The sequence below is a fragment of the Myripristis murdjan genome, chromosome 1 (genome assembly GCF_902150065.1).
Source record: "Myripristis murdjan chromosome 1, fMyrMur1.1, whole genome shotgun sequence".
Classification (NCBI taxonomy): Eukaryota; Metazoa; Chordata; class Actinopteri; order Holocentriformes; family Holocentridae; genus Myripristis; species Myripristis murdjan.
The window spans coordinates 13,469,094-13,602,793 of NC_043980.1; the positions used below are offsets into that span (position 1 = coordinate 13,469,094).

The 133,700-nt window shown below is 41.5% G+C and overlaps 2 protein-coding genes across 2 annotated transcripts; one reads left to right on the plus strand and one right to left on the minus strand.

Moving 5' to 3' along the window:
- The first annotated feature begins 878 nt into the window (after nt 1–878).
- On the plus strand, nt 879–47,923 carry ube2o (ubiquitin-conjugating enzyme E2O). The gene is made up of 23 exons (XM_030080464.1): nt 879–1,420; nt 21,917–21,976; nt 23,222–23,332; nt 23,787–23,884; nt 24,143–24,206; nt 27,381–27,524; nt 29,105–29,214; nt 30,150–30,300; nt 30,735–30,834; nt 31,913–32,075; nt 32,859–33,014; nt 35,378–35,532; nt 36,126–36,238; nt 36,620–36,751; nt 38,366–38,455; nt 39,021–39,345; nt 39,817–40,184; nt 40,312–40,480; nt 41,267–41,403; nt 41,853–42,056; nt 43,112–43,169; nt 44,175–45,012; nt 45,401–47,923. Exons 1-23 carry the CDS (start codon nt 983–985, stop codon nt 45,432–45,434), a joined length of 4,218 nt encoding a protein of 1,405 aa, XP_029936324.1. The 5' UTR covers nt 879–982; the 3' UTR covers nt 45,435–47,923.
- Nucleotides 47,924–49,725: 1,802 nt separating this feature from the next.
- Nucleotides 49,726–99,204, minus strand: LOC115379969 (sphingosine kinase 1). The gene is made up of 5 exons (XM_030081004.1): nt 98,620–99,204; nt 80,295–80,444; nt 61,478–61,572; nt 60,694–60,809; nt 49,726–55,604 (listed from the first exon to the last, which is right to left on the minus strand). Exons 1-5 carry the CDS (start codon nt 99,047–99,049, stop codon nt 54,704–54,706), a joined length of 1,692 nt encoding a protein of 563 aa, XP_029936864.1. The 5' UTR covers nt 99,050–99,204; the 3' UTR covers nt 49,726–54,703.
- Nucleotides 99,205–133,700: the final 34,496 nt, after the last annotated feature.

Below are 133,700 nucleotides of genomic sequence, written 5' to 3' on the forward strand. Positions count from 1 at the left end.
GTATGTGGGTTAAATGTAGGCTAATTTGTATCTAGAATAGGGCATGATGCTATTTTGATATTCGTCCCATATGAAATCCATCCTTGGAAACCTTTTCAAGTTGATATCTTAAAGCTAGACATTAAACAAAGTAGAGATCCCAAACTTATGCGTATTTATGCAAGCGCAGATTAGACCAGCACTAAATATTTGATTCAGGCTGGGATGTACTTAATTAGGCCCAATGAGGGTAAGTTAATTAGAAGGCCTATTGTCAAGTTTCCGTTGCATGGCTGTCTCATATTGTGTTCTGCTGCTGTCTGACTCTCACCCAGCAGTTTTACTCTGAGCGCAAGGTTCTCATTTATTTTGCCGCAAAACTCAGAATAAAACGTCATTTAAATGCTGCTCCTAACGCCTTGAAGTCTCTTTCAGGTGACTATGTTTTTTTATGTGTCTGGTGTTTTATTTTATAAATGAAATGACAGAGATCTGCGCCGCAGGGCAGAATTCAGAGAGAGTTAGTGCCTCAAAGGTTACGGTGTGCTGAAATTAAAAACGCAGTGCAATGAATGAATGAATGAATGAATGAATGAATGAATGAATGAATGGGGAAGTAAAACAAACAACCCACGTTACAGTTTCCATGCTACCACCCTAAACGTCAGCCACATTTATCACAGCCATCCTCGTTAATGACGTGCGCTGGCATCGTACAGCATCTCTCCCTCTCTCTGTGTGTGTGGGTGTGCGTGCGTGTGTTTGTCTGTGTGTGAGTGTGAGTGTGTGCATGTGTGTGTGAGGGAGAGAAAGAGAGAGAGGCACATACACACGCAGTTACTGCCGTCCAGCGGTGAGACGGGGAACTGCGTAGCGCACTGCGCAAGTGACGTAGCCCTTCGTAGCGACGTAAACACGTGCACTTTCCTGCTTCCAGGTTTCTGTTTTTTCATTCCCCACGGTCCTCCTCGAGCTCCTGCATCAGTCCCTGACAACAGCAACGATGGCGGAGCCCGTAGCATCGGATGCGGCGGCAGCAGACGCGGTAGCGGCATCATCCCCGACCCCGGCCCTTTCTCCCGCAGCCAGCCCGGGCTCGGAGCCTCCCTCCATGGCGCTCTCTCCCACGGCGGACGGCTCCCAGCGGCTGCTCTTCTCCCACGACCTGGTCTCCGGGCGGTATCGCGGCTCTGTTCGGTTCGGCCTTGTGCGAATGATCCACGGCGAGGAGGATTTTAATTCAGACTCGGACCTCGACGATGGCGGAGGGAGAGGCGGCGGCGGCGGTGGAGGTGGAGGCGGCGGGGGAGGAGGTGGACGCGTCCCTTGTAGCTCGGATACCGAGAGCGCTGCGGACACCCGGAGTCGGCCGCTCGGCAGGGGATTTGTGCGCGTCCAGTGGTACCCTGAAGGAGGCAAGCAGGACATCAGAGAGACAAAGGTACCCTGTGCCAGCAAACGTGTGAACTGTTTACACTGAGGCTGTATGAAACCCATTTCCTTGTGTTGAGGGCTGCACTGTTTATATTCGTACGTCGTCAGGTATTTGGTATCCTTTGATGGGATTAGCCGACTTGCTAGCCGGTCAGGACTAAGGTTAACCAATTTATCCATCTGGCTAAATGGCTAGCTTGCTAACTGGCTAGCGTTCAAGCGTGTGTGCTAGCTAGCGGTTTAGCTTGTAGCTACATGTCACTCAGCTGGTGCGGACTAAGCGAAAATGGGGCTGTTTCACCTGGCTGCCTCCACAAGCCAGCCGCTTAACCTGAAATTTCCACCGCTGACGAGCCAGGTAGAAAGATTTATATCTAAAACTGTGTGCAAACTTGTGCTTTGTGATTTCAGAGCATCCTTGCACTCACTGTAGTTTGTCAGCTGGGTGTGACTTGGCCTGTGAGCCAGCATTATCTGACAGTTCAGACCACAGAATAAGAACTGTTTATTTTGACAGTGCAAAATAACACGCCCTGTTACCCTTTACAAATAATAAAAAGGTCTTATTAGATTCATTGTGATTTTTTTGAGGCAGTTCTTATAACCAGCAATGCCAGCCACTAAATGTTTTGGTGTCATCATGACAAGTTAAAATCAAGTTAAATTATTTGTTCTGTCTGTTTTGATTCCCTGTTGCTGTCCCTTTCCCTTGGTGTCCTCACATGATTAACACGTGCTAGACACCTCAGATATTATCAAGCTTGCTTATGAGGGGATTAAAAATCAAGGCTTGGTGAAGTAGGATGTCAAAATTTCCAGGCGGTTTCTTGTGAAAGGGCAACACTGTCACATCACACATACGCCACTTGGTTCAGTGAGGACACACAGTGCATTTCTGTCAGATCGCAGTGGTTGTCAGGTCAGAAAGTGGCTGTTTTGAGTCAGCACAGTGCGTCACACAGGTTCTGTTTTGGCCATACAATGACCATTCAACAAAAGACTAAGCCAAGCGTTTTTTATAAGCTCGATCAAAGCCAATCTAATGTCCATGCCTGCCAACATTAAGCTCAAAAACCGAGCTATTGAACTCCAGATTCTTTCTTTCTGCAGCCAAATTGTTAATGTAGTGGTGCTGCTGGTATAGAAATGTGAATCCTGCTGCCATGGAAAAGGAGTCCTCCAGGGCTTTGTGGAAAAAGGGTCACAGGGTTTCATGTAGGCCAGGTCTAGAACAAGCTCATTTTAGAGACAGAGGATCATGGGACTAGAAGAAGCTTATTTCAGGGCCCACTGCTGGCCTGCTTTGTCCTGTGGTCTAAATGAGTAAAGTTCTGGCCAGAGTGAGATTTAGGATCAGAACAAAGGTTGAATGATGTGTCTGTTCAACAACAGCACCGATGCTCACATACCAGAAAGCTCTGTTGTGCTGTGTCATTATTAGCATGCAGCATGTCCTCAAAGGATCTAGTGTGTGTATGTTTTGTATTATTTCTGTCATCCCATAGTATTCTTGCATATGTACGTTCTGGTGTGTGTGCGTGTGTCTTTGTGTTTGACATTCTCTGTGATTTTTGCTTTTCTTATCTCTGTGCACCACATGCTCTCTGCCTCCACTGGCACTTGCTTAGTTGCGTATATTGGGAAAGCATTGTCAAGATTGTGATCAATAATTCATGACGACTTCCTGCAGTATGCAAAACGGCATATCTTCAAGATGTCCAGGAGATTTCCACCCTTTTTTTCCATGGTCTTTACCTGAGTTAAAACATTTTTCTCTCTGGAGAGATCACTGGACAGAAAGCTATTACCTAGAATCTGTTGCGCTTCTCAGGGTTTCTCCTGGGCTTGAAAAACAACAGTAACAAAAACTAGCAGGGTGGATTTTCAAAGAGTCTGCAGCCATCCAGTGTTTTTCCTTTGCTGTTAAGACAGTAACTTTCATCTTGTGTACTCAGGGTGCACGATTAATACCGTTTGAACATCGACATCACAATCTGTGTATGTGCAGTAGTCACATTGCTGGATGCGTGATAACAAGTGAGGCAAATGACCTCAAACAGGTCATGCTACAACTTTTTGCTACTTGATACAATAAGAAAAGTCCACAAATTTCCCTGAACTATCTACAAGAAAAGCTCATGTCCCTGCTAGTCACCAATCACAGCCTGAAAGTGAGGGCTGCACATTTTTTTGATAAACTGATCAAGTGCACACCTTCACCAGGGCACACTGTAAACTGATCACTGCACATACAGAGTCTGTATGTTGGCTGCCTCTAAACATGCATGACAAGTGGCTGCTGTCACAGATCATGCCGCCTGGATGCTACAGGCAGGGGTTCAGTTACACAAGGCGGCTTTTCAGTGTGTGTATTCCCGTAATCACAAGCACCTTGTCCTGGCGCTGGCTAAAAGTTAAAGTTACTGTCAGGCGGCTGGTTCGTGTCCTGATGTTAGAAACACTTAACATACACAAATTGTGTGGTATTCAGATCTACCTGTATTTACATGTTGCTGGCATACAGATAAATCTGTTTGTTGCTTTAGTTTGAGAGTTTTACCATCGTCAGTCACACCAGGAGGCCTGTTTATCTTCTGCTGTGCAGATTAAGCATGCATTTGAACATCATTAGAAATATTAGATTACATGCAAATAACACAGCTGTGTTGTAAAGTTTATTAAGAAACATATGTTGATGTTCCCAAATACTTCTACACCTGTTCTGTCTCCACTTGGTCCGAGTCGGAGTTGCATACGTGAAACTGAAGCGGAGCAGGAGCTGATTTTTGGAGGGGTGGCAGAGGGCTGAACCAAACGTGGGAGAAGTAGAGGAGTGACTCTTCACTGGCGTCACGGTTTGACTTGATAAGATTCACCCGTCAACGATTCGATTGCATGATGCATCTTTGCATCTCTAAGTATTGCATCTTCGATTTTCTATATTACTGCACATGGCGATCAATATCATGCAGCCCTATTGTGTTCTGTCATTTCCCTCATATTTTCTTGTAAATGGAGGTGAAATGGGCAGAATTAATCTACATTACCCATTGCTATAAATTCCATAGCAGCCTGGACTGGGCACAGATTTTACTAGAAACAGTGAGAGGACAAATTATGAGAAAGAAACAAGCTCCGTGGAATTGTCAATTTGTCACTCAGTTTCCCAGCATGCCATGCACTGATCAGTGGACACCTCCTCAAACCGAGGGCTCTGCACATGTTTACAAGCCAAACGTCCAGCTCTTTCTCTCTGTTTTGGAAACAAATCTCCTCAGCAGTTTGTTGTGGTTCCTTTAAGCAGGGATGAATAGTGGACTTTGATAAAATGTGGTTGACAATCCTGTTATCAAATATGTTTTTGTGTTACAACATATTGGATAACATTTTTGCTGAAAGATGTTTTTTTGGTGTTGCATTCCTGTAAATTTACTCAGAGTCAGCTGGGCTGTTTTTCAGCACGTCCCTGAATCAAATTCATAGAGTTTGGAAACTGCCCCCTTTTTTTTTTTTTTTTTTTTTTTTTTTTACTATTGCAGCTCCAATAGTATGTTGAGGGTCTAAGTGCCTTGCTCAAGAGCAGTGACAATAAGATTTACAGTACGATTTTGAATCTTTAGGCTCCTGGCAAGTTTGCTTCAAATATGGCTATTTTTTTCTGCGATATTGATTACTAAGGATGATCTATACATCTTCATTACTGATGCGTCTCAGTTATTTCACATCAACACAAAAAACAGCATATTTACCTCCTTTCATCAATTTTAAACCAAAGGCGGCAGCATCAAAAGTGAGTTCTGCCTTTTCCAAAATAAAATATTTTGAAGTGTATCAAAATGTAAGACAAAGTAGAGCGAACAGTATACTAAATCAGAATGCAACCCCTGCGTACAGTATTGTTTCATAAGAATAAACAGGTTCCACTATTAATTATTAGTATTTTTGCGTACCACTCTTTACAGACCACATGATTTCTGTCAAGCTCTGTTTTTGCACACCACTTCTTGAAATTCAAAATGTGCCTACACATCTGCTTGTGGCATGGCAAATTGTTCTTTTCTGTTCTGCTATTGCACAGTTTCACAAACACTGATATGTATCCTTTACCAGTGGGTGAACATAAATGAATAAATCATAATGTAAAGTTAATATCACAAGAAAAAAGATTACCGAGCATCCGGCATCAATGCCGAATCATCCAAGAAAGTATTACGTTGTGTCAGTGCTATGTTTGTTGTTTTCTATCCCTACTTGGCAGTTGTTGAATGAAGAAAGAGTTTCTCATGTTCAACTTCCCTAATTTCACCTCTCATTTATTCCTCCCTCACATGCTCAGTTAATCCTTTGCGTTCACACAATCTAACCGCTCCCATCTGTTGTCACTTTTTAAGGGCAGCGTCACATCCTTATCAGTGAATATCAGGCTTGCTTGACTCGGGGATGCAAAATGGCACAAGGAAAAGAAACCTCTGCGGAGGATGTGCTTAAATTGAGGTAAAAACAGCCGCCGATCAGTGTTACGGCGTTATCAAATGGAGACAAGATTCTGGCTCGCTGCTTCTTTACAACACACCACTCTTTTTCCACCCCATGAAATCTTAATAACTATCTCCAAAGGGCGAGACGGGGGCTTAGATCTCCACCTCACCGTAGGTATCAGTGGGGACACCTCACTCGACTTGCACTGCGCTGCTTGCAGTCGCACTCGGTTTGGGAACGAATCAGTCAGGAACATGGTCGGCATATTTTATTGCCTTCAAAGAGGTAGCGTAGTTACGGGCGTGCACAAGCAAACAGAGCATACACACTTCTTTCTCTGAGCATAAAAGGTATTGATATACATGCTGTACCGGTGACTGATACTGCATGTTGTGACCAGCTATTACACCGCTTCCTGCTTCTGAATGTGTTTTATTAGCGAGATGATAGATACATAACCATATGAGGACAAGGACACTGCCTCTGCCTTTTCATTGATTTTAAACTCTTGATTGTGGAACAGGATGTATTTTTCCCTTACTGACCTCAAAACTACTTATGTCGTCACCACGCGGAAGATAATTGGAAGCCAAGGTGCCCTCTTTAGTCGTAACTGGAAGGCACGACACTGATGTTGATTCCACAGTGAACTCGATTTCTACCCTTTACTGCTTTCAAAAGAACCAAGATGTGAATTCAATAAGTTGTTAGGCATTTGGTTTGGCTTCCTTTCAGATAGTCAGACAGAGAAGGCATGTAAAAGAAAGTGCCTTTTCTTTTTCCTTTTCAGTGAAATTCAATTCCTTTTTTTTTTTTTTCAAAAGCACTACAAGTGCATATCTAATACCAGAACAATGAAGAAACTGTGTAGGCTAACAGAACACAGTTATCTAATGTTTTTGATGCAAAGCACGTTAGCAGCATGAGATGATTGGTTTGTGTATTTCTGCTATATGGTATAATATCATATGAAAGCATTAGTCCACTCTCTCACCATGTTGTCACAATAAAATTGATGTAGAGGTATTCAGAGATACCCTGAAATTTGATTTTGTCCATATTATCCGGCTCTTGTTCAAAAACATTTAATTGAATTTGAATCCTTTCAAATCCTTTATTCAGCCAAGGACAAGGAGCATTTCAAGCAGAAATAGAAACCCAACCCTAGATGTGCTGTAGTTAGTTTCAACTTAGCTTTAGTTTACACACATGTATTTGAATATCATGATATTTGAGGTATTTGGTCAAAGATAATGTGATATTTGGTTTGATTTATATTATATGACAATGTCATATAATAATGAAAATAGACCAAAAAAACTCTTCTGATATTCAAGGACCAGTATTGTGACTTTGATGGTTCGACCTACAGTACATCAGAGGCTGTCCAGGGGTCGCCACAGATCCCAGTCACCATTACTAAGCACGCACTGTCCTGTTGCTGCCGCACAACCTTGCAAACTCCATCCAAGGACATCACATAAGTGCTTTGCAGCAGGTAGCTTGCAGTGGAATACATCCAGGACATGGTGGTGCAGCGGCAATCTCAGGTGTCCCGGCCTTTTATAAATCATTCGGAAAGCCAAGCCACTGCCAGCGAGTTAAAAGACGATATCGATGCACTGCCGAAACCCCTGAAAGTGTTTGATGTTAACTCTTGAATTGAATGCCACGGCGGTGCAGCGATGGAGTCTCGTCTCCCGCGTTGTTCGTGCCTTAATTAAGGCTCTGCTCTTTGAGATGGAAGCTGTCAGGGCAGAGGGGTCGAGGTGAGCTGTAACGCCCAGATCATGAGCTCCTCCCCGGAGGCAGCAGATCTGTGACTGTGGGGGTTGAGGTGGAAGAAGAGGAGGCTGGTGTGGTTAATGATGACAGGGAGGGTGCAGCAAGGGCCAGGACTGACTGCTGCTGCTGACTGTACTGCAGAGAAATGGGGAGAGACACACAGGCACAGAGTGCAGAAAAAAATCAGTGAGGAAGAGGGGAAAAGAATGGCATACTGGGAGGGAAAGGTTTGTTGATGGTAATTGGCATGACGAATTCCTAATTTTTGGAAGATGTGGTCCTCAAAGGCATAAGGAGAAAGTAAAATTTGTAAAGGCTCAAGTGGAAAATGCTTAGTAATGAAACAGACAGTTAGATACCAGATGGCTGTTATGGTAATGCTTTTTGTCCTTGATAAATGATAAGGTCCCACCTTCTGCTCCCTTCAGGGGGTTTTAATTTTAATAAAATGCTCACGGGGCCTTTTTTATACACCACACTTAAGTTGCGTGCAGTCTCCTCCACCGTTTTGAGGATGAAATGCTACTACGGTTGACTGTACCGGGATGCTGTGCCCTGCTCTGAAGCCTTCAAGCTAGCAGCACTTTAGAACAGCCATGTGCCTGCGATTTTATGAATTCTGCTGCTATAATAGTGCTCGGGTTAGGATTTAATAAACACAGAGGGGCGCAGCCGTCTGTTCCACTTTGCTGCTTGTGAGTCTACAGCCCTCCTAACAAATCAGCAAGACCCCACCCATTACCAGCCTTTGAATATAGCTGATAATGAGAGGACATGTATTTTGTACATTTCTACAGGACTTGGGGATTAAGTCGGTTGCTTATGGATATTTTTGACTAAAGCCCAGGTCACTAAACACCTTTTCATGGTGTTTTCTTGACGTAGTAGAGGCACCACTAGCCTATTCAGTCCTTTAAATTTTAACATCAAGCAGAGCCAGTCGGGTAAGGGAGCTTTTCTGTGCAGCTCAGTGGAATGAAAAGACGGGCTTCATATATATCTGGAGCCAGCCAATCAACTGAAAAGGCATTAGACAGTTGGTTGAATCGGCTGTGGTAGGCTCCCTGACAGCTGTAGTAGTAGTGTTGTTTTATGCTTTGTTGTGTGACCCCACCCTCTCTCCCTCTGCCCTCTGTGTGGAAATGCATGATGTCATACATCAGCCCATCAATCACTTCGGCACTTTGTGTTATTTTCACCGGCTGGAAATCCTTTTGAGAGCCAAAATAATCATCATCTTTATTGCCACTGAAACAGGAGAAACAGTTGTTGTGGAGTATGCTCTGTTTGTACCACCGTCAAAAGAAAATCTGTGTATCTGTGTCACGCAGGCTGTGGGGGATCTGATCATATTTCACTGCAGACGCCGAAAATAATTTGATAGTACTCTGCAGTCTAAATGTCGCTGTATTTTCTTTGACCCCAGCCCCATCCCCATGGTTTTTGCCATTGCTGGTGATATATGGGTGACTGGAAGGGTCCATTTCAAACACAGGGGGTGGGTGCAGGGAGAAGGCTGCAGGTGCTGGCTGCTCTGATTGCAGGGTGACTCCCATCCATCAACCCGGCCCCTTCCCATCCTTCCTGCTATAGATCTCTGCCATCACCCCCGCTGGCCTCGTGAATAAGGAACGCCTCCCTCCCAAATCAGGCGATTGCAGAAATACCTGCCAAGTCACCCCGACACACACAGGCCTCCATCCATCCTCTGTTCATAATATCAGGGATTTATTGCATTCCTATGCAGGCAATGGCTCTGCAAAAGCATTTTCAAGAGGACACTGTCAGGGACCTGAAATGAGGTGATCTTAATTGTTAAAAATGCTTTTGAGAAACAAGGCCGAAATCAGCTTTTAATTACTGGCAGTATTGATCCGCCTACTGTTAAATAGCTGGGGGTGGGGCACCATGACTACAGTAGCAGAAGGGCCCCTCTTTGTTTAGGAGTGTCATTTCTATTGAGAGTTTATAACATGTGGTCTAAATGATTTTTTTTTTTTTAACATACTGAAGACACTGATGGGCACTGTGGCATCTTTTAATCCAAGTCACCACAGAGGTGTTCATCTTCAGCCTGCGGCATACCTCATCACAGCCACACACACATCCAGTCACTGTTTTCTTACTGTGATTAGATTAAAAATGAGCCAAGTGAATTAGTGTCTGGGTTGAGGTGGCCCTCAGCGGTGTGGTGTGGCGAACAGCAGCTCCCTACTGAGCCGACTAAAGCAATAACATTAGGTATCTGCATTTGTTTAGTCGGCAGGCACTAATTGACTCAGCACCAAAGCCACTTATTCAGTCTGCTTCAATCTGCACCCTTTTCTCATTCCAGTACTCACATTGATCATTTGTGTGTTTGTGTTAACCTTTTAGCTGTATTCCACGTTGCATGATAAGCCGTGGTAAAGCGGGAAGCGTTTCATTTAGCAGCTTTTCGCCAGTTACATTGTCGCTGTTGAAGCTGGTTAAGACAATGCTGACAGCTTACAACAGTCACTCTTATTCAGAAGGATTGTTTCAAACTGAACATTTTGGTTCAGATTTGTGGCATTAAAACGCGCTTCAAATGAGGGTGTAATGCTCAGTGTGTATCCTGCAGTCCTGTGTGCTGAGGGAGCCAACTGCAGGTGTACGAGGCAGGCAGGCAGACGACGGTGTAATCTGGGACAGGAGGCTGTTGCCAAGGCCCACCCAGCAGCGCTTTGGAGCACAGAGCCTCAGTTATGTTGTTGAGCAGGTGCCAGGCAGGCCCAGGAACACATAGCAAATACATGCACACACAGGATGCACGCCTCAACACACACACACTGCTACACACACACACACACACACACACACACAGGATATGGGATCCGCAAACAAACTGCAAGCCTCGCACAGAATATGTATGTGAAGGCATTTCCGTCAGACATTGAGGGAATTGTTCTCTGAAGGCAATAAAAAGCTGCTCCACTGCTGCATCGCGTTTGTGTTGCATCGCATCAGATGGAAGCATCAAGGTTCAGTTCTTGATCCTGCACATTCTTGCATTGAAATGAGTTATAATATTGATATCGATGTTGTATTTTTTTTGCGGTGACTCCTGAAGGATCCTGGAAGGAAAGGCAATCCACACGAGCTACAGTGTTCAATTCAGGCTTATACATTCTTTCGGTGTGGCTGCATTTAGGGTTGGGATTCAAAATAGGGCTGAATATATTGATATTATATCGATAGCAAAATATGAGCATCGATGTTGTCTGGGTTTTTGGATATTTTAATATTGTGATATTGCATAAGTGTTGTCTTTTCCTGGTTTTAAAGGCTGCATTACAGTAAAGGGATTCAATTTGACTGAGCTTACCTGATTAATAATTTAATTATTCGCCTTGATCTGCTTGGTCATCACATCCACTTTACCCACGCTTTTGTGTGTTTTAGTATCTTAAGAAAGCACCAGTAGTCATCCCTGCATTATCATCAAATATTGATATTGACGTATTTGATCAAAGACATTGTGGTATTTGATTTTCTCTGTATCCTTCAGCCCTAGTTTGAAAGGATTTGATCAGATCCCGTACCCAGCCAAGGACAAAGAACATTTCAAGCCAGATAACAGAACCCAGCCCTTTCTGTGTTGTAGTTTGTTTCAGCTTTTATTTATTTATTTTTTTGCATTTATTCATGTAATGAAAAAAGAACCAAAGCTGCGTTTCTGCATATAGGTAAATATGGTACTGTTTAATATGCATTGCATTTAGTGGAATTTGAGCATTATTCTGCTGCATTCTCTGTTATTGCACAGTCATATCCCCTAGGTCACACACACACACACACACAGATACACACACTCCCTTTCTTCAGTCAGCTCAGAGTGCATCCTAGTCATCAGACACAGAGACAGCGTGACAGAGGACGTCTGGGAAGGTGACGAGGCTGCACAGAAGGTGAGGGAAGAAGCACGATAAGGGAGAGGGTCGGGAAAAATACACATTTATCCCCCTTTTTTTCCCCCCATCGTGACCAGGCCCAGGGCTTTTAGAGTGAGACTAACTGGTCATCAGATTGTGAAATGTGCAAATGTGCAAGCTGTGAACCCATTTCTCCCTCTCTTGGCTCTCGTTGCCTCACTGTCGCACTTTTCCACGTCTGCCCCCCCGTGCACCTCCGCAATCTCTCATCCTTTCATAACCGCTTCCCCGCAAAGGCCATTTCTTCCCATCGTCACCAAAGAAGCAGAAGGCTGGCGTGGCATTTCATTGACCCCATTCACACTTGGTTTTAACATCCGTCTCGGGTGGACCGATCATAAGTGGATAGCGCAAAGGAGAGGTGTGAATGGGGCTCAAGGCGGTTGGACCACAAGCGCTTTTATTTGTGAATGGGTCAGAAACAGGGAATAGGACGGTGAAGAATATTGCAAAGGATATAGAGGTGAACACTTGACAGGACTCCAGACTAACAAACAAACTAACAGCAACTTGAAGGTGTCCACCTAAAAATAGTTGCCAACTTTGCTTTTTAACAGGATTCCTTTTACACTGATGGTAATCTGTTGCTTCAGCTGCAAACATGGAGAAAAGCCGCCTTCACTGGAACTCATAATTTTCGTCTTGTAAATTTCAGACCAGTGACAAAAAAAAATGCATTTGCAGTGTCAGCTCGGGAAAAATCGGTGCTCTTTTTCCTATGTTTTTTTTTTTTCTGGTTGAAGTGTAACTTTCTAATGTCAATGTTTTTAGGGAGGACTATTATATTGGGTTTTTAATCTGTTGTCTTCTCTATTGTTAAATTCCAATAATTCATCTCACCCGTTAATTGGCGTTTAATGGTAATGTTTTAATTTACAACAGTAATTACACAGTTTATGAATGACAATCATCAATGACGATGCGGAAAAATGACAACATTTCAGATTTGTTTTACGGTCCACTTTCACTTTGGGGCGGTTAAAAATAGTTTTTTGGGACGATTCCAAGACAAGGCTGAAAAAAGCTACTCTCACCTTGACTGGAGACTCAATTGAGATGCGTGATAATGCCGGGCTTGAACATAGATCTGTCTCGGCTGTCCACTTGTGACTAGATCACCCGAAGCGTGTGTGAGTTCCAAGCTGAAACAAGGCCATCGTTGCAGTCTTACCCACTAGGAGGCTGACGTTTTGTGTACTGTAAGTCTGATGTGTCTTGAACTGGGCATAACCATCATCCCCTTTCTTTTCCCAGTCTTCCATGCTCCTTTACTTTCCGTCATCCCTCATCTTTTTTACTCCCCCCTTCACTTTTTTCTCCCTCTCCCCTCCCTGCATCTCCCTGGTCCCCGTCCTCTTCCCCATCCCCCATCTTCTATTTTCTCCCAACCACCCAGTTACTCTCCCACCTGGCTTCCTCTGTTCCAGCCCTCCTACCTTGCCTCTCCCCCATCTCCTCCTCCTCCTCCTTTCAGCCTCCGTTACACCCCTTTCCTCCCCCTTTTCCTGTGTTCGCCTCCCTCCATCCCTTCCTCACTGTCCCAGCAGACCAGTGTTGAAGAATGTTGATGTAATATGGTGCTGATTGGATGGTTGTCCGGCTCCTGCCCTGCGATAATGGATCTCATCTGATCTGCCTTCTCTCTCTCTCCCTCTTGCTGCATCTCTACACACACACACACACACACACACACACACACACACACACACACGTGCACACTAAGACACAGGGGAATGGACAGACTCTGAAGTGACTTGCCTGCCTGCTGCAGCCTGCATACATCTCACCAACCCTCTTCCCTCCCTCCCTCGTTGCATCCTCCCTGTTCTCCTCCCTTTTTCCTCTGCAGTATTGACCGTGCCCAGAGACTGTCTGTTCTCTCTCCCTCTATGTGTGTGTGTGTGTGTCTCTCTCTCCCACTTCCTACCTCCCCCTCTTTCTGTCTTGCTATCTGCTGTGCTTGCTGTGTTCATGTCTATTTCTGGCTCTCGCTTTCACCATTCTCTCTCTCTCTCTCTCTATCCCTCTGTCTCTCTCTCTCTCTCTCTGCCACTTGTTGGCCTGGCTACTGTCTCTTCTGTGTCTAGTTCGCCATTCGTTTCTATTTTCTCTCCGTCACACCCTGTCTACCCCTCCCCTTCCCATTCACTACCTTCACCTTCCACTTCCCTGACTTTCCCACCTATTTCCTCATCTCCATCACTGACTCTCTGGAGTGGGCATCATCTTCCTCACTTCTTTTCTCTCTTGCTCTTTTCATCATTTTACATTTTCTGCCTCTTCCTGATTGCCCCCCCCCCCCTTTTCTTCCCATATCTCCCTCTCCTTGCTTGCCTGCTCTCCGCTCTATATCATGCAGCTCTGTTTCTCATGGCCATTCCTGTTTTCTCTTCCTCTCTGTGCATTTCTGTCCTCTTCTGTCACTTCGCCATCTCCCTTTTCTCTCTTTCCTCCATCCCTGACGCTGCACGGTGCTGTTAAGCAGTCTGCTCTATAATAGATACTATGCACTATGTGCCCAGCGTCATTCCCGTGGGTTCTCCATGGGTAAAAGGCCTTGTGCTGGCTCTCTTTTTTTAAATAGAGCTATGTGCCCTGCTTGTGTGTCCCAATCAATAGTCTTCAGTCAGGCACTACTGCCCTTCAGCTGCCAGGAGCCTGGCTCTTAGCTATTATGATGTAAGATTCATGATTCAGGAGCTTAATGTCATATCAACCAAAGTTGACAGGAATTACCTCATGTTTTTGTATAAGCTAGTGTATTGAGGAGCAACACAGAACAATGTAAGGCAGTGTTTCCTCTACATGTACTCTGGCATTACCTGCCATGCCCATACTAAAAAAAATTCAAAATCATTTTAGTTTTGACTGAAAGGATAATTTGATTTGTTGTGCATTGAGGATAGAACTCGTGTAATTCAGTGGCGCACCACAATCTGTAGGGTGGAGCTTTATAACCAAAATATTCATACAGTTGAGAGAGAAAATAGACACAGCCAATTCAATTGGGTGCTCCAGCATTTGACAGTATAAGAAGAAAAACATAATGTTTCCATAATCAAATATAGATTTTTTTTTTTTCCTCAAAAGAAATGTGCATTGTTTCCCAATTTTGCCGTGTCCCACACTGATTTGAACAGTCATGTATTTATTTGTTTTACATACTCCCCCATACCTCACCCATCACTTAAGACAGCGCCGTCATTTGCACTAAAGACGTCCAGACGTGCTAAAAGTAAACCCAATGAAATAAAGTGCTTATTATTTGTGGAGCTTGGACGCATTGAGTCGAACACTGATTTAGGATGGGTGCTGAGCAGAGAGCTAGAGCTGCCAACCCTAAACGCCTTACAGCCCTAAGCCTTCTTCCAGAGGGACAGAGAGAGAAATATGACCTGACTGACGGGGAGAAACAAAGACATACACTGTGCGGTTTTTGGGAGATGGCCCTGCTGGGTGACTGCCATAATGAGAACATACAACACCAAAATCATCACGCATGGTCCCTTGCAGATCTCGTCAACAACGCTAACATACAAAATGCTGAATGATATCAGCCACTCGCATTATCCAGAGTAAGAATACTGTTTCTTTATTTGTAAGATGCTATTTTTAACAGGTTTTAGATTAATAGATTTCCGAAATAAAATATCATCTCAATACAGCTGATGGCAGATTATTTTTGGGAACAATTCAAGAGAGCTTTGAGAGCTTTACGTGGCGCACAGTTGGAGAGCACAGAGGTGTGTGTGTGTGTGTGTGTGTGTGTGAGGAGAGAAATCTGTTCAGTGCACCTGTTAGTAGTGCAGCCACCTGTATATATGTGTCTAGCTGTGGTGTGAGTGGCTCGGATGGTTTGTTGGCGTTGAGGCCAAACTGAGGCGATGGGAGCCCTGGTCCAGGAACACGTCTGTCAGGATAAAGAAAATAAAGAACAGGCGTTGCCCTGGGCTGCAGTTCTCCTCTCTCGCTCTCGCTCTCTTTCTCTCGCACTCATTCACTCTCCGTCGCTCGCTCTCTTTCGCTCTCTCCTTCTCTCGTATATCACCTGGATAATGACTCGTGTTAATTAGGCCGGAAAGTCAAAGCAAATGCTGTCCTCCATCGATTCCTGTAATCAATCTGGCCTCCTCAGCCTTTTTTTTCCCTCGATGGAGAGGCAGCCAAGGTTGTCTTAGCACCAGCTGCCACACACACGCTCACACTCACACACTCACAGATGAACATGCGCATAGGTATGCCTCTGTTTCTCTTTTGTTGTCTGACTTTATGCCCACCACTACCTTATTCTCTCTCTCTCTCTCTCTCTCTCTCTCTCTCTCTCTTTCTCTCTCTCTCTCCGCCTTGGCTCCACCTCACAACATATGAGCCATAGCAACAGTCAGCTGCTTTGTTGTAAGCCAGCACTCTAGTTTTCTGATCTTTTGCAGTGTGTGTGTGTGTGTGTGTGTGTGCGCGCGTTTATGCATTCAGTCTGTGTGACTCAGTAGGTAGGGAGATGAAGCCAGGATGTGTGATTTTTTTTTTTTTTTTTTTTTTTTTGAAGACCTGTTTTAATGGGTGCTATATTGTGTGTGTGTGTGTTGTTTTAGAAGGATGTGAATGTGTTCCTGTCTGAGATGGAACAAGATTGTTTTTTTCAGGCTTGTATTAATGACTCCTACAGTTGATGTAGTTTAGTGTGAACATGAGATTGGCATGCAGAAATAAGATGTGTGTGTGTGTGTGAGAGAGAGAGAGTGAGCGAGTGACAAAGCAGAAAACATGCAGCAGCTCCCCTCCTCTCTAGGAAAGAGGCACCCGCCTCATTTGCAGGCTTGTTGTCATGCTGACTTACCCTCATTGTTATTTTGGCAGCTGCTTGACCTCCAAACAAATGCTGAAATAGCGTTTTGAGGTTCTGAGTGTCGCTGTCATAATGTGAAAACTGACATGCAGGCATGCTCACACGGACTCTACTGGGATATTAATTGTATGAAATTGTGCTACTTAAGACGAGATCCATTGTGACAAGAGGAGGGCTTTATCGAATGGGAGGTCACCACGTTGTGCAGTATTGTCCTGTAATGTGAGAAAAGTACCTTCAGTGTTTCCCCTACCATTGCCCCTGCCTCTGTGAAAGAAACAAAATATTTTATGTATGTTATTTATCTAATTTATGTGCACTTGTTTCATTTCAGCTCAGTGTTAGAGTCCCTACATCGTTTTGCTGTCATTTATGGTCACACTAGTTTCTCTCCTCTGCTCTGTGTGTTTTGCCGAGGGCGGGGCTCAGCCCCTCCACACGGAGCGGAGCAGAGGAGAGACAGGTGAAGTGAAGATAACGTCACTCAAGTTGAACAGAAGTAGTTGATTGATGTAACCCGTCTAAAAGCAAAGATCTGAAATTCAGGCCAAAATATCTGTGTTTAAAACCCACCTTGTAAAATCTGACCTCTTTAACTGTCTGTTTGTTCAGGTCCAAATATTCTATAATTAGCCTAATTAATTAGTTAAGTAATTGGGTTATCATACCCCTCCACCCAAAGCAGTCAACCAAGGGGAAACACTGCTTCATAACATTAACTGTTTGATAATAAAATACAAACAATGCAAAAAATGCAAACACAAATGTGCCTAGCCCTGCCTGTGCATATACATTTTAAGTATCCTAATTCATATGCATGTAAACTGCTGCACAAATGTGTTAGTCCTTGCGGCTAAATGTTCTCCAGAGAGATATGCATGTAGTTGTGTTGCTTGTTCAGACAGAGGATGACAGTAGTGTTGTTCCAGGGAAACACCTCCCCACAACAATAGCAATAAAGCCTCAAAAATGATGTATTGCTTGTCATTAATGTCACTTTTATCAGTATCTATTCCTGGAGAGAAAACACTCCTCCTGCAGGAATGTGTTGCTCTCTTGCAGAATTCAGCAACAGAGAATGATTGACATGATGTAGCTGCTAGTCGTCCAGCCGTTTTAATTCACAGTTTGTACTATTTTTTTTTTTTTTTTAAATTAACCCAGCAGGCCCTTTAAGAAGTACAGCAGCTTATTCGCACTGCCAGCTGGTCAATTCACAATAATGAACCAGCAAATCACATGCTTGTCATAGTTCATATTAAGAGCAAAGCTTCTGTTGTCGTATATTCTTGCTTAGGCGAGAGTTGTGACTTAAGGCGTTGAAATGCAGTATGTGCTCTGCCTTACAGTGAAGTAAAGTGGTATTGATTTAAGCAAGGAGATACTGAACCGGTGAAGAAAATTGGCCACTACAGTAGCGCACTGCAGCACGATCCACTGACGGAATATTTATGAAGCTGTGTGTGCACGTGCGGCCAAAAAATGTTATATACGTTTCCTTTGCACAAAGGGGTACGTATTAGGAGTGAGACTGTGTGTGTGTGTGTGTGCTTGTTTTTTTGGCCTATGAGTGTGTATCCCCTCCCACCCCCAGCTTTCCCAGCAGTGGAGACATGAGGATCAGACAGGCCGCTGTTTAAAAGATAACAAGGGAACATGGCGACCCATCGATCGAACCCCCTCCAGCCACCAACAGAATTCAGCGGAGTAGGGTTACAGCACCAGACAAAACAGGAGTACTGCCAGGACCTGTGTGTGTGTGTGTGTGTGTGTGTGTGTGTGTGTGTGTGTGTGTGTGTGAGTGTGTATGAGGCTGCTAGTGAGTGCATTTGGATGTCTTCACACAGACAAAAAGCGTCAACATATTACCAATTCACACTTTGAATAGGAGCCATTTTGCAGGTTCGGATTAAGCGCGAGTTAAGGATTTGGGATTTGATGGATACTGGGGTGAGAAAATGGGAAATGCATTTAATTTGATGGATTGTCATCATTAGCATAGCGTTTTCCAAAATTCACAAGGAGAAGTAACAGCACTGTGACACACTATATCTGTGGTGACAGCTGTACCAGCTAAAACTGAAAGCTCCTTCTTGCTCTGAGCTCTGTGAGTTGCTGACTGTTGGACTGCTTCATCACCCCGGCTGGTGAGGTTTTATCATCCCGCCATCCTGCAAGCTCTTCTTTAAGACTGCTTTATCTTCCTGGCTTCTCCAATTAGGTTAAATCTCATGGAAGGCCTTCCCTCCCAGTCATTACCTGACATGCAGCAAGCCTTCTCACATTTTCACCTCTCATTTCCTCACTCTCTTGCTCCTAATTACTTTTCTCCTCCTGCACTTCCATCTGTCTCTGCCCAAACTTAACGGCGGCGGACCCTGGCAGGCAGGTGGTTGCCACTTTGCTGTATATTCACTGCCAGTAGAGCAGCTTGTAATGTAGATAGCCAATACGCAATTTCAGAAATATACCATATTATTTATATTAGAGATGTTCCGTTCCAGTTTTTGGCCTCTGATCCTGATCCAAGTTATTAAATATTGTAGTATCTGCCAATACCAAGCACCGGTTTTACATTCATGTAATTGATTCAAGTGGTTATTTTTCAGCACTGTACAACTGAAAAGGAAAGCTTGAGGCATTGCAGTGCACGTTCAAACTCAGTAATGGCATGCTGCACATTTTTGAACTCCAAATGGCTGTTGTGAAAACTACTGTCAGCCACATCTTTCAAGGATTTCAGGATTTCACATATTTTGTTTTATATTAGAGGAGTGCCATCTGAGGCACTTTTTTTTTTCTGCCACAAAGTATGGCTGCTCATCCTGTGCAAAGACATTAATAATAATTGAAGTACCTGCCCTGAGTTTAGGAGTGCAAGGACAAAAGATGGCAGGCACGGTCGTTCTCTGTGGAGACTGGCTGCAGAGGTTTTCCAGCCAAATCAACATGGCAGTTGTTGTCAGCTCTGAGTCTGGATGAAAGGAGCAAGAAAACAGGCATCTCATAAGATGGGAGAGGAGGCAATATGAGCTTCTTGCTGGATATGGGGCAGGCAAGAGGAGGGAAGCTGGAAGCCAGGAGAAGACGGGCAGTGATTTGGGTCACCCCTGCCGGCCCATCAACTGGAGAGTGTCATGGTTAAGGGCCGAAACACTCGGCGAAGGTCGGGCACCACCAGACAACATCTGCTCCTGGCTGAAGGCTACAGTTACCTCATATGGCGACCAGAGAATGCACCCCGACCGCTGTGTTACTCAAGCAAATATAATCTGGAGATTTCTTTTGTTAACAGAAAGTGACATTAACCATGACACACCTTGGTGCAAGTGCAGCCCGTGAATTAATCAAACTGCCTACTACGTGGAGACAAAGATAACCTCATCTTCTGTCGGACCTCCACCCACCGGAGTTCGCTGATCATTAATCCCTGACATTTTTTTCTTATCTCTTTCATTTTTCTGTTATGCATATATTACATCATAACCTCATCAAATACTTTGTCGAAGAATATATTAGTTGTGAACTGTTGGGACGGATAGTTGAATGTAGCACAAGAAGATCGGATCAGGGATCGCATTTAATAGTCATCTTTAATGACTGCGATCTTCATACTATTGAGGACTACGTTGGCCTGTTAATCCCCTGGTGTGATGATCGCTCATGTTTATCTTGTCAATCAATTCTGTAGATAATGAAGGGGGAATAGCTGCAGAGACAGTGTGTGGAATGCAAAGCGATGGCCGCTCGTACTGAATAGTAAACGGCGATTGTTGGTACAACTGTTGGATGATGGTCAGTGCTGAATAGTGCAGAGGGTTTTATGAAATGTTGAAGTGGTTTTGCAGAGGAGAAACCCTGGAGCAGGGAGATGAAAACATGTCACTCAAGGCATACGGCTCATTTTGGCACCCATCCCGGTGTTTGAGGAGTAGTACTGTGGTGAAACATTTTCTCGTCGATCTCTTTGTTTTCATCTTCTCTAAGATGTAGAGTAATGTGAGCACCTTCCTGATAGATGTCCAACATCTTGCCTCTCGCCTTTGGAGACAGTACAGATGAGGATAAGCAGAAGTTCCTTGATTGGTGGGATAATTGGTTATCTTGGGTGCTACTGACTCAAGATTATGCTTGTCTAGCACAGTTCCTGAGATCTTATGAGGCTTCCATATGGCATAGTCAAAGTTTAATTATTAGCCTTGGGATTACAAATCAGGAGGGTACCAATTCATTAACTAGTTAGTTAATTTTGACTCGAGAAATGTTGATCCGCCTGGTATGGCACATTAGAATTTCGCCCAGAGGAATAAGGTTTCCCACTCCACTCCTGGGAACACGGCTTTGACTTATTACAGCCCAGTGGCTCCCAGACTTTGCTCTCTCATTTATTATTGATGTAATACCCTGTGGGGCTGGAGTTCTCCAAATCATTACCAAGATACTAGTCAATGCAAGTTTTATGCTTCTTCATAGGGCTGGGCCACATGGACAAAATCAAATATCTCAATATCTGTAACAGAATACATCAATATCAATATTGTACACTGTTAGAGTGAACTATAGCTGCTATTATAAAATATAATAATTTACACACAAAACATTACTGATAACAATCATTAGTGATGTGGATGGCCAAGCAGGTGATAGAACAGTTCGGAAAATTGTGTCCCTTTATTATAATGTAGGCTCTAAAACTCACACACAATATTTAGCCTAACTTCATAATATCATACCAATATATTACCCAGCCCTATTTCTTCATCTCTCCTGTCTGTCCTGTGGTTGTACACCATGTTTTTTTCCCTAATACCATCTGTCTATCCATCCGTCGACTCGTCCAGAATGACCAGTTACCTTTATTTTTTATGTTTCTTCGCACCTTGGAGTAATTTTGAAGGTTTTGACAGTAACTTGACAGTGAATATGTGTTGACTCACCACCGTCAGTGCCGTGTTTTGCTGCCTGCCCTCGCAGTGAGGGATTGTCAGACTTGAGGCTCATGCAGACTCAGCTCATTGAAATGTGTGCCTGTGTGTAGAGGGCAAATTGTCTTAATATCTTGTCCATTTGATCTGCTATCGATGACCATTATGGCTCCGCTGACTGTGCACATCTCGGTCTTTATAGTTGTGACAGAAGACAGTACAAGGACATCGCAGATTGTATTAGTGGTGTTGGCAAGGTCGGTGTGCCGATGTAATATGCGCCCTGCCTTCTTGGATAGTTAACTCATAAGTTCTTGTCCAACGGTCATGATCATAATGTCAAGTTTTTTTTCTGTTTCTCTCTGCAGTAAACATTAATAATCATAATAATCAAGTGTTGTGTGATCAAACAAAACCATTGACAAGATAGATTCTATAGGTCTTAAATTTCTTAAAATGAGGTCAGATGTACGTCAGACGCCATTTTCTGAACTTGTTTTTTCTTTCCTCTGCAGCTGAAACTTGAAGATCGATCTATTGTCATTAGAGACATCGTGCGACGGATGAATTCCAATGTAAGTGGAGTCCTCAGTCTCTTTCTTTTTTGTCTGTGCCACTCTTTTTTTTTTTTTTTTTGTCCCTGTCTCATTTTATCCAGCTCATTCTCACTTTTTTTCCCTTTCTTGGTTGTTTTTCCCCTCTCTTTCTCAGTCATGTCACTGTTCATCACTCTTTTCCATTTGCTGCACCAGACATGACTGGAATATCATTACAGGTTGACACTTACAAAGGCGTTAAATGAGACTCGGTGTGCTTGAAGCTTTGATTTGCGGTACAAAAAGTCCCGAATGCAATCTGAATATAAATGTCACAATAGAGATTAGATTTTTTTTTTTTTTTTGGGTGGAAATACACAACTTGTATAGTCCAGCTCACATACCAGGATACCAGTTAAGACTTTAACCAAAGTTAAAGTCTTAAGAAACAAAACTTAAATAGAGTTTCCATTGATAAACAAAGAAAATGTGATTTTGTCTAGTACCTGACCAATATGGGATTTTTGAGACTGATACAGATGTTGCTTTTTTGAACAAATAACTATTAAAGAATAATAATAATTATAATAATAATTAATTAGAATAATAGAATAATAATTATTAAAGAATATTCAATATTCAACGTTATTATACATTGTCAATCAATTCTAGAAATGAATACGTAGAAAATAAAGAATAAATGAATAGCTAAATAAATATCATTACTGTTCAATATCAGTCAATGGCCATTTAAATAAAGAATACATTTTAAAAAATGGACTCACTTGAATCCACAAGAGTCTCAGCTTTCCAGTCAAAGCCAGTATGTGCAACTCAAAGACTGTTTAGGCCCCAGTATGCACAAATACACCGTTTTAGAAGAGGTGAAAATAAGTAACACATTGCACTGCATGCAAAAACCTGCATGTTTTTTGCCCCAAACAGCATGGGATTAGCATAAAGCGGGCATGTCTGCGTAGAGGAGACCTGTGGGTGCCAAGAGAACCCATTTTTCTTGTCTGGTCCCAGTGGATTTCTACGGTTGTCTAGTTCCAGATGATACCAGTGTCTTCACTCTAGCTTAAAAATTAAGCCCACTACAAATGTTTTTATGTTTGCGCACATTGGTCAACATGTGCTGATACTGATGTATCTGTGATAGGCCAGTATATCAGATGGACACGAGTTCTGTCACAATAGCATGAACTGTAAATATTGGTTTTGCTGTGCTGCCACTGATGATGATATGATGAGGCTTATATTGCTGTTGTTGTTGTGTTCCAGGACAACCAGTGTGGTATTGTGACCAACATTGATATAGAGTGTGCAGTGAAACTAGTGGGGACAAACTGTGTGCTATACCCAGTGAACAGCAAAGACCTGCAGCACATCTGGGTAAGAGAGAATTTAACATTATATTTTACAACCTCTAATCTACAGAAGTGCCAGCATTCCTCCATACCGCCATGCCGGTTAGCATAACATAGTGTTTCCTACCTCCTCTCTTAAAGAATGAATAACTTAATTAATTTTATTCAATGTGGACCATTTGCCAGGTGCTGTTTTTTTTTTTTTTTTTTTTTAAACCAAATATGTTCTTTAGAAGCATGAGTGCTATAGTTTTAGCATGGTATTCTGCAGTGAGAACCTGTTTTTGTGTCAAAATGCTTCTGTAAAGGCTCATTTATTCATTTATATTCTCCCTTTACATACAAAAATAAAAACATTGTATGATTTCTTTGCCTTAAGATCATCTACTGTGTAGTGATGATAGTAGTCTATTTAAATGGTAATACTGGGAGTTGTGGTTGTGCTGAAGCTCATCCTGCTGTCATGATGTGTTCCTCAGTCTTTCATGTATGGCGACTACATCGCCTATGACTTCTGGCTGGGGAAAGTGTATGACCTGACAAATCACATCATCCTCAAGCTCTCCAACGGAGCCAGGTAATGTGTGTGTGCATGTGTGTGTATGCGCGTGTGTTGCGTCTGAGTGTGTGCCAGCATGTCAAATATGCAAAAATGCCTGTGTGCCTCAGCCAGTGTTGTGTTTGTGTGTGTGTGTGTGTTGTGTCTGTCCATGTGTGCTTATATTAATGTATGTATGATGTGGGGGGCGTGGAAGGCTTTTGGAGCTCACACACATCCGTCAGTGGCAGAGCCAGTAAATGTCAACCAGTCTTCCCTTTCATCGTCCCCCTCCAGGTGCTCCATGAGTGTGGAGGACGGTGCCAAGCTTTACGACGTCTGTCCACATGTCAGTGATTCGGTACGTAGCCACAACCTCTTATCTGTCACCTCAGGTACATTAGCTCTCGTGGCGCTCACTGACACTGCAGGCTAAACACTACAGCTGTTGTTCCGGGGTCAGTGCAATTTCCAAAAGGCCAATGCTGCAGCAGAAATTGAAATGGTGTTGAAATGAAATTGACCCTGATAAAGGGTTACTCGCACTGTAAATAGATTTTTGTGCTTCCAGTTGTGGTAGGGAAGGGCTGCATTTAGTTGTACAGTCGAGTGTGGACACCTGACCCCAAGCCTATCAGAGCCCAACTGGTTGTGCCGGATTCGAACAGAAAATTAGAAATTATGTTGGGGTTTGGGTTGGATATATGGTAAATATAACCTAGTGATGGAGGACAAACAAAATCTCCAGCTCAGGTCAGGTTTGGACGCAAAAAAAAAAAAAAAGAATGCCTGTTGCGTTCCAAACCCGACCCATCTCGGGTCGGGTTTGGACAAAAATATGCGGCCTGATCCACGCTCTGTTGTGCAGACTGAGTGTAATGTAAATTTGGCTACTTCTAAATGGCTTTGATGTTTGTAATAGATTATTGCATTTTAATATTATGGTTCTCAAACTCTGTCATTTTATCTATTGTGTCGTTTTCTGCTATTCAGTCGTGGAAAATGAGCTGCAGTGTAATCACATGGGGAAAGCTCACCTGTCAAATTATGTCCACTAAAAGTGCGTCTTTGGTGTCTGACAGACTCAGATTGTTATTATACAGGTCTGACAACATTATGGAAAGGATACTTACAGAGAGAAACATTTTTCTTTACACTATACTCCCGGTCTCTGATGTAAGAGCGTCCATACTACTAGCGATTGTTTTTGCTCTTGTCCCGCCATGCTTTCATGTTTGCTGATGCCAGGGCAACACAATAACTCTAACTGATGAGATTGCCTCCACTCTGTCGGCAGCAGGTCTCTCTACTCTTGGAACAGCATTTTTCTTTAGGAAAAAGTGCTTTGCTTTTGATTTCTTCTCCTCTTTGGCTGGCAGTTGTAACAGACAGCCACAACTTCAGCTTGTTCCTATCCAACAAAGCTAGTCTAGGAAAGCTATGCGAAGTGTGGAATGTCATTTTGTTGCCGCAATTCTGAATCGCATGAACACAAACCATTTTTTTTTTTTTTTAATCTTTTGGATAACACTAAGCTACACTTTCTGTACTGCAAAACAACAAACTCTTCCTGACACTCCTCTCAAACTTGTTTCCACTGCTGTCTTCCTTCAACAACTCACCTCACACACGATTTCAGAGCAGGTCTTCTCCTTGAACTAGACGTCTGTTAAGATGGTAAACACACGTGTCTCTGCAGGGATCCTCTCCATAATGCTGTCAAACACTTATAATAACAATCTAAACCTGTCAGTGGCCATGTACTTTTAGTGGACGTAATTTGATAGGGGCAAATGTCCTGTTTGATTATATTGCCGACTGTTTTGGGGCTGCTGGCTGAAGCGTTCTCTCTCAATACTGGCCCGTTTCCAAATATGTTGTTCCTATCAGTCATTTTTACCCCAAAAGATGGAAAAATAGAGCCCAGGTTGAAAAATACCAGAATCATCCCTTAAAAGTATTCATTCCTTTACTCAAAATATTCAAAATTTTGTGTTTGTTATTGCATTTAGGCTGTAGTTTCACACTTTGGTTATTGGAATGGCTCTGTTTGTACCTTTCTCCCTACATGGTCTTGTACTAGGATATTGGGGTGGATGGTGTAGTTTGCCTCCAAATGCTGGAGCCCTTGTGCAGAGTACAAGTTAGAAACTGGACAAAAAATAGTGCACCCTGCGTACTCTGCAATTCATGTATTGAAAGTTTAAAAAAAGGAACTGATCCTGAAGAATGGTTACTAGTTACTTTCAGAGTGTTGAATTATTGATGCGTTAATGTGTCAGAAGTGTTTCAGTAATGTAGGTGGTCCAGGTGGCACTAGGCCTGACCACTCCATATGCTGCTGGGTAGTTCAAAGTCAAAAAAGGAAAGGAAAAATGGAGACTTGGGACTCATGTTGTTTATATAAGTATTTGTTTTATTTATTTATTTATTTGCACAATAAAAGCAAAACATCAGAACAAAAATGAAATAGCAATAGACTGTGCAGGTGAGATACAGAAAACTCCTAGGGGCTTATAGGAGAATCCCACCTCAAAATTTGATTACCAAAAAAAATGTTGTCAAAAAATGTTAACAAACCAACAAAAAAGAGCAAATATACATCAGATCCATGCAAATATACATTAAATCAGTGCTAATATACATTAGATCAATGCAGTAAATGTTTGTAAAAGTGTGTAAAAAGAGTGTATGGAACTCTGTGAGTATGTGTGTGAGTGTACATGTTTATGCATGAGTGTGAATACGAGTGTGTGGAAGCAAAATATGAAACAAAAACACCTAACCCCCAACTACCAAAACACTAAGTTAATGTTTGGTTCATCAGACATGTCCTTAATTTGACATTTATAGTTTCTTAGAGAGGTAGATTGGAGTGCAACTTGGATGTGACTGTTCCACAGCTGTGCTCCTTTATATCTAATAGAGAACTGACATAATCCAGTGCAGAATATTGGACGATGTAAACATTTAGCACGTCTTGTATTATAATTATGTACATTTGTATTCAACTGAAAAAATTTGTTAGCTTTTTGGTTGGTCCTCAAGGCATTACACGGTACAATGACAATATTTCATTCAGAGCAGAAACAAGTAGTAGCTTAAATATTGTTGTAAACTCTGACAGTGCATCATAATTTACAAGCTTATCATATGTTAACAAAGTAGTAAATGCAACTGACAGATAAAGGTAGTGCAGTAAGAAATGCAGTATTTCCCTCTGAAATGTTAATTTTTCATCTCTGGTGCTCTTTCCTCTTGATCACACAGATCATGTATTTATGAAAATGTGCACAGATTATGTTCTAGTGCACAGGAACAGTCCAGTTAAGGCAGTTCAAAATGGAAAGTCAGTCTTCTGCGTTGTAATTCACATAGGCACCGTTCTATCATGAACATGCTGAATATTTTGTATTAATGTGGTGGTTCTCACAGATGAATGAGTGAATCATCCACTCGTAGGCTCTCATGTCTTTGAAGCTTCATCTGCTTGATTGTGCAAAATGTTTTTTCACTGTTTTGTTTTCGTTTTCAGGGTCTGTTCTTCGACGAGGCGTACGGTTTCTACCCCGGCCAGGTCCTGATTGGTCCAGCCAAAGTCTTCTCTAATGTCCAGTGGCTGTCAGGGGTCAAACCTGTCCTCAGCAAAAAGTGCAAGTTCAGAGTGGTGGTCGAAGAGGTAAGATGACCGTCTTTTCTTTTTTCACTCATCGTCACAGCTCCCACCTGCAGTCATTTTAGATTCAAAGAGCCATTTTCATCCCCTCCAGTTAACAGTTTGTTAAATTCATTTGAGGACTTGGAATAGTTTGTGAGAAGGCAACACATTTTAGGATGTCAAGTCGTTGCATGGTTTTATAATCACTTCCAGTGCATATGAAGTAGAAGATTTATGATAATGGTGACTGGCAATTGAATTTTGTGCAGTTGTTATTGCACCATAGCACCTGGCTTTGCATTTTGGGTAGTTTATCCGTTTCTAGGTGGGACAAAGCAATACTTGTTTTGCTGAAGTAGTAGAATAGTTATCACCATTATGAAGGGATGATGTTGGCATCACTTGACTCATGGTGACTCATGAATTTGCATTGGTTAAATCTTTTCAGCAGGTCTCGAAATAAAAATACATAAAGGCTGAGTCATTACATTGTTTTTTGGTGTCCTTTATGCTTCCATCTGTTGCACACACAAACAGTGGCATGGCCTGTGGTCTCTTTCTGTTTTGTGTTCGCCATCAGACATCGACTCCTATCTGGAGCCGAATCGCCTCTGGCTTGTGTCCTAACTAGACAGCTGTGTAGTCCATAAATCACTCTTGTTAGTGCGCAGTCATCTTGAACCCTTTTTTTGTCAGATAAATGGCAATCACTGATACATGTCAAATGTTTATTAGCGATTTATTCAGATTGATTTTTGATGCATAAAATTTGGTTATGATTGATTCAAGTATGTGGCTTATTACAAAAAATCTTGTTTTCCAAAGATTTCACACTGCAAATTTGAAAATATCATTAAAATGACACTGCAGATTCTAGAGAGCTGATTTTTTTTCAGCACATCCTCTCTCTCTCTGTGTGTGTGTGTGTGTGTGTATGTGTGTGTGTGTGTGTGTGTGGTGTAAGAAAACTTTACTGCAACCTTTTTTTCAGAAGTCTGTCACTCTAACTTTTGAAACTATGCCAAATCAATTAACATCTAAATCTCCAAAACTTGGCAGTTGGCGAAGTCAAACCTGCCAACAACGTGGTAATGTATGTATGTGGCATGTTTTCAGATTCTTCTAAGTAGGGCTTGGCGATGTGGACAAAATCAAAAATCCTGATATTTGTGACTGGATACCTCTATTGGCATTGTGAGGTTGCTTTCACAAAATGTTTACACAAGAGATTTCTGATAAACAATCTTAAGTGAATATGATGACCAAACAGGTAGAGGCTAAGAAATTCAGAAAATTGCATTCCTTAACTGTTATGAAGCCTTTAAAACCAGACGTGAGCATGAACACACAGGCTGTGTCACAATATGACGACGTCTAAAATCCCAGACGTAATATAGTCTCATGTCACAGTATCGATATAGTATCAATATATTGCCCATTGTCCATATATTCCCCTACTTCTAAAGGTCATAGGAAGTCTAAGACTGCCTATTGTGCTTGGACTCCATGAATTGCCTCTTGCAGCTATAATTAACTGTTACAGTTTCTTATCTTTTAATTGAATTTAAATGGCCTGCCTGCTGTTATGCTTCTTTCCTCAGGTCAAGGTGGTGGAGCTGAAGGTGACATGGATCACTAAAAGCTATTCCCCCAAGGGCTCTGACAGCGTCTACCCCCCTCCCTCCACCATCACACAGGAAAACCTCTGCAGGTCGGTCCGTCTGTCCGTCCATATGCACTTATACGTCCTCTTAGGTTTTATGTTGCTGTTCTGTTTGTCCCACACGATGAAATCTCAGATGCTTTGTTTGTTTTCTGAACTGAAGTGCCGTGCTACGTTACTCACTTGTTGGTACGTGTGTCACGCGATACTGCTGATCAGATTTTGACGAAGCTCGGCGGAATGATGCATCTCGCCATTGCTCTCTGGCACATTGACAATTATATTGATTGACCCCAGAGGTGCGCTGTAATTACAGGTCAAAAGAAGGTGATGCCTTTGTTATTATCGGCCCACAGGAGGACTGCACTATTTGTGGCGAGTGACATGTTTGGTGTTTCAATTATGCAGTTTTCTCAAATCTGAATTACTGAATTATGGTAATTATTGGATAAATAAAATGCATTAAAAGATTTTGGTATGTCTGATCTTGGGTGCTAAGTGACAATTGATGTGATGATTTTACACTGAATATCACAGAGATCACTTGTTAATCCAACAGTGCTTGATGTCTTTTTCCTTGGATTTTCTGTTGATTAAAGTTTCTGGAGGTGTCGCTCTTTTGCTGCTCATATTAACCACCAAATTCTCATCTTGTTTATACCAAACAAAATACTGCCGTGGCTGTTAGACATGTAAAATACACTACTTTGTGTGTGTCAGCTGATTTAACTGAAGAAACAGTCACCAGTGTTTAGAGTATCAGATTAGAGCCCTTCTGAACCATTGTGCTTCATTGATCAGCAGTAGAGAGCAGCAAAACAGACATTTATTTTCATGTAAATTTCAGTTTTCTTACTTTAATCAGAATAAGCGCTACCATTACTTTCAAGCATTCACTTGTAGGAGTCAGTGTGTAAAGTACAAGGTAATCTGTGCTGCTGGCCACAGAGTAATGCTGCTGTGGATCTTCTGGTTGGGTTTAGGGTAAGGCGTCTGGGCTTCTACGACCACACCCAGAGGCAGCTGGGAGAACGAGCTCTTTATGTCTTCCCTGCAAAGGGCGATGCCACGCGCATCACCTGTGAAGGACCCGAGGGTGCCCCTGTCCTGCCTGAAGATCCCGTGGCCAGGAAGGTGTGTATTCATTTTTCATAGTTGTCTTTCTGCATGGAAGTGTATGGACTGTGTGTGCGTGACTGTGCAGCTGTGTATGAGAAACTGCTATTTTCTCTTTGTGTTAACTGTTATAGATCATGGTTTATGTTGTTTCTGATCAGCTCGCACCATCATCGGTTTTACACAGAAAAGAAATTAAATGATTTCAGTGCCAAGAATTACCCACCCATGGTTGTTGGTTACCTCTTGGTGCTACACAGAGTGCCGTGCCTGTTAAACATTTTTGGCTGTCAGTTTTGATCATCACCAAACAGTGTGTGTGTGTGTGTGTGTGTGTGTGTGTGTGTGTGTGTGTGTGTGTGTGTGTGTGTGTGTGTGTGTGTGTGTGTGTGTGTGTGTGTGTGTGTGTGTGTGTGTGTGTGTGTGTGTGTGTGTGTGTGTCTCCCCTGCAGTTGAAAAGAATGTTCAAGAAGGATTCAGGGAAGAAGACTGAGAACGCTGAAACGCAAGGTGCCAGCCAACACTCTGCAGAGAAAACACAGAATCCAGAGGGTAGGTGCACACACACACACACACACACATACACACTCTGTCTCTGTCATGCTGTGCTTGTCCCTCTTATTTGCATATCCATATCATGAACTAAGCACAATTATGGTGTGTGAGAGTTTCATTCCTGTTTGAACGCAAAAATAGACACCATGCAAAAGAGAGGGGGCTCACCTTTCTTGAAATCTGTTTTAGCTAATTTGGTGTGTGTGTGTGTGTGTGTGTGTGTGTGTGTGTGTGTGTGTGTGTATGAAAGCTGCCACTGTGGTTACTGCACTTCAGGTCATTAGTCTTGGTCAAATTATCCTTAGTCAAAATAAAAAAATTCCTGAATCGGCAAGCAAAGTGGAGCTCTTTGAATAAGCTGAGAGACAAAACTGAGTGCAAGCACAGCTGAATATGGGTGTTAAACGAAAGTTAAATGTGAAACATTAAGCATAATATCAAAAACATGACAAAAGATCCCTTCCTCTCTCTCACATCTCTGACACACGCTCACACTCACTTTGTCAGTGTGCGCAGTTTTCGCTTTTATCTTCCCAAAAGAAGCAGATCTTGTTATATCTGTGCAAAGCAGAGTCGTGAAATGATTGATGAATGAAGTTTCTGTGTGATGCAGGAGATTGTCGGTGCTAAGTAAAGGTGTAAGGGACTAAACGGAAATTGCGCTGAAGTGCAGCAAACTTCAGCTTCTCCACATGAGAAATATTAGATTTCTCTGCATGTTTTTGTCGTATCGAAAATGACTTTGCATCGCTCCCAAGCCATAGCACTGTAAAAGCCCTAAACAGTAAGATTTTTTTTTTTTTTTACTGATTTTACTGATTCACTATTGAGAAAAACAAAAAACTATAATCAAAAGCCTCTTCTTCAGTCTGCTTGCCTCAAATATATGCTTTTATTTGATAACTGGATAAACATTAATGAGGCCTTTCCTTTTTTTTTTTAAGCTCACCGTCTGATTACGTATGCATCTGCTGCACACCATTTCAGTACACTGCTGTGAGAAAAGATTATCCATCCATGCTCTCTACCTTGCTGCGAAAAACTATTACGCCCCCCTTTGTTTCCGTCTGAGCAGGTGAACACAAGTCGGAGCAGACTGACTCCTCCCATCCCAACAACAACGGTCCTGTGGAGCACGTTCAACACCCCCACGACTCCCACCACCCCGCCGACGGCTGGGCCGAGCCCGGAGAGCAGGACGCCGACGACGAGGCAGCGGAGGACACAGACGACACCAGGTTTGTTGGCAGCAGCGTGGGTTTGCTGTTTTTGAGATGTTCTTAGGTTGGAAGGTATATCTGATGTATATCTAGTGTGAACCATCTGGCTTTGTTTTGAACATTTTTCAAGATTTTATGATATATCTATTTATTGAAATACCCATCAGTTTCTTTCTAATCAGTGCAGAGCTGTTAATGTGTTATTCAGGAAAGCATTGCTTACATCAGTATGAAGTCCAAATTATTATCTCACACTCATCAACACAGTTCAAGTTGCCAGTCTAAAAGAGATGTTATATGGATATATGTTCTATTTTTGTTTACTTCTGTATGTATTTTATGTCTGTTATAGTTTGTTTATCATTCTTTGTTATTTAGGATAATAGTTGTTTTCATTTCCTTTGATATATGTGTGACTGTATATGTTACATGTTTTTAATTTATTTTGTTTTTTATTAGGTTTTGCTTGTAAATCTTTTGATTGTATTGTATTTTTTATTTGACCCCAGGAAGAATAGTCACTACTGAGGCAGTGACTAATGGGGATCAACAATAAACAAACAATAAACAAACAAACAATGTTGCTGTTGCTATAAGCATCTCTATATATAATGAATTTGAATGATATATCACAAACCTATTCCAATGTTTGTTTTGATCATACTTTGTTAATTGTCATTTTGTTGACATGTGTACACAGAGCTAGCCTTGACACAAAATGGCACAAAAGTTTCTCTGATCGTGTATGTTTATGTGAGATGTTGTCTGTAAACGATTAACTGAGTGTAACTCTGGTCCTAGCTCCCTGACCTCGTCGGCCAGCTCCACGGCTTCCTCTCAGAGCGGCGGTCTGGGAACCAATCGCAAGAAGAGCATCCCGCTCTCCATCCGCAACCTGAAGAGGAAGCACAAGAAGAAGAGGACCAAGTTCTCCCGCGAGTTCAAGCCCGGTGACCGGTGTGTTGATACCGTCTTCACTTTGTCAGCGACTTTACAGACCACGCTGGGACTCTTATTGCCCAAAAGTGGTTTTGCAACGGAGCTCTGGAAGTGCAATGAGGATAAAAATACATATTTATCAAGGCCATGATTTCGTAATTCTGTGCATGCATGTGCCACTTTTTTGGCTTATTTGTCTGCATGCATCACAATTCCTTCCTTCATTTTAATTAAATTATAAGCACATTTTAATTTGTGCACACAAGGCAAGTGCAACATTTGGGAGAATCAGCCACCAGACAAGTACAGAATGTAAACGGTTTCCACTTTGTTTGCTTTGAAATTTTGGTGCCGTGGTGCTGTCATGGTCTCATAATCAGCTGGATGTCAGTTCAAGTACAGTTTTTAAGTGTTTTTTAAAGCACTGCCAAACATTGTCTTAATGAAGGAAAATGGCAAACTCCAATTAAACTTGCACTTTGCCAAATTGTCAAAGGGTTGATTGAGGTGAAGAGCATTTAGACTCCACTGCCAAAAACATAGAATAAGCACATAATTTGATGGTTGAGTCTATGTGGTTCTCATTGTTGGACCAAGTCACTTTTGTCATTTGAGTGTAAACACCCCAACTGGCCTTTGGTAGTTTTGCGTTGTGTTCCTTTAACCAGCTTCCTGTTATGAGTTTTTATTCATGTTTAAGTCAGAAAATGCTGAAAAATACCTCTATATTGATGCATGGCCTCTGCATATATAATTTATTTTCACTGCACTTGAAGGGCTCTGTACAGATTTGTGTTTGTAACAGAGAGCTTCACATAGATGGCAGGACTGTAGCAAATACTCATATGCACGCATGCAAGTGTATGATGTCATTGGCTGAATTTTAGCAACTTTTGAGCCAGTTGCTTCTCTTCCTTGGCAAATAGTTGGCATCACTTTGTCTCTCACTCTCTCTCTTCTTGTGAAAGGACTCATCATACAGTGTCAGTCTGTCTGGCAGCCATGCTGAAGCTCCGCAGCACCCACACAGAAAGCCTCTCAGCGCTGACTGCTATTAGTGTCATTTCTTCAACCCGAGACTGTTACACACTCATCCTCACAACATGCAAACACACACGGCAACATGTGTAGACCCGTGGTTCTTCTTGCGAATGCAGTTTCTTCGGTGCCATTTAGTTTCTGCCAAGATAAAAAAGTTTCTGATACAAACCCACAAAAAATCTCAAGTGTGCGCAGAGCTTGGAAGATATGCATCATGTAGAAGGTGCAGTGGTGATGGGGTCTCCCACCTCCTGTGATTAAAAGCTGACTCCTACAAGTGCAAAGTAAAGAAGAAGTGGAATGGGATTTAGCGAATGAGATGGCAAGAGAGCCTGCACCGAGGCAAGGCTGAGTGACAACAGGATGAATTAGGGACTGATGGGAAAGGGAATGAGAGGGAAGACGGATGGAGCGAATGAGGCCACCGCATGCCAAGAAGGGAAATGGGTGTAAAGGCTGAGTGAAGACAAATGGTCCTTTAGATAAGAGGACGTGACTGTGACACGAAGCAGAGACAAGAACCTCTGTGTGTGCGAGAGGGAACAATTAGAATCGCTTTATCTGTGGAGGGGTGTAAATTAGTCAGCTTTGTCCCCATCCATGGATGTGATACAACAGCCACTAAATCTTCATTAAAAAGGGAATTTACGACGAAGTAGCAAAGATGTCCAGCCTCAATTTTTCATTCATACATTTTTTTGATTCAGAGGCTACGAGTATGTAAACGCATGGGGAAACGTTACATAATGTGGTGCAGAGGTGCAGCCTTACATTGGCTTTGATCCTTTAAACTCTATCAACCTCTGTCATATTGTTCCTCAGCCACTTAATCAGAGCTGTAAGGTGAGATTTATACTGCTGAAGTAAACAAAAAAAGTCTGCTGTTTTGGTTGCACCTTGCTTTTTGGGCCACAGTTTGATTTGTATCACAGTTTGGATGAAAAACTGACTGTGCTTTCTTTTTTAAGTTGCTTATATACACACCAATAATTCAGTACAAACAGCTGAATGGGGCTTTTGCCAGTCTTCTGTAAAGGTTGAGCGGTGTAGCAAGAGAAAGCCTTTGTGTGCCGCTTGTGGAAAGGTCTGTTATTAGGCCTAACATTGTCATTCACAAGCCGTGTTTAAAGTTCACTGTGATTTTGCATTGTGCTAAAGAACAAGCAGCTTTAAATAAAAGAACTTTGGTGAGAGAGAAAAACAATATGGTTCACCGCACTTGTACGGTTTGGTGAACGGAGAACTGCAAGGTCTTTTGTTTTTACATTTCAGTACAAAATTGTAACACCTCGGATGACAGATGTTAAGAAGTGTGTGTGTGTGTGTGTGTGTTGCTGCAGGGTGGCAGTGGAGGTGGTGTCCACAAAGACTTCTGCTGATGTGATGTGGAAGGACGGACGGGTGGAGAAGGGCATCCGATCCAACGACCTCATCCCCATCCAGCACCTCGACGGCCACGAGTTTTGTCCCGGAGACTTTGTAGTTGACAAAAGACGTAAGGAGGCCAAATTTTTTTTTTTAATCACTTTCATCTTGTTACTGTATCTTGGTTTGCTCCATTTTGCCTTTTTGGGGGGGATACAGAAGATGCAGCAGGTGTCAGATCCCTGTCCTTGGGGACTGTGATGAGTTTTATATAGGCCACTCAGCCACCTAGTACCTATTGAGGCCATTTGCTGAAAGTATGCCAAGCTTTTATATTTATATATATATATATATATATTTTGTATGCGTGTGTGTGTGTCTGTGAAATGGACTGGAAATGTTGGGATTCACTTTCAGGCTGTAATGGCTTCTTACAGCCAAGCAAAGAACTTGTTATTTGTTTCCTTTTCCTTCCAGACAAATGCATTCTGGGTGATAAATCTCTGTATTGTAAGGGTGTGACTTCTGAGGATTTGTTTGTGCCTCTACGTTTTGTACTTAACTCTGGTTTGGTCTCCCGGCTGATTGTATACATCTCTGTGCTGTGTTACAGAGCAGATGGGCTGCTTATCAGTACATCTTCTCAGTGAATCCACTTAAATAACTCTGTGTGTGTGTGTGTGTGGTTGTGGTTGCGGTTGTGTGTGTGCTTCATGCTACCAGCCCAAGCCCTCCAGGACCCAGGAGTGTATGGAGTGATCCAGTCTGGTGATCACAAGGGCAGAACATGTGCTGTCAAGTGGATCAAACTCAACTCCTCCAGTGACGATGTGGAGGTCAGTCAAGGGGACACATCTGTGTGTGTGTGTGTGTGTGTGTGTGGTGTGTGTGTGTGTGTGTGTGCTTGCTATATGCTTTAGAAGGTAAGCGTGTGTGTGTGTGTTTGTGTGTGTGTGTCTGTGTGAATAAGAGAGAGAGACAAAGGCAGAATGGCAGTGTAATGGAGAGAGGAGGGTGGTAAGTGTAAGAGGGCTATGCACTATGTAGTTACCATGGCAACCTGGCTACAGCACTTTGTACGCCATTAGGAGACAGTTATTATGTTGTGATACCTGGCTGTTTTTATATAGTTATTCAAGGTTGCAGAGGACATAGGTTGAGTCTGATAACGAGGGATTGTGTGCATGTGTGTGTGTGTGCATGTGTTTATTTCAAAGGTGATAGGCGAAGAGGAAGACGTCAGTGTGTACGACATTGCAGATCACCCGGATTTCCACTTCCGCACCACCGACATCGTCATCAGAATATGGAACTCGGAGAACGGACAGACCAACGACTGCGAGAACGAGGTGAGAAAACTCTCAAATGACGTCCGTTCTTCCAAGAATAAGACTCATACGCGCTGTAATGTGCTTTCTGTGTCCTGTTGTGTGTTTACTCCTATTTATCTACGGAGTTTTTGAGATTCTGCGGAGACCATTTACAACAAGACCTAGCAAAGAGGGATTGTTTTTAATTTCTTTACAATCATACATCGACGGGGGGCATGGATGATACAAAAGTGGACAAAGGCATCGTGTGGGGAAAGCAGACATTAGACACAAAAGGGAAAAATCCACAATAATAGTTATAGTAATAGTGGCATGTGAGAGAGGTATGTCATGTCACTTATTTAATTGTACATATAAAAACTACAGTGCAGCAATAAGAAAGAGAATTATTTGTTAAAGTATACAAGCTCCCACCATGTGCAGGAGAGATGAAGAAGCCTATACAAACAGCACAGCTTACAGATAACATAATGTAATGTGCACACACCATCAAACAAACACGTTGTTTTGTTCCATTGTTTTAGGCATCAATGATGTGTTTGATTCCTCATTTTCCAAGTGACTGAGCTTAATGACTAATTGGAAATGAAAGTTTTAGCGCAGTCATTAGTTAATTGGTGTCCACTCATCAAGAAATGGAAATTAGCCGAACAATATCAAAACATAATTGCTATATTGAAATGGGATGTGTTCCATTTAGAGGGTAAAATAGCTTCCTCATTACTGAGTGGCCTGTCACATGTAATCTAGTTGTTTCCCAAGCTCTTTGGTAAAAGAACCTGGCTTGAGGCCAAGTTAGATCTGCAAAAACCCATATAATTGACTCAATAAACTAGGGATGCTAACCGGTGGCTGTTTGACCGGTTGTTGACCGAACTTTAACCGAATAATCTTGCCGGTTAATTTTAAGGCCAAACGTGTCGTCGCCGTCACAAATGCGCATGTCATATTGTACAAACCGTAACATCCGTAACTTTTGCTCTATCGAAAAAATTCCAACTGTTCCTGAAAGCTGAGAAGTTGCTCATGAACCCACATACAGTTTAATGCGGTAAACATGGCGACGGGACGCTCTGCCTGGCTTGGATTACGTCATCACACTCAGAGCTCAGCTCGTAGAGACGGACCGGAGAAGCGAGCCAAGCTTATGGTGATCACATATAATTTTGAACAAAGTATGTCATGCAAGTCTGCAAGAGTCATAAAACCACCAAGCAGACTCATCGAGGAGTCTGGAAACAATATTTTTCACGAGGAGAGAGATTTATTCTACACCACGGTAAGCAACGTGTAAATTACATAATGTTTGTAGGATATCATGTAGGCTATGTACAATATTTGACTTCGGGATGAATGGTGTTCCATATTATCTCATGTCTGAATTGGTTTTGGGCCTGCGAGGGGAGATCTGTGGTACAGAACGGACACGATCGCGTTCTTGACTGTCTGTAAACTTTACAGACAGTCAAATAATATTCTCGGTTAACCGAAATAAACCGATTAATGAGGCCCGGTGGTCGACCAAGAAAATTTTCCATTTTCGCCATCCCTACAATAAACTGAGTAATAGACAAACTGAGAAATGAGCCGTTGGTTGTTTACGATGTCTGCCTTTACGTGTATCTCCCCCAGACGTCGGTCGGCCAGGTGTCCAGGGTGGACGTGAGCAGCAAGGTGGAGGTGGTGTGGGCGGACAACTCCATGACCATCGTCCTACCACAGGTGAACATTTTGGCCTCTTCAAACTATACACATTTTTTGACTTTCTCAATGAGCATGTTGTAGGGCTGGGCGAAATACTGCTGCATCAATGTCATGATATGAGAGTAGATGTTGTCTTGGTTTATGCATATCATAATATCGTGATATGGCATAAATGTTGTCTTTTCCTGGTTTTGAATGCTACATTACAGTGAAGGGCTGCACTTTTCTGAAATTATTAGGCCATTATAGATGTTATGTTATTTGTCTCTACCTGCTTTATCATCATATTCACATCACAAATGATTGTTTACACTTGATAAAGATTGTATGAAAACACTAAAAGATGCCCTACAGTATTTTCACAATAATGATATCAAGGGATTCAGTCAAAGATAACGTGATATTTGATTTTGTCTGTTTTGCCCAGCCCTAGTACATTGGTTAACCTGAGCCATCTGCAATTTTATTGTATACACCAACAAGCTGGTACCGCTTGCAAGAGTATAATTTTCTGTGATGATGGTCACAGTGATGATGTGGCGGTGAAATAAAAAGTTGCTCATCATGTCGTAATCACACACAGCACCTATACAACGTGGAGTCGGAGATCGAGGAGACAGACTACGACTCTGTGGAGGAGACGAGCAGCGGCCTGTCCACCGAGGAGTGGGAGGACGAGAGCGACAGCTGGGAGACGGATAATGGCGTCACCACTGAGGACGACGGCCATGTCAACAATGCAGATGTCACCACCACGGCGACCCCGGCCCCGACGCCCACAGGCTCCACACCGTTCATTATCCCCCCAGAGGAGGGCAGCAAAGCCGGGGTCACCAGCCCCAGCAAGGGCGTCCCTGGAGAGGATGGAGAGGGAGCTGTGGCTGTAACTGCTCCTGCCTCTGGAGGAGGTGAGGGCTTACTTAACTCTGTTTGTGTTTGACTAATTATATTTTATTGTCAAGGGTCAACTCCACAGTGCATATCATAAATCACAATCCTTAAAGCTCCGATATTGTGCAAACGTGACTTGCCTAACTAAACCTAAACTTTCCTGTTGTATTCACTGAACTTAATTGAGAGTCATTAGGTGAAACCTCATTGCTTATTACATAAAAAAATGTTGTATTTAGTGTCTTCTTGTGTTTTGATTAGGTTGATATACAGATAGTATTGATAGTACAAGAATCTTGAAATTGCAACACCAAGATAAATAACTTTGATATCCATTTGATATACCAGGAAGAGGAGTATAAGGGCTTTTCTATCTGTCTGATATGTACTTATCAGCCCAGAACCTGACTAACAAGATGTTCACAGGGACTACAGCTGCTTCATTATTTCATGCGATTCGCTCATAAACATCATCTCTGCTTGGCCAGGAACCGCTCCGGGCGGGACGGTCGACGGAGCAGAGAAGCCCAGCAAGGAGGGAGCCTCGCGGGGCTTCAGGGAGCTGAAAGAGGCCTTGAAGATCCTGGAGAGCCTGAAGAACATGACAGTGGAGCAGCTGTGGACCGGCGGTTCACCAACCTCCCCGACCTCCGCTGAACCTGCATCTACCACCAACGTAGCGAGCTCGTCAGCACCTGCAGCCCCCGAGAAACCAACCAAGGAGAAGCGCTTCTTGGATGACATCAAGAAGCTGCAGGAGAACCTGAGGAAGACGCTGGATAATGTAGCCATCGTGGAGGAGGAGAAGATGGAGGCCGTGGTCGAGGCAGGAGGGAGTGGAGGAGCAGGGACAGAGGTGTGTTTTGAAGGGGAATCTGCAATATGACACCTGACTCACTTTTCAAGAGTCTTCTACGTTTGAAATTTTGAAAACAGTGATGAATTAGATGCTGACTTGCTTTCTGGTCTTTTCTACCCTCCAGGCAGAGAGAGCCGGGGAGGAAAGACCCCAGCAGGAGCCCCAGACACCAGTGGGTGGACCAGAGTGGCCGAGTGACACACCAGTACTGTGCCAACAGAGTGGCGGCAAGCCTGGCGTCACCTTCACCAGCGCCAAGGGAGAGGTGTTCTCTGTGCTGGAGTGGGCACCAGGTGAGAGAGGGGCTTCAGTAGCACTTCCCCTTCTTCCTTCTTTCCGTTTTTTCTTTTTTCTATCCCTCCTTCTGTCTCTTTGTCCTTTATTGCCTCCTTTGATCCCCCACAGCCTGCTCTGTCATTTCCTCTTTCCTTTAAACTGTTAGGTAATGTCAGCTATCTACTTAATTGGATAAGTAAAAACTTGATCACACAAGCAGATAACCCGTTCTATCTGAATAGACATCCAGCGTCTGCGGTCAGAAGTCGGACTATCTGATCCATATATCATATCTGTTACAGCTCAAGAGTCTTGAATTAGAGCTTGAGCAAAGTCCTTCAGAGTTCTCAAATAAACTTGCTGATGTAGATGCGGCTGCGGCAGTTGGATCTAAGACACTAAACAGGCTTATGGTATCACTGACAATCACTGAAAATGTTTTTTTTTGTTGCGTCAGATCTCATCGGGGTTATGTTCAATTCATTTATTTGTGATTCGGTAGTTTCAAAGCCAAATTGTCTGCCTTGAAACTGATATTCTAAGGCGAAACTCGGAGAACGTTTCTCTGAGCGCTCTGACATCAACAAGGATAAAGAGTTTTTTTCATCACTGTGAAAGACTATCTTTTTTCTCAGTTTGCTATACTGTAATCATACCCTTCTGCCTGTTTCTGTCCCAAACACGGACACCCTCCGGTCGATGAAATTCTTGCCCACCCAGGCTGAGAGGTTTGTGTGCGTTACCCTGTCTGCCTGTTTTGCTGTTCAGTGAGCACATCCCTGTGTCTTCTCTTTCTGTCTTAGACACACACACATTTAAGAAAATGGAGTTCCAGCCAGCGGAGGCTAAGAAGTTCTTCAGCACAGTGAGGAAGGAAATGGCTCTGTTGGCAACCTCACTGCCTGATGGCATCATGGTCAAAACCTTTGAAGATAGAATGGTACGTTCCTCACCTGTAAACTTAAATAAGTAGCACACATTGCTTTAACATTGAGGCTTTTGGGGAAATATGGTCCTCGTTTTGGGGAACACTAGCACTAACAATATGGCTCACAGGATAGAGAGACTACTAGTTGCCTTCACCGTGGTCTTGTTTTTTTTATGGTAATTGTTCCCAGGTGTCAGATTTAATTTGACAATGACGTGTTCATGTTTAAAAATTATATATCTAGCGCTTTTTACAGAAACTCCATGGGTCAAAATTCCTTCAGTGCCTCCTGTCTTCCCTTTCCATTTAAACACCCTGCACTAAACTATGATCACTGCTTCGTTGTGACATCAGATCAACACAATTCTCCTTCATTAATCTCAATCTTGGACATCAAAACAGCCTCCAAGATTAAAATAACACTGCTTACGTCAAAATATTTTCCGTCTCTTCCGAAACAGGACCTGTTCTCAGCTCTGATCAAAGGGCCGACTCGTACGCCCTACGAGGACGGCCTGTTCCTGTTCGACATCCAGCTGCCAAACATCTACCCTGCTGTGCCACCTCTGTTCCGTTACCTGTCACAGTGCAGCGGGCGCCTCAACCCCAACCTCTACGACAACGGCAAGGTCTGCGTCAGCCTGCTGGGCACCTGGATCGGCAAGGTGAGTGTTGCCCTGCGACGTAAATGATGTGCAGAAGAACTGGGTTAGGCAAAGAGCAGGGTCACCGTTCTGCCTCAGTGCTGGTAGAGGTGACCTTAACCACTAGACACAGTGACTGTACAGGAATTTGTTGACTTTCTTTCAAAGACACACTAACAACTTTGGGTTTTACAGTATGTACCAACTCACAGGACACACATACACCAACTTGTGCATGCGACCTCTGTACTTTCTGACAAGTTTTAAAGACTATATATTGACTTTCTTTTAACATTAAGAATTTGAGATCCTTAATTTCTCACTTTGCAACACATGCTGTATGTAATTATTGTATTTTTATTAAATACAAAAACACATGACTGTGTCAAATTTAGCTTGCTGTCCCAGCTAACAATGAGACCCAAAACAAAAAAGACCTGGATTCAGCTAAAAAGCGAGGTGACATGGTTTGTAGGGATTATTTCCTGGCTTAGACTTCCATTTCTTCCCAAGGTTGTTGGGTGATTGACAGTAAACAGAGTGTAGCAAAATGTGCACACTGATATGAAAACACTCACCTCAGGCACAATGCATACCTCGTCTCAAGGTAGGAAAACAAACCCTGGTATCTCCAACTCTGCAGACACCGCGAGGAATTATATGAAGAAAGTAAACCTTCACAATTAACACCAATTTGAAAAAAACAAACAAACAAACAAAAAACCACACCCAGATATGACCTTAGGTGGTGGGGCAGCCAGCCGAATCAGGCCTGTGACCCATTTTGGGTGCTGACCTTTAGTGAAAAACACAGCTATGAAAAGTGTAGAAAAATGGCTTTATGGGGTTTGAGCCAGTTTGAATCAGAACCTGTTGCATGTGAAATCCAATGGATGCACAATTCTAGTGAATTCTAGTGCAATTCTGAAAGTCATCTGCACTTGAAATATTTGGTAAGCCACTGCACCATCTGCTGGGCGGAGGAAACACCTACCATGTCTCCGTGTTGTGTGCACAGCGCGCTCTATGCATCCCTCTCACACTGATGTTGGGTTTTGTGCGGACTTGATCCACAGGGTACAGAGAGATGGACCAGCAAGTCCAGTCTTCTGCAGGTCCTCATCTCCATACAAGGTGAGCACAACACACACACACTGTGCACAAACACTTTCCCCTTGTCCCCTCTGCAGCACAAGTATGTTTTATTCATGTGCTCATTTGCTCAGATGGGCTCCAGCTGCAGTGTGTCGCGCGCAGTCACTCTAAATATATCTGTCTCAGAGACACTGCTGCCATGCCATCTATCTGCAGCCCAGCCTGCCAAACAAATTGAGTTTCGGAATTTGTTTTAGTGTTTTATGTTGTTGCACAACATCAATGCCTCGCTGTCTCAGGAATGAGGCCTGTGACCTTTATCCAGATGTACAGTACAGTAAATTCATGTTCCCCATCTCCTGGCCAGATGTTTCTCAGAATGCCCAAAACCACACGGTGAAATAACATTAACATTCTGAAGCCACTGCTGCTTTTGGATGACATGATGGATTCTGACTGCATTTCTTGGACTTCAGGGTCATGAAACGTTCTTGGCACAAGAGGGATTATGTAAACTTTGAAACTGAGAGTTTAAAAAAAAAAAAAGGACCAAATTTTGGTTTTGAGGCTTCCACATTACAGGGGAGCATTGCTTCTGTGCTTCCCTCCCCAATTTCTGCCGGTCAACCCAGATTGTCACATATCAAGCTGAAAGGATGACAACTAAATACAGCTTTCTGTCTTTTTAAACATATGTTATACATAAAAATGTACAGTATTCTTAAAACCATAAATAGTCCTCTAATTCTATATGTTCCCTCTCTCTGCACATGTGCTTGTCAACAGGCCTGCTCTCAAGTTCTTGACATACTATAATGCTGCCCTGCTGCTACATGTTATTTAGTCGGCCTTATTATATAATTCAGTTGCTGTAGCTGCTTCGAAACTGTCTTTCATGGGTTTACTCTTGTTTGTGTTTCAGATAGCAACAGACACACACTGTTTTGCTAGGCTTCTGTATGAGCAATTCCTACTTACTGGAATGAGTTAAAACTGTTCAGAAATGCAGTATTTCACATCTGTATTGGTGTCTCTTTTCTACAGGCCTGATCCTGGTCAATGAGCCCTACTATAACGAGGCTGGCTTTGACAGTGACAGAGGCCTGCAGGAAGGCTATGAGAACAGCCGCTGCTACAACGAGATGGCTCTGATCAAGATGGTCCAGTCGATGACGCAGCTCCTGCAGAGCCCTGTGGAGGTTTTCAGCCAGGAGATCCAGGAGCACTTTGTTTCCAGCGGCTGGCGGCTCGTCCACCGTCTGGAGGCCTGGCTGGAGCTGCATGAGGCTGCTGAGAGGGGACAGGCGGCACAGAGCGCCACCAGGGCTCACCCCTGCAGGGACAGGCCTCCGTCTGTGGAGCCCCTGGATGAGCAGCTGCCTCTTGGGTCGGGGCCGGTGGCGGTGGCCTACAGCAGTCCTAATAAGCCTGGGGAGGAGAGGATCATGGGAGCAGGTGGTACCAGTATTGTGGAGGAGGAGCTGGAGGACTCGGGGCTGAGTCCCTCCACCACGGCGGCCTCTCAGCAGGAGCTGAGTCAGAACTCAGACTGTGATGGCGCCCAGGCCAACACATCGTCGGGGACAGAAATAGGCGGTGGTTCCACCACAGTCGCCGGCTCAGTTGGCCGTGGTGGGGCGTCAGAATTGGGCTGTACTGGTGCAGGCGGAGGAGCGGGATCCACAGGAAGTCAGCCTGTGGTGCGACCAAAGAAACGGAGAAAGAGCTATCGGAGTTTCCTCCCTGAGCGCAGCGGCTATCCGGATATCGGTTTCCCACTCTTCCCGCTTTCCAAGGGATTTGTGAAGAGCGTTCGAGGTGTGCTGCTGCAGTACCGAGCTGCGCTGGCCGCCGCTGGCATCCCTGAGCACACTGAGGACAAGTAAGTGCCTCCCCACAGTTTCCCCACCCTCTTCACTGTTGCCCTCTGTCTCTGCTCTCCCGCCCCCACTTTGCCATCCGCCTCAGTCCACAGAGGAGGTTTCATCACTTGGTCTCTGAGGGGGGCCCAACAGTTTCCAATCCTCTGCAACCCTGTCCAGAGCTGCACTGTGCCCCCAGCACTGCCTGTAATTTTGCCCAAATCCTTTTCAGCCTCCTCATTAGTGTCTCTATTGCTCCTGCTGCCCCAAATCCACTGCGCTTTGCCCTCCCTGGTGGCTCCCCTTATTCCGCTAAACGACCACTGCAGGAGGACTACAGCTGTTATCAGGAGGGTGAACAGCTTCTGGTGTGGATGTGACCTGATATGTGCATCTGTTCTCTTTCAGTGTCGCTGCAGAGGCCCGATGTGCTCACATGTGAGAGTGATTAAGAGGGATGGACCCTCAAGGTTTTACACAAACACACACACACACACACGCACGCACACACACACGCACTCTCATGTAAACCTGCGGGAAAATGCCCCATCATACAGGAACCTTCAGCCCTCGTGGACACTTGAGCCAGGCAGACACATGGAGCTTTCACTGGACGCAGCGCTCCAGTTTTTGGACTTTGGAGAGGAGGAGAGAAAGATGCAAAACAGACTGAATAAGATGGAAAAAAAAAAAACAGTGCCATTTAACCCCCACAATCCCCTTCTTCATCTGGTTTCAATGCCTCCAGCAGTCACAACACGGGTGAAGTTGTGCCGGATATCCTCCCTGCTGTGTCAGTCAGCCTGACTGTCTAATCATCTTGGAATGGGCTCAAAGAAGGCTGGGCCTCATTGAAAAACTGCAATGCCCAGCTTTCCTGGCTGTTGGGCCTCCCACGGGCGTCTGTAGCACTACTGATATGATCGCTGTACCACCCTGCACTACATGAAAACCAATGGACAATCTGGTCTGGGAGAGGTCGCACCGCAGGGTTTGCTGACCAGGATTCTTTTTAAATAGAAATGACTGGTTGTACGCTTTCTGCCAAACTCTCTCTCTTTCTCTTTCTCTCTTTCTCTTCTCTCTCTCTCTCTATCTCTTTCTCTCTTTCTCTATCCACAGACTCACACACATGCACACACACACACACACACACACACACACAAACAAATATCCGAATGTTTTAAAACTGCCCACCACAACAGCTTCACTACTTCTTCCACGTTGACTAAACTTGTAGTTTTTTGTCCCTTCGCCAAGCGCTCGCACTGAACCACGCAGCGAACATCGAGTGACAAAGTTTACATACTAATCAATCACCTCTGGAGGTCGGACTGCTGTAGCTCTTTGGTGTCTCGAAAAAAAAAACAACAAAAAAAAAAAAAACGCCACCCCAGGCACAGGAGGACAGTAAGGCGACCGCACGCTTGGTGAAGGACTTTTCGCTTTCCTCCGCTCCAGGTTAGCCGCAGCCACCGCTTAACACCGCCGCCGCCTCTACGTAGAAAGTCCCCGATCTCTTTCTGTAGACGTTAGCAATCGTTGGCTCGCTGAAATGGATCCAGGTTGCGCCGGCGTAGGTCAGACCGGTAGAGTTTTTTCCGCCGAATCGTAGGTGTCAAGAGCGGTCCTCCAGAGCTTTCCCACGATCCTCCACTTACTCCTCCGGAGTTCTCTCACTGAGCGACGGAGGGGGAGCTCACATCACTGCAAATGACACGATTTTAAAAACCACAGAAAAAAAACAAAACAAAAAAAAAAAAACAACAACAACACAGCATCCATTCCATCATCTCATCTCAACATGTTGCCTTACTTGAATTGTTCTTACTGATCTCAGACCATTGTGTACAGAGCTGCTTGCACCATGCCGTAGACATTTTAACCTTTACAGGCCTGCACACTAAACCACTAAACCCCATTCCAGTGTTCTCCTCCAAACAGACATTTTCCTTACTAATGCAGATCTCGGATCACTTATTTCCCCTTACCCGTTCTCGAACGTGAGTGTAATGAGGTGGCGATACGAGACTGAGCCCAGTTGTGTGTGGAGAGGTTTGTGTATCCCTCTGCCTTCACCTCAGTGTGACACGGCGGAGTGTTACCGTACTGCAGTCATGACTCTGTTCTGATTTTTCCTGTCTAAATGTTGCACGTGCAGTCAGTTTAAAGATACCAGAACACAAATGAAGTGTGACGCTGAAGGTTTGTTGATATTATTCCAGTTATTATAATCATGCTTGACTATTTTTTTGAAATCAAGTTTTGTTGGTTCCCATTTGCCCTGACTGAAGCACAACCAGGTTCTGACTGTCTTGTCCCAAAAAAAGGGGACTGCTGACCCCAGTGACCAGAAAAATTTGGGAAAATCACGGCACTCAAGACAAAATATCCCTCGCATAATGACTGTTTAATTCTTTTTTTTCCTTTTCCTTTTTTTTCCCTGAATTCCTTTTTCTCAACTTTGTATGCATTTTGATCGCTTGTTTCCATGCTTTGCCACAGATTGTTCGCTCCAAAACGTGCTACAAACATGTACTGTGAAAAAGAAAAGTGCCGAAACCCAATCTAAAAAATCTTCCTTCTGGGTCTGGTAGTGCCTCCTGGGGAAATCAGAGCAGTCTTTGTTTACATCTTTATAAATAACCGCATCCCAGCTCTAACACCATGTTTTGCAGGATATTAATATCATACAGGTCAGTCAAACCTCTTGTGCTTGCTGAGATAAACAAGAGAGCGTTGGCTGTCTGGTGTTTTACTTGAACGAAGAAACTTGACGCTGAAAGAGTGTTTCGGAATGAGAGAGCACATTGTGCCATTGTAAATTGTGAGTGACGGGAGGGGGAACAAAAGCGTGAGCCAAAAGTTGCTATGTAAGAAAAAAGAAAAAAGAAAAAAAAAAAAATGACATAAATAAAGAAAATGTCTGAATGAGGGTATTTTGTTTCACTTTGCCTTTTCCACTATTTTCCCCTTGACTGTCTCTTTTTAACTGGCATTCCTGTACCAGATGTGGCAATCAGGCATCCATGACTCTCTGTCCTCCTCTTAGATTTTACTTCTAGCTTATTTGCTGCCTTTTGAGCTTCATAGGAAAAAAAAAAAAAGTGTTTTTTTTTTTTTTTTTATCGGCTGCTCCACCCGTAGCATGTAGCCTCGTTTGGTTTCTCGTCTTTCTCACTCGCTGATTGTAAAGTGTCCACCACTCAGTTCCTGGAGGAGTGTAGTTTCTCATTTAGCTCAATGGCCTGAAATGGTCACGGCTCGGTCTTGGTAGAGAGTCGAAGCAGAGGCCATGTTAGTGCTGTTGGGATGGGGAAACACACACACACACACACACTCATATGAACACACACAACCCCACCAAGAACTGAGTGGTGACATTCTTACCGTGTTTGCAGCCCATGATCTTTCACCCTCTTTCTTGTTTGTCAGCAGTCGCAAAAGAAGAAAAATAAAAATAAAAATAAAAATCAGAAAATGTGAAGCTACCTAGCTAGATCTCGGAGCAAAATTGAGCAGGATATCAAGCACACGATGCTATGTACAATTTTCTGTGTATGTGTGTATATTATTCAGATTTAACCATTATTATCATTATTATTATTATTATTATTATTATTATTATTGCGAGATATTTCTTTTACAGCCAAAGCATGTAACATGTTGCTTTAAGCCTTTTGAATAGGCTACACACAAGACTTGACTGTACGATGTCTACATTTCCACAGTGGCCTGTTATTGATATATACAAAAAAACAAACTAATAAAGTTATGATTTGTAGCCTGATTCCCTCTGTAAAGAAGTCATGACTATATATAAATATATAAATACATATATATTTAACACAAACTTTAGTTCTACATAGTCATGTGGATGCTTGGGGCATACATGTACAAAATGCTGAGTGTGTGTTGTACTTATTACTTTTTTTTTTTTTTTTTTACGTTTACTTTTGTTGCGTTAACACAACTGTATAAAGTGATGCATTAAAATTTGCAAGCAGTACCATAGTAACATATTGTGGTATTTATTGATCTATTTGGATCCCATCATGATTTAATAGACCACAGTCTCTTTACTTTTTTTAGGGACCAACCATAATATCTAACATCAGTCTGGCTGCAAATATATTGATTAATCTGTGATCATGTTTCCGATCGATCATTTGGTTTGTAGGTGTTAAGAATGTCAAATATCAATGGGAAGTTACCAGACCCCAAAGTGATGTCTTCAAATTACTTGTGACCAGCAGCCAAAAAAAAAAAAAAAAAATTAGTGATATAGTGATATGAATGAAGACAAGAAAGTCTCAGCATGTTTTTAATCTCAGAGAAGCTGCACTCAGCAAAATCTTTTGCACTTTTACCTGATAAATGACTCAAATGATTAAACTTCTGTTCATCATTTTAACATTACCTCTGGAGAATCGTAAGGACTTTAGTTGTCAGTGTCACTGGTAAACAACGCTTTTTCGCTCAGTTCTCCTACTGACAGGAATCTTTTTGACTCTTCCTTGTTCCCATATGAAGTCCATATTCAAGCTGTGTTCTTTTACCTCATGATATCTTTAAACTGGAAAACCATCATACATTAGGTTTATGAGCAAAAGCATCACAAGTTGGATTCGGTCTCATATTGAGAGACACAGTTCAGGTTTACCATAGTGTGCTGCTTTAGATAATGAAGATAATGTGGTTAAAACATGAAGAGGGATCACACACATGTAGCATTGAGTGAACCAATCCATAAGCAGTGGCTCATCACTGGTTTTATTTTTCAATAGAAAACACTCCAGGAGAATGTTTGTTTGATTTTTAAAGCATAGAAAAAGTACAGACATTTGTCTAATGGAAAAATAGATCTCTGTAGAAGTTCATCGTCAAGTAAAGAGAATCAACCATTCAATCATCAGTTTGATTTTAAAAAAACAAAAACAAAAACAACCCTTCACCATAAACATGTAGACTTCACAAGACAGTTTGCAGTTCAGAAGCAGCAGTTAAGACTCAACAAGTCAACAGTCAACTGAGCAGCCAACTCAAATTGAGATTTGTGTCATCCGTGTTCACGAGGCTGACAGCAGGGTGTATGTCACAGTCCTCGACATTGGATCATTTATTAGTTGGATTTAAGTGGGACAGCCTGGCTGGCCCTCCTTTGGATTTTCAATCCCAGAGACCTCCAGTTAGAAATGGGATTAGGCCTCAGGCTGCCACACCAATTTATTCTCCTTGACAGGAGAAATATTGGAGATTCAAGTTTTTACCCAATATTTAGTGACATGCCGGTGCTTTGGTGCTGTTATTGACAGTATTCAAACGAAAAAACAAAAAAACAAATCTGGGATGCAAGTTCAAAATGGCACAATGCCAGTATTGCAGTCGCAGAAGAAACCAAACATGAATTATGTAACTTTCTCTAACAAAACAGCAGATGAATTTCTTTCTCTTGGTACCAAAACTTTTTGATTGAATGTTCAGCTCAGCTATTTTCATTTGCTCTCCCTCCCCTGCGTTTGCGCCTCTTGTTGTCGGAGGAAGCCGGCGTCCAAAGCTTTTTCACAAAGGACTTGCTTATGTGTCATGTTTTCAGAGAGGAGGTAGGAAATCATATCAATGGATTCTGAAATTCAGCCAGAGGCCAATGATGAATGAATGAAAGAATGAGAGTGAGTGTACTACTCTACTCTAGCCACGTGGGGGCAGCACAATCAAAGCACATCAAACAATCACAGCATCACTCAAGCAAACTGGTCAGGCTTTGCATAGGAAAAACCTCTCGAACGGACAAATCAGCTCTGGTCCTGCAGCACACCGTCAGACCTGGGCCAAAAAAACAACTGCATACTGCAAGTTTCAAAAAATCTGCAGGAAAAAGACAAGTGCTGTGCTTGTTTACCTCGGGAGTCTATCCACCTTTAAATCAAGCAAAATACAGTTGAAGTGCACTGGATCTCAAACACCTAAAAACATTTCAGACTTTTATTTCCCCTCCCATGTCAGCCCTCAGGTGTGCCACAGATTACAGCAGCAGCGGCTCATTATTTGTCACCCAAATTGACAGCAAAAGGAAACAAGCATGCCTTCAAATGCTTCAACTCCAGTAGCATTTCTGTCTTAGATGCTCTTCAGTCACAGCCCTGCTGCAGAGTCCCTCATTGGTACATGTATAATCTAAGACAAATTCATAAAATTTGGGCCTTTCTGCTAATTATATGATTATATATAGGACATACATTTAACCCTTCATCCACAAAAGCCTCACAATGATATTGGCAACATTTGTATTTCCAAATCTTGACAGAATGTGCAAAGCTATACAAAATAAATTAATCCTCTTAATTTTTCTTAATGTTAGAAATATATATATTAATCTTAACTTTCACAATTCATTTCTTGATGACACATAATCACATAATCATAATCAAAATGATGCATTTTTAAGAGAAGTGTTCTGCAGCCCCCGTGCTGCAGATGCTCCGTCATACCAGGGGCACATCGAGGCTAACAGCAAGCAAAATCCTCCTCTTGTTTTTGGAGGAGGTTTTATTGACATGTATGGACAAGATATCACTTTTGCTACATCAAACCACCAAAAAGGAGGAATCATTTCATCATTTCAGTGGATTCTGTAGGTGCCTTCCCTTCTCATTTTTCCTGCAAATTCCAACTTTAAATACTTAACAGCGTTGGAGTCGTGGTGAAATGTACAGGTATGAAATACATAACTATTTTCATCGTGTCGGGACAGTTTGCTCATGCTCCCAAATGATCTCTTGTGGTGAAGAGGAAGAACGAGGGCACCCGGTCAGGAACACAATGCCGCCTACCTCATGCAGCATTTAACAAGTCAATACTTTTTCCTTCCCCCTTTCCCCCTCCCTTCTTCCCACTCTCCATCACTCTCCACACCCAACGCTGACCAATGTGCTGCTTAACAACCCCCCCACCCCACCCTCCACCCCCTTTTGTGTTTAAGGCATGACTAGTCATTCCCGTTCCCAAGAGTTCAGTTCACTCCGTCCAGGGCTGGATTTCCACAGGCAAAGTGCATCAAATTGATTTTTAACCTCATTTCACTTAGACCTGTATGTGCTCGAAGAGAACGAAAAACCATGAAGTATCTCTCTCATCATGCACTAATGAAAAGATCGAGTTTTTCCTCACAAATATTAAAACAAAAAATGAGGTCAGAAGCAGGCCCGATGTAAAACGTTAACGCTTTAGTCATCATTTCCTCTATGTGGCTTAAAGCTAAATGGTAAGGGCACCTAGGTGATGATCGTCAATATATCTCCAATAGGGAAAGGGTGTGTGTGTGTGTGACAGCAGCTGAGGCCAGAGACACACAGCCCTGGAAATGCTCCGCAGAGCACTGCAGTACTTCAAGCAGGAGATGGATGGATGAAAGGGGGAGAGGAAGAAGAGTAGGACAAGGGGAGGGAAGGAGGGAGGAGGGAGGGAGCGATGCAGCAGCAGAGCAGATCTAGGCACTACAAGACAAGTCACCCAACCTGGACCAGGACACGGCCGGCCCGGCCAGGCCGTACAGCAGCTGCTGTTTAAAGGAAAACTCCACCTTCAGGCTCCCTTAACAATGTCATAAAGCATAAATCTGATGTTCAGTGCATTCCAGGAGTTATCTTGTGCTTAAGTGTTGTACTTCACATTTTTTTTGCCCTGTCTACTTCTTCTTCAGCGAGTCATTTTCCTACATTTCCCCCGGTGGAAGTGTCAAAATGTCTGAGTGTTTCAGCTGAGGGTTATACGTGTAGGTGGTGATAGAGCAAGAACAGGAGCAGGAACGAGATGTTTTTCAGCCGAGAAAAAGGTAAGATGTATTATGTCGACGTTTCAACTGTGGACTATTTAAACTGCTCTCTGGAGAAACTGGTGTCTCTGCCTCGTCTATGATAGCTTCTTCCCTGTGTGAGTGTTGAACGTCGGTGCAAAGTGGTGAGTCTAGAAATAAGCCCTTGTTCTTTGAGTCTCACCAACTGACACTCATAACAGCTGATGTTTACTGTCGATGTTTTATATAGCAGAAAAATGTTCTCTTTCTGTATCTAACTTCCCTGTACCTGCACTGGATAAATGAGGATGTGATCTCAGCACATCATCTACGTTTGGTCCTTCATGCACAGACATAAAAAAATAAATAAATAAAACCATTAAACTGTATATTAACCCCAGGAATGCAACGTACATGAGCTGTTTCACAATATTAAAGTGGTTTAGGTGGATTTTTCCTTTAACAACACCAAACAAATGCAGATATCACGGAGGTCACACTGTTCACTGTTTACATTGCTGCTACACTTAAAAAGGCAGGACTTAAATATGACTACTACTTCGATGTTAAGACAAAAATGGAGAATCTATGAAATGATTTGACGTGAATCTGTACACGTGTCAAGTTAAGGTAGTATGGTTGATTTAGAAAACGAGAATGAAGCCAGCGAGGGTTTAAGGCGCGTCAGCCATTCTTGGGCTGTCGTCATCCAATCCAAGAAGGGCCATGTGAGCTCTACATCTAGGACAATGGCTCTTTACGTTTTCCATGCCAGGGAAAACTTAAACGAAATACTGAAATCCATGGCAAACCAAATTCTTATCAATTGCCATGTAGCCTACAATCAGACAAGCAAAGATACAAAAAGCTGTAGAAGACTGTCTTCAATTAATGAATGTCTTAAACTAAGTAGATTTGGTAGCAGCTAAGGGTGTTTCCTGCAAACTGTTTTAAATGGAATTGATTTTATTTTGATTTGATTTGCATTTTAGTGCTCACCTGTGCGCCATGGCACGATGGCGAAGCTCCATTGTTCTAGACTTGAACATAAGAGGTTGACTCACCAAGACCTCATGTCAGTGACATTGTGGCCTTTGGCATTTACTTCACAATGAACAGTCGCAAAGCCTTTATTGCCTCAGTTAAAAAAAAAAAAAAGCAATAATAATGCCATGATGATGTCAGCGCTACCTCGTGTCTACTGCATCACACACAGGATCTCCGTCCTGCTGCGGAGGAGCTGCGAAGGCATAAATCTGATCCCTTGCTATTGCATAAGATGCTGTAATTCAAGTTGATTTAGCAGCTTCACCACAGAGAAGCGACAGCCTCCATGTAGTGATGAATGATACCAGGATGAGATATCTGCTAAAGATGCTGATGGATTTCCTTTCATCGGAGGCTAAACACTGTACATCTTACAGAAGATTTAATGCATGTTTGTGTGTGTGTGTGTATGTGTGTGTGTGTGTGTGCCTTTTGCCCCTGCTGACCTTTCTCCTTGTGCTGCTGTGTAAGAGCATGAGTTATGTCTACAAAGTGACACTGCCATGTCCACTATCTCACCATGGCACTTCTTCCTTGCAATATCCCCACTCCATCACAGCATGAGCAACTAATGAAGCATGGGTCTGGTGTGTGTAGACCATTGTGAGGCTATCTCTAGGATAGCGTTGCTCGATAGACTAAAATGTAACAGTGAAAGAGCCTTACATCCATTGTGGACAAACCATAGCTTTGCTGTTGGACCTGCGCATTTCCAATTTGAAAGTCTAAAATCAGTTTAATGAGTTTGTCTGATGGTTACACCTCGTCAGCCAAGTCAAACCCTTGGTAAAGAGTACAGGAGAGATGAACGTCAGCCATTGGCTGAGCTTGGCCGAATTTTGGTCTCCTAATGCTGATGGCCATCCAGTTCATCCAGTGATTAATCTTGCTAGGCCTTCATGTACCTGCGCTTGCACTGGCCCATATTCTACCACCTCCCCATCCACTGTTATTACCCCTTTGGGTGAATAGGGCTCAAGCCTTAGTGCCCGCACCCTAGAGTACACCAGATGTTGGCAGTTAGTAGCCAGATGTGCACCCTTCTCCATAGCCAGGAACAGCCTCAGTAGTGCGGTACGTGATATTCCTGCTCTAACGTAGAAAAGATGGATGACACCATCATCCAGGGTAGAGTCAGGCGCGGCAAGCAAATCCTCCGCCAGGTGGGACTGGTACATGGCCAGCATGAGGACAAAGTCTTCCTCCTGCACTACCACCCAGTCACTAGGTACCGGCTGGTCCAGAGATGGAAGCAGAGTGTCAGAAGGCCCGGTGAGGGCTTTGGTGGCATTTCGAGAGGGCGTGCTCTCCGTCCTCCTAACCTTGAGGGAGTTGTTGGAGTGGCAGGAGTTGTGGAAGGTGTGGTGAGCGGCATTCTGGCAGGGAGAGTCCCTGGAGGGTCGGCACAGGAGGGAGGCCGGGCAGAAAGATGAAGACTGATTGTTGCAGTGCAGCGTCGTTCTGTTTCCTAAATCTCCTTCCTCTTTGCAGTCGGCGGCGGCAGGCAGGTATGCCAGCTTGCCTTTGTAGACTCGGAGAGAAGCCAGCCTCACCAGCGTGCCCACGGTAAACCGAGCAGCGCCAACGTGACGGTACTTCTCGCTTTCTACGTCCACATCTGCTACGAAGCCCCAAGCCAGTGAGAGGAAGGAGAAGAGGCGAGGGCTGGAGGGAAGATGGACGGATGCCAGATCCATGCGGGACACCAGGCCTTTACACAGGAGGAAACCGCAGCTCACCAGTAGCTCCTCACTGGACACCGGCATGGCTCTGGAGGAGGGAAACCAGAGAGACGGAGCAGAAGGAAGAGGATGAGAGGAGACAAGAGTTAGCAATGTTCCAGGTTCCTGAAAGCCTCTAAGCACTGAAATGCCATAATTATAATTTGAGTGAATATGAATGACTCAACAAAACTGAAAACACTGGGACTGGGAATGCTGGAAAAAATTTTGTTATGCAAGTAGCAGAGATATGATGTTTTGGGGCATGTCTTGAGGGAAAAGCTGCAGGGAAGATGGAAGCTAGGTCAACAATTGATGGTAAAAGTGATGTATTACATAATAACTCCTGACTAATATATGAATTAAAACATGAAATACATGCCTGATGCACATGTTTTCCTTTTTATTCTGCTGTGGCAGCACTAAGCAGCTTGATTTCTAAAATAAAACGACAACTGCCACAAAACTACTTTTATTACAGGGTCCATTTTGTTGTTATTTCTGACCAAATGCACTTGAATGCATGACAGGTTGTATTACGACTTCAAAACTTGAAAGAAGGAGCGCTCCAGGAGTCTTGAAGGTAACAACAGAACCATTTTAATAAAACAGGCAATGATGTTTTTTGCTTCAAGTCAGGGGGTATTGTCCTGTTTTGTTTGTTAAATTGTGGCCCTGATTTGGGGCTCTAAATAACTTGAACTTGGAGATGCTGATGGTACAAGGTTGGGATCCACTAAGGACACCAGTACACTGCACAGAGCAAGAGAGGAGTTAAGATTCAACAGCAGACATCAAAAAGATGACACTAGACATTGTGGTTCACGGCAACAGTTTTGAAAGTGGGGTTCAAGGATCTCCAGGCATCTTCGAGGGGGGTCCTCAGCACAAAGATTAGTTCAATTTACTCATAATTTAAGAGCGCTGATTTTAATATTATGTTTCAATCTCAAATCTTTGAATCTATTTGTGAGTGTTCAAGTACGACAACCAAACCGTTAAACACAAACAAATCTTTTCCTGCCGGGGTCCCATGGACAAAACGACTTCAAATGGGCATCCTCGGCTTACTGGAAGACAACTTGGGGATTCAGACATTGAAAAAGCAAAAAAGAAAACTTTCACATTGAGAAGAAAGGGTCCTGTGTGTGAAGGTGACGCTGGATGGCACTAAGAGATAAACTGAAGGGGATACAGTGTCACTGTAATACAACACTGGGAGAACAGAAGGTATTATGGAAATAGTTGTAAGAAGGCAAGTGTGTGTGTGTGTGTGTGTGTGTGTGTGTGTGTGTGTGTGTGTGTGTGTGTGTGTGTGGATGTGGGGGTGGGGGTGGTGGGGGTTCTGATGGGGTTAAACGCACACCAGGATCTTGGAGGTGGGTCTGAATCAGCTTACGGGCCTCAGACATGACAGACCGGCCAGACAACAAAGACAGCCCCATCTGGGAGAACGGAGACAGGGGTGGGAGGTCACGATAACCCCCACCCCAGCCCCCCAAACACATGCACACATACACACATGCACACACACACACACACACATACAGAAACACACAGATGTACACACATACAGCTTCGCCTGCTGTTACCACCCACAGCCAATTACAGCTAAGACTGGATGTCTCAGGGGAGTTCACTGGCACTCGCCCCAGAGTTATATCCATATTCATCGTGCTGAATATATTCACCGATCTGGCTATCCAAATAGTCTAATCTAAATTTCCTCCGCTCTGTTTCTTTCTAATCATTGTCTGGTAAAAAGGTCAGGGAAAAAATAGGATTTCCAACTCTGCTCCCTGCAGTTTTAACTCTTTTTGCTCCCCGTGTGAACAAAAATTAAATAAAGGTCGAACATGAGGTCATCATGTACGGGCAACATTTTGAACCGAGGCTCTTGGAGAGTACTTAAATGGGAACAAACTCCTAATAACCAGTCATTAAGCTAATTAATGCTCTTACATCTGCTGAATCCTGTCTCTTATAGCTTTTGATGCAGTGTCTACAAACCACCAGGGGAGGGAGACTCTCACTTTGGGCCAGGCACAGCCAACCTTTCCGGCTCACTTACCTGTCACTTAAGAAACAGCATTTAAAACATCAGCTGACTCCCAGATACTTTCCAGCTCCTACCCATTATGACTATGCACAGACACACGCCGAGTCCCCACTCAGTGAACCCACACACTGCGCGTTGCATAATATACCGGATTCATTCTAGCTCCCACTCGTTTGATCCACATGCTGCACGTAGCCTCAGTGAACCCCTATGTACATTCATCTGGAATAATGCCAGATACACTCTAGCCAGGGCCACCGCGGGACAACCTGCAGCAACCACAGTGGGAGAGATTCTGGATGCCCCTGGTGTGTGTGATGGAGAGAGAGCAGGGAGGAAAGAGAGGGGGAGACTGTGTGTGTGTGTGTGTGTGTGTGTGTGTGTGTGTGTGTGTGTGTGTATGTGTGTGAGAGAGAGTAAACAATACAGAGTCTGGTCCCTTCCTCTCATTGTTGCTGCTGCTCTGGTCTGGTCTGGTCAGAGAACTATTGTGCAGTGAGAAGCTGATGGGCCAGCGCGGTCCTAGTCCTGAATGAATGACTCTTTTGGTAAAGAAAGAACCAGCAGTGTGAGGAGTGTTTTTTTTTTTTTTTTTTTTTTTTTTTTTTAAATCAAGACCCACCACAGTGATTCACCTGGGCACCATTTCTAACTTTCATTTATCAGGAAGCTTTCACTGATTTTTTTTTTTAGCTCCAGGCTGCTTCACATTGATTTGGTTCCTCACATTTACACCTGGTAGCTGCCCTGCGCACTGAAAAATCTTAAACACGATGTTTATCATAAAATATTGTTTTTCTTTAAAAAAAAAAGAGATAATCCCTCTCGTTTCCAATGTTAACCAACTTGTTTCCAATTGTTTTCTTGAATCAAGGATCATTTTCTTGATACTCGAGGGCTGATCTGCTTTATTTTGCCATTTTCCAACACATTTCTACTTCTGAATCAAATCAAATGAAATTAAAACGCATTGGCAATGAGTATCTCATCCCACTAGCAGATTTTTCACCTGTTTTCGGAAAAAGAAGATTTTCAGACTGAATATGAGGTTAAGATGGCAAAAACTGGGATTTTTCATCATGCAAGGCAGAAAAAGGCAGATCAGCTGACCAGAATCAAGACAAGAATGTGTGATTTGAGAAAATTCAAGTTCAATCTGATATGAAAAGCAGTGATTCCTTGCTCACGGGTGCCTTGATGGTATTTAAGGGACACAGTTTAACCCGACTGCTCCAGGGATTTAAAGTGTCAAAGGAATCCCAAAGAACAACAAAAATTGTCTCTAATGTTTCTGTGGTGTATTGGCATCTTGTATTATTTAAAATGTATTTAACCAGCTGCATGAGATCACATCCTCCTGCTGGTCCCATTGGTGGCTTCATCACTACAAATGCGTGCTGCGAGTTTTGTTCAAGCCCACAGAACTTTATTTTGAATTCTAGTGATGATCCCAAGGTTTCCAAAAATACCAAATATTTACAGGTATTTACATACTTACAGGAAAATGTGTATGAAAAGATGAACAATGCAACTACATATTTCGTGTTTGATGTAATGGTGCAGCCATAATTCAGTGTTGTCTTGGGTTTGAATATTTTACGTAGTATAAACGAGATGTAACTGGCAACCAGCAGATAAAGAATATAAGAGTGTCACTGTCATACAAAATGGAAAAAACGTTTCTCCTAACTTTGAAGCTTCTTTAGGGGAAATTTAAGGGACGTTCAAGAGGTTGGTGACGATGGCCTAGCACATTAGTTCGTATAGTAACACCAACTATAAACCCAAGTTTCTCCTAGTGATTCTGCTCGATTTCTGTGACTCTATTGTCTTCCTAGCTTTGTTTGCTGCCTTCTGTCCTTCACTCTGCCGGAGTGACCTCTCTACAATCCACTCAAACGAGCAAATCATCTATAATTAATTCAGGGCAAGGAGATAAAGCAGAAGGCATTTTAGATTGATTAGCAACAAGATTTGGAAGCAGGCCCGTGTCTAACAGGCTCGGTCTCACCTGCAGACAAAGGAGCTGCAACATCTACCTGATATTGCATGTGGCTATGGTTTATTTAGATACGAGACACAGAGTAGTTGTGTTTCCAGCCACAGTATTGGACAGCAATAACACCTGGAAAGATGTAACTGTGATTGTGTGCATGACGGTAATGGCTAGGCTTGAGTGAGATGGGTATTGTGCTCAATAATGTCCGCAGGGATATTACAGCTTTGACACTATGCAGTTATTACCAGTGCATGTGTGATGTCTGCAACATTTCATTCAGACAGTAAAAGCCGGTATTTCTGACCACTAGCTCCCTGGTTACCACACCAGTTAGCACACTTACCATGTCCTTACATCAGTATCGCTGAAAGCCAGACTGCCTTGTTCAGACAACCCATTATCTGAATTTAACAGGATTATATTTGCAAGAGCTGATTATTATATGCACATAAAAAGGAGGTCGTGGGCTGTGTGAATAAAACAGAATAAACCTACAATGTCCAAACTGAGATAAAAAAAAAAAAAAAAAATTGTAAATGAGATGTTCATTCCTCACAGTGGCTGAATGGGTTGGGTTTTGAGCTTTTCCAGGAATATATACAGTATATGAATGAGAACAACCTCTACCATTGGACCTGACAAGGACCCACATACATTTGAAACATAGTCTTTTTCTTAATAATTATGCACACATGGACTTGTAGTATGTGGGATACAAATGACTGTCCCAACACAGTGACTTGATACCAGGGGGGCAATGGCAAAAAAAAAAAAAAAATATGGTCTATGTTATGTTTCTGCATCTGTCTGTGCCTCCAACACAGCAGCTCTGCAACTGACAATGATTTTCTTTTTTTTTTAAGATTTTCTTGGCATCTCTGCTGTATTCGATTGCTATGATAGAGAGAGAAAGAAAATGTAGGTGAGAGGGAGGGGATGACATGCAGCAAAGGGCTTGACTGGACCGCTGCAGTAAGGATTGAACCTTGACATGTGGTACACAGTCTATCAGGTGAGCCACCTGTCTTTACCTAATTGTATTTCTAAATATACGATGCATATGCCATTCATGTGACCCACCCGGAGTAGTGATGTATGGACGCAGCCAGGGCATTGCCTGATCCTCCTGGTAGGATTCCCAGCGGGGTGTGGATGGCCTCTTCCCAGTCCGATCTCTCTAGCAGACCGTTTATTACCTGGCAGACACAGGAAACACAGGTTTAATCAAATAGAGAGGCACATCTACACTTTAACCGAAGTGGTAAGTGGAGATACGCAGTCTGGCACTGTTCACTGTCGTATAGTGGATAGGGACCTGATTGTAATGGCATACAACAGTAAGACTTGGCTGAGCTGCACTTGCTTGTGCAAGCAGAATTTCCCATCCTGAGAGTGAATTCAATACAGCCACTGTGAGGCTGATACACAAGAAATACAGGTGTACAGTGTAATGATAGAAACATCTATTGTTTTTGTCTCATATGATGACAGCACTCTTTATACACAGTGTATATATGCATCTATATGTTGTATGTTTGAGTTTGCATGAATGTGATGTGGAGACATGCTGTTGGTAAAGCGGAAACAGATTCATAATGGACACCACTCCACAAAACAGATCACAGTTACAGAATCACAAATGAGATCCACTAATAATAATAGTCTTTGTTGTTATACGAAGGTGCTTTTAGGCATGAAATCTAAAAGCAATACAGGGATACAAGAGTAAGAGAAGTAAAGGAAAAGACAATAAAAAACAAAACTCCAAAGAGGAAACTGAAAGGTTCATTGGACACTGTGGGTTGGCACATGGGCATACTGGGTTTGTGTCAGTGTGTGTGTGTGTGTGTGTGTGAGATGTTACCTCAAACAGCAGTCCATCCCCTGACATGATTACCAGAGCATCCCACTGAGACAGGTCAGCCTCTCTCACCACCTCTCTGGCGTGGTTCTGTCGCTCTGGAAGAAAAAAAAAATAAACAAAAAAACAAAAACAGGGAGGTCAGAGGTCATGTTCAGCTACACATCAGCCGTCCTGGAGCTGGTAGGGACTCGGGTGTGCTGCTCAAGGACACTTCAGCAGGGCAGATGCTTGATGCTACAGCTGGTTAAATCTGGGTTTTTCAGGTAATGTATGACCTGCCTGCACACTTTGCCTCGCCGATGTGTCCCATGTGTGTTTGTGTGTGTGTGTGTGTGTCGGTGTGTAAACAAACAAGCCAAACTACATTTCCACTGCAAATTTGAAGTGACAGAATCCAATTTTTGTACATATCCAATATATACAGCATCTCATTTGCAGCTCAAATTGTAAAAAGCAAGCAGTCGCATGATTTTTTTTTTTTTTTTTTTTTTTTTTAAATCTGATTTGTGCCACATTCAGACCTCATGGGACCTACGTCTGAATGCCAATATTGGATTTTTTATTTTCATATATTTATTTTTTTCATTTCAGTGCCACTGCAGCATAACATCAACATGACAAAGATGTAAACATAAGTTCTGGGCGGTATCCAAAAAGCACGTTATAAAATATCTTCTGAAATAGCCTTCAGTGATAAAAACTGAAGAAAGAAACTGTAGGATTATTAAATGTAAAAGGAATATCAGCTTGGCTTTATTATTTATTATTTTACCAACATAATCGTCGGCATCATTAGCTCTTTCTCACTTGCACATACATGAGGTTTCAGGAGGTGACATGTCTCTGTGAATGTGAACTGGATATGAAAAAAAAAGAGAGAGAGATTTCAGCTGCAGTGTTAAATGAAGCGTTTGTGAGTGAGTGACACATGTACGTGTCCAAGAACATTCACACCCGGGTGAACCACAGTTTTTTCCAAGTCCGTCTTTTAGCCAACCTTCCCCTTTCCCTAAAGTTTCCAGACTGAAGCAGCCGAGTGGGAGGGAAAGCTGATATATGGTTTTAAATGAAGTGTCTATCGCGCTGCCAATTAGATTAGGACGACTAAATTACCCACGAGCACTCCATCAAATTAAAGTGGAGCCGACTAATCTGATGAAGTGGGGCTTTAGTGACAGGGCCAGTTCCCTTGTAGGGGTGGATGATACAAGGGCAACTTGTGGAGTCACTGCAGATTGGCTTTATCGCCTTCAGCAGGCAAAGGGATTGGCAAATGGGAATCATTCAATATGAATATCATTGAGGCTAATAAGGAAACTAAGTAAATGCAAAGAGCTCGGGAGCACAAAAGTACAATGTCAGACATAACTGTTGGCGAAATTATTCCTCAATATTGCCTCTGTGCCTCAGTGCCGACGTGACATGAATTTAGACAAGCAATTCTCTTACTTTTTCATGCCACAGACCCCCCAAATAGACAGCCGCACCTCCATTTGATAAGATTTTGTCGCACTCATCCCATACTGGAGGATTTTTGTTGTTGTGGATTTGGTATTGATTTGTAAAGCAGTAGTACACTGCATGGAGAGATTTTAGTGGTCAGAGTGCAGCTAAGATCAGGCTATTTATTCACAAGTAAGATGCAATGACAGTGATGTTTTCTGGTGAATTACTGGAAAGAAAAATTAAAATGTGTCACTTTTTGTTGTTGGGATCCCTGGAAACTCCTCAAGGGCCCTTACTTTGAGAAACACCGGACTGCTTTTTTTAAAGCATCTATTTACCAAGTCTGAGATCAGTAAGATGAACCTGAAGCCAACTGTGCTCTTCTTCTGAATACTAAAAAACCAAAAAAGCATTTAAAGCAAGTAAAGCATTTAGAATGAATGTAAAGTTGTACGTCCTTAGTTAAGCACTGCAATATGAACCTTATGAGATTTTGTTTTTTCATTTCATTATCCTATGTTTTTAGTCATGTTTTGTGTTCTAATTGCTATGCTATGCTCTACACTGAAATGGCACTTGCAGTCATTTTGTACTGATCCTGTGTTACTTGGGTTTTATTTTGTCAAAGATCAGCAGCATTGCAAATGAGTGGCCTTCCCTCAAGATATATATACATCTAAATATATCTATGTCTATCTATCTATCTAGAGAGACAGTGTGTGTGTGTGTGTGTGTGTGTGTGTGTGTGTGAGAGAGAGAGAGAGAGAGAGAGAGATGTTTAGAGAAAGATGAGAGAGAGAGAGATGTTTAGTAAGAATGACAAGCTATGATCAAAATGGTTCTGTTGTGCCACCGTGTTCCTTGTGCCATGATGATTGAAAAATGTTTAAATTGTTAAGTTGTTTATATCTATTTTTACTGTGTACATTGTATCATTAGTTATCCATTTGTTTATTTATTTTTATTTTTACTAATAGTATTGTCATTATCACTGCTATTTGCTGTGGCAATATAAGCACTGCCTTGTCATGCCAATAAAGCTATTTAAATTGAAAAAAAAAATTGAGAGAGAGAGAGAGAGAGAGAGAGAGAGAGAGAGAGAGAGAGAGAGAGAGAGAGAGAGAGAGATGAAACTCTGTTCGTAAATAGTGTAAATATCACCGAGGAGAATTTCTGTACATTCATTTATTTTGGCAAATCAAGTCAACCTGATTCTGATTCGGTGATAAATCCTGTTCTCTCTATGGGCCCTATCTTGTGCCACCCGCTATCCGCTGCCACTACCCGCTACCCGCAAATTGCGGATTTAGGAGCTTCCGCTATCCCTAAACGGTATCTTGCGCCACCCGCTACCCGCTATCCGTTATGCCGACTGCATCATTTGCGCCTGGAGGTGCGTCGTGGGCGTGTTTCATGCGCTATCCCTAAAGTTGCTATCTTGCGCACACACTTTAGGGATAGCGGATAGCGGGTGGTCCTGACCACCCGCTATCCGCTTTCCCTAAAGTTTGGGCTGTTAGGAGAGCGCGTCCAGGCGGCTTCAATGCGCGCCCCGACGGAGCCTCGCCACACACACGGTCGGACTGATAGCGGGACGCCGCCGGAATGGACTGAGTATATTACTCATATAGGCTGTTTAGAGGAAAGACTGTTTTAATTGGACACTTACCCCAGCACGTTTTATTGTTTTATCATAAGCCAGCAGCTGTGCTATATTTTTATTATTATTTTAATATTGTATTTGCCCAATCTACCTTGTCAATAAATTAGTTTACACATAGTTCCCCCTCTGCCTCTTGTGTGTGGCGTGTGACCCGGGGATTTTACTCAATCAGTACAACCTTGTGACACGTCCACTTGGACACATGTGGCTCCACCTCCCGAATTAACTCGCCTATAATATAATATATAATATGTATATAAAGCCACCTTGCTTTAGCCTCAGTAGAAGCCCTGAGAAAATCTACCTCCCTCTCTCCATCGCGGGTTTAGGATTTAGGATTTAGGATTTAGGATAGCGCATCCTGCCCTTAAAGGCAATGGCACCTGGCACACTGATTGGTTTAACTGGCCTAACGCCCAAAACACGCCTATACATAATATAGCGGGTAGCGCAGGTGTTTTGCGGATAGCGGGAGGTGCACAAGATAGCAATTTTACGGGGGAACGCCTCTTCCTAAATCCTAAATCCGCAGATAGCGGGTTTAGGGAGTCTGGCGCAAGATAGGGCCCTATGTGTCTAACAACTTTTGGTAGATAACCAAGCCAGCATAAAATACTTCAGACGAGTTGCACTTTGGACTGATCAGTGAGTTCATTAATTAATGAGGAGTGACACACCAAACAGGTGGGGAATATATCGTACTACTCCCTGGCTTATCCCTTAAGTATCACACTAACATTTTACTGGACCTGTGAGACTCGGTCCTGACAGGTGACGAACCAGATGAGCCGCATTTTATACTTCAATGAAAACAGCGTCTCTGAACGTAGTCTGAAGCTATTTGAGGTGAATTTTGGGGTTGAACAAGGTCGAGAGAACAGCGCCGTGCTCAATTCAGATCTCAACCAGAATGAAGACACAAGGTGGTGCTCCAAGACAAACGCAGACCCGAAGCACTGAAAGGCACTCAAATATGGAATAAAAAATATTTTTCTTTATTAATTTACATACACATCCTACTCATGTACACTGTATATTTCAGTGACATGAATATTGAGTCACACTTCATTTTTAGTGGGCTGTGAATTTCATGGTAAGTGGATGATAATTAACAAATTTGAAATTTCTTTGAAATTACCCCCAAATTACAACAACGTGTACCTCAAAAATGATTGAAAACGAAAACTTTTATTTTTAGTGTGGCACCAAACTCATTCTAGATGAATATTTCAAATCCATTAGATCATTAAAATGAGACCTGAGTCGCCACGGGTCAGTTTCTGGAGTTTCTGGAATATCATGAAATCTTAAGACTTTTACATGCGCAACTTGAATGCAACCTCAGTTCTGTGCAGTTTAGCTGTATTTGAATTCTACAGGAAAACCAGTGCAAAAATAATCATAAATGAGGTTTGCAACATCATTTCTAATGTTGAGAATGAGTTTGGCAACACAGTAAAAGTAAAATTTTGGTGTTCAATAAATTTTGAGGTGAATGTTGATGTAATTTCGGAGTAATTTCAAATACATCACTTGATAATTATCACCTACTTATCATGAAATTTGAGGAAGTGTTACCAGATAATTCATTACTCCATTTTTGGAGTTTGTATGTGGGAAACTCAATGACACATAACATCTCCTCCCATTCACATATTTTAGTCGGCTACATTTACCAAATGTCTCTACGATATTTTTTATGGCAAAGAACAACTTCTCTGTTATGACCCTGCTGTTTCCTGCGCCTTTGGCTAATTAAACCTGCCACTCATTTGTCATGTACTTGACATTTTGATTTTCTTGTGCTAAAATGCAGTGTAGTTCCCCAAATAATCGTTGAGGGTCCGTCTGGCTCTGTTTCCAAAGAGATATTATATTATCGGCTTACTGCAAGTATGTAAAATAGTATGCTTATTATTTCCATCTTTGAAATGACAATGACAGTGTGAGGGGTTTTGGCTTGTATTTGTGTGGCTCTGTGTGCACCCAGACAGGGAGGTGTGTGTGTGTGTGTGTTTGTATGTGTCACCCTCTCTCTGTCTCCTTCTTTGTCTCGCTCTCCTCTGTCTGAGGGTGAAAGGGCATAAGGAGTGTTGTGAAGTGTAAAGAAAAGCCAGTCAAGTGCACCAGACCGTCACAACTTCTGTCACAACTCTCTCCAACTATTTCACCTGCTGGGGCTCAGACACACGGGAAACCCTTTCCTTCTTTCTCTCTTTCATACCCTTTGTGTCCTGTGTCTTTTATCACTAAAACCCAACCAACTCCTCTTATTAATTATAGCTATATTCTATGTGTCTATACACAGTGGGGACTAATTGAAAGAAGCAGAAAAGGAAAGACAGGTGAGGTCACGATCTGGGTTCGAATAACAGTGGCTTGTGTTGTGTTTATAAACATGCAAATGTAATTTTCTCCAAGTCGGACCCAATCTGCATGTTTGTTTGCTTTCTGGTAAAAAATAAATGCAAACAGAGGTGGTGAAGAATCTGATTTGCCCATTTCTTTCCAAAAAAAGGAAAGAAAAAAATTCCTGTAGAGCTGTTACCACTGCCTGCATGAGAATGATGAAGAGTCACACAAAGTGATGGAATATAATGTTTTAAGTAAGCTGTTATCCAGGGGACTGAATTGGATAATGTAATCCACATTGGTTAAGACTGCTAGATCACAACTCACCCCCACGTTCAGTGCCTGACTTAGGGGAATAATACAAAGGTATGTGTTAGTGGGAAAGTCGTATACCTGATAATCCTGACTGCACATGAATGCACCGTTAATCCAGTTGATCAACCAGAATGCCCTGTTCATCTGACAGTACAACCTCCTCTGACTTCCAGCCGTCAGACTTTCTCTGCTACACTCCTTCTCTTCCATCTGAAGTCATTCATCTGATGCTTATACACACTTTCCATTTCATAACTCCAGACTTTTTCCTGACCTTTATTCCTGAACTGAATGTGGATCACGGATCGTGGCTGGGCAATGTGACTGTCAACCTGGGCACATGACTTAGTTTCAAGAATTTCCTAGTTTGGGATCAATAAAGTCCATTCATCCATCCATCCATCCATCCATCTATCTATGACTCTATAATGATATTGGGACCAATGCATTTAGATAGAAGTTATTGATAGATTTGTGAAAACATTCAAATGTCCTAGAATTTGACCATTGTCATGCCAATAAAAATTTGCAAAGATTCAGTGTGTGCCTTAGATTTTTATTTATTTTTTTGGTGAGGAGAAAAGTCTATTAAACAAGGTGAGCACCTGCGTTTCGTAGAGGAAATTCTGGGCTATGTTAGGCCTTTAAATAAAGAATGAATTTATGATCCTGCTGATAAGCTGGTATGGTAGGATTTTACAGTATATACAAGCTCTTGTTGGTAAACACCCTACATATTTATGCTCTCATATCAAAGATTCTGCTAATGCTTTTTGTAAGCTGCATCTCGGTTTATTGTTCTTATTTTATAATGTATGTGATACGCATAATGTATATGTATAATTTACAATGTATATAACTTTATGATGTATCTGTTTGCTGCACTACTCTTGGTTTCCTGCCAGGTCTCCTTTGCAAAAGAGATTCACAAACTCAGGTGGATTTCCAGGTAAAATAAAGAAACGCTCCTCTCCTATTCTCCCTCTTGCTTGTATCCCATGAAAACTACATCGTCTTGCCCACTGACACTGTTGTGCTGTTGTGTCCATGTGTTAACACAAAAGAGGTATAGAACAGCAATGTTATCACTTTCAAAGGCACACACACACACGCTCCCCTGGGGAGGCATCCGATTACCAGGCCTCTCGTCTTACCTTCCCTCCCCTTACGTCTGCAGAAGAGAGGAATCAATTCCTCCTTATCAGTCCTGTCACATCACATTTCCGTATCTATGCAGAGGCTGTAAACTAAAAAGGACGGAGAGGCCCCCAATCAGCAACAAAGCTGTACTGGAGAGGAGGGGATACTGCAGAGGTGGGAGGAGAGCGCTGACCAGTTTTAGTATGCACCTTCCCTCATCACTTAGATTGATAGTGGAAAAATAAAGTGATGGTAAGAGGCGAAGGCGACGGTATCAGGGAGGCAGACAGGAAAGTTATATGACGCTTTTAGTGATTTGTATGGCTGGTTGTTGTTGGGGAAATGTTTGAAAGAGAGGAGAGGAGAGGAGATAAGCAAAGGAGAGATGGCAAGGAGCAGAGAAGAGGAGATAAGAAGACAGAGAAGGGAAGGGGCACGAGGAAACGACAGAAGCAGAGAGGAGCATCAACAGGAGACAAGGACAGAAGGAGAACAAAAAACAGAGAGGGGAGTAGTACGAGTGCAGTAGTTTTCTCTGTATTGTCCAGCTGAGTTTCTCCCTGCAGGCTTGAGGCAGTCGTTAGGTCTGTGGAGTGTGACTAACTCATTACACAGTCATACAGATCTCTGCTAGCACACTGGCCTCCGGTCACAGCCCGGAGGGGGAGTGTGCTGTGTGTATGTGTATGTGTGTGTGTGATTGAGAGAGAGAGAGAGAGAGAGAGAGAGAGAGAGAGAGAGAGAGAGAGAGGAAGATGAAGAAGAGAGCATTTTAAGAGACTTGCAAGAGTCTGTGTTAATGTTCGATTGTAAATCTCTTTGAAAATGTAAACTTGAACTTGATCTTGATTTTATGTGTGTGTGTGTGTGTGTGTGTGGGGGGGGGGGGGGGGCATATAAATGTATGTGAGGTGCATGGCAGACGTGTGTATGACTGGGGACATCTGTGTAAGAGTGTTTGCCAAATGTGAGGGCAAACCCTCCACTACCACCACCACACACACACACACACACACACACACCCTTGAAATGCTTTGTTAGCTTCCATTGAACAATAATTTAGAAAGAATTTAAATACAAGCTTAGAGAGGAAAATACAACACTCTGTCCTTTCTAGAGCTCCTTTCCTCTCCTATCTCCTGGCCCCTGTCTCCTACCAGGAATTAACTTGAAGGAAGCTAGGAAAGGAAAGGTGGGAAGTGAAAGAAGGAAGAGAAGGAAGCATTATCAGGGTAGTTGTGTGTCCTCAATTTGTCATAAAAGTCCAAGCCCACTGGAAATGAAGTGGCCTATCACAAACTTCAGTGCAACAGCCAGTCACAGAGCTTCACAATGCCGGGTGTATTATGTAAAATGAAAGAGTCTTAGTATTACACTGCTACAGTTATTATGTTTCACAATGTTTTATCACTAAACGTAATCTGAATCAAGTCTTTTATGCAGTCTGTAAGTATTATTGGGCAAGGTGATCCTGTGTTTAATAATAAAAGCATCTCAGAAAGATACTCTGAGAAAGCTGCTTAATTTGTTTCAAGATCAAAATCAGTCAAAATCAGTTTCCAGGTCATGCAGGAAAGGAGGAGGCAGTGAAGGAAAGTAAAGTGGCATTTATAGTGTAACAGGATGTTGTGGTGCTGCGGTGCTAAAGCGGCCCCTTCACTGGACTTTGTCAGAAAAATCAAAGTTATTCTTGCACACATAAAACGCAAACTCTGACGTCCTCCGTCACATTTTGTCTTAACAAAGGTCAGAGGACAAAAATGTTAACAGAATACTAAGTGTGTGGGAGTAAGTTTGCTTTTTCCGCCAAAGGGTTCAAGTACTGCCATCATGAGAGTTTTACGGATGCCAAAGGATACTGAGAGCCAGTGATTGTTCACTGGCGGCCTGCGGGCTACATCAGCTTCCCATCGGGCCTGCATAATATTAATGCAATCAGAATATGTGAGGATGAAAAAAATGTTGTGGTATTTAGGATATCTAGCATGTTTTTCTTCCTATTTTGAAGTAATAATAAGGTCAACTGATACGGAAATAATTTTATCAGGAGTGATTTTCCAACCCAAAATATGTAAAGATGTTACAAATCAACTAAAAACATGAAGCTGAAACAAATTCCCGTCTTTTATTAATGGAAAGCAGCTTGTGCCAGGACTGCATGCAAGCAGGGGGACAAACTCATAGCTTTCATTTAAAATTTTGTTTTATTTTTTCATGTGCTCTCATTGACATTTTGTTTTATTATCATTTTTTTTCCACATGCTCTCATTTAAACCGTTGAAGACGAAAGGCCCGCAGAAAAGCTTTGGCTTGTCTGACAAACAATTCCAAAGGCTTTTCCTCCTGCAAGCATTTTTCACCAATCACGACACTGCATCATAGTGTCAAAAATGGTTAAAATTAATTAATATTTCCTGCCAATCAGGACTGCATTCTGTTACTTTCCAAAATTACAAATTTGAAGCATCATTCCTCAGTGATCTGCCTCACTGGCTGAGGTCTGTTTAGTTATTATTATAGACTTCCCATGTTTTAGGAGTCTGTTCACACTGATATAGGCTAATAAAAACATTAATTTTGTAAAAATAAAAATCAGTAAAAATATTAAACAACAACAGGCTAATTAGGACTAAATAAATGTACATGCTGCTATATCAAAGTGTCTGCTTGGAAAAACTCTGACCCTTGGGCAGATGCAGTTGATGACCCCTGCCGAAAGCATTCAGCATTACTGCCCGTCTGTTTGATTCCCCGTCCTCTCGCCGACCTCGAACCCCAATAAAGGAAACTCCAGATGCATCTCCACCCTGCTCACACACATCCTGACAGCGGCACCGCCTCAGCTGCACGGTGTTTCCCACCAAAACTACAGCAGGTGATGACAGCTTAGCAGCACTCCCCTCTGACTGCAGGTGTGTGTGTGTGTGTGTGTGTGTGCATGTACACTTGTAAAGGTACGCATGTGTGCGCATTTATGTATGTTGCATGAAAGTTAATGTGCATGTTTGAATATGTGCGTGCATGGTTTTGAGACACACACACACACACACACACACACACACACACACAATCAGTGCCTTATGTAGTCCTGTACTGGATTTATAGACTCTCTGAATATGAACTGGGTGTATTTAAGTTTCTCTGTTTTTGGTCTCCATTTATCCCAACAATTGGTATCCCTAAATGAAACCGAGCAACTCAGCAAGGCTCTGCAATCTAATACTGCTGACTAAAGTAACATTAGAGCTATCGGTGTGTTCCCATCTGCAGCTCAAGCAAAGACATGTGGGCTGTCTCAGGTTTGGGAATGACTTTTAGATCAAGATGACTATCAGGTGTTATCAACAAGACACCAAACAGAGCAGTCAAGATGAGTCATTGTTAAAAATTTGATCCACTTGACTTGATTTGTAAAAATAAGCAAGTGCAACTAGTGTTATGTAAGCAAGTTTGATAAGACCACAAGACACACCAGAGATCAACCGGGGCGATGGACCAGCTTTCACAATTAGTGGTTTTGGTTGACGTGTCTTTATGGGCCATTATGGTTAGTGGTTTCTGGTTTACAACTTTCTTGACTTCTGTTTTAAAGGGAAAGGAATGATGAGATGACGTAAAGGACTTTAAACTCTGCCTCAGCATCATATTTTTTACTCTATCACGCTTGCGCTTTAATCGTTTTTGCCACCACCACCAATATCTCTGGGGAATGAAACGTTTCTAAATTTTCTGTGCAGATGTCGTTGGTCAGTGTTATTTTCCCGCGGCAAATACTTGGAAGGAAGCGAGTAGAGAAATTTACAGATAGAGTCCTGACGTCAGGCAAATTTCTTGAGGAAGCCCTCTTTACCTCACACTGCAAGCTGACCTCACTTCATTTGTCTCCCTTCATTGCCTTTGCCTACATTCTGTCTGATCATTATGTAACACTGACTTCAACCAGATATTAGGGCTGAAGGACATGGTTAAATATGATTAATTTTATAGATGTTACGATTGCAATATGATCCACAAATTTAGTACGAATAATAATTATTGCATTATAATTTTCATTTCCACTGAAAAAACTATAAAAGTCTGAATTTTGCTGTGGTCTGTACTAAAACAAACATGTGTCCTTCCATCTGGAAAGTACAATTTGTAGGCAACGGCATCTCTGCATGACCATAAGTGTTTATTTACAACAATGTTTTGTCACACATTTTACCTTAATCCAAAAATCGTAGCTCCTCTGATTTGGTAATTGCACTTGGCCATATTGAGATTTCAATAATATTTCGATTGTTTTTTCAGCCCTATCAGATTCCAGCTTATATTGTTGTTGTTGTTTTTTTTAAGACACATTTTTAAGTGCAATACACAGTTTTTTTTAAATGCGAAATCCATTCTTCTATTGCATTTATTTTAGTTTCATATTTATTGAATGTGTGCTTGCTATCTGTCTTAAATGTCTCAATTGCACTGATTAGGAGTTGCACTTGATTGACTGATTGCACAATCACAATAAAGACTTTCTATTCTATTCTATTTTTCCTCTGGGTGCCCTGGTTTAATAAGTTTTACAGCATGTTTTAACATATATAATGGAGATGAGGTATCAACTTAGATTAGATTTACTTTTATTGATCCGCCAAAGGCAAATTCAGAACTGTACCTTACTATTCCAATATTTGTGATTGAAGTTGTGTATTTTCCCTCTGGCTTTAATTTTCCTCTCAGCTTCACAGTAATAGAGACATGCATCATCATGGATCCAAGACTTAAATGGGGTTGAGCCGATGGCCGCAGGCACTGATACACACTTTCTGTCCAAACACTTCCTTGGCAAAGCTAGAACCACGGACGGAGCAGCTCAGCAGCGCCACACCAAGAGTTTAAACATGCAATCTGTTGTGGTCTGCCAGTGGAAAGAGTACCCAATTTAAGTGACAACCAAGAAGTAGTTCAACTTTAGAAATGATATTTACACCAAGAGGCATGCTATATGAAGTGGTAAAAACCACATTAGAAGGGAAAGTTCTGGAAATGACTGTTTTTGAGTCACCGAGTGATGTTGGGAAGATTTCCCCATTACACAGCCTCTGTGCCTGCATGGGTGGGTATCGCTTATGGCCATAAGTAATTTACTCTCTTTACAGCGACATAAGCAAAAAGTTTTATTTAAAAACATACTCGTTCTATCAAAAAGTGTCTCTGCAAGAGGGAAGCGTGTCCCATTCTTACTGAGATGCTGTAGTGTCACCGTATTTGCCAAAGTTAAATTCTGCCTTCAGGTGTGGTCACTGGCAGCAAAACGTCTCCTCCTACAAGCCGTGACCTACTTAAGACTTGAAATTTAGGGGTGAATGATATGGAAAAAATAATTATACAAAATACATAAATAACTAATAACTATAAGAAGAAGAAAATGAAGAAGAAACACTAGTAATACTGTAATTATTTTGACAAGTATAATGATTGCAATATGATACACGATTTTAGTAGTAATGACCATTTTTGTGTCATAATTTAATTTTCACTGAAAAAACAATAATGATGATGTGATTTTTGCTGAGGTCTGCACCAAGCATAGTTTCTTATGTCTGGAGGATTATGATTTGTAGGCGATGGCATCTCTGTAGCACCACAGTGATTCATGTATAATGGTGTTTGGCCAGATATTTTACTTTTCTCAAACAATTACAGCTCCTGGATATATATAGACACTGCGCTCAGCCACGTTGTACCTTTTTTCTCTCCCTGTACTGTCATGGTAAGTGGAAGAAGAGGTTTGTTAAGTTGGAGTCTGACTCAATGATGTAAAAAAAAACTGCCCTAATGTGGCGTTTGCGACAATCTCTATTGGTAGGTATTTTCTTCTCGTCCCACGATATGCACAGGCCTCGCCAGTGATACTCCAAGTTGCCTGGTGCTGCTTTAATTCTTTGCCCCACTGACATATTTCTTTAATTATGCTTTAACAGTGGATTTAAATAGATTTAATAATAGCCTCCTTACCTTATTTCCTTAGCATTAAGAGTCCCTGCATCTAATCCTTCTGCCCTAATCACTAGTGTGCGTAATTATGCTTCTCCAAATGCCCTCATATGGGCTATTGTGTAATAATGAGCTCCAGCATGTACCTCAGTAAATGAGCCGTGACATTTTTAAGGAGGGCAAATGGATTCTAGTTTATGCAAAGAAGGAAACAAAGACAGAAAAAGAAAGACAGACAGAAAAAAATACAAAGAAACAGAAAGAAAGAAAAGGAGCAACACAGAAAATGCAAATCTGCAGGGGATGTCTGTCTCTTTTGATAAGTAATTGTAATTTATACCGAGCAGATGAGCCCGGGCATGAGAGGAAGACAAGCATGTTGCTGTCATTTAATTAATAATGTCTGACAGGCATCTTCTAGGATGCCTAAGCAGGAGGGGAGAGGGCCTGAGAGGAAACTGTGTGCCATCTCTCATGCCACATACACACATGCAGGAACTCATACATTAACAAACATGTAAACACAAAAACAAACGTAGATACACACAGGCACACACACTCCATCCAACCCCCTTAGCAGTGCAGTCATCCTTCATCCATCCACCTCCACCGGCAGTGCCTACAGCTGCCACACAGCCAAGGATCCAATAATGAGTCTGTCTGCTTTTGTTAGCGTCCACATACCAAAGACTTCCATCTGAACCACGCTGGCAATTGCCAGCGATAAAGAACATGAAACACTTTGTTTTCTTATTTTAAATGTGCTACTGACATGTTTTGTTGTTGCTTGTTCATTTGTCCCAGTGAATGTAATATTGACTGTGTATGTTATCTCCAAAATCCATGTTTAGTGTGTCTGTTAAAATCTCCCAGATCAACAAATAGATCAGTTGACAAATGTTAACTTGTCTTAAAATGTGAACAATTTTCCATGGCTCTGTCAACTGAGCTGGACCAGAGCTTTGTTTTTGCCCCCTGCCTTCTCACTGTTTGTAGGATATCTCAAAAAGTTACTGAATTTGCACAAAACCTTGTGGAAAGATTGATCATGACACAAGGAAGAACTTAACATTACACATGACCGGATGAAGGGGGGCCAGGCAAACAGTGTGAGATCAAACTGTGTGTGCCTGTCAGCAGACATAAGAAGTGGCAAATCTCCATTATTAGACAAATAAAAAATTGGAGCAAATAAAAAATTGGAGCGCTGATTTTGGGTTTTTGTATACAGTCTCTTTACAATTTAAAAAATCTATTACAAAAGCAATTGCTGAGATATGTTAATCAGATTTGTTCTATGTACTTGTTCTATGTACCATGCTACAGCGAACACGGCAAGAAATCGAGTACCATCTTGATGTGCTTCGTGCAACTAATGGTGCCCGTATAGAGGTGTATTAAATGAGGCAAAAAAACTTCAATAACTACTCCTCATTTTGTAATAATTTCCACAGATTTGTCTATTCATTTGCTTTTGTAATAAAACTGTTAATTTGTAAAGAGACTTTATGGACACCCTGTATAATTGTCCTTGTTAAAGTGACAGAATGGCTGCACTAATGCACACTGAACAAATCTAACAGTGACTGCTCATGCAGCACTGCAATAATCGGCCACAACGCTTAAAAGTCACTGGAATTTTTTAATAGGAAATGAAATAAGATAGTAACCATGCAAGAAAAATGATTAACTTTTGGTGATCACAGTGTTAGCAGAGGTATCCACTTGAAATTAAATTAACTGGCATGTTTGAATCCAGTGTTGAGTGTACTTGTAATGCACAAGGATCTGGGATTAGCACAGTTCCGACAACACAATGGGAACATAAAAAGTAAAAAGTTGGCGCCAGTAAGTAAAGCTGCCGCCTCCCAGCATTTTCCAACGCCAGGTCCATAACTAACAAAATCGATGAACTGCGCCTGTGCATCACATCCAACAAGCGTTTCCGTGACTGTTGCATTTTTCTGATATCAGTGACTCCACTATGCTTTCTATTCTGCCCTGCACCGAAAGTACTGAGCCCTAATTTCGCTGCATTATTATACTGTATATGATTGTGCAATGACAATAAAGATCTATCTATCTATCTATCTATCTATCTATCTATCTATCTATCTATCTATGTGGTCCAGTTCCACTTACCCACCTGGCTGGCCACATGCTTGCACTGTGTGATAAAGAGTGCACCAGTAAGGACCATTTTGACGGGAATACAATTTTTCTCACCCTGCCAACCCCGACTTTGATGAGTTTAGCACACCAATCAGACTTTTTAATCAGCGGAGAGACAAATTATCTCAGAACGAAAGTGGTCACCATCAGAATGTGATTAGCAATTACATACTGTATCTTTTTTCCCTCGCCTGAGACAAAGTCTGGAATTAAAGATTTCACATCAGTTCGAGGTCTCCTTGCAAATGGCTGCAGTTACAGCAGAAAGAGAAAAAAACAAATCTCATTAAACTCCATCTTGAGAAAAGCAGCATGGTGCATACAAATCTGAAACTGGAAGTGGCAAGCTGTTTTCATACAAAGGAGTTCATTTGGATAGCTGTGTATCGGTCTCCAGCATTGTATTATCTAATTTTATGTAATCATTTAATCAGCTTTGGGTAATAAACTGTTAGGTTTAGCAGTTTTACACTAATTGGTGGTCTGAAAAAGTATAATACATTAATGTCTGATGGCGGTTCGACCATCTGTCTATCTGCATGTGACTAGCTGTTTGTGCAGCGCTCTTTCTAATCCACACTGCCATGGCTGATTTGAATTCAGCATATTTACCACATATCATAATCCTATGTATGCATGTGCTCTATATGTTTGCACAATCATTCTCAACCTTTTTTTTCTCTCTATTATTAATAATGAATCATCTATTAATGGCGTTTTTTCTTTAAAGCAGGAGTTATTTTACACAGCAGTCACATACTCGCCTGTCTTCTCCCCTCATTGTGGATGAAATTCATGCACTGGAGTTGTCTGATGCAAATAGCTGTTTGCACAGAGATGTGTTAAAATTCTGCTGTTCAACAAAGACTTTTCAACAGAGTAACCCAGCTGAGGCAGACAGGGTTATTCTAGCCTGACTGAAATGTCCAAACGAGTTTTGTTTCTCTTGCAGTGGGGCTCAGCCAGCGCTATTCAGAGGTTAGCAGGCTGCATGTACACGAACTCGCAGTTTGTGATGCTCTTCTTCTGAGATATTAGTGAGAGATTAAAGTCAAGTGATTTCATTATGAAGTCTGTCAGCTGGAAGAAGCTGTCTATCACCCGAGCATACAAATTTCTCTTTGAATGGGTATGCTCTTTCATACATGTAGATTGGGGGATTAAATCTATTCATTTTATATATTCTCTGGGATTAACTTTTCAAAAAGTACTGTACATCTTTGTAGTCAGGAAAAGCTCTGGGTTTTTTTTGTTATCCTCTATTTTCCACTTTTCAGCTTTCTGAATGTAAGAGGATTTCTTGTGTATCTCTCTTTCTTCCTCGCTCTCTAGTTTTATCTTTCTGTCTGGCCTCTTTTCTCCCCCTCCTCTACTCTATGCAATGAAAGTCTTATTTTTCATCTGCCATCAGGCACTGCAGTGATTTATGAAGCAGCTCAGGAAGAAAGAGAGAGAGAAAGAAATTCAAAATGACAGATACAGGAGGCCTCCACCAAATAATTAAAATATCAGGGACTCTGATCATGTACAGCACATCTGCTGATAGGTTATGTGTCCCTGGTGATACAGCATGATTTAGAGTCTCTAATACTGCACCATATAATCATTACCACCCCAGTCGAGATTATGACGATGAGCACATCAATATGGCCCCCCACAAGATTACATCGAATCAAATCATGGGAGAGTAGGATTTGTGTATGCATGTATATATATTTATATATGTATACACACACACACATGCATACATACACACGTGCTTGTGTTAGTGTTTGCACATGCAGTCGTGTGTGTTCATATCATGAGTGTGTGTGTGTGTGCTAAGTGTGTGTTTCTCTGTACACATATGCATTACATAACAGCTCTGCATGCATATGGGTCAGCAGCACTTGATCAGCATAATGTCGGTGACAGCAGCAAAAACACGAAGAGGATTTAAACTTGAGGTGGAGAGAGACCAGGAGGGAGTGTGTGTGTGTGTGTGTGTGTGTGTGTGTGTGTGTGAAAAAGAGGGAGGGAGAGAGAGAGAGAGAGAGAGAGAGAGAGAGTTGACTTGAAAGAAAGCAGGGGAAAATGGAGAAGATAGAGAGCGGTGCTGATTTGCTGATGTTACTATTACTGACTAAGCTTAATGTGTGTGTGTGTGTGTGTGTTTTGTTGCATGCGTCTGTGTGTGTGATTTCTTGATTGGTTGTATGGTCATCAACTGACCTGCCATAGCTATTAAGAGCACAAAATTGACTGGTGATGGTGTGACTGACTCTCAGGAGCGCCTTGATTACAAATACACATTGTGTATTTGTGCGTGTGTGTGTGTGTGTGTGTGTGTGTGTGTGTTGAATGTCTTCCTGGTGTTTACCAGATAAGATTACTGTGTGTATGTCGGTGTTATTTGTCAGATCAGATTGAAACATGCTTTTATAGATGAATGATTGTGACACCAATGTGATTAGAGTGACATGAACGCACACATGGTTGTGTAATTTCTCTGCCTTGGGTTCATTTGATTTCTATCAGAATCACAATCAGAAATACTTTATTGATCCCTGAGGGGAAATTGGGTCACTTGCAGTTGCTCAGATTCTCGAGAGAAAAAAAATAGTGTGTGTGAGCAAACATGTGAACACATTGGATTTGATACACTTTATTTATCGGCCTAGGGGGTAAGTTTGTTTCCGCCTTGTGGAGCAGGTTCAGGTTAAGTATCTTGCTCAAGGGCTTTTCGGCAGATGTGGCCTCACCAGGGAACAAACCAGGCCCCATCCCGAAGGCCCAGCATGCATGTGTACTCATCTTCATCAGACGCGCCCATACTGTGTCTGAGTGTTTGTGCATGAGTGCTCTGTGATATATGTACAAAATGTATCTGGCAAAAGTGCTACCAGAGAAATGAGTACACTGTAACTACATTTTTCGTGCAAATGTGTCATCCTAAATGTCTTCAGTGCTATTTCATTTGCAGAATCAATGCAGAATTAATGCAGGATTAATTCAAAACACGCTCACTGACTAATACAATGGATAGTTTTTTTTTAAAAGCTGCCACCAGCAGCTCTGTAGCTCACTGTCTGTCGGTCACTCTGTCCACAAAGCTGCTCACCCTACAGCAACTGCAACGTTCGACATATGAGGCTGAAATTTGCCATGAAGGTCAAATGTTTGTTAGCGTATGTGTGCGTGTGTGTGTGTGTGTGAATGCAGGAACGTGTGGATGCATACACATACCTGGTTGCAGCTATTGCGAATTAGCACTGGTTTCTTTTTAGTGGCCTCAAAGCCGCTGGGTGCTGCCACATGGGAGTAACATTGAGTTTCTGCTAATGTGAGGTTTATTAACTATCCAGGCTGCAGAGAAACAGGGATTCAGAGGCTACCACTTTGTGCAGACCAGTGTAACAGACAGACAATTACGAGCTTGTTTGACACAGAGCCACTGTTTTACTTTGCTTTGACTGACGCACAGTTAGAGAGAGAATAGGGTGCAGGGACAAAGTCTGATAACAGGAATGACAAAAAAAAAAAAAAAAAATTATAACCTTTGGATTCAAATGTTATCGTCTAAAAGTGTTACCAGCCAATCTGCAGTAATGTATCCACCAAAGACAAATTACACTAATATTTAATGCTTGGCAGGTGTTTATGTCAGGCCGGGTGTGCAATTAACCAATAACAGCATATGGTAATGTGTGTATTGTGCATTCGTGCATGCTAGATGATCTCTGTGTGGTGTGTGCGCCTCTGTGTCTGACTCACCAGTGATGACCAGCGTGTGTGGGACCCCGGCCTCGTTGAGCATGCGTTGGATGTGGTTGTTGTAGAGGGTGAGCGCCTGTCCTTTCCCACTCTGAGGGTTCACCAGCAGCATCACCCGGCAGGGCCGACGCACCTCGCTGAACAGCACCCCTGGAGAGGAGAGAGAGAGAAAAGGATGAATGAGAACTGCGGACAGAGAGAGTAAACAACATGGCCAGTCAACAAGGCAAACAGTGCTCATCTTACTCTGTCACCTAGTCAAATCATTCTTAAAAGTTTAGATTTTTTAAAAGCAAACATTTATTTGATTAGAGCGAATAACTGCCCACTTGGCACCCATTGCACTCGTGGCTGGCCAGGAAGGGGCTTCCCTCTCTCTGTGGTCAATCAATCAATCAATCAAATTTTATTTATATAGCACCTTTCAAACAAATGCATGATATTCAAGGTGCTTTACATCTTGATTGACAAAGAAGCACAAAATAAGAAGTGAAAGGACAAGAAGACCGATGCACGCTCATAAAATATGGTTATTTAAAAAAAAAAAAAATACTGAATAAAATATAAAAAAAACAATATGGAACGATTTAAAACAATAAAGACACAGCAATAATAAAATAACTCAAGAATAAGATACCGAATAAAAATATAAAAACAATATGAAATGATTTAAAACAGTAAAAACACAGCAATAATAAAATAACTCAAGAATAAAGTTTAGATTTTTTAAAAGCAAACATTTGATTAGAGGTAATAACTGCCCACTTGGCACCCATTGCACTCGTGGCTGGCCAGGAAGGGGCTTCCCTCTCTCTGTGGTCCTTCCCAAGATTTCTTCCATTTTTTTCCCCTATTAACCTCTGTTTTCTTTGGGAGCTTTTTCTTGCCTGCTATGAGAGCTCAGCTCAGGGGTTGTCATGTTATTTCCAATATCTCTGGGCCTGTGAAGCCCCTTGAGACTGTAGCGGTGATTAAGGAACATGAACTTAAATAAACCTGAACTTAAACTTAAAACACACACTTGCTTTACATGTAATTTCACTTGTTTTATCTTTAAAAACAAATGGAGATACCTTGAAATAAAGCCCTTATCAAGAATATGGAAATGTAAGTCAAGAAAATTCTTGAAACAAGTTGATTGGCACTAGAAACACAGTTGCACTGGCATCATTTCACTCCACTGGCAGGCTTTTTACTCGCTGTAAGAAAAATAAAAATATATTGAAAGACTCAATCGTAAATTAAAGATGGAGACTTTTGCAATAGATACATTGCAGAGGAGAAGAAAGCTACAGAGGAACAAGAGGTTAAGAGAAGAAAATGGCCCCTCAACATAGTCGACAACATGTTGCTGTGCATGTGTGGGGAGTAAACAAGCACAAGCAGTTAAGGACTGAGCCACTGCACTGAAAAACCTCTCCAGGGGAAAAGAGGAGGAGAAAGATATGGAGGAAATGGTCCTCCTGGGATATTTGGTGATGAAGATGGAAACTCGACCCTTATCTGTCCTGACAGACTTTGGTGAAATTCCCACAATGGCGAAGATGGAAGGATACAATGTTTTGTTGGTGCTGAAATATTGAATGACCCACATAAAAAGGAGAGAGCTGCTGCAAGACTGACTCACTTAGAGAGGAAAAGAGGAAGGTGATGAGGATTTTGATGTACCTGGAATATTTAAGCAACACCTACACTTCAGTAGGAACCATATGCCCATACCTGCACATTCATATGTGTATGCTCTGCACAAACTGGCTGCATTACCTCCACCTGTAAAACTGATAATGTCTGCCCACATTGCTGCATATTTGCTCTCTCATTTGAGGAACTGATCATCTGAATAGATAGTAATGCAGACTTTCACATCTGTAAATCTGTCAGTGAAGAAAGAAATATCTGTACGTTTTAATAATAATCCGTATGTTTAATTTTTTACTCACTAGGTTCAGTTGGTGTTACTTGTTGCATTATTCCCTATTTATCTAAGTCTTATCTATATCCTACTCTTCGCTGCTGCAATGACCCAGTTTCTCCACTGAGGATCATTAAAGTTTCATCTAATCTAATCTACTGTCTGCGGCGCACATTTGCAAACCCTCATAAAACTGCGATGTGCACTGTAAACAACAACGGATTTGTTAATCACGGGTAAACATATGGGTCATGGTCAGCGGTATGCAAAAAGGAATCCTCTGTGCTTTGCACCTGAGAAAACATCAGCAAGCACACGGGCATTTATGCTACAGTATATTTAGTGGATTTCTGAACTGCAGTGTTGATGCAAATTAGTGTTCAAAATATCTTGGGGATCAAACGCATTTTAGAGCATTACACAGGGTTATGCAGATCTCACAAAAACAGATCCAAAATCTTTTTAAAGCACTCTGAAGATTAAGGTCTCTCAGCATGGGGCTAAAGAAGGAAGGAACTGGAGGGAGCTAGATTTGGCCCTCTGTCCCATAGCATCTTGAGAAGGAATAATTAAGCCTTAAGTATTAAACACTGTTTCACCAAAATATTGGCTCATGATGGCAAATGAGAGAATGCTGAGACCACCACAGGGAAGCTAGGGACCTAACAGATTTCTAAGAGAAACACAATAGAAGTGACTGATGACAACAGAATCATAACAACAGGGAAGACAGATGATGGTATCCTGTTGTTAGTACAAATTACACCATGGATCAGTTTGATTTCAAGGAGTATCTGACGGAAATGCTTTGCTTCTCCATCACTTGCCTTACTCAATTTGAAAAAAAAAAAAAAAAAAGACTTCATTTCGATACCTCTCATCCCTTCCCTCCTTTAAAATGCTGCTTTTTTCTAACAGCTCAGACGGGGAAAAGAAAAATTGAGCGACGAGAGACGTGTGACAGAGGAGCATCAGCCAGATTTGATTAGCTGCAGTCATGGAATACTTTTCAAGGTGGGTACACAGAATCCACTCTAAAGTTGAGCTGGCACGCTCCATTAAGACCATTTTCTGTGTCAAGATCCACATAAAAAGCACTATTTCCCAGAACAGCCCGATCGGCAAAAACCCCTGGAGTCATATTCCTTTTGGAGAGGGATCTCTTTTTTTTCTGGTGTTGAATGTTTAAAAAGATCAAAACCATTTCAGAGCAGAGCGAGGCGAGACGCCCAAACAAGTCTGACAGGCGATAAATGAGTCAGTATGGGCAGAACAACTGAAGTGTGGATTCTTCGGGGCTGAGCTCATCTAACTACATCGAAACCTAATTGGCAGGTTTTGCTTTCATAGGAAGTCGTGCACACCCACTGCAGCCACAGCGATACCACTGTAATGCGGTTCAAAAGGTCCGGAAATTCACATGTGCATGCACGTACAAGCACGAGCACACACACACACACACACACACACACAGACAAACACACCTTGACATATTTCTGTTCACCTGTGTCACTGGAATTTGAATGAGAATACCTAACATTTGCCTCAGTTTACCTCCGACGCACCCACATCTAAACATGTGGGGCGTCTGAGGTAAACTGCTGCTGTTTTCCTTCGAAGGCAGGATTGGAAAGAGCACTAAAACATTTCACTCCAGGTATCGTTACATTGTTGAAACTCTGATCATGCCAAATCACCCGTATAAAAATCAGTGACGTCTTGTTTCATGGTCTGTTTATTACCAGGTGTGTACAAGGAATTACTCAGTAACAAGTGGTTCTTAAAAAGAAATTATCTGGAAGCTGAAATCTAAGTACAAGATGAATGCATGCATAAGTATTGAGAAACTTGGAAAGTACATGAAATAATGTCCTGTCAGACTTTTAATTAATTGGTATTTTCTGATGTATGTACAGGCTTTCAATAAAAAAACAAAATAACCAATGAAATACCAATGACAGTGAGAGCAAAAATAAGACTTTATAGCTGGTGCTACTTTTAGAAATATTGCACTGAAAAAGGGAAAAAGGGAAGATATGTAGGGGATAGTGGGGTAATTTGTGCCAAAGGGCAAGTAGTGCCACCCCTGTTATCTAGAAAACCATAGAAGAAGTTGGTCATGTGACCACATATTTCTGAAGAGGCATCCATTTCACTCATCCTGCAAAGAAGGGAGACACATGGCTTGAGAGGTAAGCACATTTCAGTTCAAAAAACATTTTTTTGCCCTCCAAAGTAAAATTTCTATGATCGAGGTTTTTTGATTGCTGTGTTTGAACAATTATAGAAAACTTTGAAAACAGTTCACACGGGTTTTAGTACTTTAGTAAGCTACACCATGAGTCTATACAGTTAGCATGATGTTAGCTCAAAACAGCTGGGGGAGGCATTTTTTTCAAAATGGTGGGCTTGGGGTAATTTGTGCCAAAGGGCCTGGGGTAAATTGTGCCAGTGGCACAACTTGTGATCATATACTATATATTACTTTCTTGTATTTTATTGTTATTGTACATTGTCTTCTTACCTTTGATCACTAAAACTATTCAGATTCAGATGAAGATGATTTGCAGGTGCTCATTTTGGAAGTTTTATTTTGTTCTGGGTATGTGTTCATGTGGCGCTAGGCCTTGTTATAGAAAAGTGGCCTGTGATCTTGTTAAAATAATAAATAAATGTTAAATAAATAATTTTGTATTGAATTTGTTTTGCTTTTATATAGCATTATCATTTGTGAGATTAAAATGATCTGTTTTACTTCAATTATCAATGGCACAATTTACCCCAGTGTATTCTCTCTAATGGCACAATTTACCCCGCACCGGGGGCAAGTTGTGCCACAAAACCACTTTTTTTTTTCGAAAGCTATATTTCTCAAACAGTTTATATAAGATCCAAAGTGACTGTTCTCAGGGATGCACAACATCCTAAACTATATGTGCATATTTTAGTTGGAGGCATTACTGTAATCCCCTCGCTTTAAAGGCACTTTAAGTAAAAATTGGCACTACTTACCCCACTCTCCCCTATGTTATGGTGCAAAAGTTCAATATATAAAAAACAACTGCCTTTCCTAACACTTAAACAAACAAACAACAACAACAAAAAAAAGATTAATACCTGTGATCACTATAATTAGCAAAATTACTGGGAGCATAATTTTTGTGTTGAGCAAGCTTCATGGAATTCAATAAAATCAAAATTCAAAATTAAGTCAATTAGTCATGCAATTTCTCATTTCTACTGATTTATCAGGGGCCTGCTCCTTCATCCCCGGGGTGAAGTTTGCTATGAAGTCATCCCGAAAAACATAACCACCAGACTCCTGAGGGAACTGGAGAAACCGCAGAAGTGCCCTCATGAATCAGTTGGCATGACAGCTGGCACTAAAGGCCTTGACCTTGCTGTCTGTGCGCCCCGACACCCACGCAGACCTTGTTGTCTTATTCCAATCCCAGACCACTTCCTCTGCGCCGCCCCTCCCCTTTTCAAAACATTCCAGAGGGCACTATCTGCTTGTCTGTCTGTCCGTGCTTTGGGTTTGTCCCCTATCATTAGCTAGGCTGCTGTAGCATCATGGCAGGGAGCCAAAGATTGACACAAATCTAACAAAGCACATGTGAAGGAACAGAAGCACAGAGAAAAAAAACAACACAGTTTTAAACCCATATAATATCTATAAAGAGACATCATCCACCATGCAGGACACTACAATTGATCTTTTCAGCCCAGGGCAGTTATGAGGATTGGAGGTTAATAACAGTAGATAATGTGTCCAGTTTATTTGTTTAAGGATGGGTGAAGCTCCACCCTGATTGTTAGCTGATGATATATGGTGCTGCTGTTGACTATATAAGGTCACGGACAGTCTTTTTCATCCAATCCTGTGGTTGCGACAGGTTGTAGCATATGACACCACAGGCAGCACCCATCTACTTTGATCTGTTATCAGTTTGTGAGGTGATAATGTCCATAATATCTGTGATCGCCTTTGGCCTGGAAAGCTAATGCAGATAGTCTGCATTATGAAACAAATGATTTCTGAGACACAATGGTAACAGAGTTGGGAAGTTATGTAAACAAGTGAGGAAAAGAAAGCCAGATATTGGTGTGCATCACTGGGGAAAGTAGTGGACACTACTGTAGATTAAATTGGCATCTAATTGCATCATCAAGAATAGTTACTCCAGAGCGGCAGAGATGAAAGATGAAACAACAAAAATTGTACAGCAACAAAGTTACGCTCTGCCTTTCAACTACACTCACTTGATCTGTGATTACACACATCTCATCTGTCGTCTTCAAACCAGCAGCATGGGAATTGTCCTGAATCGTAATGGAACAATAACTACTGAGGTATTTGCCAAAGGAAATGACAGTTTAAATTAGAGGCAAAAAACCCAAAAACCGGAAAAAAATTGGCAGGATGTCTTATAGTCGCAGTGTGGGTACATAGTGTCTAAGAACAGCTGCCTTGCTCAGTACTGTGTGACAAAACTCTCCTCTACATTCAGCGGTGTGTCAGCTTTCATTAGACACATGCGTACATGACGGCTTGTTTATCTGCAAACTCCAGCTTTCCATCTCCCACTTTTCTTTGAGAGCAGAGAGAGCACTGCGCCATTCTCAGCACCACAAAAACAGGGCAATTTTACAAATAAAAATTTGTCCGTCTGAGGCATCCACTCATCCACATAACAGATATCAAGTGGCTTGGCCCCAGACTGCTGCTGACTAATGCAACATGTTGCAGGATTCAAAAGAAACATTAAAAAAAAAAAAATCCATGACCTCACATGGCCATCTGCCCATCTCCGCTGTGTCATCCCAGCTTTTTGACGACTCATACTTGAACTAGTGATGACCCACGTGTGGGTCAACCACGCATGCTGGTGTCTCACTTGACTTCCTTCAAAGCTCCCCGTCAGCAGTGAAGCATGACACAGCTTTATTGTCTGCGATTAAGACTGAAATAGCAATCTTTATGGAGACTGAAAAGTGCCTGGGTTTTATCACGCTCCACTGAGCCCAATACACCACTCAGCCGGTATAATTTTGAAACTCTAATAGGCCCATTCCCACCCTGTCTAGATTCGGTCTCCTAAGGGATTTAAAGCGAGAGAGGAGGGACTTAGGCGTTGATGTGTTTGAGGAGTGTGTTTAATGTTGAGATGAGTTCAATGTCAGTTACTACACAAAATTTAGCTTTAATTTATCACTGAACAGGAAGTGAGGTACAGCACTCCAACATTGCAGAACAGAAAATGTACTCACATCCTTCAAACTGTGGCCATATACTGCGCAGGATTTCAGCCACTTGGCATTTTGCTGTCAACTACTCATTATGGCTCCATAAAGGGAAGTGACCATGAGTCACAGTTAAATCATGTCTGGGTATCTCTACGTTTATGTCTTGGTTAAGCCACAAGAAACCATATCTGCTTGACTGTGGACCTTTGAATGGTGGTTATCAGTCAAATCCCTCATAACACCGTTAAGGTGTGACATATTTGGCTTTCTTCCATTTACAGCATCATCTTTATCAGCCGCTGTCTCTGCATTTCATGGTTCAACCTAGGGCTGGGTGATAGATCGATTCAATCAATTCATTGGTCATTTTAATTATGTTTTAAATCGATCAAAAAATGGCTGAATCATAAAATCGAGATTTTGACTGCATATAATGTTATAAAAGCAGCTGAGCGCTCTGTCAAACAAGGCAAACAATTCACTTGTCTACAAAGAACGTGCATGCCCAGAAATACATGTGCGAATCACCAGTCACATGAACATGCCTGCTACGATTCCCATCATTTAGTCAGTTAGTTGCAGTTTGTGAGGACAGTGTAGGACAGTGCTTAAAGTTTTTATATTTCTACAATGATTTGTCTGTGATTTACATTCCTGGTCATAAGCATTCCCTTATGATCAGCCAAACACAGTGTGTGTCCTTGCCTAGACTAGTCAACCGCAAAGACACATCAAATAGCACCAGTTTAATTGCAGAGATGCCATTTTTATTTAAGTATAAAATGTTTTTAAGTCAAAAATAATCCAGGCTCAATATGGCATGATTCGAAGAAATTCCAGTCTAGTTAAAAGATCTCTAATCTGAGTATCCACTGTGTACATGTAATGTGTCATTGGTATGGTTATCATAGCGCACATATGAATAATTCAGGCACACGCTGATATTTTTATGCGTGTTACTCAGTGGTGGTGGCGGCTCTGAACCTTGACAAACCCCCATTAGGAGGGAATCCAGTTTCCACATTAAAGGGATTAATGGATTAACATGTATTCGGCCTAGCGCTCATACTCTCCCTGTAATATGGCAGATATGTCCAATCACAGTCTGCTAAATGTTAGCTCTGCCCCAGGCCAGCTACTGTAACTGTGTTACAAGTGACTGCCATGTGATAACTTTGATTTATGCGGTTTTAAATATTACTTCGCTGGAAGTGAAAAGTCACAAGGTCATTCAAATCCTGATGAAAAAACTAATTCAAACATACACTGGCATCAGTCTCCTTTTTAGAAATATAATAGTGCAATAATGATCCTCTAAACAAGATAAACAAGGCTATAGGAGCCTACAGAACCAAATTCAACTTTATGATAGTGTAGTAATTCAAAATAGAGCCCAACTAGAGTGAGTTTAGCTGTTTGAATCCCACCAATATAAACAACAACAACAAAAAATAGGTGTTCTTCACAAATGTTCTCATTTACTGTATGTTTTCTTTTCCTGTTTTCATATGATGTGCAGTATGGTGAACAGAGTTTTGGTGATTCTTTCCCCTTCACTACATTTCTGACTCTAGTTAATTCATCTGTGTGGCTTGCTGCAGAGGTTGCTGCAGAGGTGACAACTGTTCTCCATAATGTCTCTGCATAAGAGAGGAAACTGTTCAAGCATGTAAGCAGATCTTGGCTGAGCCAGACCACAAAGGGTGTGGAGGGAGGAGGAAGAGGAGGAGGAGGAGGAGGAGGAGGAGGAGGAGGCTGTGGTTAGCTTTCTGTAGATCTATATTGAGAGAGGAATAAAAGAGGCATAAAATGACAAGCAAATGAGTTTTTTTTATTGAAATAATGTTGTATTGTCTCCCTCTAGTTATTCCAACAATAATTCCTACACGGTGCAAGACAAGAAGAAAAGAGAGAAGTGGAGAGTGGAGGGAGTGGAGAGGATGGAACCGCTGTCTGTCCCTCCATGGAATGGTGTGCGTCCCATATGGGTATTTTAGGCTGCAGGGTCAGATTAGGGAGGGGAGGTTAAATTGCCGAAAGAAAACAAACTCCAAAGCAAAGACTTTCTAGACAGTGGGCGAATTACATTGCCACTAATTTAATGTTTAGAGTGAGTTTGCCTTCAATAGGAACTTGAGCTTTGACTCTAAATTAGCAACAGCTCAGTTGCCCCTTCATGTGCATTTCTGCAGCGTGTTTACTCCCTGCATCTAAGAGGGATTCCTCTCTAGTTCATCCATTAAGTCTACTAGCTGGTTTTAACTAAAAACCTTTAGCTTTCATGCATTAAGCACTTGGTAAGCAAAACATCACATTACTAAACACCGTGGAAAGGGCTCAGTCCATTAAAAACAAAAGCACTGTCTGCCAGCATGTGGAGGAAATGGACTTCCCACCATAAAAAAAGCCACAACCACATGTTCTTCTACCAGGCAAAGTCTGTGACTTTCTCTGAGGGGAACCAGCTGCTCTGTAGGCTGAATAGTCAATTAGTGGTTGTTGTCGGCGTATCAGTGAATGACTTGAGAGACCGTTTCTGAGAATAGCAAACTGGGTGAGCAGCGCTTGCTGTGCAGTGCGCTTTTTGTGCTTGGCAACATACAGGGGGGTGGACACCGTAAAGAAAACACCAGTGCTGAAACAAACAGTCACTTAGTTAGCTGAGAAACAGCAAATTAACAGGTGATGGTTTTGATAATTGATTAATCACTTTACCAATTTATCAAGTAAAGGCACCAAATATTGGCAGGTTACATCTTTACAAATACTAAAATTTGAGTGCTTTTCTCCATTTTGCATGATTATAAAATGAATACTTTGGGTTGTTTGAGTGCTGGCCAGACTGAGAAATCAATTTCATGTCATCATTTTGGACTGTGGTAACTTGATGAGCATTTGTATTTATTTTTGGCACTTTATATACTAAATAATTAATTGGTTATTTTAAAAAGAATCAACAGATCACTCAATAAAGAAAAGAATCATTAGGATATCATCATATCTTAATCATAATCACAGCAACTAATAAGGATTGGATTCACAGAATGCCGCTCATGTGAATATGTGATAATCATATCATATATAGTAAATATGGAGAAAGGTCAACCTTCACCTTCAGAACAGCTTCAGTCCCACTTTGAACACTGTTACAAAAGTCCTGACGTGTGTTTAAAGTCACTTTAAGTCGCAGTGTTTCGCAACTCTCTTGTTACGTCTCTAATGAGCTTCAACTTTCAACCACTTTGTCTGTGTTTGGTGTATGTTGTAATGATTCTGACGACTTGTCCTTTGGCTACTTTATGTCATTTGCAGTTTTTTTTTTTGTGTGACTCTATTAGATGCTTCAAATTTCTTCTTCTCTTCTTCTGCATTTGAAAATGCAAACACAAACGCTGAAATTGTCAAAAATCTTAAAGTGATATGGAAGTTTAATAAAATATATGCTTGCATGTTCTTGAGGTCAATATACAATGGCAATCACAATTACAATTTGCATTTGGCAGATGCTTTTATCCAAAGTGACATACATATGAGATTTTTATACACCACAAGCAAAGATCTATTCAGGAGAGAATAAAGACATCAAGTGCCATCAAGTGCCATAAGTGTATATATACGACTACTCAGGTTCACCAGTTGCTCCAGTGATTCCTGCCTCTCCAATGCAGATCCTCTGATTTTTTTGCCTCCTCATTCATGTGTACTGCATTCACAAAACGACTTTCAGTTACATTATGAAAATTCAGCAGCCAGCATTTAAACGTATTAGACCACAGCTTCCTTATTTGACACAGTTTGATTTATGTCTTGTTCATATTTTAGTGAGAACAATGTTTTAGTGGGAATTTTGTGAATGCGAAAACCAGAAGATCTGTGTTCTCCAGCAGAGCTCCCGGTGAGAGGCAAATGTTTTACTACATTTCCTACATTGCTTTAAAGCTGACACAGACTGATGCATACCGCTATACTGGCACTCAACTAACATGATGTGCTTGTGTTGCTGTTTCGGTGACTATATTTTTTTTTTTTGTTACTTCAAAGTTCAAGTCCTTTTTTAAGTCCTGGATTTTACTAAATTTCACAGGCATCCCCCATCATTTGGATTAGCGCTGCCTCTCTAAACATGCTGAGAGAAAGGGCATGATGTCAGCACTGACACAGAGCTGCTGTGATCCCCCAGAGCCCAGGAAAACTCAAGAGAAAGAGAGAGGGAGAGAGAGAGAGAGAGAGAGAGAGAGAGAAAGAGAGAGAGAGAGAGAGAGAGAGAGAGAAAGCGAGTGACTGAGTCAGAGGTCTTGACAGCACGTCAAGCTCTATCGTAGCGAACGTCCAACTAGAAAGAGTCCTCAGGGAAGGGACTGCTGCTACCACACACACACACACACACACACACACACACACATGCACACACAGAAGCCAAGAAACCTCACGAACCTCTGGCTTTGAGGAGAAAGTGCACACGACTGTATGCTGGTATACTTATGGTAAGCTGATAATATCAGATCATGGTAGGAAGACAGACGCGCTACTATAACTGAACTACACAGATTTTTTTTCCCCAGTTTAAGAAATCAGGAAGTTTCATCATTCTTGTCTTGTTCAAGGCTGACTAACCACAAGGGTGTGATTCTCAGTGGAATAAGAAAAGCTCTCGTAGTTTTTTCAGCTTCTCACATCCTTGAAAGACATACCGCACATTTGCTCTATTTGCTCACTGAACTCTGATAACACCCATGCACACGTGTCAATATATAATAGAGGAATAGAGAAAGTATTAGCAAAGACCTATAAGAAACAGTAATGACATTAGTGGATGTGAAATTCACATTGCACTACAGATGAGTCAAAAGCAGGAAGAACAACTTTAGTTTACTGAACACTGATGCTATATTCATATAGTGCTCCTCAGGGCGAGACAGTAAACCAGATGTCCATGGTTTTTAGTAAGAGAACGATGGTAAACTCTAACAATGCTGGCATAAAACTCCTCTCTACTGTGCCTGCAGACTGATAGTAAAAGTTGTTTAAAAGGATTTTGAAACAACAACTCAGACGTGTTCGACTCCAAACCTTCAGGCTACTCATTTGAACAGGTGCAGACTCACAGAGATGAAACTTTATAGAAAGAGTGTCCTTCTATAATTATTTTTAAGTTGCACGGCAGCAAGAAAACAAACACGTTTCAGCCCTTGGGCATCTTCAGCAGAGTGACCCATATGTACAAATCACCCAGGGTATCAATAACTGTGCTTGATACGCTGCAAATATGATCCATCATATTACAGCTTCGAGAATTCAAAAACAACACAAGATAAGAAATTCTCAAGAAGAGGAGGGAACAAGACAACATTAACTCCTCATTTAACTGTTTTGGATGATCTGTTTGCAAATAATGAATCCCAAAACTTCTGGTGCTCCTTCCCTCTTTTCTCATCGGCATCGCTATCTCAAAACCTGGAAATCTCAGCCTACAGACATTAGGACAAGAACTGCGAAAATGTCTGCCTATGGGAGATTTCTCACCTCTGTTCCTTCTGTTGCTTTTGTGATCAGAGATTCTGCTTTTTGAGCTCTCTGGTGGCCTTCCCCACAAACCAGAATAAAAAAAAATACAAAGCATATTTGTTTTTGCATGTGATTCTAAGTTCGATTTACCACGTGTATTTATACTCCTGCTCCTCTTTTGTCTTCCAAAGAAAACAAGGTAGTAAAACAGAAAAAGCTTTCATCATTTTGGAGTCTGGAGAAGGTACACCACCACACTTTTGTTTTATGAAGTTTCACAAAGCTGTTCTAATTTACTGCACAATATTTATTCATTGAAAGTGAGATTCATATCTATTCTGTCTATATCTACTGATTTCTGCAAAATTTAACCTATAAGATATTTTCAAATTACATGAGATACTGACAGTGAAAAGAATATATAAAAAAGATTTTATTGTATCAGCTGACATGATACAATAAAATGATTCATAGCTGAATCTTTTATTTATCAAAAATCACAGTGCATTTATCAAAATCACTGTGGTTAACTGACCTGCCACAATGCCTCAGTGAATGTAAATGTAGCATTACACATCTGATTAACACAAACTGAGCATAATGTGCAAACTATTCTCCTTCCTGTCATGGCCAAGGCTCACTGAAATGACCAAGGGAAATCCAACAATGTCCAGTAATAATGTCACAAAATCTGTATCGAGGTATTAAGTAGAAAATATTGTGATATTTTGTCTAGACAGCCCAGTCCTGTTAGAATATAATGAGACTGTCTCTAAGTTTGACACTGAGCAAATGAAACTCAAGGCACACAATGAGCTCACTTGCTCAAACTGTGTGGCCTATCAGTTAAGAAACACTGATCTGCTGTAGATTTTTGAGTCCTTATCCAGGGCTCAAACATTTCTCCTGTAACACTCCTATTTACACACCCCACATTAAATGTTACTTGCTGCACTGCTGCTGCTCTGTTGAACATCCAGTAGAAGTAATACAGGAAGGTTGCAGGTTGGAGGGACATTATTGGCACAATCTGAAAAAACACTGAAATACTAGAGGATGAGACTCTTTTCATCCTTTAAAAAAGGCATCACATGATGCAATATAAACACATTCCTATTGTTTTCACTTGGGAAAGTGTGCGTGATGGAGCATACAAGTAGTATTGCCCCTGCCTGGACTCTGTCTTGTCCAGAGGAAATGTTTTAGTAATAGAATTGCATGGCTGGGAGAGGCCTGGTTTTTGCTGCTAAAAGGAGGCAGGCCAGTCCCTGGAGAATGTGGAACAAAGTGCATCTTATCTTACTTTCCATCATTGTTATTCCCATGATTTCACACTGCACTAACAGCATCAATTTGTCATGGAGCTTTAGGACAGGTCGTGATCGCAGTGGCGTTTTAAAAGCTATTTAAAACAAATGTTACGCCTCACCAGGTCTCCGTTGTGCACTCTTCCCTAAATGCATTTTGGATTTGGTTTAACAATTGTTTTATTTGACTATAGAAGGTGATATTTTTTGTCAGTATTCAAATGACATCTGTAGTTTTGGCCCTGTCTGCAGTATGATGTGGCGATCAGACTGACAGCTATGATAATAAAGGTTTCAGAGAACAGGGGTGACAATTCATTCATACATGCATTGGGGGATAAAAATACCTTTGTTTTGCATCTCAATTGCCCGTCACTTCCTTTGATGAAGACTGAGATTCAACTGGTATTGGTTTCTGAAGGCTGATACTAATATTTTTTGGACTGCATGTACAATAGCCAATAGTTGAGGTGGACTGCAAATGTGAATACCTTGATTGTATTTTTGTTCTGGTAAATTTATCCCACTTGTTATAATAAGTTATAATAATCCTCTACAGGTAAATTAATATAGTTTACCAGCCCTTGTCAAAAAGCTAAATTTGGACACTGCAAATAGCTCGTAGTAGTATACTGAGCAATTCTATGATAAATACATAATCAATAAAAACTGCATCATATCCATCACATTGGAGGTGACAGCACTGGCCAATAATTAACCGTTTTAATGAAAGGCTATCTGTCTGACACTAATGGCCACTGTTTGAAGAAAAAGGTGGAAGCACTGCTCTGCACTCAGTTGTGCTGCTTTATCAGACATGGTGAAGGTGACTAATCCAGCTGAGTAAACTTCAATGAATCCATTCTTCACAGGGCTGCCCATTACTGCTTGTGTGGTTACCATGGTGACAGAGGCCAGGTTCCCTCCCCCATTTACCTGCTGAAACACCGTGGCTTATGATGATCGGACATCTGGATTTTAATTAAAGGCAATGAACGAATGCTCTTGTGCAAATGATTTTACAATCAATGAGTGCGGTCGATCGGATGCAGATAGACGTCAAGGCCTCCCAGATGCGATGCTACGCTTTGTGATTGGACATTTGAACCAGAGTGCGCAAGCCGGATCACAGCCCAGAGCGACCGATTTAATCAATAATGACCTCTCAGCTTGTTGTTAGTCAATTGTCATCTCCTGATTGACAACTCACTCTAAAGCCTAAATACCGTCTACAGCAGGATTGAGTTCATTTATCCACAGACAGGGCTCAATACTCTTTAGCTAATGTGCGTACACGCATTTCACACCTTCAACTTTATATGACCGAGTATTGGATGGCTTCTGTTACACTGTTATGTAGTACAATGGGGCCCCCAGTTTTGTGCTTTGTGTAACCCACTGACTAGCAAATTTGAAAGGTAACTCTGCCCTGTGTGATGACTGCCTTGTGAAGATTGCTGCAGAGGTCTAACCCACTGATTGGTAGATTGAAAAGGTAACCCCACCCTATACTACTCACCATTTTGTATGTTGTTGTTTGTTAAGGTCTGTGTTTGGGCAGTCTCCCTGATGAAGGCTTATGCCGAAATGCCTTGGAGTGTCCTATGAAGGATTTTAGGCTTTTATTGTTCACTGAACTAGCCAATGTATTAAAGGCTTTTTAACTTTACTTCAGAAGAGTGCCTTGGACTTTCCTTTTTTCTAGTGTATAATGTTAATCCCTGCCCAAGAAACACCTTCATCAGTAATGTTCTTTCTCTTCACAAACTGAATCCCAATGTAGCACTCCCTACTCCTACGTTTTTCTACTTTTTTAACTGATTATTTGCAAAATTACGTTATGTGCCAGTTGTAATTGTATTAGCAAAGATTCAAAGTTTAGGGACCGTCAGCACATGCAAATGTACAAAGAAGAAATGGATGCTTGGTCTGCTGGAAAATGATCATTATCATGCAAATGAGTATTGATGCCACAGTCGGGAAATTGGAGTTAATCTCTTTGCCGTACAGTATGAGAATGTCATCAATTAGAGCAGAGGAGCAATGCTGGAGCAACCTGATCTTGCACAATTATACCAAAGACCAGTTTGTGTGTGTACATTAGATATGCACGCTGACTGCATAGTAACTGAAAGCTCAAAACAATAGAGTGGGCCTCCCAGATAGCAAATTACTTTGGTAAATAAAACGATAACAAAGATTTATCATATTTATTGGGTGTTTGTGCAAGCCGTGTCTAGCAGTGTCTGGAACCGGGCTTCATTTGTAATATATCAAGCATAAACCTAACTGTCTGAAGTAAAATGAGTCTGGCAAAAGTAGATGCACCCTGCATAATTATGTGAGTGCAATGGAAGTCAAGAGAATCACACTTGCACTAATATTGATGGGGAGGTCAGAGGGACAGCACTGACCTCTTTTAGACTAATGGCTGACACCGAGACACCGAGCTCCTGAACATGATTAACAGTGGTCACTGACTCCAAAGGCCTCTGGCAGCAGAAGCAACATAAACTGTCTTTTGGATCAGAATAATTTAGTAGGTATGCAGACACACCACAGTGGGTAAAATCCCTGCAACCTCAACAGAGTTTCAGGTAAATTGTCCACTGAGAGGTATATTTTGATAGAAAAGGGTTTTAGACTGAATAGACTTGGTCAAGGCAGAGGTGTGATACATGCCTATTGAGTAGGTGACACCATGGAAATGTTAAAAAAAAAAAAAAAAAAAAACTTGCTAGGTCACTTTTGCTCAAGTTAAGCTTTGAGCAGCAAATCACAATATGTCTGTAAGCGAACAATACTGTCTTAAATTACCAACAGCTTGTTCTTCCCTGCCCTGACAATGACAGGCAGTATAGAATTGCAGCATATTTGCCTCTTTAAAAATAAATTTGTGCAAATGGGGAAATGCTATCTGGGTCACAGTGTGCCAGAGTTATGATGGCTGTGTGGCAAAAAAAAAAAAAAAAAAGTTTGTGTGAGGCAAAAATTCTATTTTTCAATTTTATGCAGCCAGGACAGCTTGGAGAGGACAAATAATGAGATGACTTATCTTTGGAGGCCTCCAATTATAGAGCATGTTTCCCACTGGAGTAATTATACCTCTTGGCACTACATGAACTCAGTAGCAGTAATATTGCCTCATCTTTGTCAGGTGTGTTTGATAATACATGACTGGTTTCTTTGCATTCCTAAGTTGTAGTCACAGGACTCCGTGCCAGACCAGTCCTACTGTTTTATTAATTCGGAGAGACGTTTAAAGGTAATAGGATAGCTTGTGGGAAAGGATGCAACAAACAGGTTCTACAAAACATAGCCAAGCAGCAGGAAATTGGCTCATTAAATAGCTTAAGCATAATCTATTCGTTTAATGAAAAATCAATGTATGAATAAGAACAAAAGAGCATCATTTTGCCCTTTAGTGATTGCATTATGAAATATTTTAACTGTTTTCCAGGGTTAACCAACCAGAGAAAAGGCTGTCGTTCTGACAAGGCAAAGAATCACTTTCGCATTAAAAACTAATCAATTAACAGCAGCTAGGCCTAATGCTAACTTTATAAAACACAGTGGCTGAATAATACGGACAGATCTCTCTAAAATACCTACAAATAGTGTGTCTGCAGTGATTTTGCATTAGGCCCACTTGTCTATCTCCTGCGGTATCATTGTGATGTAGTACTCATTTGTCCCCTGACATCAATGTAATACTTCTATGGGGACTTCGTTTTACTGCAGTATTCTTGAAAAGTGTCACAGGACATTACAAAAGTTTTTTTTTTTTTTTGTAGCTAAAGGACATCCGCAAGATAATCCTCACCGCGCCCAAGGCGTGGATGTCATTTACCAATAGAGACCGATGACACAGCCGCACCACGACGGGGCTGCTCAATTAGTAAAGTCCAAATTTTACCTATTATGTTAAAGCTACAAACCGCTTGTTTTTCCCCCAAACACTGTCATATCAGTAATAAACAAATAGATCTACATTATAGTACCACCATTTAATGCAATTTCATCCCGAGGAATCTTGTGACTGTTAGATATCACTGCACAAAAGTTTACTGGTAAAAGTTAATGGTAATGTTAATGGTCATTTTAGTGTTATTGGTGGTAGTGTGAAGTTATAGTGTGTATGATGTTTGTGTTTAATTTTAGTGCTAATTCAAGTGTTAGTGTTTTGTGTGTGTGTGTGTGTGTGTGTGTGTGTGTGTGTGTGTGTGTGTGTGTGTGTGTGTGTGTGTGTGTGTGTGTGTGTGTGTGTGTGTGTCCTGACACATTCTCACTGTGATAACTTTAAACTGAAGTGACATATTAAACTATGCCTCGGGATGAGTGGACCAGGTCTCACCGTCTCTCAGGTTCTGCTGGCGGACGCAGCGCTCCCGGACAGCGCGAGCCCACTTCTCCGCCTCCTCCAGGTTGGTGCGCGGGTCCTGGAGCGTCACCACCCGAAAACACTGCTCCACTCTCTGGCGCGAGACACCGGAGCTCATCCACCGCCTCTTGAACGGGTAGAAGTACGCTGCGAAGTACGCTCCCGGGTCGGCGTTGTCTTCTCCCCGGTACGCCCGACAGCCGACGCAGTCCCGCAGGCTGAGCACCAGCTTGTTCCGTCCGACAGGTGCGGACGTGATCCTCTGGACGGTGAGGTCCCGCTCCGTCAGGCTCACCGCACACCTGACTTTTCGGTTGCCCGCCGCCGTGAATTCCCCATACAGCGCGACCTGGTTGATGCCGTTGTTGTAGGACGGGTCCGGCTCTGCTCTCCTCTGGTCCATCCTGAGCGGACGGGGGAGACGGAGCCGCAGACCAGACCGGGGCGCGCGGGGGTTGGGGATCTGGAGTACAGCAGCACCGCACGCACTCACATCCCCGCCGTGGATGCGAGCAAACTCAGTGGAGTTGAGTGCGAGACTGCGACTGTCAGTGAGCTATGGGCTGATGGTCGGACGCGCGTCAAGACAGCCAGAGTGAAACACACAGTACATCCGGTCAGTCCGAATAAAAGCCTTGCCGACGGCCGCGTTGAGAAACGGGATGTGAGCACATGATGAAAAGAAACTGTGGAACAGCATGGCGTGTGAGTGAAACACTGTCAGTATGAAAACATGTCTGGATGATGTGAAAACAACGAATAGTCGGCCACTAATAGCCTATCTGTTCAGTGATTTAAAAACGAAATTTAGTTCACGGACCCCTCCACATGGCATTTAATATTGTAGTGAGTGAGTGATGTGTGTCATCCCACATTACAATGGTTTTTAATCTACACCATCGGGACTCAGAGCTCTCTCACACACACACACACACACACACACACACACACATATATATATGTGTGTGTGTATATATATATATATATATATATATATATATATATATATATGAGCTCTCTCTCTCTCTCTGTCTCTCTCTCTCTCTCTCTCTCTCTCTCTCTCTCTCTCTCTATATATATATATATATATATATGTATGTATGTATGTATGTATGTATGTACATTATTGCTAAAATATAACACACCATGGGGAGAAATAAGACATTCAGATACTATTTTGCAGTAAGAAATTCACTCCACTTTTAGTGTAATAATTGCGTAGTTTTTTACGCCCTGATAAAAAAATTTCAAGTGACAAACGTGTTTTTATTTTGAAAGCAAAATCCTGTAATTTCCGGTATTGCCCTGGTTATTTCTTTGTGACTCGTTCACATTGGAGTTTAATGGTAACAGCTGGCCCTTTGGAAAAGACGACGCATATCGCCCCCTAGTGGTGGATAGAGGGAATGACCGGGTGGTTGCAAAAACTTTCCTTGGCAGAATAAATTGATTTATGCATACTTAATGATTTTAGACAACAGGCTATATTCTGTGTGCGCAGCTTTCACTATTTTGAATATTAGCTCGGAAGATAATATCTGACGCCTATTTAGCTTTTTGTGAATGCAGATATTACTGACCTCTTGAAGTGTGTTATGATGATGATGGTGACTATTATTCTTATTGTTATTCTTATTCTTATCAGTCCTAGTAGTAGTAGTAGTAGTAGTTGTTGTATTAGGCCTTACAATCCTACCACTAGTAGTCTAATAGTAGTAGGCCTAGTAGTAATAGCAGAGGGCCCAGTAGTATTAATGATAGTGCCAGTGCATTATTGTATTCTGCAGCCTAAATATCGCGGCTATGGATAAAATTTTAAGTGGCACCAATAATATGACAGATTTTGTGTTTACTATGCACTTTTGAGGGAGAGCAAGAGCAAGAGAGAGAGAGATAGATGATCATGCAGTGGTCATAAAGCTGGAGGCAGAGAGTTAAGTGCACCTCTTTACCATAAAATTCTACTTACTTACAAACATATAAATTACTCAGGACGATGAGCAGTAAAACTGTGAGGTGGGCCTGGGCTAAGGCAGCAGGGCTGACTCACCTCCCTGCAGTTTGCGGCTCACTCTCGACAGCAGGTGCTGCCAAGTGAGTACAAACTGGTTCCCTTTTTTCTGGTACCCTGACAGTCATTGTGATTCACGTCAACATCTACAGTGTGGTTGTACTGCATACAAAGGCATGTACCGGTTTTCTATAATGCAGATAGTTATCAAATGCCAAGGAAGAACTAATATTAAACTCTTTCTTTGTTGTGATCAAACTGCAGAGGAAACCTGACTCAAGTACCTGAAGATCTAGGGTGTGTAATAGTATTAGCATTAATATTAATATTAGTACACTAAAACCATAAAATACCATGAACTGATCCACTGTACTTACATTGATGATTCAGCAACAGGTACATTTATCATAGTAGATGATGCACATATAGAGTCAGAATCATATGAGTGTGGTTATGTTTGTGTGTGTGCATACATAAAATGCTCATGTAATTCATCATTGTTTCACTGCACAGTTTATTTGATTTTATTTTTCCGCTCATGCAAATCATCGTAATTTAGGAACATACAGTGGCAGTCAAGTTCTTTGCATTCCACATTCTTTTTAGTGATCTTGTGTTTTATTTGGCTTCTGGTATGCAGGAACAGACTCACTGAATTGGTGAGAAATTAGTTTTTTATTGCTCTCTGTCTGCCAGATACATTTTTAACATTACCGCTCACTAATTATATGTAATTTGTCATGGTTTTGTGTTTCCTGTATTTTTGTACTTTGGTTAGACTCTTGTTTTTCTGTTTTCCTGTATTTTGGTGTTGCTTCCTTTGCCCACCTCTGTCATTGATTTCACCTGTGTCTTGTTTGCCCCTCCCAGTTCCCACACCTGTCCTGAGTTGTGTTTCAGCCCTGATTGTTCTGATCCCTCCCAGTGTTTCCCTTGGCCTATCCTTGGCCTTGGCCTATGTTCTCCTGTCTTGTGCTCCAGCCCCTTCCCCAGGTGTGTCTTGTTCGCTCATTAGTTCTTGTATATTTAAGTCCTGCTTTGAGTGCTGCTCCCTGTTTGTTCACTGTTTTGTCATACCATGTGTTCCCTGCATTCCCTGTGAGTTGATTAAATATATTTTTGTTTGCCATTGAGCATTTTTTGCCTGCTTGCTCCTGCATTCAGGTCCTCCGTCATCCACCCACTGTAACATAATTATATTAGTTTGAAGGTACGAAGTAATCTATGACCTGTATGGGTTTGGAAGGAATTACAATAACACATCTACCTGCGAACTGTCCCATTTTCTTGAGCTACAAATAATAAATTCACATTTTTACTGTGAGCAACAAATATCTTCTTACATGCCCTAATATATGAGTCTAAGCAGCAGTGTGTTGCACAAACTCTGAATGGGGCAAAATGTCCAAAAAGGACCAACTCCAGGCCGCTTCAACTGAACTGCCTGCCACGTCAACATGGCATCTTGGGTTCAAAACAGGCCTAGACACGTTGTTGCTTGTTCCATCACCTTTCTCCTATCTTTTCTGTCTGTTTTCACTGTGAGCTGAAGAAATGCCATCTAAATGATGTTTAAAAGGGCAGTTCTCTACAAATGCTGGAGTTGACCTGGGGCATGATGCTTACCAAGGGAGAAGTTTGCTTTTGAAAACTTATTTCTGGTGAGTTTTGTATGTGCACACCCTGTTGAGAGAAAATGCAATGTTCTGCATTTAAAATGTAAACCAATCTAAAACAAAACAAAACAAAACAAAACAAAACCAAAAAAAAAAAAAAAAATTAAAAAAAATAAAATAAAAAAATAAAAATTCAGTATAATATTGAGTAACTCTGACTTAATATAGGACCAAACCAAAGTATGTATTATTTTATTTTATATTACTTTTTAAGGTCAGCCTAGTTCCCTTTTCCCGAAACAAAGAAAATGATACAAAATAAGAAAGCACTCAACCAACAGTACTATTTCTATATGATGTCCCTTGGTTTATAGAAAATAGCTCTTGTTGGTATTCAGAGATTTCCAGTTTCAACCACAACCTGCACCATTTTATCAATGCGAGTCACTGCATGAGTCTTTTTGCCCATGAAAATCTCAGTTAAATCTGCATAAGGCGGCTGAAAGTGAATTTTGATAATAATTATCCATATAATTTGGCATACTTCTTCCTCAAAAAATATGACACATATTCAGTAATTACACAGTTTACAGGGTGAAACTAGATGCCAGATTTTTAAATTGCTTCTCGGTATAGTTTGGCTTCTCTCAATTTTGGATGTTTTTCCATCTGAGGTACAGACATTTTTTTTTTCTGCACAGATTGGCAACTGTCTTATGATTTTATGGAAAGGATGGAAACATCAGTGTGGGCTTGAATGTTCATTACAGACCAGTGCAAGCTGTTGAAGAGAGATAAGGCATGGGTGGCAGGTTTGAATAGCCAACATATAGTGGAAATGCTGCAGTGTAAATGCCCTTCAGACTGGTTAAATGGCCCGTTTAGCTTATAGCCCCTCAGCTGATTGGTGTTAATGATGCCTTGTTTGGAGACTCTATCTTGGTGTTTCAGTCTGGAAAGGACACTGAGAGCAAAAAGTGCAAATACAATCTCCCCCTGCAGCCCTCAATATGACATGGTCCCAGGTTTGAGTTTATACTTTCTAATGATATACAATCAATATGTAAAGTAAGCAAGTAAGTATGTAAATTGTTTAAACTTCCTAAAATTATGCAGTTAGTATTTAAAATAAATGTTATGCAGCGCAGTATGCCTGTAGCAATGGCTTCAGCTGTTCAGAACTGAGAACCATATCTAAATGTTTTATGAGGTATTTTATTATTGACACTAATTAATTAATGTTTATATATAAATTACATTGATTTAATTGAGTGTGCTCCCTGCAGTCTGTGGAAGAAATAGCAGGATGCATAAGATTCTCTTTGATTGGTCAAGGGATGATTTAGGGTGATTTACAATCTGCTAACATTTTAAATGATTTCACTTCAGCTTAATTCGTCCCCTTAGGAATGACTGGTTTATGGGTAAATGCATCAGGAAACGATCACTGAAAAAACTGAATATCTCAAAGAAATAGAGGCAGAAACTGAGACAGGAAAAAAAGTAAAGAGTAGAGAATCCACAGGACATATGGATTTTATCAAGCACAAGAACATATATGATGACTAATGCGGTTCTCATAGGCAAGCAACATTATTGCTAATTTCTATGGAATAAGGGGTAATTCCAGTATTTTAAATCTGGGCCCCATTTTTTGATCACTTGGGGTCTAAAGGACTAATCGGGACAAAAAAATGTTGGAATTGCTCCAGCATTGAGTTCAATTGCTTCAGCCATCAGCTGCAAAACGGGCTGCAGTGTAATCCTTTGGGGCAATTGTCCCTGCAGGGTGTTATCCAATGGACTGCAGTAAACGTTGTGTTTTATTAGATGACATACTGCAAGTTGGGTGGTACTTTGTTTTGGCTTTACTGCTTTCCTCATGGCAGCCGGGTCAAAAGCTTTCTTAGAAGATGAATTGTGTTGGTGTAGTGTAGCTTAGTGTTATCTAAAAGATAAAACAAAACAAAACAAAACAATGTGTTGTGTTTGTGCATTTCTGCATTGTACCTTTGCTGGATAGGGACACACTGAAGTTGTGTCTGGTTGTGCTACAAATTGATCCAAACACAGCCAAAGAAGAGAAGAAATCCTAAACCAAAGCACTTTTATGTTGCTCCAAGGGCAGAGAGACCTGCTGCAGACAAGTGGAGGTCATCTTTTTAGTCAAAGTTATTGTGTTGACCTGGCACACATGAAAGCTTTCCATAATGGTGACAGACACTTAAAGTATAACAACAATCTGCGCCTGTCAGTGGTAAAAACAAGCACTTTTAGTGGACACATACTGACAGGCGCAATTGCCCCCAAGCATTACATTTCAGCCCATTTTGTGGCTGCCAGCTGAAGCGATGTAGCTCAATGCTGGACCAGTTCCAAATGATTTTGTCCCTTTTGGTCATTTAGACCCCAAATGATGGAAAAATAGGGCCCAACTTTAAAATGACCTTTGAAGTAGTGAAGCTTTGAGGTTCAACATACTTTTTACTTTGCAGCTTACCATTTTAATTTGTAATTCAGATCAGAACAGCACATTTGGGAGCTTTAATATTACAACAGATGTAACCCTGCATACTACAATTACAATTCACATTTGGCAGATGCTTTTATCCAAAGCGACACACATTTTTATACATCATAAGCAAACATCTACTCAGGATTTATCATAATTTCATAACAATGTCAAAGGGATTTTAAAACAATTTACAGAAATATAGGGTAGATTTTTCCTTCAAGAAGCATAGTGTGTATAAACCACCACCACAATAAGCAACAACAACACAAAAAAGCCAGATTTTATTCATTCTGTGTTCTTTTCAGAGAGTGCTTTCAGGCTGACAGTGGAGCCAAATACAGGACACAAAATGATGTCCCTCTCTGAAAAGAGCAGAGAGGTGACATTGAGGCACAACCAACCATATCTGGATCACCCAGAAATATTTGAGGGTTATCCACAGTGCGGTGTAAAGAGGCTGCCACTGGCTGTGATGTAGAGCGCACAGGGTTTTGGATTTATTTAGCAACAGCACATAAGGGACTAAGACTTGACTGAGTGGTTAATTTGATGATACTAACTATATGGCTAGGCTTAATGATAAGTGACCTTTCTTATCTGCCTACTTTCACACAACAGGGCTGTATCTTCAGTGGGATGATTCTACTTTGTCCGTCTGTAAATCCTCTGTGGGAGCTTTAGTTATTTGTGAACTTTACACTCCAGATTTACTAAACTACTTCAAATTGTGCTTGAGGTCTGGTCTAGTCCTTACTAAAATGCATTTGGCAGAATCCTGGCTTGTAGACACATGCATCTCACACCAGACTGAAAAACAGAATTTTCTTAAAATCCATGTTTATGTTGTCCACACTCATCCACTGTTTTGCTCTACTCATTTAAAGTTCCTCACTGTAAAACTTACATATTAAGGTTATGACAGAGGGTTTTTGTCTTGTTGTATCAGCCACTGTACTCCCCAGACTGCTACAATATAAAATCTGAAATAATCTATTTTTTCTTGTACTTACTGTAACACATGGCCAGCTGCAGTGCATGGTCAGGATACACATCTTGTCCATCATTCTGTAAGACATCCAGAATTAATATTCTTTTAGGATTCAGAACACTCTACCAATGTATTTCATCTGTTGTTAGCTCAAGTTTCTCTGCCTGCATGTATGTACTGTTACTGTAAAGACAGTTTTCACCCATTCTTGAAAACTTGCTGCTGTTGTATTTTCCATTTTTTTTTGATAAGAAATTGAGCCACAGTATCTCTTTTGTCATAGGATGAAGTCCACCAACAGATGGCGATGTTGGATTCAGAAAAAGGGAGCAGGTAATCACCAAGCTGTGCTGCCTTGCTCTGAAACTCTAATTATTATTATTAATAGACAAACAAGCATGCAGCATGCAATACAATATCAAACAAATTGAGCCGTGCAAATGAAGTTGTCATGAATGAAATTGCTCTGTTATTTGTACAATGTGCTTTGTAGTCAGGTGTTTTTGACATCAGTGCACTTAACAGGATAATTGCTATCACAGCAAGCATGCTTGTATTAGTGCAACAGTCATGCATCTGGAGAATATGTCTGTTTGAGAAAAGAGTGAAGTATTTATGTGTAACATCTCCTTGGTCAAATCAAAGTCACTCTTGCGTTCTTGTTACTCTGAATATGAGCTAATGCTCCAGGCGTTGGCTCATGATCCGCAAAAAGGAGAATAGGAGTAGGAGGAGTAGGAGGAGGAGGTTTGCATATATGCAGATGGAATTTAGTGGTCCCAGTAAACACCTGGAGCCGGAGGGGAAATGAGACGATCTTATTCACATGCAAGGCTTGTGCCACATAATGTGATGCTGCTAAAAAGCAATGCTTTTCATCCACTTGACACCAGAAGATAGGTATATCACCTCAATTCCCACTTTGAAGTGAATGCATCGTCTCCCCAAGGCATTCAAGCTTTACTTTGAACATGAAAATTCATGTTATGTAATTTGCTGCAAGGGGAGCAAATGCCTCTGGAAACATGCGTGTTTCTTGAGCTTGTCACTATGTACAAATCATCACACGCACTATTGGCCTCACAACAAAACATGCCTTTCATTTCACACTGCAGGATAGATGCTGATTTCCTAAAAGCTATTGATTGAAAATGGCACAGCTGAGAAGCGGGAGAGGAGTCATGAATGGCAACAGTAGTCTTTCACTTCCACCGTTCTCCAGCTGTGCTATCTATTGCAGCTTGGTCTTGAAGGGGGGAAGAGGGCCGTCCCTGCATACGGTCTTTTTCACAGGGGTGAAGAGACACGGCTGCCACTCCCACATGAACTTGAGTACTAGACTATAGCTTTGAGAGGTTTCCTTTTAAAAGAACGATCAAAACAACTGTGTTTTCTTGGCAGAATTTCTACACTCGTGGCCCAGTTTGCACTAATTGCCATCGATGGCATTCCTAACCATCTGGTTTCATCTCCTTAGCATAAGACCGTTGACACAAAGTACATAACCAATACATTGGCTCTTATTAGTTGTGAGGACGACATAGTGCAAATGTCAACTCAGTGTGTATCAATATGGTCAATATGTTCACCTGATGATTACTTATATAGCATAGAATTCATTGTGCCCTCTGTCCTTTTATTTCTCCACACCCTACACACACACACACACACACACACACACACACACACACACGCACACTGGAAGACAACAGAGTGGGAGGAAGGGAATGCTGTATGCCTCAGCATTTAGTTAGCATTGGCATCAAACATGACAGAGTCCCCGTCTGGGTCGCTTAGTGTTGAGAGCTTGCAGAAGGGTTTTGCCTGTCGGCCTGGCTCTCCCTCAGTTGCTTCTGCCCCTTAATTCTGCTCTGTTTCTTCAGATGCCCAGCCCCTTTGTCAAGGCAGTGACATAATTATATAAGGCTTATGCAAACCTGTCTCTTGCTTGGAAACACAATGTTACTTAACTTTTGAAATTACAGGTTTAATGTATCTAATGTATTGAAAGACATAGTCTATCATACATGAGCTCAGGTCTTGTAGGATGCTATGTGCAGAATGCTTTCATGCCACTGTAGATAACTTGCATAACAAAATGGTAAATGGTAAAAAACAGTAAATGGAAAATGGTAATGGAAAAACAGAAGGCCTAGTGATCTGTTCCATGCCTTCATTTGATCCAATTTGACAGTTTCCAGCAAATTCCCTGCAAAATCTATGAAAACCCATCAGCTGCTCTACTATGTTAGACATCAAAAGCAGCGATTATGGTACATAATAAAGTATGACAGTTTTACCAATATAAAGAATGTGATGTAACTCTGAGCGCCAACGTGGAAACCATTCTTGGAGGTTAGAGGAAAGACAAGTTGGACAGGGAACAGGAATGACTGTGGAGTAATCAAATGGCCACCTCCTATCTTTGATGTTTAATCGAATCCGGACCATAACACACTTCCAGCAGGGCTCAGCAGGAGGTTCCGGTGTCCCACAACAACCCAGACAATAGAATGCAGCTTAGCAAGGCCACTGAATTATTTTTAATCCAGTTTCTCAGCCCTCTCCTCTCATCTGCAATCTCATGGCCATAGGGTATCCAGAGGAGTGAGTCACTCCCTGGATATGAAAATACATCAAGGTAGACAGGCAGGGGGAAAGCCCAGGCCTTTCCCTCTGTGGTGGGGGAACCACTCTCCAGTGTGAGTGGGTGTGGCATTGGGTCACCCTCATTCTCTTGACCTGCTTGTTGGACCATAGATGTTGGGGAATTTGAATCAAAGGCTGTTGGATTAGGATGATGGTATGAGCGCTGATGTGTGTCATAGGGGGAGAAATGCACTCTTGCGAAATGACTGAACCAACTTGCCTGTCTCGATTAGAGGGAGTCCATTTAACTCTTGAACTGCAGCGTGGTCTACACACACATTGAATATTGCGGCCAGTGGGCATTAGACATGTATGATGTGTCTTAGGGGGTGAATTCAGTGAAATGTCATCATGGGAATACAAGACTGTAGTTTTCTAGCCTTTTCTATGCTTTCTGAACTGTTAGGCAGCAGTCAGACAATCACCTCCCTGACCTCGACCCTATTTTCCCATCTTTACCTGTCATAATGATAAATATTGTCCAAAATCTCAGGGATTGTTCCAGTATGGTAGCCTGGCACAGCCATACTCTGATTTTGTTTCCATTGTTCACATCACTAAACAAAGTCTGGGCACTGTTTGATTGAAAAGGTTTGGAAGAGGCTAAACTAAAAATGAGGGCTGCTTGCACAATTAAGCAAACATCACTGCAGTTAATCATTGAGAGCCTATTACTGGAAACAATGGGGACAAACACTTGGGTTCCAGGTTAAAAATGGATAGGTTATAATTTAGAGTTCAACCCTCATGTGTCTGCTGTATCATTTACCTGGCCTTGGATTTCTTATCATGTTCTTCAGTCACGACCATAAAATAATCATTTTGTTGTACCTGTCATTTATGGCAGTAACATCAACAGCTGAAGCTAATCAGTTTTTCTTTCATCAGACCGCTGTGCAGGTGGCTCTTTGCCATGGTCTTCCCTCGTCTCATTTCCTCCATGACAAATAAAATGTCACCCGTGTGGTCACCTCTTGCGATGCTAATTCAAGCCCTATTAGATGTAGCTCCTCTTTATTCTTAAGTGTCTGTGGCTGCTCATTTCCTGAAGTGGCACCTTGGTCGTAATGAGAGCATAGAGCAGAACATGTCATGAGGGTTGAAGGGACGTCTTGTTACTCTGTCAGCCTCTGCCTCTCCAAACCACTCGAGCCCCCTGACCCCACCACAACCTTTAAAGCAGAGTTGTCTATAAGTGTGCGTGTAGGCGTCTTCAGCTGTGCATGTTTGAAGGGGTTGGTTGAGAGTTTGGAGGACCGTCATTGTTACTGGTGTTTGCTAATTGCCTTTGAGTGACATCTTACCCGAATTTCACGCTCCCTGCTGGAGCCTGCTGCTTGCTGTATCAGCCTGCTGTTGATTATAAGGTACTCTCATCACTGGGTGGATTACCATAGAAGCAGGGTTATTCACAGGCACTGATAATCCCTCTGTAGGGCGGCAGCGGAAGGGAGAGGCGTTACTTGATGAGACAAACGGATAAAGTAGCTGCCATTACGGGAACTGTGAGGTAGTTGATTTGGGTGAGACTGACAAAGAATGGGAATGACTTCATTAGGTGGATGACATCCTGCAATTATCGTTCTACATGTGCCTGAAATTATCCAAATGATTGATATGATAATCATACTCTGTGAATGATTTCAGTTTACATTTAGTTTTGCCATACACATCACCTTATGAACCTTCTCATCACTTCCTCTCCTACCCTCATCCTATTGTCTTATTGTGTAGAAGTGCAGACAAATAAATAACGCCTGTAGGCTCCTGTGATTCATGACAGATAAATTTGAACAGGTCACAATATTGACTTGATGTCTGGATGTCCTTCCTCTTTCCTCTATTTACAGGCAACAATACTGACTTATCAGCCGCTCAAAAGTCAGTGAATTCACTTTTATTCAGGTGATTTTCCCCCAGCCCTCAGTCAGGTTTTTCTGTATTGAATGTGGGAGTCAAGTGGAGCAAATATTAAGCCCATGATACAAGTGTGGTGCCCCAGTGCAAAGGGGAAGTACAAGGGATCCGCATCGGAGTCTCTATTAGTCCCTATCTTTCTGCCCCTGGTTGTCCCTCTCCCTCTGAGGTCATTAGGAGTCATGACTCTCTTTCCCATCATTAGATTAACTCCCATGGTCTGTCAGAGTGTTCAGGAAGGCCATACTCATTACCCAAGATGCCCTACTTCACCAAGCACACAAAAGCCATGCTTTCACCTTGTAATTTGAGATAGACAGGCTCATCAAACCGGTAGGCAACAGTGAGATATGGATGTGCCACCGCCACTATCGGCAGATATTCATGTCCTGTACTGCTTTGATTACACAGGCGGATTTAGAGTGCACGGTTGGCAGAGGCGATGTTCCTGGGGACATATTAGGCACATTAATTTTTCCAGTTTCTGCCAGCAGCATACCACGGCTGGAAGGATTTGGTACACAGTAGTCACAATGACAAACAGAGAGGCATTTACGATAATAGACTTCTTAATAGAATAGATGCATAACACTTGGCTATATTCCTGTCACAGCAGTGTTTTTGTCCCTTTTCGGAAATAACTCTGTGGCCCGTTGTCCTTGTGGAATACAAATTGAATGCACACTGGTATCCCCGGGACAACAACACAAAACAACCTTAATATCAACAAGGATTCAATCATTTATTTAATCAGGCAGGAAATAACAAGATCTCATTTAGGAGCAAAGGAAATGGTCTGACTCATAAAGAGATGAAACACGGCATTAATTGCTATGGTCCTGCACGTAGAGGCTAAATGGTGAAAATCTCTAATGTAGTCTTCATGCTTGAGAATGTTTGATGCACATACCTGCAGTTCTGCCCCTGAGAGAAATCTCCACTGATACAAAAGAATAAAACTGACAGCCGTTCCAGCTATGCTTTGATGCTGCTGACACCGTGAGTTTCATCAGCAAGGATTTCCCTTCAAATAAAGACGCAACAGGCTGCAGGAATTTAAAAAGCACTTGTTTATTCTTGGAATTAGAGAATTAGAGAATGTCAAGTTGGAGACAGCTTCACTTTAATATACTTTGTTCTGCTTTGAGGACCGATAAGTAATGATCTCAGATGCAATGAGATTACCTCTCCTCTCCTGAATGTCAAACCACAACTTATCATAAAGGAGAGGAAGCCTTACTATGAGTAACTGCAGCAGTTAGTTTTGACCACACTGGCTAAGCACATGCTAATTAAACTGATTCAAACAAAGATCTTAAAAGTCTGTTTTAGTTTTGGTGCCCATGATGCATAGCCCAAGCTGCTGTAGGTGTCCTAATCTTTAGTGACATCTTTTGTTGGGTCCTCTAATTTGTTGGAGTAATGCAAAATTTGATTACAAAATGTGTAAAGTGTTTGGGTTTAAAATTTCCAGTGGGATTCATCTTGAATTCCTCTGTCAAAGCCTCCAGTTGATTTAGAGTGGCTTGTGTGGAAAAACTGGTTGACTGGAGAAAGATCTGCCGTGGTTTGGAGAAAAAGATGGAGGGAAGTCTGGGCTGTTTGGACATTTACTGCGAGGATATTTTTCCAGAGATGCATTCTGAAAAGCAGGAAAGGCTAAATTAGTTTGACAGCTCAATGAAATAAATAACCAAATTCAAGAGCAATTGTGTAATATGAGAGGGGTAACCAACAGGCTACTTTGCACCACTATAAATGTACCACAGAAATCTTCTTGGATTTGGCCGGGTTAGTTTGTAGTTAATTGACTTGTCTAGTAATGATACCAAAAGCATGCATCAGTTGGCACAGTGGGACAATATTTATACAATGAATCAATGTTTGAGCACAGGAAGTAACCATGGTTGCCCTCTAAAATGCATCCAACAATTCAGCATCAAACCGGAACAAAAGGTCTCCCCTGGGCAGACAGTAATAACAAAAACACACAATCGCCTGCACCAACTCACCAGCTGCCTCGCCATGGACCTGAGGACACCCTCTACGTCTAGGACCCACATCTGTGAAAGGCAAGTGACAAACAAAGACATTAATTATTTAGAAAGAGATGCCGCAAAATATAATTGGCTTGTGTTCAGTTTGATCACACCGGACCCAGTTTTGCAAACACTTGTTTCTCCATATGTATTAGATTGATAAATTATTTAACAAGCTCAATTTCTTCCCAGGAGCTGCTCCCATGCTTCACTTCTGACAGACAGGTTGTCTGGCTGGCTGAAGAAAGACTCCCGTGAGACACAGAAAGAGCCTCTCATTTTCAACCCATCCATCATTACATGATCTTTTACGGGCCGAGAAAATTCCACCATATTTTGAGTTTTTAAAATCTTTTCAAACTCTTGGATAAACTCAAAAATGTGTGGTGGTCAGGCTAGCTTTTCCTCCTGATTTCCACCTGTCTGCCACAATATTCTACATAAAAAATATAACAAATGTGTTTCTTCTGACAGTAGACACACAATTGTGTTGTAAATGAAACGTATTCAAATATCTTATGTAAGTCCTCATTTAGTCATTTTCAGGGAAAATATCAGTATTATGATAAGGGTGACGTGGTTATGAAAGTTAATTTGATTTCAGCAGCCAGTCTGTGTTATAGCAAGCATCCATCCCGCTGAAGCTGCTGGGAGAGATTCAACGTCCATGCTCAAGGACACTTGAACATGGAATCTCTTCCATGTCTAGGGTGCTGCTCTGATCCCTGACCTCCTTCAAATGTAGCAAAAATAGATTTTTTCTGTCAAGAGCAGTGACACCTATAACGAACCAGGACCAGTAACAGGATATTCTGCTGTTCTGTAAATGTTAATAATTTCAAAAGTTCATGTATGAAGCAGGCCTGTCGACAATAACATGCTGACAGTCAGGTAGTCACCTAGCTCACCAGTTACTAATTAAAAACATACACGGATACAAATTAGGCACATCTGGAACAGTGACCTTCACACAGAAGCAGTATACAGAAGCACTCGAGCTGCCTAACGTCCTGCCATAATCACCATATAATAAGTATAACCAGCTGGGCTAATTGGGTCATTACTTAATCTAATTCATGTATTAATTAGCAAATACTTTTTCAGTCAACATACTTGTCCTGTAGTTTCAAGAAAATTAGTTTTTCCTTATCAATATGCAAATTTAAGCAGCATGCTGCGGCAAATTGTAATCAGATCATCTTCTCTATGTGAGGAACCTGTGGATGAAGTTGCTATCATTGATTATTATTGAGGTATTGTGCTCACAAGATTGGGTCTACACAGACGGATGCCACCATGACAACGTACTGTGCAGCATAACGTTGCATGCAAAGTAAGGGGATTTATGGTAGTGAGTGGCAAGCTGATAAAGGAGTTACCCAGATGTCTTGTTTTGACAGTAAATGAGTGAAGGAATTGAAAGCAATAACAAGCCCATTGTAACAAGCCCAGCTGCTGCTGCTGCTGCTGATGGTGGAACTTTATTGATCCTTTTGGGGAAATTAGGTTGGTGCAGCTGCAAAAGTAATAGAATTCAGCAAGAAAAAGACAAACAGAATACAAGCACCGAAACAGGATGTAAAATGAGCAACAAAAACAATAAAAATGTAACAATGAAGCAGTGAAATAGAATGTAAACTATTGTGGGGTTTGATAAACATATGCTGGTGACAATTTAAACAGTTTAAGGAGACTGTCTGGGTGGGAAATATGGTCTAAGGATTGCTAAAAATGTATTTTTTTTTTTTTTTCACCTTAATTTTCAACTTGTAAATCATGGAGGGCTAGCCGATGACAAGATTACAAAACAGAGATTATAAAAACAATATAAAATGAGAATTGGAACAAAATAGAAAAATATTAAAGCTAAAAAAATATATAATACATAATAACTAACCAAAGTAAGACAAAATAATAAAAGATGAATGATGAAATAATAGTTACACTTATCTCTGCAGTTACTCACAGCTGTTATATGTGTATGTTAGTAGCAATCATTACTGTGTATTTAAATATGGATTACTAAATTGGAAATACAGTATGTTCTCTATATAAACATTCACTATAAACATACACAATGTAATTAAAATAAACAAATTTCAGTATACATGCACAAAGTACTGAAAGCATTATGAAAATATAATTGCTATAGGCAGAGCACGATTACAGGACAATAACTGTGTGAAATCTTTAAAGGCGAGTGTGTGCACAGTTTGAATGAGTGGCATTTAATGTTAGCTCAGCATAAAGACGTAACAAAAAAAAAAAAAAAAAATCTACTATGCATCTTTCCATAAGGATCTGAGCCTGGTGGAACTATATATATTATTTACAAAACAGAGCTTGGCCTGGATGGGTCTGTATTGGTTGTTAGAAACTGTGTCACTGTGTTACTGCAAGGCCAATGGCCAAGAGCCTATCTGAAATGGCCCATGTTAGTATTAGTGCCTGGGTTGGGTGGTTGGGGATGCTGAAATAGGTGTTGATCTGGCTCCAGTTTGGCTAATTTTGTCCCCCTGTCCATAATTCCTAATGGCTGACATGGTCTTAGCACATACAAATAGAGTACTTTCTTAAAGAAGTAACATTTTGATCATCATATGAGAGTCACACATGATGTTTAATTTGGAGAGGGCATCTCCACTGCCTAAAAAAGTTTTTTTTTTATCTATTGTGGCAACCATAAGTATCATCATACAACAGGCTCTGCACAGTTTATAGATAACCAAAGGATCACTGACTTTGACTGATCCCCTGGACAATGCCCAAAGGCACTGCGCACAGCATACATAGCAGACTGTCTAAATGACTTAGTATTGACTGTACTGCTTGAGGGGAAAACAACAGACAGCAGGACTGAGTTCAGTTTAGTTCAGTTGAAACTGAAATGATAAGGGGTAAGAGATAAGTCCCTAGAAAACAAAAAGGTAAAGTGTGGGAGAGAGAGAGGAGAGAGAGAGAGGGAGAGGGAGAGGGAGAGAGAGAGAGAGAGAGAGAGAGGCAGAGAGAGAGAAACAGATAGAGAGAACTGGTTCAGAAACCAGAGACAGTCTTACTCTGTGGCTTTGTCTTTTCTCTATGCTCCATTCTCGAACATCCCTCCAGTGCTCTGGCAAACCTGCGTTAGCCACCCGTCTTTCCTGTCTCCCAGCCATGTCAGAGGACCCTCTGTCCTGTCTACACAGTGTGTTGTAAAGCCACAGTGTTGGGTCAATGCCCTGGCCACATCCTTTCACTCTGGTTACATTACGTTTCCGTAATGTAACCTGATTCCAGAAACTGATACTCTTTAAGACACAGTCAAAATGTGGGTGCAATGAGTGCACAGACTCAGTTTTTAAATGACAAACTCTTAATCATGTCTCCAGTCACCATCACTACACTGTACCAGCCATTTCTGCAGCAGGTGAAGAAATGTAATCATGCTATACGGTGGCAGAATAGATGGTTCGGCCACATTGCAGGGGAGAAAGTCCCATAATTTCCCCGAACCGAATGAGCTGACAAAAGACATATTGATAATTCTGGATGTGTAATTACAGCAATTACCTTTGACTGAACTGCTGCTGATGAATAGAAATTTTTGTTAATTGGCCTGTGAGTATAAACAATAGAGCAATTCACAAAATGAAAATTGCGTTCATCACTGGAAATGGAACATGATAATGCAGATCTCACCTGTTCATTACAAACCTACTCAGTGTTATTATTCTGCCCTCCAGGCTGCTTGAACATCTGTGGAAATTATGATTTTTTAAATTGATATGTGCCATGTGGTCCGAATGTCATAGTGACCCCTCATCACCAGTCAGTATACAGAGCAGCAGTTTAGGAAGATGTTGTCAAAATATTTCAGATGTTCGCTGTTAAAATTAATGACCTTAGTGCAATTGGAGGGAAGTTAAACACATTTTGTTACCCTGGTAGACTATTAGTACAGCTACTACTGATAGACTGTCCATTTGTGCAAACTCACTGCCTACTAATTCACTTGCAGTCCATTACAGCGCACCACTGGTTTAAATAAGAATTAAATAATGTTAAATAACAAAAATCAAAGCCTCATTTCACAAAGTGTCAGGGAGACGTTGGAGAATCATAATAATAATATATAATCACATAATAATAATCATGATCACTGAATCATAAGATATTCTTTTGAATACCAATACATCTCCCTTGAAGGAATGGTGAGCCCAGTTAAAAACAAGGATATTCTTCTTATTCTTGTGAACTAATTTCATCATTCACCAAGATGTGCGAGATCATAAAAGTCAGTAACTGGAATAAAACACTTGTCATGTACTGCTTTAGAAAGCGAAGACGAAGTTACAGCTTAAGTGGTGTGATGTTTGTGAAACAGGGCACCAGAGGGCCGGACATCAATGCATTTTCCATCTTCTTCATTATGGGAGAAAAACCTGGCTTCCTTCAAGGGATGGTTAAAAATTGATTTTCTTATTTAATATTAGGCTATTAGTGCTAGAACATATAGGATAATGATATTGTCTCAAGTACTGGAACAGTATGTTACGTAATGTTTTCACAGCTAACATTGCTGGCTCATTTGCTAAAAACGTACACTTTGGAGGCTTTAAGTAGCAGAATTGATATGAGAAAGTCCATGACTGACACCATGGCCAGCTAAAACTCCATATTGTGAAACTCCACATGTGAAAGTACCTCAGGAGAAATCAGCCAATAAGCGTCTCTCTGCACAGAAAGAACTTCTCCCAGTTTCGGGATATTTTCTGCATCCAGTGACAATGAAAATGGGAAAATGACTGAATGAATGAATTTTAGTTTACCACCCCTTAAAGTATTGTGATTTATTTACCAGCACCAGTGGTGTCATTTAGTTTCTTGCTTCATTCATTTAAACCTTCACTCTAGGATAAGGTGAAACTAAAATGAAACCTCTTCACCACTGCTTAAACAGAAGGAATCATACATAGCCTGATTTTCTGGTAAACAGCAGTGTTTACCCAAAAGCTGTGGGTCATGGGGTCTCTCTCTGCCACCCCACCCTTGTCACAAAAACACAAGATGACAGCAGCTGTACTATGTGGAGTGGAGTTTGTGAGAGTTATGCCTGTCTGCACAGACCAAGAACACTGTGCATTATTGTTTACCTGAAGCGGGTGGATGGTGGCACAGGGATCCTCACTTCTCCATGGACGACTGGCTGCTCTGCACGCAGGCCGCCTGCTTCTCCCCCAAATCATCTGGAGAGCTGAGATGGGATGAAGAGGTGAAGAGAGCAGAGGTCAGGGTGGGATGAAATGTGTCATAAAACATTAAGGGTAACAAGAGAATGATGGGCAACCTCAGACATGAGGGGAGCAGAGTGTACAACCAAGACAGGACCCTGCCGCCACATAGAGAGGGGTGGGATTAACGGAGGACAGGTGACAGAGTTTTTCTTGAGGTTTTATTTTGAGTGTGAGTGTATGTGTCGGGGGTTGTTGGGATTCTCATTTTCATTTTGGCATCTGAAGCATAAGGCTTTTTGAGAAAGTCGGGTATATATGCAAAGTGAAGTTGTCCCTGTTTCAGGCAGGTTGGCAGCACTCTGCACTATCCAAACCAGCAGCGACTTTGTTACTGCAATTTGTGAGAGATCTCACTGGCACAATTACACAGCAAGTGCACACAAAAGAAATATGATTTCGTGCTGATTTCTTTGAGAGTGGAAACATTTTCTCTGCATTTATATCATAACTGCAACATAACCTGTTAGTGTGTGTTTTTTTTTGTCCAAATCCAACAGAACAGTCAAAGCTCTGCATAGTTAAAATGTGAAAGTCCCACTTAAGACCAAAGCAAAGTTTGATAGCTGATACTGATGGCTGTGCAGTATAAGTAGAGGGACTACTAACTCCTCTGCAGCTCTAGGAGACATAGGGCCCTATCTTGTGCCACCCGCTATCCGCTGCCACTACCCGCTACCCGCAAATTGCGGATTTAGGAGCTTCCGCTATCCCTAAACGGTATCTTGCGCCACCCGCTACCCGCTATCCGTTATGCCGACTGCATCATTTGCGCCTGGAGGTGCGTCGTGGGCGTGTTTCATGCGCTATCCCTAAAGTTGCTATCTTGCGCACACACTTTAGGGAAAGCGGATAGCGGGTGGTCAGGACCACCCGCTATCCGCTATCCCTAAAGTTTGGGCTGTTAGGAGAGCGCGTCCAGGCGGCTTCAATGCGCGCCCCGACGGAGCCTCGCCACACACACGGTCGGACTGATACCGGGACGCCGCCGGAATGGACTGAGTATATTACTCATATAGACTGTTTAGAGGAAAGACTGTTTTAATTGGACACTCACCCCAGCACGTTTTATTGTTTTATCATAAGCCAGCAGCTGTGCTATATTTTTATTTTTAATATTTTATTTGCCCAATCTACCTTGTCAATAAATTAGTTTACACATAGTTCCACCTCTGCCTCTTGTGTGTGTGTGTGGTGTGACCCGGGGATTTTACTCAATCAGTACAACCTTGTGATACGTCCACTTGGACACATGTGGCTCCACCTCCCGAATTAACTCGCCTATAATATAATATATAATATGTATATAAAGCCAACTTGCTTTAGCCTCAGTAGAAGCCCTGAGAAAATCTACCTCCCTCTCTCCATCGCGGGTTTAGGATTTAGGATTTAGGATAGCGCATCCTGCCCTTAAAGGCAGTGGCACCTGGCACACTGATTGGTTTAGCTGGCGTAACGCCCAAAACACGCCTATTCATAATATAGCGGGTAGCGGAGGTGTTTTGCGGATAGCGGGAGGTGCACAAGATAGCAACTTTTACGGGGGAACGCCTCTTCCTAAATCCTAAATCCGCAAATAGCGGGTTTAGGGAGTCTGGCGCAAGATAGGGCCCATAATGCCATCTAAACAGGTCCATAGCATATTCACATTTGCAGTATATCTGCAGTATAGGAAGAATACATTTTCAAAAGACATTCATTTATGAAAAAAAACCCCATCAATTTAAGTTCACCACGCATCTGTAAAATGAGTATGACTTTCAAACTATGTCTGAACTTCTTTTTTGTTATCAATTAAGGACTTCAGTCACCTACAGTCAATTAAAAAGTAACAAGTTTTGTGCTATAATTTTTTTCTATATAAATGAGTTAGCCTTTTTTTCTATTTTGATATTAATCAAATTTCTCCAAATCTTGGCATGTACACCGTATGTAAAGTAGAATGAGTAAAAAAGATGAAATATCACACAGAAATATGTTGTTGCCTGATACACAGTGTTGACCTCAGAGTTTCTGGGAGCTTTGTTGTGTATTCTGATACAACAGAGCACTGTCCTATCAGAAATACAGTTTTAATCACACCTTCAGGGGATTTTGCATTTTTAACAGCCATTTCACTCATAAAAGAATAAAGCCATAAATATGGACGTTTGTTGGATGTGAAGCCAAGCCCATTTTGTTAACATCCTACTATAGTGACCAAATAATGGTGGATTTAGAAATAAGGGCTAATGAGCTTCACATGTTAACTGAGAAATTCTACATAGAAGTGAGTCTCCCCTGTAGGCATACTTATGGAAATGTACTGCTTTGTCCTCTTTGTAAAACCAGCACAGCAGCAGCTCTTTGGATCCAAACACACATTGAATTTGAAAAGATGGACAACAACTACAAGGTACAATCTTATGAGGTGGCATTTTCATCAGGTGGACACAGGGTTTCTTATGGACTAAATCTATTCAGTGTTTTGGCAACTCAACATAAAGTTGCTTGCCCCTAAGTGAGAGGAGAGACAATAGGGTGAGGGTAGTTGGGGGTGGATGGAGTGGAGGATGGGGGACACCAAGGTGTAGTGGCACCTACAGACTATGAGATTTCTGCAGTCTTTTAAGTTTATTGCAAGCCACACTGTGCAACATGGATCTAATAAATTTGGGTACAACATCAAATTTGATGAATGTAGAATGTCCGATGATCACAGCTACTGAATCTTACAGGTTACCACGCAAGTCAATATACAAGAAAATATCATCGGCGTACGTCATCCATCTGAACAATGAAGCTAAGCAAGAATGGAGCCCTTGCCACTGTGGTATTAATGAGTTTGGACAAAAATCCAAAGAGGAGGAGGAAGAGGAGAGTGTTGACCTGGGCGTTCGTTTTCGTTTTACATCGTATTACCTCCATCATTGGGTTTAGCGGCAGGTTCGTGTTGATCAGTGCATCATTTTATACTGCATACCTGTTGGTTGATTAGTTAACATGGGTTGCAGCAGCAGTCACATTGTGAAGTGGTTATCCTAAATTTGTGACACTGTCAGAATTTTACCCCGGGCTATCTTTGGTCGCAACATCGTGATGATGGCCATCTTTGTACCTTTCTCACATTGCGATGTGAGACCACTGTTTTGGAGCCATGACCAAAGATATCGCCATGTTTCTTCCATGGTGGAGATCTTTTGTCTAGGACAGCCAAAAATGGCACTGAGGATACCTGGCTTTAAGGATTTTGCACGAGGGTCGCTCACCTGTTGAGACTGGGTTGAAAACGTAAAGTGCAGAGCTCAGTCTGTTCTATGAAGTTTTCATGGATACACAAACTGATGTGTGTATCCAATTCAAAAGCTTGGGTAACACTTAATAATATGTGTTCTTAACACATTTTTGAAAACTAGTCTCAACTATGCTAACAAATGCATGTTAACTGTTGACAAATAAACATATACAATAAAAATAAACATATAGAAATTATTATTGCCTAACTCTTTACCTAACCCTGATTTATTTGTAAATAGTCACATTTATTTATAACCATATTTAGAACTACTATTTAACACAACTACTCAAGCTTTGCAAACACATTATTATGTGTTTGCAAAGCTTATCAACATTTTTTTTTACAGATGACAGTTGATCAGTTTTTTCAACTTAAATCGCTTAGACAGCAAAATAAAATACAATATTTTTCATTTGAGCTACATACTCATGTGTATATGAGCTGTGAGCTACGAGTAATTGTCATCATGCCATGACAATTGGAGTGGGGATTGCAGAGACAGTGATCCTCCATAATGTCAGAAGCCGGCCAGAGGATGCCCCACTCAGCTGAACTGTTCCTGCACTTTGTCGCCAATTTCTGTTTGGCTCTTTGCCTAATATCACTGAACCATTTCCTGCATTGGGCAACAGTTCTGCTCCAACAACAATGACACATAACCAGATGTGTTATCTGTTCCCAAGTCAATTTAACATCATCTGCCCTTGGCGGCTGATTTAATGTGCTATATATACCCTCACCTCCTGAGCAAGGACATTAGTCTCCTCTGGGAGAAGCTTTTGTGTTGGTCCCTCTCTGGACTGTGAAAAATATTACAGCACCAACTGGACTCTGGACAATCTAAGTTTAAATTCTACTTGGAGTGAAACTGTCTGAATAGCTGTCTGGTACCACAATGATGCTATATTACAAAAACCTTGTTGGTTTGCCAAAAATCTTTGCCAATTATCCACTATTTGCTTCTATTATCTTTTTTATGGTAATAGTTTTCCCACTGCAAATAACTTGTATTTATTTACAGTATCATAAAATGCAGGAGACTCTGAACTGACTTGCAGACTTGTAATGCACAAATGGCTTCTCCAATATGTAAAAGCAAAATGTGCACAAGGCACAGTTTGCAAGCTTGCTATACCTATAGCCACGACCAATATTTTATTTTGTCATTGAAAGCATTTGCACCCATTTTTGCAGTAACATATTGCAAACGTCCCACTACAAGATGGAAATATGGGAATGATGAATAAAATAAGTTGCATTTGTGTTATGAGATGCATGATGTGATAACAAGACTTATAAACTTATAACACAAACAGAAATCTTTCCTTTAACCTGGGCAGCAAAATGTATAATGTGCACCACATAAAATGGCAACACAATCTGCAAGCTTTTGAAGAAATAATCACAATTGTGTGAAACACGTTTCAAACTGAAAATATTTGTGAAAAAATGTAGTTAAAAATATCTGCAAATGCTTTGTTTTACTCGCAAAAGGAAATACTGAATGTAACTCCTAACATGAAATACATTTAATAGCAAAACATATATTTCACATTTGCAAATAGCTATTTACAGCTACAAATATATTATATCTGAACACTGTGTCAGAGGCAAATATTTAGCTTTTCGACTTCACAGTTTGGAGAACACCCTTGCACATTTGTGTAATGTGTTTATGTCATGTTATTCATGTTATAAACTCATGCTTTTTTATCATGGTCCCATATTTCCCCGTTAGAAAGCAGTTACACTAGGACTGTTTTGTTTTTACCCCATAAAATCCACATAATTTGCCCCTGCTTTCTTTTAGTACCAAACCAGAAGATGTAACTGAATGTTGAAAGCGCAGGAGAGCTATTATTTCAAGAGTATTTGCAATGCTATGATCCAGTAAATGTCTTGTTTGGCTTATTTCATCACTGGCCTTTCATACACTGCCATTCCTGAGAAAATTAAGCAATCCTCATACATTGAACATCCATATCCATTTCCCCTCTCATCAACAAATGTCACTCTTTAATCTCCAATAAAGTTTCTTTGTCCTGCATTTGTGCTTCAACCTGTCCCTTCAAACTGTACACTACATAATTATTTGTAATCTGTTTGTTCGACCGAATGTTCAAAGAGCAGGAGGCTATTATTTGTTGGAGTGATTGTGGCCATATAAACAACTAAATTATCTGTTTGGATTGTATCATTTCTGTCTTTTCATGTAGTCGGTGATGCTGAGAACAACAGCCAGTGTTGATACTGTAACAGTCCACATCACAGGTGTTCAACCTTTAATCTTTATTATATATCTCTGAGACCCATATTTTTCACCTCATTTTGAAAGGTGATTTGTATGGCGTCTTTTCTTACTAGGTTGAACAAAGTGAAAAGTAACTGGAAAGTTGAGGGGAGAGGATGATATTTATCAAATGATATTGTGAGTGCATGATGTAAGGCAGGACAACAGACTTTAACATTTGGACACTGCACTGTTTCTCTGACCATACTGTACCCAGCTGTCATCCAACCTGGTTAATAATACATTTCCAGCACATGTTTGTGACATTAGGCATGATGATTCTTGCCTAATATCAGGTGGTATTCACGTAATACCAATGTCAATTTGCTACCATTTGGACAGATGCCAGTTTATTTGTAATTTAGAACAATCATCTCACATATAAGTTTGGCGGGTCCCTTTTGCAGTGGGTTTTAATATCATGTCACAGATCCACGCCATAATTTCATAATGCTGTGTTGGGATTTCTACTTGAATCCGCAAGAAATTAGATACAGAGATGTACAGTTTTAGCTGTCTATCTAAACTATCAACAATTAAACAAAAAAAAGTCTATCACAATGAACTATTTCTTTGGGTATTTGTGAGCTTTTATGTCAAAACAACCTTCATAAAGGGCATCTTAACCTGTGCAGCAGCTGTTCAAGACAATGCCGTCGTTGTTGTCGCTGTGCTCAACATAATAATCTTGGCATTTGCAATCAGTATTTACCAGAGTTTCTGGTGAGCCCAGCATGGCAGCCAGTTCTTGGAGATTCCCTTCAATGACAAAACATTCACCAGGAGGCTGACAAACTGAGAAACACAAAAACATTTCACAGTAATCCAGGCCCATTTCCCAGCACACGCTCACCTTGGAATCAATTCAAGCCTCAAACCAGGGTGTTCTTCACAGCCTGTAATTGCTTTGTTCTTCCATGGACACTGAAAGTCGTAACGATTTAAAGATCCAAGGACACAGCCGGCCTGGGGGAGGGGGGTTGTGGGTCAGAAAGTGGGCATCATGAAGCGGTCCCCATTTTGTCATGCTCGAGCATTAGTCTTGGATCTCGAACTGAAGCATTAAGCCTCATTACATACAATCATACAGAGATGTCGATATCTGACAACCTGAGGATGACATCAAGACTGCGACTTGCTCTGTGAGAGTGTAGTGACACAGCTAACTCTCACTGGAAGGGCAGTTTCTGGAATGCAAGTTACTCAACACTTTTCAACACCATGAAGATCCCTGCACATCTAGACCACCCGAGATTAAAAGCATGATACCAGCTCACCAATTCCCAATTCCTGAATCTTCAAAAAAGAAACACACAAAAAGTTCTCAGGCTGAGCTTCCTACAAACTAAATCTCAACTATTGGCATGATAAAAATGGAACCAGAAACATCTTAAAGTGAATCATTTTAAGTCCTTCTCATGGCTGCTCTGTGGAAAGAGAAACAAATATTTATATGCCAGCTCTATCAGTGATGGGAGGGCATGCACTGTATGTTCCCAGTGACTGCTGGTTTCATTTGACCTCACATTTTCACTGCTGACTTGAATCTCTAAACATAGACGCTTTTGAACTGAGTCAAGCTGAGAATATCCTCACTATTGTTTAGAGTGCCACACCGTTACAGCCCCTATGCTCCTCTCCTGGTGTCCTGTCTTTTCTTTGCTGCCTGCAGAGGCCTGACCTTCCGAGTGGCAGGAGTTGTTAGTGGCATGACACACACCTGGGCCCAGTGTGTCCTCATACTATATATATATATATGTGTCCGTATATGTAAGGCTAAGTCAGACCTTTTGGCACATCCATGTCATATGGGAAGATGGGAAAGAAGCTAGAGGTAGGAAAGATTTCTATCACAACTTGCAAGTGTCCACATCAGTTGAATGAACTGGGCTTCTTCGAGGTTATATCAAAAGGTAACACTAATAAACTGTAAGAAAACATTCATAGGTTTGCTTTGTTGTTAAAACATGCATGATAGAAGCAGCAGTAGCAGATAGAAGTAGGTTTCTATCTACAATTTGGTAGATGGTACTTTACTGTAAATACCAAAATGACATGAGTGCAGCATTAGACCAGCACCTAACATTTCCATATTTCCATATTCTCATAAAGATCTGTGAAATGAAGATTAGATTGATGTAAAGATTGCATTCCTCCACCATGGTTGTGTAACAGCAGCACAAAGTGGATGCATGATGGCCACCTGTTTATCACATGAAAAGATTAGCTGCCGCTTATGCAAGTAAACTACTTTCGTTAAAGTTAGGATTAGGGTTACATGTAGGCAACCTAATAGTTCCATAAAAACTTTCATTATGTTTAAATAAGAAAATGTGTACACCCATCTAACACCCAGACCTCCACAGTCTCACTTAACAGAGTGGCAAAGCATATTTTTCTTAATGCACTGTTTGTGCATGGAGCAAACATTTGCATTGTAGGCCATAGTTCTCATTTCATGAAATTCAAGGATTGCAGCCTCCCCGATCCTTTGTCCAGTGTTTGATTCAAATCTTGAAAGTATTTAAAGTGAATGGAGAAAATTATATTGGCTCTCAGGCTTCACTTACTTATTTGAACTGTTGCTATGGTCCCCTGGCTTTACATTTACCATGTAATTGCAGTCAAGCTCCAATGGAGTGGCTTAGTGCCCAACAGTGTAGCTCCTTGGTGTGGCAATGTGTGACTGAATGAATGTGAAGCAGGGCATCATACTCAGCAAAACCTGCCCAAGATGAATGAAGGACGGCAAAACACTTACGGCTTAACTTGGTTGCTGAAATACTGGCGCAGCACAACAAACAGGGTTGAGACGACCATAATGGTGGTGCACATGGTCCCAAGAGCGCACCACTCTGTGGCCCGTGAGTCAGCAGGGTCAACATGAACCATCCATAGTGGCGAGTACCACGCTCGGCTTCTGTCCACCAGAGAGACTTAGCTGTAGCTGTCTGCTTTAGCACTTTCACCTTTCCAGTCACTAGGTGCTTCTCTATCCCTCCGCTTGCCTGTACACGTGGTTGGATTAGCCAATCCTGGATTAGATCAATTGACAGGGTGTATTATGGAGACCAGGCGCACGCACTGTGATGCACACATAAGCTGAGTTGTGATGTGTGTGCACTTTCTGTGTAAGATCCATGCTCGGGTTCTTACCTTGTAATTGCCAGTGGAAAGCATACTTAAAACACTTAAAGTTGCAGGATTACAAATCAAAATGAGAGCACATCATCATACCATTGCATTTATTGTTACAGTCCCTCTTATTTTAAATGAGTATTTTGTAGGAGTGTTTTGTTTTCTACTTGAAGGCCACAGGCTGATGTTGCACTTCTAACCGTCCAGTTAAAAACTGGTACTTTACTGCTGGCATTTGAGGTTGGAAGATATAAAGGTATTACTACAGAGCAAAGTTTTTGTGATCTTGGTGTTATCGAGGATGAATTCCATTTAGTATTTTGTTGTCTTTTACAAGATACAAGATACAAGGAAGTTTATTTGTCATTATACAACAGGTTGTATAGTGAAATTAAAATGTGGTTCCCTCTTGATTTTGTACAGTGATTTGAGGAATTATTTGTTTGAAAAGAACCAATTGAAAAACCTGATTTGTTTTGGATGTCTGAAGGTGATATGTTGAGTTGAGTTTTTAATATGGAGACTCTGGTGAGATTTATAGGAGAGGCTTGGCGGCTAAGACGGAGAACACTTCATCCATCATGTCACAGGTCATTTAATTTCTGCTATGTAAATTGAATGCTCTGAAATATTATCCTTTTGAATTGGTGGAACTCTATGTTATGATTGGTCATGTAGCCATTGTTTAGCGACTTGTAGCCTATGTATTAAATACTTGCAAGATAAAGTAGAAATATATTAAGTTTTCAAATAAAGGAGTGTGTGATGAATGGGATTTTGTTTTTTCTGTGGTATTAAATCAGTTTGAGAACTGATACACTGGTATTACACTGTTATTGGTATCAACTACTAAAACTGTGGCATCATGACATCCCTAAAAGCATCAGCTCAGCCTACATGCCATAGCTGATGACACACTGATAGCAACAAGCATGACTTGTCACTGTGGCCAGTCACGAAAGTCTCAAGGTAGATTTTTAAAAATCTGCATGTATTTCAGACAGCATAGCACAATGTGCTCAACAGATGCAATTATATTTTGTACCAAGGTCAGTATATGAAAATGATCTTGAGCGAGTACAGACTGCCTCTATTCCCTTCTCTGCATGTTAGCCCCTCCATGTGCTCTCTGGACAAAGTATTATCATGTTGTACATTAATGACTCATGGAGGATCACCTTGCTGTGTTACCTTTGGATACTACGGCATGACCATCATCAACTGGAACAGAGAGCAACCAGGCAACATAATGAGGAAGGTTTCCAAGACAGCGAGGGATTGTATACAAGTACACACACACACACACACACACACATGCATACACGCACACATACACGCACACATGAACACACTCGCATGAACACACGCCTCCCCATTCTCTGTCTCATTAGGCTGAAGTTATATTTCTTGCAGACAGCAGGACGTGGACATTCTCATGCCATTGATGACATTCCCCGCCACGGCATCCGTGACTCCGCTGTCACTGCCTTGTCAGGAAACCTCTGGTGCATGGACAGCAAACAGATTGAGGTTCACAGGAGTGGCTGTCAGGAATGTCAAGTTGCAGAAATGTGGCTGCGCATCTCATCTACAACTTTGAGATGCACTTAGGCTGCCTAATTGGAAAATTCTTCAGGGTTCCTCTCAAGCTTTGTGCTGATGGAGAGCTGCACAGATTCACCGATGCTTAAAATCAGGGGGATAAGCTATTGTGTTGACCTGCACTGCTGGCTGGCTTTGCCCTGCTCTGGGCTTTTTTGACTCAAAGAATTATGTGATTTATCAGGGAAACGTGGGCGAGCATTTTGAGACATTATTGTACAAATCCCCCAATTTCACAGCTATAACATTGTATCTAAACTGTTCACCGCATGATGTCCTGTAGACATCTGGGGCTGATAATACCCTTCAGTGACAGTTTTATCCGTACATACACTTTAAGTTGAAGCAGTTCAATTACACCCCTCACCACCCTTTGGACTACTCAGGACCTGATCTTTGAAGAGGTGTATAAACACTTTTAAACCCTCCTTTCTTCACTGTTAACCAAAACATTTACCTTGACCAAACTGGCATATGCTCGAGTTCCTGATGCCATTGTCATAGGTATTTATAAGGAAACCAAGACCTCAGGATTTTCAGGCGCTATCACAAGCCAGTGCAGACTTGCTAGTTGTACATGTACTTGGAGTACAGTCATGTATTTTACAAGGCCTTAAAGGACAAGTGATTTTGCATGTTTAGCCTAACATCTACAAAATGTTTCTACTTCACATTTCTGCTCATCTTGTCCTAAAGCAAACATTTTTTCCTTTATCCACCCATTGGTTTCTGCTCAGTCCACTACAATATGAAAATGAACTTTCATAGACTTCAAATTTTCTTCACACGAGTATTCCATCACCCTAATAAAGTCGTCCACATCAGTTTTCTTAAAAGTAGAAATTGAAATTGGACGGAGTGGCACTGACTTTGCAAGGCATGGCAGCAGAACATTATGAGGTGGGTGTTTCAACCAAAAATTCAACTTTGAAAATTTTGATTACATATTGTAAATCTTTAGTACCCATGCACAATTTGCAAAATGGTTTGTTGCAATGTAAAATGTGTAAACTGTAAATTGTAAGTATATATATTTTGAGGTATACTACTGTTCCAAACAAGTGGTTCACTACCATCCACCATCAATAACAAAAGACTTATGAGTCTCCAGAGGTGATAAATTGCTGCTCCTCTGTGTCACTCAACGTGTCAGCTAATCCCGGTCTCTGGAACTGCTGACAGAGACAGATGTGTGTGCATGTGCGTGCATGCATGAGTGATTAAATGCATCTTATAGCTTAGGTGCACAGGTAATATGGCAAGACTTGCCCATCATCAGCATCTTTGGTTTCTATTAGAGTAGAGTGTGCATGTGTGCCTGTGCGCCTGTTGTGTATTCTGATTCAACACGTGGGTTTTCAGGTTTGTGTGTGTGAAGAGCATATTCAGGTGTGTTTGTGCATCAATCCCATGGGAACTGTTCAAATCAGCCCGTTACCAGCGCTCTCTGGAAATGACAGTCCTTGGTGGCAGGAAAATGTGTCACTATGGTGACAAGTCAGTGTCCTGCCAACCACGCAATGCAGGATGGAAACACCGATGGGAGAACGACACTGTTTTCTGACACTGGAGGTGTTGCTTACCCGCCTTATAAGCTCGTACCTATTACTCAAACCCGGCAATAACATGCTAAAATTAATTTAGTGAGCATAACACTGATTGTTATTGGCATAATTTTTAACTTCAGTATGATAAATTACTCTGAAAAATGGTGGACTAGTGAACAACAGGAATGAGGCGCTTCTAGGCAAGATTTCAACTGCAGCATGTCTAAGCATTCACATGGAAATTTCCATAATGGAAAACAAAAACACTCATTTTGCACTGTTTCAAAACACTATTCAGAACCCTGATACAACAGGGTTGCCTTTGCCATTTGATGATAAGATGATGTACGGTTTGAATAAATTACTGTATGGAATTGAAAAATAAGTGCCTTCCTCGCTGCATGAACCTCCCACTGGAGCCTCAGATAAAGACTCTCGCCTGGAGTGCCAAGCAGCGAACAGGCAACCATTAATCATTGATTAAGAACATTTACATCTCATTTCATTTAATTATCTCTTGTTCCTGAAACAGTGGGACTGTCAAACAGTGTATCCGTACTGAGCACCTGTAGACAGGCAGGGAATGTGCTGTGTGGGGTCACTGGTGTCAGGTTCAGCGGAGATAAAAAATTAAACTGTGATGAAATTGTGATGAGGCTGGAAAGACTGAGAAACAAATGTGCTGATTTGTCCTCCAACAGCAAAATCATTTCTTGCATAAAAGTGTGCAACAGATTTACATTATATCTCTTGGCTGTCATGCTATTAGTCTTTGCAGCACATTGCTCTTACATAATCACTTTACAGCAAAGGATTGTGAAGACACCAAGACCTTACATTCCTCATTTGTGGTTGTTTGTAAATTTTTAGGAACTGAAGCTTATTCTAGTGTTACAGTCACCTTAAGTCATTCTAGGTAAACTGTAAAATAAATACTAAAAATGTAAATATTAGATGATGTACATTGAATCTGAATCCATATTCGGCAAGTAACAAATAATGTCTTTCTGATGATTAAATTACTCCTCTGGACATTTTTCAAAAATTTTGGCTTCATATATTACATATAATATTTTTGCAACTTGGGCTTATTTGTGATGGAAGATGCTGTGTTGACTGTCTTTTGCATCAATTATCTTACTTTGAAGCAGCATAAACCCGGATGCCTTATGACAAAACCTATGGGTCTCCTAAAAATATAGTTTTAATAAGCAGGAATTTCAGTCATTTTATGTTTCTTTGTGGTTAAAAATCCAACAATTAAAAAAAAAAAATTACTTCCATTTGAACCATGCCCACTTTTATCCTGAATCCGAATCTGAATTATGTTGCCCCAAAACAAATACAAATACAAATACAAATAGTCGTGCCTCGGCATACCCCTAGTCAATATTAGATGATGTATAGCCTTATTGTACTTGCTCATCTCTTGGCAACTGAACAGTTGACAGCTGAAGAGACATTAGATGAATTTAAGCTCTGATTTTCCACTGAGATGTGATCATTTCACCACTGATACATTTGATGAATTTTGCGTTTCGATGTCAGCTTGTGCAAGTAAATAGCATCTAGTCTGCTAATCATCGCCATCCTGTTAAGACATCTACCATGTGCATTATGTAGGCAGTAGAGGCTAACATAAATAGTAACTTGCAATCACATCTAGAAACATAAACATCGGTTGCTTTGCTAAATTGGAAAGATTATTAGCTAAATTATCTGTATGATTACGTTAGATAAAAATAACATACAATTTTTGTAACATACAGAAGAGGAGAGGAGGTTTAAAGAGAACATACTGACTGTGTCACAGTAAGCTAAATTTGAAAGCAAACATTTGTCCTTGGACTGTAACTCTGGCTTACTGAATTGGGGATAAAGCACTCTTTCTCTCTCTCTCTCACACACACACACACACACACACACACACACACACACACACACACATCTATATACCTATCTATCTACCTAAGCTATTCAGGCCTTATAATTACTAAGTCTAATTTTATTTTAGCTGCGAAAAAAGAAATTTGGGCAGTGAGGCATTACGTGAGATGGAGACTGCCCAGTTTGACACCAACAAACATGCAGGAAAACAACTAATTAATTTGTGATGGAAAAAACTCAGTCAATCAGTGGACCAGACATACAGAGGCAAATTTACAAGTATATTTTATTGATGGTCATGATTTGTTTTCACCACATCTGCAAAGGTACAAGTCTGTGGTAGGCTGTGCAAACATGCTCAAAACACTACAAAGCCACTGCACTCCCTCCCATCAACAACGCAGTATACAATGACATAATCATATACAGTATTCAAATACATACATAGAATCCTCTCATAGATATATTTAGAAAAATATAAAGTCCTAACTTTTAAACTGATAGACAAAAAACATTTCACAATAAAAACACAGAGTTTCACATATGCTATGATGCCCTTATTTGCTGAAAGAGAAACATATGTGTACGTCTTGAAGAGCGAAGGAGAGTTTGGCTAAATTCAGCTTAGAATATTTATTGAGTTAACTGCTGCCGTGGTACACTTGTTAGGCGAGGACATGCCCAACTCATCTAACTTAATGCAGGATAGCATGTGTGTGAGACAGAGACAAAGTCATAGTGTGACTAAGTGAGAGACCGAATAGAGAGAGAATGTGTGAATGTGACTGGGACGTGTCTGCACATGTGCACATTTGTGTGTGTGTGTGTGTGTGCGTGTGTGTGTGTGTGTGTGTGTGTGTGTGCATAAAGTGTGAAGAGGAACGTGCTGCATAAAAGACAGACAGGGATATAAAGATGGAGAGGGATGCTTTGCAAGAGAAACAGTACATTGTGAATGGGCGTGTGTGCGTGTGTGTGTTTGCATGTGTGAGAGCAACGGCTTTCACACCACACACACAGTGTTTAATAAACAAGATGTCGGGGAACTCGGCTCAGTACAAATATTCCTCAAGAACAGACTACTTAAGGAAACGAAGAGGACTGACCTCAAAGGAAGGCTCTTCAGCAGAAAGCGTTGCTGACGTCAAGAGTGGGGCAAAGAACGATGCCGCGGTGTGTTTTGAAAAGGGATTTATGACCAACAACAGCTTACTTGGCTCCTTTACTACCTCTACAGATATTTGAGCCAAAGTGGAGAGAGTTTACCATGGGTTTTGTTTGACTCCATGTATATTTATCCCACTGCAATCCGGGTCATTCATCAGACTTATTGCTGTGATGACATGGGGCTTACGACTCTCTAATTATACTTGAATGGGACTTGAAGTCTGTTAATGAACTGCTTTTACAAAAGTTAGGATTGGAAGGCTTTCTCTCACGGGCATGAACTGAGTTCTATTTAGCATAATTTTTCTCATTTTTATCTTTGGACTGAAGCTGACAATAATTTACACTTTGTGCCAGCATTCAGTATCTTTGAGTATCATGCCAAAATGATTTGCAGTAATAGCTGGAAAGTTTCAGGGTTAACGCTATATTTTAGGGAAGCACAATAATATTGGCATAACATTGGTACTGACATTGGCTTCAGAAATGAAATATTGGTATTTGCCAGAAATGAAGATTTCTGCTGATATGGCATGCCGATGTGTAAAATACGGCCAGTTTACCCTGGCTGTGGCTGTTGTCAGGATTTTCCCGGCCAGAGCATCATCCAAGCCTGATGAATCTTACAGTTTTGTTTGAAAGAAAATATTACATACAAATAAATATGGCATGTTTTACATAACCAAAGTTGGAGTAGTTGTCTTATTTTGTCCAGTGGAATGGGTTTATTTTGAAAAGCATTGTATTTTATGTCTGCATATGCCAGTGGGCCTTCACAAAAAGAGCAGGCGTAATAAAATGTTAATTTCACTGTGGGAGACACTTGATGTTTTTGGCAATTAGGTGGAGAAAAAAATGCATATATTGGTATTTGCATCGGGGGAAAAAGTTGGAAAGCATCAGCATATTGGATATCGGCAAAAATTCCAATATCGTGCATCCCTATGAAATGTATTCATTTTTTAAACATCTGGAATGGCATTTAATAATATGAATAACAAAATACATAGAGGCAAGACACTCTGCACACTGGCTGGAGTGACATTCCCAAGTCAGAAAGGTCACATTTTAAACAGTCGTGCATCCTGCTCTTAGTGCTCTTAGGCAAGACACAAAATCCCACCCTCTAGAGCAGCCTGCA

Excerpts from the sequence above, each read along its gene's own strand:
- ube2o (XM_030080464.1), top strand. The coding sequence starts at position 983 with ATGGCGGAGCCCGTAGCATCGGATGCGGCGGCAGCAGACGCGGTAGCG. Across the intron at positions 38,456-39,020 it reads TGACCATCGTCCTACCACAG|CACCTATACAACGTGGAGTC; the intron begins GTGAACATTTTG and ends AATCACACACAG. Across the intron at positions 41,404-41,852 it reads AAACCTTTGAAGATAGAATG|GACCTGTTCTCAGCTCTGAT; the intron begins GTACGTTCCTCA and ends CTTCCGAAACAG.
- LOC115379969 (XM_030081004.1), bottom strand. The coding sequence starts at position 99,049 with ATGGACCAGAGGAGAGCAGAGCCGGACCCGTCCTACAACAACGGCATC. Across the intron at positions 80,445-98,619 it reads CCAGCAGAACCTGAGAGACG|GGGTGCTGTTCAGCGAGGTG; the intron begins GTGAGACCTGGT and ends TCTCCTCTCCAG. Across the intron at positions 61,573-80,294 it reads ACACACGCTGGTCATCACTG|AGCGACAGAACCACGCCAGA; the intron begins GTGAGTCAGACA and ends TTTTTCTTCCAG.